Here is a 144179-nt window from a genome sequence, read left to right as displayed (position 1 = left end):
CCTATTTGTCTGAACCGAATTATCATGCTTCTCACAATGGTAATATACAAGTTCTAAATGATAAACAGGAGGCAATAGAAATGACTAGGCCTTTTAGTATATTGAGGCATGCGAGAAGTATTGATAGACTTGATGGGGTAGAATACAAGCAGCCATTGTCGATTCCTACTAAACAACTTAATTTGTGAAGTGAGCCCTAAATAATATAAAGGGGGGAAAATTGGCACAGCATTCTGGGAGATGGTTGTAATGTGTGTCTGAATAGAAGCAATGTTTTACTGATTTTTGCTAAAAATTCCCTCTTTAAGGGCTCTGTCTTCAGTTGATTTGGAGAGAGTGGAATTCCCTGATAGAAAGAATATGAATAGGTGTATTCTCTACTTTGGTTCTAAACTGGTCTTGGAATTGGTTTACTCTGAATTGCAAATACTAAAGAAAACGTGGCTTCTCTGTGGATTATTTGGAATCTTTGAATGATGAGGGAGTAGTAGAGGCAGTGGGTATACGGTACATTTGCTCACTGATGGGGACCACATTATAGTAAATCCTGTACCCCCGCCTTCTGTAAATAAAATTGATTGGCCTGCAATCACATCTACTCTATGGTGAACAACTAATTGGTGATCCATCCAGTGTAGTAGGGCTAGCTGCTGAAGAGGAAGATACAAACAATGAAGTAGGGCTACTTGTTGAAGAGGATAATTCCACATTTATATCTTGGAACACTCTGGGAAACGTTAGACTCTTAACTAATCCGGAGGTTATGGCTAAAATTAAGGATACTATGTGTATTATGCTACAAGAACCATGGTTGTGTTCTCCCCCTATATTGGATGGTTTTCAGGTTTTCACTCAAGCTGTTAAACCAAATAGAGGGGGGCGACTGACTGGGGGTTTGATCACCGCTATTTGTTCTGGTGCTGGTTTGTGGTTACTGAGATGATCCAAGAAATTCCCTCTGGTTTGCTAAAAGTTACTTTATCAAGTCCCTCGGCACATATTCGTTTGTTAATGATCAATGTTTATTGGGAGACCTGAATGAATTCTTGATAATCATCACAGATTGTATTATGGTCTGGCGATATAAGGGACCTAATGTATTAATTCTTTTAGCAGGGGGTCTGAATGCGACCTGTACTCCTCTGGAACTGGAGGGAGAACTCTGGGATTATGTCTCGGATAGGTGGTCCTCGGATTTTAAGAGTGGTAGGACAGAAGTGGGTTACTTTGCTAGTGTCAGTTGGTTTACATTTATTGAATGGACAGGTTTGAGGAGCAGCTAAGGGTCAATTCACACAACATCAGGGTCATAGTAAGTCTGCGCTGGACTATTTATTTTGTGGACCATGGTTTACTTGAAACCTGTACTGATTTTAAAATTACAGAAAATAAATGGAGTGATCATTGCATTTTAAAGGTATTTTTTAAAATAGCTCTATTTGCACATATTAAGGGAGGCCCAATCAGACTGCAAGTAAATGGGTGGGGGGTGGGGGGAGGCGAGTTCGATGGACCCTGCACAACATCTGGCTTTTTAATGCTGGTCGGAGGAATAGGATGAATAATTCTACATTAGAATGGAAATTGCAACAATTTCATGTGGATTATTTTGATTCTTAATGAGTAAATTGGAAAGAACAGCTGGTGTTAAAACAGGTTATTTGAGAAAACAGCATAGGCACATCCATGATGATCGGTATTACCCCTATTGTTCGTTTACAATTGTTCGAATGAGAAATTGACCGAATTTAAAGGGTCACAATTGACTATATATATTTTGACTATGGTAGTGGCCATGTAGTTATGGTTAAGTTGGTGTTTCCATAGGAAGAGCACTTTTTGGGCGGCTTATAACTTCGCTCCCCCTGGACGAATCCTCACCAAACTTTGCAAAAAAGGTATATGGCCCATTCTGAATCTTTTTGCACAGTTTGGTGAGGATTCGTCCAGGGGGGGAAAAGTTATAGGGGGGTCCCAAAACTTTTTTTTCCCATAGACTGAATGGGAAAAAACTTTGCACACGGCTACAGCCCGAACTGCTGGACGGATTTACACCAAATTTGCGGCAGGAGCGGCGGCCTGGTCCCGAAAGCGTGCTTTTGCAAATTTGGTGTAAATCCATCCAGTAGTTTATTTTAAAAATGACCAAAATGTAAGGCAAGAAAATTAGTGATATCTGTGTTCGCTTCGCGGACGGACTTCCCTGTTCGCTCCGCGGACAGCACCCCGATTGGCCCATGGCCTTGCGTCATGTCCGCAGACATGTGACGTGTTCGCTGATTGGATGGCGAGGGGCGTGGAGCGCGTCAGATTTTCTGTGGCGCCCGCCATCTTGTATTCGCCGTCGACCGCGTACAGCGCGGTGAAACGTGGATAATAAATTGTATTTAGTGCCCTGTGTTGGTGTGTAAGAGTGTTTGGGGAGGGTGGGGGAGTATGAGATAGGTTCAATGTTTTTTTTTATGTGCTAGACATTTTTGTTGCGTTCGATTTGTCCGCAGAGAACACGGCTGTTCTGACATTTTGTAAATAAACTAAATGGTGGGGTGTTTAGAGGACGGAGTATGTGTCATTTTTGTTTGCAAGGAAGGTAAAAATGAGCTATGAACACTCGCGGTGTACTTAATTGTTTGTAAATACACAAACTGGGGGTGTCCTCAGGACGCTGTCCGTATTTTAATCTGTCTAGTTGAATGTGTTCTAAGAACACTCGCAGTGTCCCGAAATGGTTGCAATTACACAAAATGGGGGTGTTCTGACAACGTTGTTTGTATTGTTCGTTGTCAGGGTGAAAGTGTTTTAAGACCACTCCTTTTGTCCGCTAATAGTACAATTTCCAATGGGCGTCAACCGACTTTTTGTCCACTAAAGAAACGATAAATCCGGCTGGTGTGCGCTGACATTATGTGATAATCCTGTGACTGGCGCTATTGACCTGGCTGACTTGCTTTTGCGACACTAAATCATATCTCCCGCCCCTAAGCCTGATATTATCAAAGCATTCATATTCCCCGCCTCTCTCTGTGACGTTACAGGGTGCATCATCAAACGCGCCCAGTCCTCTCCAGTCCTAAGTGACTTTACACAGAACCCGGAAGACAACACATATTATGTCACAACACAGCGCGCCACAATTCGGAATATGAAACAGTAATTTAAAAGCAAACAGCAAGATTGTAAATTTTGTAAAGTACATTTATTTGACATCAAATGTTTAGAGAATATTCAGCAATTTGCATTTGTCTTTGTTGTCGATCCGCAAAAGTTCATGTTGAGACACGCGATTTTCCTTTGCGGTACAGAGGGTGTTAGATCAGCTTACAACTCAGTGCGCCACAATTCGGAATATGAAACTGTGGTTTAAAAGTAAACAGCAGGATTGTACATTTGGTAAAGTACATTTATTTCACATGAAATGTTTAGTGAATATTCAGCGATTTGCTATTGTCTCTGCTGTCGATCAGCAAAAGTTTATTTGGAGCCACGCGTTTTTCTTTGCGGTAGATAGGCTGTTGGTTTATGATAAAATCAGTAAATGGTTGCTCTGATAATCGGAAGGTTGCTCCAAAAACGAGCCATTAGACCACCCTATTGGTTGGTATGTTGTTTGTAGCCGCTAGTACTGCGTAAGGGCATATTGGTCCTTGGCGATTGTCCCATAAAATGGTGAGGGTCATGAAGTTGCATATTTGGACCTGGCAGTTGAAGACCCCATCCGCTGGAGTCTGTAAATCGTGACATAAGCAAAATGGGGCCACATACCTGTTTTAAAAAACATACATTATACTCAACAGCCGATCTTCATTAAAAATCATCATTTTATTTATTAGGGCGTGAAACTATTTGCTATCGAAGATAGTGCAACGGAGTATGTTAATAATAAAATAATAATATTTTCCCATTCATATAGCGCTAAGAACCGTGAGGTATCTAAGCGGTGCTTATTATTAACCACTGTGTGTGGTGCTCATTTATCGACCACGGAAGGATGAAAGGCTGAGTTTGGCCTTGCTGGGATTCGAACTTGCGTTAGCAAGCTGTGCACGGATGTCAAAGCGAGCGTTGTACTCGCTGTGCCATTTGACAGGCTACAGTGAAGTGGCACAGCGAGTAGAGCGCTTGACCGAACAATAGACCAGTTAAATTATTTCTATTAACCCACCCTGTGTCGTCTGCCTTTTTCAGAGCCCTCTAAACAACAGGGGATCAATTCGGTGGTGATAGTGCGCGGTAGAAAACATTATGCCACTTTCAACGAACAAGTTCAACTTGAGCGGTCTTTAATGCTACGCTATTGTAATTATATTTGGTATAAAATAATCTGAAGTGTTACTTACAGTACAATTGCAATTTCCATTGTCTACGAGTGGTGCAGTCCCAAAATACGACTCCGCGTGTGCCAACGATCTTTCGCATAGTGATATAATATATAAAAGTGGTTTAGTTTCATGAATTTCATCCTTATCTTCTCTTACGTTTTAGCAACACTCCTTCAAGAGAAGTCTTTCATCACAATCTCTGTCTGTCAAGGTCAAAACACAAAACAACATTATAGACTGCTTTGTGAGCCTCTCCGGGGCCCGAGAAAAAAATGGAAGCAGCTGACCTTCACTGTGAAGGAGCATAAATTCTTACTTTGCAACATTCTGTGTAAAGCCATCTGTAGAAGTTGGTTTTTGCACGCCATGTTTGTATATTTTTTGCGTGATATTAAAAAAAGTTTGTTTAAGGGACGTTATGGTTTTAAGTACAGCCGAAAGACCACTGAAAAATGCAAGTTATGGTAAGCTATGAAAAATAACTCGCGCCACCACCGTGCACTGCTAAGACTAACACCCAGGACATCAAAGATGACATCGCAAATGTCATTGATGAAATTACTGATGACATCACATGTGTATGTACTTTTCATGGAATTTGTGTACTAGGGATTTTTATTATAATGTTGCGAAAAAAGTGTCAAGGATATTGCAATAAATATCATACCGTTATTAGTGCTTTGAATGATGCATTGATATAAATAGCATTGTATTATGGGATTCTATCTAGTATACTGAGCTACTAATGGAGAAACATATCATTGTGTGCAGAGTGCAAGATGAAAGTATAATATTTGTAATCTTAATATGTTGAATAATGAAATGATAATTGTCCTGAAATGTTCGAAAATTCACAAAATGGGGGTGTTCTGAGGAAGTTATTTGTATTGTGTGATTGCTTAGCTGTATGCAATGAGGGAATGGCACAGAGAGTAAAGCGGACGCTGTCCGCGGACACCACGGCTGTTCGTGGACAGGGCGTGCTACATCCGGGTTTTTCCAGGAAATCCAACATGGAAAGAAGACTGTACGGATCAGCCAATCAGATGTCGAGGTTGTGGATTTGTGTTGAAAGAGACTGTGTGTGGTGAAGATGGCAGAAGTGGAGAAAGTCAGGGTGTTGGTGCTCGGAGATATGTTTGTGCATGGTTTACAGCAGTACGCTGAATGCAGGCATGTTGCAAAGAACTTTGATGTGAAAGGAGTGGAGGTGGTGTGGAGCACTGTGCCTGATTGCAATGTACAGGGAATTGTACAAGTTTGTGAGGATATGGCCACGATGAACAGTCTGCATGTGGTAGTTTTGCACTATGGTGCTTTCCATTTGGGCAACATCAGTGCCCCTACTTTGTTGGCTGATTTGGAACGCTTGGTTCAAGCCGTAATGAAGATCCTTCCAAATGCGAAAGTATTTTTTTCTGGATTACTACCTAGGGCAATATGGGACAATAGTTCAGTTTTTTGTCCTCAGCAAAACATTGCTAGGTGTGTCATCAACCGAGGCATGTGTGCCTTCATGCTTAGAGCTGGTATGTTCTTCTGTAACAATGAGAATATTGATGCCAGTAATGCTGTTAATTTTAAAGAAGATGGCATTTCTTTATCTTTTACGGGAAATGCCTTTCTATTTTGGAATGTAAGGGTTGCTTTGGAGAAGGTTATGTAAAGATTTTAGGAGTAAAGTAAGAAAAAAAACCAAGAAAAAAATACAAAATAACAGGTGTCTGTCAAGCATCTGTAAAAAAAATAAAATAACGGCTCTTTTCAGAGCCAACTTCAAAGGGGAAATGGGGCACAATATTTAAATTTACATTCACCACGCTCAGATTTTCGATATGTCCGCGGACATGGCGGTAGTCCGCAGACATGAAAATCACTACGAGGGGGTTAGTATGTTCTATGTTACATGTATATGAAGTCAGGGATATTATGGTTAAGTTGTGCTACTAAAAACCTATGAAATTCAGTGAAAAAACTTTGTTAAAGGGACGTTATGGTTAAGTTGCGCTACTAAAAAGCTATGAAATTCAGTAAAAAAGACTTTGTTAAAGGGACGTTATGGTTAAGTTGCGCTACAAAAAACCTATGAAATTCAGTGAAAAAACTTTGTTAAAGGGACGTTATGGTTCAAAGTAAAACCGAAAACCCCCTGAAATTCGGCAGTTATGGTAAGATAAGCAACCAAAACTCGCGCCTCCACCGTGCACTGCTAACACTAACACCCAGGACATCAAAGATGACATCACAAATGTCATTGATGACATCACTGATGACATCACATGTGCATTTACCTTTCATGAAAAGTCTGTACAAGACAAGGGATTCTTAGTGTAATGTTAATAAAAAAAGTGTCAAAGATTATTGGAATAAATATCAAGTGCTAATCAGTGCATTAAGCTATGCATTGATATAAATAGCATTCTATTATTAACTTCAATCCAGTATACTAAGGTACTCATGTAGAAACATAGGCATTGTGTGCAGCATACATGATGGAGGTGCAATATTTATAAGCTTGCCATGTTGAATATTGAAATGATAACTGTTTTCATATTAGAGTTTTGCGTACAGTGAAACTTGTGATAAGTAGATAATAAAACCCACTTACTACATAATTGCATTATTATACACAAATCACAAAGAGACAACACCACATACAAATATGAATATATACAAGGGAATTGAAGTAGGAAAAAGAAACTGCAATAGTAGCAGAAAGTGTTCATAACCTAACTGACTACCTTTATGGAGAGAAATGATTGCTCTATTTCAAAGCTGTTACTTACCCTATCTATATATATCACATGATGTGTCTGGACCCTAAGGAAAATAGTGTGAGTACAACATATAAAAATATGAGCATATACAGGGAAAGTACAGTAATAAAAAAAATCAAAAGTATCAGAAAGTGCTGATAAATCTACTGATAATTTTAATGCACAAAAAGGATTGCTGTCTTTCAAGGTTGTGACTTCTCCTATGTATATGTTTCATATGATATGACTGGACCATAAGGGAATTATTCTAAGAACATACTTGAAGGATAAGTCTACGAATATAGTAATTTACAATTTTTAGTTCCTGACTGTTACTGAAGAAAATCATGTGGCCTAGATATGTCAGGAAAGGAAAAAAAGGGAGAGCCAGCCACGTGATGTCATCAGTGATGTCATCAATGACATTTGTGATGTCATCTTTGATGGCCTGGGTGTTAGTGTTAGCAGTGCACGGTGGCGGCGTGAGTTATGGTTGCTTATCTTACCATAACTGCCGAATTTCAGGGGTTTTTCCGTTTTACTTTGAACCATAACGTCCCTTTAACAAAGTTTTTTCACTGAATTTCATAGGTTTTTAGTAGCGCAACTTAACCATAACGTCCCTTTAACAAAGTTTTTTCAGTGAATATATATATATATATATATATATATATATATATATATATATATATATATATATATATATATATATATATATATATATATATATATATATATAGGGTTTTGGGTGGGTTTGGGTTGGGTGGGGGGTTGCCCTGAGAGAATTTTGAAAGAGGATTGGAAATTACATGTTGTCGAGGAGGCCCAGGAGACTATTTAAAAAAGTAACAACTCGAGAGCCCGCTGACCTAATGTTCTTACAATACACTCAAAGCTGATGTGACTAATTGGGCTACAGCATTGACTATTCTCTTTAGTAGTATTGTTAAATGTTAACGGTTCCCTCATTCATGGCATACAGAGTTTGTGGTCCCTGTTTATAAGAGAGGTCCCAGTACTAAAGCAATAAGCTACCGCCCAATATCATTAATTGATGCAGATAGCAAGATTTTTGCCTCTCTCCTGCTAAAACATTTGGAGGATTGGGCACATTCAGTAAATTACAGCCAGGCTTTCGGCGCGGACATTCAACAAATCTGAATGGTTTCATCATTAGGATGATACAAGAACACGCATGGGCTGATCCATCCAGATGTACTTAAGTGGCATCAATCCGCTTATCAGCCGCTTCTGACATGGTGGACCGTAGAAGGCTGTGGTCAAAATTGGAGTCATGGGGTCTGCCTGGCGTCCTGCTTTCGTTAATTATGGGTTTACATGAGGAGACAGAGTTGGATTAAACAAGCAAGGAGGTATGTCTGAAAGGATTGAAACCAACTCTGGGTTGAGGCAGGGGTGTGTTTTAGCCCCTGCGCTCTTTAATCTATATGTTTCAGACATTCCAAGGTGAGTGGGGCGGTAAATCCCCATTTCCCATTTTCCCTTCCCCATTCCCATTTTTGCCCCATAGGGCATAATGGGAGTGGGGAAGGCGCTAATTACGCCGCCGAAAATTACGGCGGCGTAATTAGCACCATGGCGGGTTAGCGCCATGGACTTTAACGCCTGCCAAAAGCAGGCGTTAAAGTGGGAATCCGGCGTTAAGGGTTAACGCCGTCGTTAACCCTTAACGCCGGGGTTGTAATGACCTCCAAGGTCTTTCTAGAAGCGTACGTCCGAGGGATCCTCTCAGAGAATATGCGCGAGACTCTATTTGTCCCGATGCATAAGCCCAACAAACCCCCGGATTAATGCGACTCCTATCGCCCTCTCGCTATGCTCAATTATGACGTAAAGATACTGACCACGATCCTAGCAAAAAGACTCTCCAGGCTGATTTTTTTTAAAACACTTTTTATTGGCATTTAGGTAAGTTTACATATCAAGATTGCGTTCAGTGGAGGTGTTCATTAGCCAAACAGGGTGAAAAAGAAACAGGTAACAAGAAGAAATAACAACAAACGTGCACAGTCTCTTGCGAGGATGTCTGTGTTCAGATGGTGTTCCGGAGGGAAGGAGTGCGAAGGCAGGGTTCCGGGGCGTATGAATGTTCGAGGTTCAGGTACTAGGTGGTTCTGTAGTTGTTTGATGTTAGGGTGGGCAGGCACCTCAGGGGGGCTTGTAGTCAGCAGAGAAGGGTATGTCGCGGAGGAGGGCTTTCCACGCCTCAAGGGTGTTGTTCACGTCGGCTGTTCCAGTGGTAGCTCCATCCTGCCAGGCCCTGGTCTCAGCTGCGGTCCAACGCTCTAATTCTCTGAGCCAGTGTTGGTATCTCGGGCCTGGTTTAGATTTCCAGGCCATAGCTATGGTTCTTTTGGCTAGGATGCAGGAAATGTCCATCAGCTTGACTACGTGTTTGATCTTGTTCAGTCTGGGGTATGCTCCGAGGAGGCATTCCTGGGGGCCCCAGTTGTATCTGGTAATGCCATTTTCCGTGCAAGTTTGCTTTATTTTAGACCAGAATTGTGACACCCTGTTACAAGACCAGAACATGTGCAGCAGGTCTGCTGGGGTGGTGTCGCACCAGGGGCAGTTTGATGTTGTCTTTTTGTTAAAACTGGCGACCCTCTTCGGGGTCATGTATGTTCTGTAGAGAACATTGAGTTGGATTTGTCGGAATCTGGTGTTCCTGGAGACCTCCTTGGGGTAAAGTAGCACTCTTTCCCATTCAGTGTCCGTGAGCGTGACCTGGAGGTCGAGTTCCCATCTTTCTTTTAGTGCTGCACTTTTAGGGTTGGGCCTGTCTATTAGTCGGCCGTAGAGGCGGGTTATTGGTTTCCAGCCGTCTGAGAGTTCATGCATCTCGTTAAGGAGGGGGTTAGGGTTGGGTTCTTCTGGCCATTCAGGCCATTTTGACTTTGCAATCTGTCTGAGATGATGGTACCACAGGAATTGGCCTCTGTTTAGTTCCTCTGATTCCAGGATCGTTTCGAATTCTCTGAATTTGGCGTCTTCGTACATGTCGCCCCAAGTGTAAATCCCAGTGCTCTCCCATTTTCTTGCCACTTTGAGGTCTGTTATGGATTGGCATGCGTCCACAAGGATGGGGGTGTCAGGAGAGTACGGGTGAGTGATTTGCTGGATAGAGCAGGTTCTAGTCCAAATTTGTCTACCCAGCTGTACAATCATAGGGACTTCTAGTGTTTGTTTAAGTGGGTTCCAGAGTGATTCTTTGGGAAACAGATTGGAAGATGTTAGCCTTAGTAGTCCTGATTCAGCATTTGGGTCGTCTTGGAGCCACTTTGTGACGTGGCTGAGTTGGGCTGCCAAGTAATACGTGTGTAGGTCCGGGAGTTGTATACCCCCCTGTTTATGTCGCAGCGTGAGGATCTTCAGGGGTAGCTTATGTCTGGCTGGGCCCCACAGGAAGTCTCTGATTAGCGAATCCAGTTTCTTAAAGAAGGATATAGGGATATAGTGGCAGACATTCGTGAAGTAGTAGAGGAATCTCGGTAGGATAATCATTTTCACAATTGCTGCTCTACCCATCATGGCAAGTGGCAGCTTAGACCAGAACTTCATGGAGTTGCGAAGTGCTTTTGTTGCTTTTTCAGTGTTGTGTTCGTGGGTGAGTTCTGGGGTATGTGTTATGTTGATTCCTAGGTAGCGGAACGTTCCTGATTGCCACTCTATCCCCACCTCTGGTAGTTCTTCCATGCTTATCTTGTTGAGTTTGGCTAGTGGGAATGCACAGGATTTAGATCTGCTAAATTTGATTCCGGAATAGCGGGCATAGTTGTCCAGGACATCGAGTAGAACTTGCGCATTCACTTGTGGGTCCTTTACGTATAAGAGTACGTCGTCCGCATATAGGGAAATTATGAAGTGTCTGTTGCCCAGTTTTATACCTGCATCAAAGAACTGTCTCCTGCAGTAGATGGCGATCGGCTCCAGTCCTAAGACGTACAACATGGGTGACAGCGGACAGCCCTGCCTGGTGCCTCTTTGTATCGCCCAGGCTTCTGATATTATTCGTCCGGTCTTCACTCTGGCCCTGGGTGAGTTATAGAGGACCCTGACCCATTTCACAAAGCCTTCTCCAAACCCAAACTCGTTCAGCACCTCAATTAGCCACTCCCAGAAGATGGAGTCGAAGGCCTTAACGGCGTCTAGTGATAGCACCGCCAGATCCTCAGCGCTTTCATGGGTTTCGGCTATAACATGTTGTAGCCTCCTCAGGTTGGCTGTGGTATTGCGTCCCGGGATGAACCCATTTTGGTCCTCATGTACAATAGTCCCAATCACCCTCGTGAGCCTCTTAGCCAGAATGGTGGTTAAGATCTTGGCGTCATAATTCAGCATCGCTAACGGGCGATAGGAATCACAACTTTCGGGCGGCTTGTTTGGTTTGAGCATGGGGATTATAATGGTTTCCTTCATGGTGCTGGGGAGAATTCCTTCTTCGTATGCTTCCGTGTAGACTCCCAATAGTATTGGAGTAATGATGTCTTCATAAGTTTTGTAGAACTCTGGGGGGAGTCCATCGCTCCCTGGGGATTTGCTGGTAGCTAGAGATCTGATCGCGTCCTTGATGTCGTCGGCAGTGATCTCAATGTCCAGTGCTGCGCGCTGCTCTTCGGTTAGTTTAGGGAGTTCGATCTCTTCTAGGGTGGCTTTGATGTCTTCTGTGGGTACTTGCGTTTCGTGGGAGTAAAGCTCGGAGTAGAATTCTGCAAAGGCGGTGTTGATGTCAAGTTGTGATTTGTGCGTGATTCCACGTTCATCCTGGATCTCGGTGATGTAATGCCTCGGGTGTTCTCGTTTGCACAGCCATGCTAGTAGTCTGCCTGGTTTATCGGCCTCTTTGTGTGTCTTGGTGGTGTTAGTTGCAAAGTCGAATTTCGCCAGTCTGTCCCATGCCATTCGGCAGTCGTTTCGGAGTCCCCGCAGGGTCTCTTCCCCTACAGTGTTGGTGTACAATTGGGATTCGAGGCGTGTTATTTCCGCTTCGTGTTCTTCTAGTGTTTCCTTCAGGCGTCTGCGAATCCCTCCCGCTCCAGAAATGGCTTCGCCCCGTGTTACCACTTTCATCGCCTCCCATAGCGTGCTCCAACTCGATACTGAGCCTTTGTTATTGTCTATGTAGTCTTCGAGTTTAGTGCCAAGGTCTTCCTTAAACTCTTGATCAGTGAGTGCCATGGGCGACAGTCTCCATGTCGGGATCGGGGGCCTGGGGCCATTCAATCTCCACTGCATGACCAGCGGCGAATGGTCAGATATCGATCTGCCTAGGTATGTGGCATCGACTACCAGGGCAGCCTGTTCCCTGTCGATGAAGAGATAGTCGATCCTTGTGTGGACCTTGTGGGGGGCAGAGTAGTAGGAGTAGCTCCTTTCATCTAGGTGTTGCACTCTCCATATGTCCACCAGGTCTAAGTGTTCCAGAGCGTTATTGAGGGCCATGGCGGCGGTGTTTCGTGGTTGTTGTAGGGGCACCGACCTGTCCATCTCGCCATTACTGGTGCAATTGAAGTCGCCTCCCCAAATGAAGGTGCCCTCCCTGTGGTGGGCTATTTTGGGGCATAGCATTGCGATGTGCAATGGTATCCCGTGTTGCGGGAAGTAGGAGTTGACCAGGCAAATTGCGGTATTTTCAATGGTCCCCCAAAGTATCAGATATCTGCCCTCTTTGTCAGCTTCCGACCCCTGTAGGCGAAACGGAACGCTTGGGTTCACCCAAGTGAAGACTCCCCGTGCGTATTTGGAGTATGCTGCTCCTTTTCCAGTGCCACCCCATCTCTCTGCTAGTTTGGAAGAGGATTCCGCCGTCAGGTGGGTTTCCTGGAGCATAGCTATGGAGACCTTCTGTCTGCGGAGGTAGGAATGAATACGATTTCTTCTTAGGTAGGTGTTCATCCCACGCACATTCCACGTCAGTATCTTTAGTTGTGATGTCATCTGGATGTGTGGGTGCTCTTTCTTATCCCCTCTTCAGAGGGTCTGCCCAGAAGGTTTGGGTTCGTGATAATGCGGTTCAGCAGTCGGCCCTCGTTCCTGCCTGAGTTTAAGTGCTGTATCAGCGTCTTCTGTTGTCCGGCCAAGTGTGCAGATGTGGAGACTGTGCTTATAACGTAACAGGTAACATAACTGTAACTGGTGCGCCTAGCGGCTGCATTTATTTTGCTGCGCTCAGGCGCTCTCGCACCGTCGGGACCCATCCGGGCGTCAGGCTCGAGTGGGGTCGGTCAGGCAACTGGCCTGTCCTGGTCTGTTCGCGTGGGCGAAGTCCTGGGTCCGGTGTGGGGCCAAGTGAGAGCCGCGTTAGTTTAGCGAACTGTAGTGTTGATTGCTTCCGCACTGCAGAGTGCATGTGTTTACCGCGGGATCTTGCGTCGGCGATTGGGCATGCGACCAGGTGCTTAGTTTCAATCCTTAGTCTCTGGGGTGGGTGTCTGCGCCTTGGGCTAAGTTGTTGTCCTCCATCCACATGTTGGCTGCCTCTGGGGTCTCCAGGAAGATCGAGCGGCCCTTGTAGATAACTTTTAGTCTGGAAGGATAAAGCAGCATATACTTTAAGTTTAGGTGTCGCAGCCTGGCTTTGATTGGAACAAATGAGTTTCTCTCTCTTTGTACTTTTGGGGTGTAATCTGGGTAGACGGATATTTTTGTGTTGCCGCGTACAAGTGGGCCAGTCTCCCTGGAGTGTCTGAGGATGACTTCTCTGTCCTGGAAGTTAAGTATTTTAGCTATTATTGGGCGAGGGTGCGAGCCCGGAGGGGGTTCCTTTGGAGGGACCTGTGTGCCCTCTCGACAGCGAAGGCTTGCGTGAGTTTGCCTGCGCCCACCTCTTGTTGTAGTAAAGCCTCTATGTATGCAGTCGGGTTCGGGCCCTCGTCACCCTCGGGGATTCCGAGTATCCTGATGTTGCCCCTTCTGGCACGTCCCTCGGCATCCTCAGCCCTCGCCTCGAGGAAAGCCACCTTTTTTTCGAGGTCCGTCACCTTAGCCCTCAGCTCCATAGTGTTTTCCATGGTCTCTTTGATGGTCGCCTCGGAGGCGGAGACCCTTTCCGTTAAATTCCTGGCATCCTGTCTCACTAGCTGAATGTCTGATCTAAATTTGTCGATTTTGGTATCAATGAAAGTGCGCAGGGATGCTATGGCCTCCAGCACTTGTGTTTGGCTCTCGGTGGGTTCTGCATTTTTCAGTTTTGGGGGATCAGGGCTGGGGGGGTGTAGGTCGGCCGAGCTTCTGGCCTTTGTGGAGACATAACTGTCCATCGTAGGAGGTTTTGATCTGCCTCTAGCAGACATGGCGTGCCTGTGGGCTGGGTGACGATGCCTTAATAATGCGCTGCCCTCGAGTATTGCGGGGGTGTTTCGATCCACCAGGCAGCGTGGGGTGGGTTGATGGAGTTAATGGTTCTGTGTGAGGATGAGGGGGGGGGGTGGGCGATGTTGGGCTCTGGGCTCAGAGCGGCGGACGCTGGAGCCGCTGTGGAGTCGAGCGTCAAGCGGGGCCCCCCCTATCTCCTCACCTCCTGGGTGGTGGTCTCCACTGCCGGCGCGTCGACGCTGCTTCCGACGGCGGCCAGGATGTTCCTGGGGGACGATGCTGTCGCCCGGTCCGCAGGAGCAGGTCCAGTAGTTAATGGCCGCGGTTCACGCGCGGCTCACAGCGCCCCGCGTGTCGGAGGGGCTGCGGGTGTCCAGCGCGTGGGTTCGGGGCTGTGTGGGAGTATGTTCCCCAGGGTCTTGTCAGCCGATGAACTGCACCTCCGTGTGCTGGATTTCTCAACGACGGCGCTCCTCGGCAGCGTTAGGACAGCGCGGGAGCCGCCATCTTGAGTGCAGGCGGGGGGGAGGGTTTGTGGAGGGCAGAATTGAGGTTCCCCGGCTCCGATTCTTTTCGGGATTGTTGTCGCCGCTCGGCGGCGGTTTCCGCTGTGTTTTGTCCGAGTTTGTGGTTCGGAGGCGAGCTGCAAGCGGTCCGACGAGGATCGTAACGCGGCGTCTCGGCCGGAGCTCGGCGTCTTAGCCTCCTATCACCATGAGCTCCAGGCCACGCCCCCCCAAGACTCTCCAGGCTGATATGCGAGATAGTGCACATGGACCAAAACGGCTTTGTGCCAGGCCGCAACACCACCGCAAATCTCCGCAGACTTCAACACGTCATGGCCCAAACTAACCTACATGGGGGTCCTTTTGCTCTGTTATCCTTAAATGACATAAAAGCATTCGATTCCATCTATTGAGAATGGACTAGCAGTCCTTAAAACCTTTGGATTTGGAGAGAAATTCATTAGACGGGTGCAAATACTTTACACCAAGCCCAGGGCACAGGTAAAATCTGGAAGGCTCCTATCAGCAGCCTGGGACATATGTAGAGGCACTACACAAGGCTGCCCGTTGTCCCCCATTCTTTATATATTAGGCTTGGAACCCATTGCCATTTATTTCAGGAAACAGTTTTTTGACGCAGGTATACGACTAGGTGGGGTAGACCATATAATCTCCCTGTATGCGGGTGACGTCCTCCTGTACGTTAAAGATCTGCATCTGAACATACCAACCATGTTAGAAGTCCTTGATAACTACGCCAAAGTTTTTGGAATCCAGTTTAGTAAGCAGAAGTCCTGCCTTTTTCCACTAGCGGACTTGAGAGGCAGGAACATTGAAGATCTACCCTCTGTGGGGGTACAATGGCAACCTACCACATTTCACTACCTTGGGGTCAACATAAGGCACACGCCGGAATTAATACATGAATATAATACTATAGCAGCACTCCCAGCACTACGTAGATCGATAGGCTTTTGGTCTGAGCTCCCCCTGTCTATGATGGGCAGGGCATCCATCATTAAAATTATTGTCCTTCCCAGGTTTCTTTATGGGTTTCAGAACGTACATTGCTACATCAAGGCTACTTTTCTTTCCCCTACACTGTTTCGGGAATTTCTATGGGGGAAGGGCAGGCACAAGATGGCACTATCCACACTAACCCTTTCATATATACAAGGTGGAATTCAACTCCCAGACCTAGAAAAATACTATTTGGCAGCTCAGCTCAGCTTTGTGGTTAAGTGGTTAGCGGACGAGGTCATGTCCGAGACAACCTTACTACAGCACTTAATTACTAAAATATACCTAAAAGAGCTCCTCTGGGCACCCCAACACCACCTGAGCAGAGCACCTTCATTAGCCACCCACGGGAGGAAAATATGGCACAGGACTAAAACACCCCTGCGCCTGGTACATGCGTACTCCCCTGAAGTGCCGATGATCTCTGACTTATGCAAAACCGCGGTTGACCTAACAACCATCAGACTCTGGGAAAGAAAAGGGGTTTACACATGGGGGGGACCTACACACAGAAGGCACCTTTTGCGAATTCATCTCACTACAGACCGAAGATGATGTGCCTAGTGGTCAATTCTTATGGTACCAGAGGATCCGCAGGGTAGCACAAGCCAAATGGAATGTATGGCCTGAGGAGCCAGAAGCAAACCCCTTTGTGACACTACTATACAACCTCGGGGAGGGCTGGAAACCGGTATCCCAAATATACGGTCACCTAAAGGACAACCCTAATCCCCGTAGCTCTGACCTGAGATCTAAATGGGAGGAAGACCTAGGGCGGGTGTTGACCAACAATGAGTGGGACAGGGCACTAGCATTCCCAAAAGAAGTATCCCGGAACAGCAGGTTTAGATTAATTCAGTTAAATGTATTATATCGTACATATCTAACTCCATATAGAATGGCGAAATTCAACAAACAGGCTCATTCTACCTGCACCTGGTGCAAAGCCGACAAGGCAGATCTAGTACATATGTTCTGGGGATGCATGAAAGTGCAGCGTTTATGGGCCGAGGTCGAACAAACATGCAGGAGGGCAGGCATGTCTCGATACGAATGGTCCCCAAATGAATGCCTATTAGGAACTTAACCTAGGCTAGCTAAAATTAAGCATGTTGTGAAACTCATGGACATTACATGTTTGCTAACTAAAAGGACCATCGCAATGTCCTGGAAACGACCTGGAGGCCCGCAATATAACTCATGGTATGGAGAGCTGGAGCGCTGGGTTGAAGCTGAAACCAAAGCTTGGGAGGATAGTGACTCCAGATCGCCTGAAGAGGCGAGTATTGCACTGGACGCCTGGACAACAATGACATGGGGTATGTTTCATCCCTCAGATGATAAGCCCCCCTGAGCAACTCACCCTACGAACAAACTGGGAACAACTGCTCCCCGCACCTGGATTTCGCCCCCTCCCTTTCTCCATTCCTTGCCCTTGCCCGGCTGCCCCCCCTTCCCTGTTCCGACCCCGCTTTTACTGGACTACATTGTCTGCCACCCAGAGATAGTTTTGTTGGTTTATGTTATTGTTTCGTTAATCTCTTTATAATAATTGATACTATAGCATGCTGCTTGAAAATGCTGCTGTTGTACCATTAATAAATGCCAATAAAGACATTTTTAAATAAAATGTCTCTGCTTGACTCACTAATGCACAATGGGTACTCTTAATTTTCCAGAGCACTCCCTCTAACATTAAAGTTTTTGCAACTATGAAGTATATATGTATGCTCAGACAGACAGCATCAGGATTTGAATGTGAGAATAAAATGGCTGTGCCCTCTGATCCTTCACAGCGGTACAAAGGGCCTAATTGAGGAACGGTCTGTGCACATGATCAGTCTCCAATGCACAGACCTCCTCTGAGAATCATACGCATCAGAGAATGAGTTAGAAGCAACTAGCTAAACATTACTGAGCCGACTTCATGTGTGGGCAAATCGGGTGGAAGCAATGAATGTGGTGGCATAGAAAGTCGGAGTTGGTATTAATAGTAGATGGGGTAGAGTTTCTGCAGAGAGTGCAGGCGTGGTGAGAGGAGCACAGGTACCTGATAAGTGAAACTAGCATTGGCAAAGCCAACAGTTTTGGCTCGTTTTCCAATATTAGGCATTTCCCAGACACTGCTGTTAGATGCCCAGGTAAACGCACCATTTTCTCACCTGCTACCATCTATGGCCAGATAAACAACTATGGCAGTGCCTGGCAAGTACCTTTGCCATGCCTACAAAAAAGTTGAAACTGTTGGCATTGCCAATGTGTGTTACTGTCCTGTTGCCTTCCGCGCAACGCCCCCATAATGTGTTAAAGTTGTTCTGGTTTTTCTGGGTCTATTTACCGCATCTCCAGGCATTTTGTTTTCCAGGCTAAGGTCATTGGTCTGTGCTTTCCACTCCTCATTTGGAGCCATCCTACTCCCTCCGATGCATGTACAGCCCTGCGATTCCCCGGAGCGCTCTGATGCCCCTGAGCTAAGTGTAAACACAAATACACACTCAGGGTTTAAAGGTATAGTCCACTCAAAAATGTTATTGGCTTAAAAGATGGGCCATCAAAAATATATATAAAAAATATTCATTAAGAAAGTTGCTATGTAAACTTTTGAGGAAACGAGGCTCAAAATCACAGATTTAAAGCACTAGGAGGCATCCATTTTGGGAAATGGATGAGCCTCCTGTGCTCGTGTTAATTTCTGCCCTTGTGGCACTAATGAAGCAAAAGCCAGCCAGCTGTAATACACAAAAGCTACCAGCAGGTGGCTTTTGCTTCATTATTGCCGGAGAGCAGAGATTAACACAACCTGCTGCTGGTAAGTGCTTTAAATTTCTTTTTTAAAAGCAATGGAAAATAAATGCTGCGGTTTTCTTTCTAACTTAGAAAGAAAACTGCAGCATTTATAACGTATTTTTGTTTGCTGTGGCTTCAGCTTTGAGTCTCCTGGGCTACCCTGACTCTTGTTGGGGGGAGTCCAGGAGACTCAATGCTGAAACCACAGCAAACTTAAATACAACGTTGTTGTATTTATATATGCTTCGCAGGGACTTCATTTAGGGGTCACCAGAGGTCGCAACTGCGACCTCTGAGGTCTCCCTTGCGACCTCTGTGGTCTCCCTAGCTACCTCTAAAAAAAAAAAAATGTTTTACTTCTGGAGTGGCTGGCTTTCTTGTTCAGGCCCCTTAAAAAAATAAGAAAAATAAGAACAGGAGTGCCACAAGTCTAACACTTTCAGCACTGACCCAAAATAAGAAAGAATAGAAATACCAAATAATGTGTCTTTCAGATATTCTATAAAATAATTGCTACACTCATTAAAGGTTTATTTCAGGCACACTTCAGGGAGTGAGTCGCTGATTTAGTCTGTTCTTAAACACCTCAACTCAGCCTTACATCCTTCTGAGGTCGATAAATGAGTACCAACACAGGTTGGGTGATGTTGGGTGTATATTTTTTCTATATAAAGTGCTTAAGCATAATTGCTATATAATAGCACATCATTATCATTTGGTCACGGACGTCTGCTTGCATTCACAGTAATTTGGTAATATGGGCCTATACACACTGATCTTAACGATACACATGGCGATACATTCTTGTATGAAATGTACATCACATTATAGTTATATCGTAACCATATTTTTCATAGTGTACAATGCTATGTGATGTCACTTCCTGTTTTGTCAATGGGTGAAAGGTTGTGTTCCATCACTTCCCGTGATAGCGCTTCAGGATGGGATCAAATGACATCACTTCCTGTGATGTCATCAGGGGTCAAGGGTTGTGTGATGTCACTTCCGCTACCCCTGGCATTTTGGTGAAATGACGTCCCTGATGCTGCGGTTTTCTTTCTACGTTTCGCGGAGCCCGAGAAATGTAGAAAGAAAACCGCAGCATATTTAAATACAACAACCGGTCGGGGAGCCGAGGAGACTCAAAGCTGAAGCCGCAGCAAACCTAAATACAATGTTGTTGTATTTAAAAATGCTGCGGTTTTCGTTCTACGTTTCCTGCAGCCCGAGAAATGTAAAAAGAAAAACGCAGCATATTTAAATACAACAACTTTGTATTTCTGAGTGCGGCAGCTTTCACTTTGAGTCTCCTGGACTTCCCCGACCCAGGGGGAGCCTAGGAGACTCAAAGCGAAAGACGCCGCAGTCAGAAATACAACGCTGTTGTATTTGTGATTGCTGTGGTTTTCCAACCACGGCAATCACAAATACAACAACATTGTATTTATAATTGCTGCGCCTTTGCTTTTTGCCTTTCATTTTATGTTTTCTGTGCTTCCCTGGGCTTGGGTAGCACCAATAACGTAAAATGAAAGTGAAGGCAGCCTCCTCAGCTCATGCACAGCTCTGCTCTGGCTGCAGTAAGCACAAACTCCCAGTAGGGGGCTTTTGCTACTGGTATAGTGCCGCCAGGGCAGAGCTTAACATGAGCTGAGGAGGCTGCCTGAAATGACAAAATGGATGCTTCCATATAAACGCTTTGAGCCTCGTTTGTTCAAAGGTTTACATAGGAACTTTCAATAAAATGATGTTTAATGCATGTTTTGGATTATTGCCCATCGTTTGGGACAATAATATTTTTGAGTGAACTATCCCTTTAAAATGGGGTTTTGATTTTTGCGAGTAAAAAGGTAATTCTTATTCCCAATGGGGGTATTTTTGGGCAAGGACAAATATCAATTTAACTCTAAAACAGATACAGTTTTGTAATCCATACTTGCACCCATTAATTCATGTGCAAAATTCGAATGTCCACCTTTAAGATCAGGCAGTAAGAACATTAGAGTGCCTTCCTGTGGCACACGAGCAAGAACGATATGAATGTCTGTGGAGCTGCGTGGAGGGAGAGCAGGCTCCTTAGTGTACATTATTGCTGAGGCTAGTTTTACTCCCCAGTTTCTTTTGTTGAGAGCATTTGCCTGTTTTTAGGGAGTAAAGGCGGCCGGTATGACACTTACCTGTAGGGCTATACTGAATACCATCTACCACTATCCATACCAATAGATTTTGCTCCTGAAATTCCAGGAAATCCCACCTAGGAGCCAAAAGCCAGTCATTTACAGGCTTTAAGAGTCAAGGACTCCAGCCCAAAGGCAGGTACTAAACACAGTCTCAAGGTTAAGCAACAGCCAAGAAAATGGAACGCTGAGAATGACCGGCAGTCCTTTTCTTTCGCAGGAGAATCTGAACCAAAACAGACCCCCCACAACAACATTGAATTTACTCCTTATGGCAAATATTTTCAATAGACCCTTTTTACTAAATTGCATTTATTGCAATGGGTGTCTAACTAATGTCCAAAAAACAAATACTAATCTCCAAAAAATAAATACTATTTTTTCCTGTAGGTGTGATGCAACCACATCTTTTTGCCCCACGCAAGTCCACAGCCATGTGTGTTTTGGAAGAGGGTGTAGAGACAAGATCTCGAAAAACAAAAATGTAAAAAAGGGATTTGTGCAAGAATTTCAATTTTTTTTGCAGCTTGTGAAAAATGTGTTTCTTTCTTCTAAACAAACCTTCGCAAGCTGCCGAGTGGTTTTGAGCAAATCGTTTTTGTACTTTCATGTCTCTGGGTTTAGCCCAGTTGTAACCCAGATCCTAAAGCCGAATCACCATCAACGGACGCCCCTCGCCTGCACGAAGACTGTCCATGAGTAATACTGTTCGCAAGCAGATATTAAAAATAGGCATTTTGATGCTCTGTAAATCAAAGTGGAGCAGCGCGTTTTTATAATTAGAATCCATGTTTTTATTCCATGAATGCGACAAGGAAAATGGTAGGGTGCTACAAGGATGGGTCGCCATCGCCTGGCCTCCATCCTCTTCTAAAAGATAGCTCAATGAGTGGATGCACGCACTATAAGATGCAGATCACAGATTCGACACATGCTTTCATTTCCCCCAGTTGATTAAATTGTGTACACTTTTTTTGGAGCACAACTAAATTCGCCATAGTGAAAATTCCTGTTGAAAACATATGCGATTCATACAACTGCACCATACAGGTCTTTGGACGTTACACTATAAACGTGTGGTGAAAAGAAGCAACAGTGGTGGGTGGGGGTAGGGGAATTCCACTCGTATAGTAAAAACACTAATCAAAACCTTTAGGAATACCCGGATCTAAGATGCAACCAGACTTTCTCTTAAGGTCCAAGCCATAGTGAAGGGTTAGTCGTGTGGGCAGCCTCTTGAGCAAGCCACAAACCACCGCGATTATGAAGCACCTGCTGCCCGCAAGTCAATTGGCCCCACCAGGCAATTCCCCTTTGCTCCACATTAGTCACAGTGCATCCCTGGCGCAGGCACTCTCACAGAGTGTAGTGCTACACAGTGTACCCAGCTTTCCTTGTAGGTACAGTGGGCCAGCAAAATAATTAGTTGGATTTAAAGAAACCAAATCACTGAGGTGTCCAGCTACTCGGCAGGTCCAACACAAGAGCTGCCAAGCGGCCTCGTATCACGAGAGCAGATTCTGCAAACAGCACTTACTAGACTCCTTTGTAATGCATTAAAATATATGAGGTCACAACAGATGTCCTTGGTACAGCGGTTGGGCACACGAATGCTGATTAACGCAAAGGAGGTCTAGTCCCAGGTATGGAGGGAGGTTGGAAGAAGGGGCCCACGCTGCAACCTGGAAGAGAGGTAGGGAGTCAATGGCACACACCCAGCGCCAGCCCTGACTGTAATGTCACTGCTGTGATTCAAGATCGGATTGACTAGACTCACTACAGCCCTAGAGCCCAAGAGCCCTGCTCGGGCTGCAAACCAAGTTTCAGAGAAACAAAATGGATGCTGTGTGGGGAAATAAAGTACATTCTCGACAGCCAATCACGTAATAGTGACAGCACTAACAAAGTGGACAGCCAGATCAGCTACTTCTTATCTCAAAGCACTTCAGCAACCCCCACAAATCAGTAAATTGGCATTTTCAGAACCATTTTAAACCAAAACGTAACAAGTACAGTTATTTTTTTTAATTTTAAATACAAATACAGTAAGATGTGTAACATAACTTGAAAGCTGCAGTAAATATATTTTAAAGCATCAATCAAGTCAACTTTTTAATAACATTAAAACATGGTGGCTGCCATTTTGGGAGAAAAAAGGCTGAGAAATTCACCACACAGTACAAATTCAGCCAGAGTCCAAAAAGAAGTGTGGTTGGAGGGAAAATTGGTGGGAATGGGAGGCAAATCCTAGAGATTTCACTTGGCGATAGGTGTTAAATGAGCGGGACACAGAGTCAAATTAACATTAATCCATTCTCGTATCTGTCAACCTGCATTGAAAAGCATTACAAACCTTCATTCAAAGCACCTATTTCAAGCTCTCATATTAAAGCTCTTATTTTAAATGGCAATAGTTTTGGCTTTGTAGGTAGCGCTTTTAGCGCCACCTAATTGCCAAAACTAAAAATTGACCAGATTCACATTATAAGAATTGATTTGGAGGTTCAGACACCTCATGGATTATGCAAGAGAACTCCATGATGCCCTACGCTGCAGTGGACGCCTGGTCATCACTCTGCAGAGAATCCATTTTCTCGACACACACACAGGCACCCGGATACACACATGTGGCTTGCACTCGCTCGAGTGTGTGTATGAACATGTGTCTGGGCAATCATGAACGTGTGTCTTAAAGATAGAGTTGGCCCTCCATGGACACTGTTGCCTTTGCGTGCAATACTCCAATTAGCATTTTATGGTTTGTCAATATCTGCAATGTCTTTCGTATGGCTCTCGGTAGATTATTCTGTCCAGTAGTTTATTTGACAGTCTCACTCACACCGATGCTCTGTGAATAATTGAAAGATGCCTTTTTTCAAACTCTTCCCCGAGGATTGACTCTTGGGATAGGACTGCATGTGCAAAATCTCACTTTTAAAAGTTTTTTATATCGGCCTGATGCCAACTCTGAAGTTTTTTGCAGAGCATTCCACATCAGAATTAGAACATTTGCGGGGGCGCTGTTGCGCTCGGAGAAGATGGCCGCCTGATGTCGTGCTCCGTTCCATGAGGCACCTTCCTTTCATAATCCTGCGTTGGTGCCCACTTAAACCTAAACCCGACCACCTGTTCTGAGGGGTCTCGGGCGTGTGCTGCCTGAGCCCTGTGCTTCGGATCACCCCCGCTGCGGAGATACAATCTGCTGAAATCGGGCTGGGAGCTGGCGCTGCTCCAGCCCGTCTCTCAGTTCCAGGGGAGCGTACCTGAGACCTGTGGCTTTGGGGCCTGCTGTGTGGGAGGGGCGCTGTGCTTCACTGTGCTGCCCTCCCCCACCTGACGCAGGACGCAGCGACTCGCGCTGTGACCTGAGCCCCCTGATTGGGACACGGGAGCCATCACCAGAGTCCAGAGCTGCCTGCTCCGCTGCCCCCCCTGGGCGGCGTGCTGCCTCCTGTGACCTCCGAGGACCTCGCCTGGAGACCTGCCCCTTGGACGTCTCTGCTTTGGGCGGCCGTGGTGAGTCGGTCAGGGGGCCCCGGGCACTTCTCCACCCGCCTTGCAGTGACATTGTTCTGGGCTTGCACCGCCTCTCTCCCAGAGGACTCGAACGACGTCTGTGCAACCCCGCACTGGCGTTCACAGCTGTGGCCCTCAAACTCTGCCAGTTATACTGGGCCCCTGTCCCCAACGTGAACTGCATACCCAGTGCTTGCCCCCAGCCACGGATCTTACTAACTCCTGTACAATACCATCAGGAGGACTCCACTGCAGCATTGCGCCCACTGTCCCCAGTCCCTTCATCCACCGGCGGATCCTCCCTCGCTCGACACTGGGAGTGTACCCTCAACCCATTCAATTGCTTTAGTGCCAGTAGTCTCTACTTCTTTCATCTCGGCTGAGGAACACTGATCCCTGGGCCCCGGCCCCCACTCAGGTTTTTTGGCGCCGGCTGCACTGGTGGGCTCATTCACTGACCACCTGTACCCACACGCTCCTGCTAGCCGAGGTGGCCCCCCTCTGTCCTTGATCTGTTGGTCATTGGCGTCAAGACCCCCTCTAACCTGCGACACTGCATTCTACCCCGATATTGAAGCCTCCTGTGCGTTTACGGCACCCCGGGCAGCCCGAACGACCTCCCGCTGTGGCCTGGCCTCTCCCCTGCCCGGCCCGGCACCCCGGCCCCCTCCTGGGCCTTCAGCCCACCCTACATTGCATCATGACAAAGGGAACGGGAAAGAAACAATCCTCAATCAACATGTTTACAAAGACCCCGGTGGGATCGGCGGTGGAGACATCAGGACAGGAACCACCCAATCCATCAACGTCAGAACCGCCTGATTGATGGAATACACCTGGGAGGGTTTCACCACACTCCATAGCAAACTGGACGACATGAATGGCACGATATCCTCCATCAAGGCGCATATGGAAAGGACCGACGGTCGGGTTGCCGAAATTGAGACACGAGTGAGCACCACCGAAGATGACTTGGGGTCCCTCCGAGCAGAGGTCTCTACAGTCTCTGCCCGAGTCACCGAAGTCGAGAAGAAAAATGAGGACCTCGAATATCGCTCGAGGCGCAATAACCTCCGCATTACCGGAGGATGGCATACAGGAACCCATGGAGGACTATGTAGAGGGCATGCTACTACAATTGTTGGATTCCGCAAAACTCTCCCCACAATTTGCAATTGAGAGAGCCCACCATGCACGCACGGCAAAGCCCAGACCGAGCGCACCACCACGACCTATTATAGCCAGAGTCCTAAATTTCCGCGACCAGGACACTCTCCTTAGGGCGGCCTGAGCCAGGATCCACCTATACCCGGACTTCTCGGTGGCGGTCCAGCGGGAGCGCAAAACCTTTCTGACAGTGAAGAGGAGGCTGCGAGTACTGCAGGTTAAATATGGCATGCTGTCATGATCACTGCTTCCAAGGAGTCAGGAACAGCCCAACGTCCTTGGAAGCAGGCCCCTAACCGTTATCTTAGGCACCAGCCGGTCCCCACTGGCACCTTTTGGACCTTGTCCTGGCGCTGGTGGCACCAGGCTCATCAAAGCCATCGGTCCCGGCACTGGAAGCGCCGGGCTCATAATATGTATGAAGATGCTTGGGTGGACTTATCTGCAGCAGACCATGCTGCTTACTTACCAGCCACATAGGAATCCTCTGTGAACAGGAATTACTTTCTTACCTGGGTGGGGCAAGCTCCACTCCCTGGATACAACACGGGAACTCTTCTGGAACTGGAACTCTTTTCTTACCTAGGCGGGGCCGTGGAGGAAGACGCCTCATCACTCCAAGGCTATTTAAACCACACCCGATTGAGCAAACGTGCTTCGCGTTATTCTGCGTCTGCAGCAGAACGCTCACCGAGTCTGTTCCAGCCTTACTTCCTTCCGATCCTGAACCTGCAAGAACAATACTTACCACTCCCGTATCCAGTATTCAGCAGCACCTGCAAAGACAAGAAACAACAGGTTAGCACTGCAACCTTTACACGCAGCGCTTTCCTCACCTGATCCATCGGCAGCGAACATTTCTTCACGCTGCACCTCCGCCTGTGAAGACAAAAGCATTGTTATTACTTACCGGCACTCCCCGAATTCCGGATTTTTTCAACGCTGCAACCCAGCATCTGTAAGACAAACGAAGAGACATTAGACAGGTATTTACTCACGTCCATCGCGCTCGCCACAGTAGAACGCCTGCAAATACTCCGGCGTTTTCCAGCATCTCTTCAGCACGAACTCACAGCTGCAAGGGAAAAGAGACAGTTAGAGCGCTTGCATTTACTTACGCATTTCCAAGCGCTTCATTCCAAGGCTCTGGCTCCAACTTCGGCTCTCTTCACACCATCTCCTATCTCAAGAGCCCTGCAAGACAAATAGGAAAAAGCATTATACAGAGTCCTGTTCTATATTAACGTGCCCGCGCACCTAAAGACTAAAAGGACTAAAAAGGTGTTCAGAAACTCACCGCTCGTGCAGTTAACGACGGTAGCGATCCTCTGATGTCAAGAGGCCTATGTTTCACCAGTGAAGGAACTGGCAACGGCACCCTGCACCAGACGCAGATGGAGAGTCCAGCATTCACCTATCTAAGGTGAGCACGTTGACCTGGGGGCTCTACGGAGAAGCTAAGAAGAGAGAGAGAGAGAGGGACATTCAACAACCCAGATCATTAACCCCCATATTCTTTCACCTGCAGAAATCTCACTCTTCGAGTTCGACACACAGTGCGAAGAGGTTCGGCCCCAGAAGCAAATCGAGTCCTGCACATCACTTTTCTGGTCACAGACACCTTCCTGCCAAGACCAGCGCCTCCGTGGGAATCAGGTGAGCGTTACAGAACGCAAAGCCCACCGCAAAACTCCTACCCAGGCGCAATGGAAACCTCAGACACTGATCAATTAGCCCAGTTGCTTGGTGAACTAAGAGCAGAAGTACATGTAGCTCGTCAGGAAACAAACTCTCTGATAATTTCCAAGGAGCGAACAGAGGACCTCGCTAGGCAATTGCTACAAACGCAGGCAGGACAGACACCTTTGCCCGCTCCAGGAGGAAGTTATCCTTCTGCATTATCCTTAAATCATGTGCAAATCAATCTACCCGGCAATGTGCCCTTGGCTCCGCCCGAACGCTTTTCTGGTGACCCAAAGAAATTTGCAGTGTTCATTAACCAGTGCCGCCTACACTTCTTATGTCGACCAGCTGCCTTCCCAACAGATCAGACCAAGGTGGCTTTCGTGCTTTCTTATCTCAGTGGCAGCGCCGCAGATTGGTCGATCCCTTTAGTCACTCAGGATGATCCGGTTCTGCATGATTTCCAGGCCTTCCAGTCCAGCATGGAGAAACTGTTCGCAAGACATGCACAAGGGCAGGCCTTGGACAATTAACTTCTTTCGTTACGACAGGGTAATCAAGACCTCTTGACTTATATAGCCTCATTCAACAGACTTATAGTGGAAACTCAATGGCCTGAGGATAAGAGAATAACGCTCTTCTACAGAGGCCTGCGTGGAGAGCTCAAGGATGTGTTAGCTCAAGTCGTGAATCCTCCACAAGAATGCTCAGACTATATTGACTTAGTTGTCCAATTGGACCACAGATTACAGAACAGGAAGGCTGATCGTTCCAAATTTGATACCCAAATGTTTTCTAAACCACAGACCTCTACTAGGGGAGCTGACACTGTGGAACCCATGCAAATAGGGGGCATGAAAGGACCTTTAACCCAAAAGGAGCGGGAAAGAAGAAGACAGCTGCAATTATGCCTCTATTGCGGAAACTCGGGGCACTTTCTTCGAGACTGTCCAGTGAAACCAGCTAAGAAGGCTGTAGGAGCCGCAGATACCTGTACCACAAATTCTGAGCAGGGAAATGACCTAGCCCGACAAGTGTAGAGGTCCTCTTGCCGAGCGTTAAAATCAGTCCTGTGACCTCGCATTTCGTGGTGCCTATGGTCCTCATTAGTCCGGAACGTCCGGATCGTTTGCATGCAATTGAAGCTTACATCGACAGCGGAGCAATCGGTAATTATGTGGACCGTGAACTGGTATCAAGGATGAATCTACCCCTTGTCCCTAAGGCAGTAAAAGACGTCATTACTACAGTGGATGGCACGGAGATAGCCTCCGGACCAGTAACGCACGCCACCCAGGAAGTGACGTTAGTGAGCCAAGATGGACACCGGGAGAAAATAGTGTTCGATGTGATCAAGGCCCCTCAGTTCCAGATCATTCTGGGAATCCCTTGGTTAGAGAAGCACAATCCTCAGATCGATTGGCGAGCAAAGACAGTTCAGTTTCCAGAATGTTTTACCACTTGTTATCCTCGGCCTGATGTTTCACTGGCGGCAATCTCTTCTGAGGTTCCCAAATTACCTCCCGAATACCAGGAATTCCAAGACGTCTTTCGGAAGGACCAAGCTAACACCCTGCCTCCTTATAGGTCTTACGACTGTCAAATAGATCTGATACCCGGAACAACTCCTCCTTGCAGTAGGATTTATGCCCTAACCGAGCCAGAGAATCTTCACCTCAGACAATATCTGGACCAGTACCTAGCTAACGGGTTTATCCGTCCTTCAAAATCTCCAGCTTCCTCGGCTTTGTTCTTCGTTCCGAAAAAGGAAGGAGACCTTAGGACTTGTATAGATTACCGCGCCCTGAATCAAATCACTGTTAAAAACAGATACCCGTTACCTTTGATCCTTGAACTCCTGGACCAAGTCAAAGACGCATGTATATATACAAAGTTGGATCTCAGAGGAGCCTACCATTTGGTACGAATAAAAGAGGGCGATGAATGGAAGACGGCCTTCCGCACCAAGTATGGGCTGTTTGAATATCAAGTTATGCCCTTTGGACTTTGCAACGCTCCTGCCGCCTTCCAGTATTTTATGAATGATGTCCTTAGAGAACTCATTGATGTGTGTGTTGTTGTCTACTACATTGATGACATCCTCGTCTATTCATCATCTGAAGAAGAACATCGGAAACACGTTAGAGAGGTCCTCGAGAGATTACGTCAACATAACCTTTTTGCTAAGCTCGAAAAATGCGTTTTCAACGTAACTGAAGTTGAGTTCCTGGGATTCATATTGTCACCTAACGGAGTCCATATGGATTCAAAGAAAGTCGATGCAATCATCAAGTGGCCTTCACCAACCTCTGTAAAAGGAGTTCAAAGCATGTTAGGCTTCGCTAACATTTACCGCAGATACCGCAGATTCATCCCTGAATTCTCTCGAATAGTCCAGCCCATCACCGCTCTGTTAAAGAAAAACAAACATTTTGAGTGGTCTACCGAGGCAGAACAAGCTTTTCAGGATTTAAAGACTAAATTCATTTCTGCACCTGTTCTAAAACATCCTCGCCCAGAACTCCCCTACATCGTAGAAACAGATGCTTCTAGTCTTGCTATGGGGGCAGTTTTATCACAAAGGGATCCGGTCACACACCAATTACATCCTGTAGCCTTTTGGTCCCGCAAATTCTCGGCTCCCGAGATCAACTATTCAATTACAGACAAGGAACTTTTAGCTATCAGATCGGCCTTTAAAGCCTGGCGGCATTATCTTTTGGGAGCCAGACACACAGTCACCGTAATGAATGATCACTGCAACTTACAGTATTTGAAGACAGCCAAAGCTCAGTCTTCCAGGCAGCTTCGCTGGGCTCTGTTTTTGGCTGAGTTTGACTTTATAATTACTTATCGACCAGGCAGTAAAAATGGAAAAGCAGATGCCCTCTCCCGGATGGGAATAGATGAACATTTGACCAATCCAGAACCAATACCCATAATCCCAGAACAAAGGATTTTGGGCTTGGTCAGCGCTCAATCCTTTGAAGACATTAAGACTACAGTCAAATCACTTTTAACTCCGGTCGACTTACAGGACTGGCAATTTAAAGGAAAAGAATTCTCAGTGGATCGAGACCTACCATATTTCCGCGGACGATTGTACTTGCCCAGTGAGAAAATACAAAAACAGGTAATCTCCTGTTATCACGATTCACTAATGGAGGGTCACCCTGGCATAACCAAAACCATGGAAAAGGTCAAAAGACATTTCTGGTGGCCATCATGGAAGAAGGACATTAGATACTTTGTAATCTCCTGCGGTGTGTGTGCCCAGAATAAGAGTCAGAAGGAGAAACCAGCCGGTCTCTTACACCCACTAGACATCCCTCCCTGTCCATGGCATACCCTGTCCATGGATTTCATCACGGACTTACCTCCATGCTCAGGGTATAATACCATTTTAGTAGTCGTGGATCTATTCTCCAAGATGGCTCACTTCATTCCCCTGAAGGGCCTACCTTCAGCTTCAGTATTAGCCCGAGAATTCTTAGAAAACATCGTTCGGTTACACGGTATCCCCTCGGTTTTGGTCTCCGATAGGGGAAGTCAATTCATCTCCCACTTTTGGCGAAGTTGCTGTCGTTTAACCCAAATTGATGTGAGACTTTCTACCAGTCACCATCCCCAAACTGACAGACAAACCGAGAGGACAAATCAAACTCTAGAGCAATATCTACGTTGCATGCTCCAACAAACTGAAAACCCTTGGAAGGACATTCTTTGGATCGCTGAATACGCCTATAACAATTCGACTCATTCTGGAACCGGGAAGACTCCCTTCTTCCTATTATACGGACACCATCCTAGAACCTCTAACCTGGATCCTCCCCAAGAATTCGAAACACCTGCTGTGGATCACTTGCACTCGGAGATCACTCGTGCTTTTAAGGAAGCCACTGCCCATCTGCAAAGAGCTAAAGCTCAATTTAAGAAAGGAGCAGATCAGCACCGTAAAGAGGCCCCTCACTACGCAGTGGGAGATCAGGTCTGGTTATCCACTAAGCACCTACCTCTAAAAGGACCCCGCACTTTCATCCCGAGATACCTTGGACCCTATCTTATCTCTACCATAATTAATCCGGTGGCTGTTAAATTGGAATTGCCTTCGCATATGAAAATACATCCAGTATTCCATGTCTCCTTACTAAAACCAGTGCAACCAGGAACCCGATTGACCGAACTCCCGGAACCTGTTTTAGTAGATGGAGAACTTGAGTTCGAAGTAAAGAACATCCTAGACTCCAAAATCTCCAAATCTAAATTATATTACCTGGTTGATTGGAAAGGATACGGCCCCCAGGAAAGGTCTTGGGAACCCTCAGAGCATGTCCACGCACCTCGTCTGGTCAAGAAATTCCATTTGAATCACCCCGACAAGCCAAAACCCCCGGAGAAGACACGCTTGGGAGGGGCCTTGAGGGGGGGTGCTGTCATGATCACTGCTTCTAAGGAGTCAGGAACAGCCCAACGTCCTTGGAAGCAGGCCCCTAACCGTTATCTTAGGCACCAGCCGGTCCCCACTGGGACCTTTTGGACCTTGTCCTGGCGCCGGTGGCACCAGGCTCATCAAAGCCATCGGTCCCGGCACTGGAAGCGCCGGGCTCATAATATGTATGAAGATGCTTGGGTGGACTTACCTGCAGCAGACCATGCTGCTTACTTACCAGCCACATAGGAATCCTCTGTGAACAGGAACTACTTTCTTACCTGGGTGGGGCAAGCTCCACTCCCTGGATACAACACGGGAACTCTTCTGGAACTGGAACTCTTTTCTTACCTAGGCGGGGCCGTGGAGGAAGACGCCTCATCACTCCAAGGCTATTTAAACCACACCCGATTGAACAAACGTGCTTTGCGTTATTCTGCATCTGCAGCAGAACGCTCACCGAGTCTGTTCCAGCCTTTCTTCCTTCCGATCCTAAACCTGCAAGAACAATACTTACCACTCCTGCATCCAGTATTCAGCAGTACCTGCAAAGACAAGAAACAACAGGTTAGCACTGCAACCTTTACACGCAGCGCTTTCCTCACCTGATCCATCGGCAGCGAACATTTCTTCACGCTGCACCTCCGCCTGTGAAGACAAAAGCATTGTTATTACTTACCGGCAATCCGCAAATTCCGGATTTTTTTAACGCTGCAACCCAGCATCTGAAAGACAAACGAAGAGACATTAGGCAGGTATTTACTCACGTCCATCGCGCTCGCCACAGTAGAACGCCTGCAAATACTCCGGCGTTTTCAAGCATCTCTTCAGCACGAACTCACAGCTGCAAGGGAAAAGAGACAGAGCGCTTGCATTTACTTACGCATTTCCAAGCGCTTCATTCCAAGGCTCTGGCTCCAACTTCAGCTCCCTTCACACCATCTCCTATCTCAAGAGCCCTGCAAGACAAATAGGAAAAAGCATTATACAGAGTCCTGTTCTATATTAACGTGCCCGCGCACCTAAAGACTAAAAGGACTAAAAGGTGTCCAGAAACTCACCGCTCGTGCAGTTAACGACGGTAGCGATCCTCTGATGTCAAGAGGCCTATGTTTCACCAGTGAAGGAACTGGCAACGTTGACCTGGGGGCTCTACGGAGAAGCTAAGAAGAGAGAGAGAGAGAGGGACATTCAACAACCCAGATCATTAACTCCCATATTCTTTCACCTGCAGAAATCTCACTCTTCGAGTTCGACACACAGTGCGAAGAGGTTCGGCCCCAGAAGCAAATCGAGTCCTGCACATCACTTTTCGGGTCACAGACACCTTCCTGCCAAGACCAGCGCCTCCGTGGGAATCAGGTGAGCGTTACACATGCTATACCCAGCCAAATTGAGACTTGAACATGCGAACCGGGTGTACTTTTTCATGATTCCTGAGGAAGCCTCCAGGTTCATTGATGAACACTTCCCTGGCTGAATCACATTCACAACACACATTGCTAATGTTTTGTTCCTTGTTATTTTTGTTCACGAATTGAGACATTGATTTACTACAACATAGACCAATTGTCGAGTGGATGTTGCTGGGGACCGTCCTAGCGCTCATTGACTATTATAATATCTCTTTAATATGTGTTTTTGAACCCACACATTGGTATGATCTGATTGAGAAACCATTCATCCCGGGTTTGTGCAATTTGTTTCTCTATTATGCGACCGTGTCTTGCCTACCCAGAAAGGTCCCCTCCCGGGTGGCACCTGATACCTCCACTGAGCACCATATTTACCCTTACATTGCCTCCCGGATCGGGGCATCGCCGCCAGGCCAGTTCACAGGCCCCCCAGGCGTGTATGCCATTGGTTTGGATTTGGTTGTTTGGTTATGGGGTTATCATCTCTCTGTTTGGGGAAGGGGTGTGGGAGGGGTGTGGGAGAATTGGGTTCTATGTTAAAAAAGGCTTGGTATCCACAGACGAGGTAGAGTATAGGGCATCATGGAGCAGACGGTATTGCAGACCTAATTATGCTGTGCACTGACCGTGGGGGGCACCGCTCCATTTAACCGCAGCTTCCAATGACCACCTCATGTCCGGTGAGTGAGGACACCTTGACATTCATGAGTTGGAATGTGCGTGGGCTGGGAAACTATAGGAAAATGAGGCTACTACAGCTCCAAGCCGAGCGCCACAGGGTTAAAGTCCTGTTCCTACAAGAGACGCATGCCCGAACTGAGTATTGTGAAAAGTTTGCCAAAACATGGGGTTCTCAAAGGTATTATACCGACTTTTCTACCCAAAGCCGTGGGGTGATGACCCTAATTCACAGGAGCCTTAAATTCAACCCCATAGCTACACTGATCGACCCCCCGGGCAGATATGTACTACTCCATGGTATCCTGCAAAATAAGGAGGTGGTCTTGTTAAATATTTACAGTCCCAACATCGACAATGCCAAATTCTACTCACACCTCACGTCTCTCCTTGATAGTTTCCCGTTGTTACCAATCCTCTGCGGAGGTGATTTCAACACAATATTCGATGTAGACCTGGACAGATCGGGCTCCAGACCCCGTCAGCTCTCCAAAGCTGCTTACACCACACACTCATCTCTCCCTCGCCTGGCCCTTGTTGATGCATGGAGGCTTCTCTATCCCGACTCTCGTGCTTACTCCTTCTACTCCTCGGTACACGATTCCTACTCCCGTATTGACAGATGGCTAGTATCTGATATACTCATAAGGAGTGTATCTGGCCTAGTGATCCTACCCAGAACTCTTTCTGACCATTCACCGGTGACTATCACCCTGTGTTGGGGCCCAAACCGTGATCGAACCAGGCACTGGAGAATGAAGCCACACTCTCTCCTCGACCCTGTTTTCAGCTCTGAGTTGGAGTCGGCGATTGCGGAGTTCTTTGAGATCAACACCGACACGGTGTCCTCGCAGGCCAACCTTTGGGTGGCCTTCAAAGCCTATATCAGAGGTACACCCCATAGCTACACTGATCGACCCCCAGGGCAGATATGTACTACTCCATGGTATCCTGCAAAATAAGGAGGTGGTCTTGTTAAACATTTACGGTCCCAACATCGACAATCCCAAATTCTACTCACACCTCACGTCTCTCCTTGATAGTTTCCCATTGTTACCAATCCTCTGCGGAGGTGATTTCAACACAATATTCGATGTAGACCTGGACAGATCGGGCTCCAGACCCCGTCAGCTCTCCAAAGCTGCTTACACCACACTCTCATCTCTCCCCCGCCTGGCCCTTGTTGATGCATGGAGGCTTCTCTATCCCGACTCTCGTGCTTACTCCTTCTACTCCTCGGTACACGATTCCTACTCCCGTATTGACAGATGGCTAGTATCTGATATACTCATAAGGAGTGTATCTGGCCTAGTGATCCTACCCAGAACTCTTTCTGACCATTCACTGGTGACTATCACCCTGTGTTGGGGCCCAAACCGTGATCGAACCAGGCACTGGAGAATGAAGCCACACTCTCTCCTCGACCCTGTTTTCAGCTCTGAGTTGGAGTCGGCGATTGCGGAGTTCTTTGAGATCAACACCGACACAGTGTCCTCGCAGGCCAACCTTTGGGAGGCCTTCAAAGCCTATATCAGAGGTATTGCCCTTTCCAAGGAAAACAGCATCCTTAAGACTATTCAAAGGGAAATTGTCGTAAGCGAGGCTACGCTGGCCGCACTGGAAGCCCAATGCACATTACACCAAACCCCTGAAATCCTGGCGTTAATCGGCACGGAACTAGATACCTTCCGCTCCCTTGGACAGTCCGGCCTTGCGAGGAAATACGGTGAGGGTGAACACCCAAGCCGCCTCCTGGCTAGAATTCTCCGCCGAGAGTTTGGCGCCCCACCCATCCCCGGAATAGAAAGACCTCATGGAACCCTGGCCACTTCACCCCAAGATATTAATTCTGAATTTCTCTCTTTCTATGAATCCCTATATGCCCAAGCGGACAGTGCTACAACATCGGAAATTGATTCTTATTTAGATGACCTCCCCCTCTCAATCCTTTCCCCGAGACCATCAGCTCCCTCGAGAATCCATTGACCCCCGAGGAGTTCTCGGAGGCTGTGGATTTGCTCTCTTCGGGTGAATCCCCAGGATCAGACGGAATTCCCGTCGATTTTTACAGACATTTTAAGTCACTCCTTCTCCCTCACCTGATGGCCCTTTGGGAAGAGTCAGTGGAAGTGGGCCAGTTCCCCCCTCGCTCCGTGAAGCCATAATAACCGTCTTACTAAAACCCATTAAAGCCCCCACTCAATGCAGCTTCTACCGTCCACTTTCACTCATCAACTGCGATGTCAAGATCTGTGCCAAATTACTTGCCTTACGTCTCGCGCTCTACATGCCTCACATCATTCACCCTGATCAAGCAGGATTTATTCTGGGATGCTCCACCTTCTTGAATCTGAGGCGCCTCTTCAACATTATAAGCAGGGTGAGCCCAAATGTCCAGGCAGTAGCATCGACACTCGTCATGCAAAAAGCTTTCGACTCTGTCTCATGGAAGTATCTGTGGCGGGTACTTGACAAATGTAAATTCGGCCCCACCTTCCTCTCCTGGGTTAGGTTGCTCTACTCCAACCCTGTAGCCAGAGTCCGCACTGAAGACTGATGCTCCCCCCTCTTTCAAATAGCTAGGGGCATGAGACAGGGCTGTCCCTTTTCCCCCCTAATCTTCGCTGTTGTGATGGAGCTATATGCAGACATGCTTCGCCAATGCCATGCACACAGGGGCCTGCGCACCGTCGGTTTCTCGGATATAGTCTCCCTATATGCCGATGACGCCCTTCTCTTCATCCGCTCCCCTGATACCAATCTGGCCCCGATTTTGGAAGATGTCCTCTTTGGTCGAATCTCCGGTCTCAAAGTGAATTGTTCTAAATCCACTCTGTTTCCCCTCACTGCCAGCACACCACCTCCTGCTGACACCCTGGGATTCACATGGGCCCAATCTGTCTTTACCTACCTAGGCCTTATAGTGTCACGTCAAACTGAACGGGTCTTTGAGGAAAATTAACAAAAATCTCTCACAAATCTTACAGTAAAGGCACAGGGATGGAGCAAAGTTCCGCTCTGGCTGGCGAGCAGGATAGGGATACTGAAGATGGTAGTACTACCCCAGCTTCTGTACAGGTTCGGCAACATTCCACAGTGGCCGGGTAGCGGGTTCTTTCAGGCATTGACCCGTGCCCTCAACACCTTCCTCTGGCACTCTGGCGCAGTCCGGCTTAAACTAGCTGCCCTAGCTGCCCCGATGGAGGTGGGTGGCTTTGGGGCTCCTGACTTCCTTAAGTACTGGCTGGTGGCGCAACTCCAATATACTGCTTATTGGTTCAATACATCAGACCCCCCACCCCATGTCAGGCTCGAGAAGCTATCAGTAAACGACTGTGACATCCGTTCCCTGGTGGTTACACCTATGCCGATGGTATTTTACTCACTCGACCCGGCGACCTGCACATCACTGGCCCTATCCAAAACGTGGCAACTACTGGGCATCACCCATTCCTTTCATGGTAATATATCACTTTGGAATTTCCTCCCAGAGGTCCCACAAGTGCCTCCCTTTATTGTTCGCCGGTGGACTGAGGCGGTATATGAATTGCTCCGGGACATTTTCGACCAGGGCAATTTCATAGAGTGGCCTGACCTCCCACTGTCCCTTAGACAGAGACCTTCTGTTTGGCTTCAATACTCATCCCTCCGGAAAATCCTTAAGCACAAATACCCGAGCTTTCTGGCATTACCACCTGATTAGTCTGCAATTCCAGAACTCTCCTCACCCTCCCCCATGAGAGGCAAAGTCTCCAGACTTTACACCTTGGGGCAGACCAGATCGCCCCCCACACTTTCCAAACTAAGACATACTTGGGAGGCTGACCTCGGACTGGAAATGACCGACAAACAGTGGGCCCATATGTGCGCACGCATTCATGGGGTCTCATTCAACTCCTGCTTCAAACTGATCCAATTCAAGTTGCTCCACAGGTACCACTACACCCCGACCAGACTGCACCGTATTTCGAATGACCTCTCCCTGAGTTGCCCCAGGTGTGGCTGCAACGACGCTGGCTATATCCACATGCTCTGGTCCTGTCCCCGCCATACTCAGTTCTGGGGTGCAGTATGCTCCACCATGTCAGATATCCTGGATCACCCTATCACCCCATCCCGATGAAGTGTCTTTTTCATAACTTCCCAGAACTCCACCGAGACTCCAGGAAGCTGGCTGGCCTCTGTATGCTACTAGCAGTGCGCTCAATCCTACTTTGTTGTCTCTGGTCTACCACACCTACTCATGCTCAGTGGCTCAGGGCGGTCACATGGGCTTCGGACACCGAGGAATCCTGGGCGATACAACAGCCCGCCCACTCCAGACCTAGAGATATCTGGTCAAAGTTTTGTTCATTTATGTCTCCTGCTGATACGGATTCAGACCCGGCATCTCCAGCCGTCTCCTCTCGCCCATCCCCTTCTGCCTCCTGAATAGCCTCCCCTCCAACCTGGCACTCACCTCGTATGTGTCCCCCATGTGTATAAACTGACCTTTGTACTTGCTCTATGTATCTGTAATGCCTGTTCGGCGTTGATTATACATGCCCTGTTTGTTACTTGCCTGTACCTGTGCTTGCCAAGCTAAATAAAAATAAGTTTAAAAAAAAGAATTAGAACATGTGCTCTCTAGGTCCCATTCTTCACTAATATTTGTGTCTCCTATTTTTATGCTGTACAGAATCCTATAATTATTACAAAAAATGTTGAATTAACCAGAGAATGCAATGGAACGTATGTATTGTTCTGTAAAAATCTCTGATAAATTACCAAGATGTGAGTAATGCATTGGCATACTGTGTGCGTTAAATCATTTATAATAATGTGCAATAACTTCAATTAAATCTTTATGGGACTCTAGAATGAAATGCGCAGCAAGGCTGTGAAGCCTTACTTTGGGTTCATGTGACCACCCCTCTTTCCTTTTATTTACGGCAGCTCCTCCACCAAAGAGGCATAAGCGTGATCACTGGGTGGCATGTCCGCCGGAGACCTACGCGTCTCGATTACTCAGTGGCGGCAGCAAGGAGTATTGGCTGACATTTATTTTGAAGATGAGCTGTAAGTAAATAAATAAATTCATGTTAAATGATTTGTTCGTGAAATTGCAAAGAGTGATGCCCCAGAATTTGTTTTAGCAAATGTATCACAAAATAAAACATTCCACCTGGAGTGCTCACTTTATATAGTTCCTTTAAGAATTCACTGTTGAATAGCTCATTCAGAACTTGTATATTACTTTGCATTGTGGCAAATGAAACAAGTAGTAGAATGCAAAGTACAAAAAAACTCGACGATGTGGGACTTGGAATAATATGAAAGCTCAGTATAGATGCAAGTAAATGTGCGTGCATTTTATGTGAAGCTTTAGTTGCTAATTAATTTGCTAATTGCCTGGATGGAAGGAGCTGGTGTAGGGAACAATGCATCTTTAAATACAAGCTAAATGTGAAGGTTTCTGTTTTGCAATAAATATGTAACAAATATACTTAGCAAGGCATTGAAGCAAATGCAATAAATATGGAAACAATATATCAACATCAAAACCCTACTTTTTTTAGTTCTTTCTCATAGGCATTATTTGAGTGTTACTCCATAGAGCAAATATGCTTTTGTTAGATAGGAACAGCCGGAAAATGAGTATCACCTGCCTTAAGTAATGTTTCGCTAGGCCCTCCCTATGTCTTTTCCTCACCTTTTGGTTTGTTGAAAGGTAAACATTTTCAGGGTAATACATAGAATTCAGCGCACAAGTGGCGCACGCGGCTGGCGCACAGTGTGCGCGTGCGACTTTCTGCGCCAGCTGCGTGCACTAAAATCCATTTCCGCGCACACCGTATTCATGGATTTTAGCTACCAAAACCAGCCGTGGCGCACAGTGGCGCAGCGACCCTGCAGAAGCGCCAGTTACGCCCCCAAGAACGCCTCTCGCGCAAGGAAAAGCCATCAAAATCCCCAATCCAGCGCAAAGGGCTGCGCTAACCCTGTGCCAGTATACAGGGCCACCACACGGCAAGCGGGGAACGTGTATTACTGGGGTTCGCCGGAGGTTTCACATGCGATAGGCCTTGGTCGAGCGGGGTACATGTATTTGTGGGATACGTGGGAAGTTTCACACGCGATCGGAGCAGGGTACATGTAATTCGGGGGTGCGCAGGAAGTTTCACACGCGATAGGCCCTGTGCGAGTGGGGTGTGTGTATCCCTGGGGTGCGCGGGAGGTTTCACACGCGATCGGAGCGGGGTACGTGTAAATCGGGGGTGCACGAGAAGTTTCACACATGATTGGCCCTGTGCGAGTGGGGTATGTGTATTCCTGGGGTGCGCGGGAGGTTTCACATGCGATCGGAGCGGGGTACGTGTAAATCGGAGGTGTGTGGGAAGTTTCACACGCGATTGGCCCTTTGCGAGTGGGGTACGTGTATAACTGGGGTGCGCGGGAAGTTTCACACGCGATTGGAGAGGGGAACGTGTATTTTGGGGGTTCGCGGGAAGTTTCACACGCGATCGGCCCTGTGCGAGTGGGGTACGTGTATAACTGGGGTGTGCGGGAAGTTACAAACGTGATTGGCCCTGTGTGAGTGGGGTACGTGTATGACTGGGGTGCGCGGGAAGTTTCACACGCGATTGGCCCTGTGCGAGTGGGGTATGTGGATTACAGGGGTTCGCAGGAAGTTACACACGCGATTGGCCCTGTGCGAGTGGGGTACGTGTATTCCTGGGGTGCATGGGAGGTTTCACACACGATTAAAGAGGGGAATGTGTATTTCGGGGGTTCGCGGGAAGTTACACACGCGATAGGCCCTGTGCGAGTGGGATACGTGGATTACTGGGGTTCGCGGGAAGTTACACATGCGATTGGCCCTGTGCGAGTGGGGTACGTGTATTCCTGGGGTGCGCGGGAGGTTTCACACGTGATCGGAGCAGGGTACGTGTAAATCGGGGGTGCACGGGAAGTTTCACACGCGATTGGCCCTGTGCGAGTGGGGTACGTGTATAACTGGGGTGTGCGGGAAGTTTCACACGCAATTGGAGAGGGGATTGTGTATTTCGGGGGTTCGTGATTTTCAGGGGTGCGCGGGGAGTCCTACACGTGAATTGGCAGTGTGGGTCCTCCCAGGTGTTCCCTCTACACCCTCCACGGCCCCTGCAGGCATCCCACACCACAGGGGACTACCCTGCGCCCCTGGTCATGTCCCGCAGGCAGCCCATCCAACATTGGGCATGCCTCCCAGCCAAGCTGCATGTCAACTTGCACTACTGATCACCAACCCATGTCACCCAGCACCCCCACCCCCAAGCAGTCAGGGGCACCTGCCAGCAGGCCTCCACTCATGTCCCACACATGTCCCCCAGCACCCCACCCCCAAGCAGTCAGGGGCACCTGCCAGCAGGCCCCCACTCATGTCCCACACATGTCCCCCAGCACCCCACCCCCAAGCAGTCAGGGGCACCTGCCAGCAGGCCCCCACTCATGTCCCACACATGTCCCCCAGCACCCCCACACCCCAAGCAGTCAGGGTCACCTGCCAACAGGCCCCCACTCATGTCCCATACATGTCCCCCAGCACCCCCACCCCCCATCAGTCAGGGGCACCTGCCAGCACGCCCCCACTCATGTCCCCCAGTGCCCTCACACCCCAGCAGTCAGGGACACCTGTCAACAGGGCCCCACTCATGTCCTCCAGGAGCCCCACACCCCAGCATTCAGGGGCACCTGCCAGCAGGCCTCCACTCATGTCCCCCACCACCCCCACCCCCAAGCAGTCAGGGGCACCTGCCATGCAGGCCCCCACACATGTCCCCCTGCCCCCATATCATGACGATCCTCAATCATGGGCCTAATGGCCAGCCACATCACACCCCACGCCACCCCAGCCCAAAGACCCAGCCAAGTATTGCATCCACCCACATAGAAAAGCCCATTATATGATACAACCCGAATGGCAAGTATGTAAATGAACACATGTCCGTCACACACACACAATGGGTGCAAGTGAATGTGAAAACCCACATCATGACATGCATGAAATCAATGAGAGAATACCACACATCGAAGTTTGAAACAAAAATGTATTGAACCCAAAATGAATGTAATGAAAAGAAAACACACAATAATGTGAAGAAGAAATAAAACGCAGCATGTCCAGAAAATAATCAAAAATATGAAATCAGAATTCAAAGAAATCCAAATGAAAATGTGTCCAAAGTCTCAGTCCAACAAAGCAAATCCAAGGGAAAAAAATAAGTGAAATCCATTGCTCCATGGTGAAATGAAAAATAATAATAATAAATCCACGGTTCAACTATATACAAATCACCAATCCAGGGTCCATGAGCCCAACAAATGAAATGAAACCTACAAAAAAGACTAGCTAATAAAGAACTATATACAAAAACGTGGTGCATTGTCCAATCGCCCCAAAATAAACAAAAACAGAAAAGAAACCTAACACTATCTAACTATATACAATGGCGGCGGGCAAGTCCTGCGGCTCACTCTGTGCTGTCCCGGGCCAGGGCATCATCGAACTCCATGTCGATGTCCCGGAGGCGGGCCTCTGCCCTGGCCCCGAGGTCTCGCAGGGAGGCACTCATGGCCTGTTGCAACTCCCTGCGAGTTGCCTCGAGGCACTCTGCCCGCCTCAACGCCCGACGCATAGAGAACTCCGCCCTGACCATGGTGAGCCGCGCCTCTTCCGCCCGCCACCGCTCCGCATCTATCCGCTAGCCCAACCGCTGCCAGACAGAAGACACTCCCACTCCTGGGTCCTCCTGCCCTCTGGCCGATACCTGCCCCTCTGATATTGATGGCCCCGACCCATCATTGCTCCCACCTACAGCCTGCTCCTGCTGCTGCTGCTGCTGTCCATGTGCCCAGTCAGATGGTGCCTGCACATCCTCCATCAGCTGGTCTCCAGTTGTGGTGTCCACCCCTGCTGGACCGCCGACTCCCGACTGTGGCAGGGATGTGAGCTCCACCAAGCTGGCTGTGTTGGTCGGGCCAGGTCCACAGGGGGCCCTGGTGGAATCTGTGCCGGAAGACGGCAGGGAGAACGACTGGTGCATAGTCTCCACAGAGGAGGAGAGGTCCACCAGAGTGCGCGACACATGTAGGAACCCACCGACCAGGGCCCCTCCAAACAGTGCCACGTCGCGACGCTGTTCTTCGGGATGGCGTGCGTTCTCCCCCGAATGTAATGCGTGTGTGCAACGCGACACCAATCAGGACGGAGCCCATACGGTCATGGGACCCCTCGTCCGCAGGTAGTGGAGAGGCAGATGACATGGCACTCTCTCTTACCTGCGGACGAGCCTGGGACGGGGCATCCCTGCTGGTGCATGGTGGTAGAGTCACATGGTCAAGGATAGGGACATGCACAGGCCCCTCCGCGGTGACCTGTGCTGCCTCCTGACCCTGGACTGCACCACTTGCACCAGTGGTACTACCCCCACCAGGCCCCAGTAGCGGGCTCCTCCTCCTCTGTGGAGGCCACCAACCTGGATGTCTCCGTACCGTCTTCCGCCATTGCAAGCCCCTGTGGGGGCTCACCCGGCCCTTCCGCCACAGCCGTAGTGGCGGACGCGGCACCAGCCCCCTTGCTCCCGGATGATGGCAAGCCCTGGGAGGGTGGCTGGGCCTTGCGTCGCCGCCCGGTGGAGGCATCCCCGCCGCTTGGCTCCACAGCGCCGTCTCCGCCCTCTTCTTCACTTGACGCTGCGTAGAGGGAGTCATAGAGCACAAGCATCAGGGTACAGTAGAACATTCCCCTAGACAGGAAGCAATAACACATGAGTTGCAGTGTCTAACATCACTTCCATCCTGTCCCTCCACAACACATGGGTGAATGCACGCAACACACATGCATGAACTGGCACGGCGCCTGCAATCAACACCAGCATCCATGTACAAGGGCCTCTATTAACCAAAATCTTGCCTTCAAACTCAGATGCATCATGGCTCACACTGATCCCATGCACACACATTACCGGAGGGTCATGCATCATGCCTTGCACACCACAGACACAGTGGATAGACACAGTGCATACAACGGTGACCGCACTGCATGAGTGAATGTACACATCATCACATACATGTGTCATGAATACATGGCATACCTAAGTCACACACACACTTCTCAGACACACACAAGTGCACAATACATGTACATGACAGCAGCATCCATCCCACACACCCCCACCATGTGCAAGAACAGACACCGGCATGCTTTCATGTGTGCATTTGCCATACAGCTACCCATGTTGCATTGTAACTCATGCACCAACCATGTGGTTCACACATTACTGGTCTCACATGCATGACCATGATGTCCCTGCACACACACATTCATACATGACCTATGTCACACATACAGGCAAGTATCAGACTACCAGCACACTGCAACATGCCCTGTCTCACACACCAATGCTTGGCCACTTACCGCTCAACTCCAGACGGGTCTTCCTCAGCAGGATCTGGGCGTGGAGCGCTGGGCCTACGCGTTCCAGGACCCTCATCTGGATGTCACTCATGTTGACCCGGCCCCCATCCGCGAGGCTCCGGGCCTTGTAGAGGGTCCTGGACCTCAAGTCCTCCCAGTGCTTCTTGACGTGCTTGATGTCGCAGGTTGCCACCCCTTCCGCGTTGATGGTAACCACTACGTCGTCCCAGATCCTCTCCCGTCCTTCCTTGTTGGCGCGTGATGTTCTGAAGAGGGCATCAAAATGCCCCAGGACATGCTCCACCAGGACACCAACTTCCTTCACACTGAAGCTGGTGGCCCTCTGCCTCTCTGGCGACCCCCGAGGCAGGCGTGGGTGGGCAACTGGGTCCTGGGGCTGGGCTGTGGAGCGATGGTATCCCAGTCTGGAGTCTTCTGTTCCAGCAGGGGTGGACACAGCAACTGGAACACTGGCTGACATGCAGGCACCAAATAGCAGGGCACGTGGGCAGCAGGCAGGCAGCAGCAGATGGCAGGTGGGAGCGTGCTCAGGGCTCTGGGGGGCACTAATTCGGCCTTCTGGGCAGGAGCGTGGTCTTCCGTGTGTTGTTGCGTGGCCAGCTTGATACGGAGTGATTTGGCACGTGAAAATCTTGCACGTCAGTGTGTAATTCGAGGAAAGGCCCTACGCGCGTAAGCGCATCAGCACACGTACGCGTTTTCATTGGACCAAAGGCCCTTAGCGCGTAAGCGCTTCTGTGACGTGACTCGCGCGGGCGTTTCCCTCATGGCGTGGGCATAGTGGTTCAGCGCGCGTGAAAAAACTGCACGTCCGCGTGTGGATGCGAGTAATCCGAGGAAAGGGCCTACGCACGTAAGTGACGTGACGCGCGTGGGCGTTTCCATCAACACGGGTGCATGTTCATCGTACACGTCCAAAAACTGCACGTCCCAGTGTCAGCTCGTGTAATTGGAGGAAAGGGCCTTAACGCGTACACGTGTAAGTGACGCTGTACGTGTGGGCCGCTTTAAAAGGTATGTGTAGGACCCCATTCCCTTGTACATGCTTTTCGTGGAGAGCAAGTGGGTGAATTCTGTACTTCTTGTCGGTTCACACGCGATTACTTCACAGTGTTTCAAGTTCGTACTTCCTGTTACCTCTGACAGCGTTCTTTATTCTTTTTGGGCCTGTTTCCTCAAACAGCGTTCACTTCTTCTTTTGTCCTGTCTCCTCAGACAGCGTACAATTCTTCTTTTGGAGGGGGTGTTGCCAACGCGCACACGCGCATCTTTTTCACGTTGTTTTTCCACGCAGACGGTGAGTCATGCACGTATTTACCAACTGTGCTTGCCCCGTGTGTCGCGTACCCCTTCAGAGGTCATTGTAGGCTGCGTGTATTACATGTACGCTTATTTTTGTGTTTCTAGGTGCCACAGCGTGGTGCGGGTTAATTTTTTCACGCACGTGGTCGACGAGGGGTTGCGTGTACGTTATTTTTTTTATTTTGGGCTGCCTGTGCGTTGCGTAACCCGTCATCTTCCCCCAGGGGTCACAGACAGCCTTGTTAGAGCACTAGGGTACGAATTCCATCTAGTACCCTACCCCTTTCACCCCCAATTGCCCAGGACAATAGTTTACTGCTACTCCCATACGCACAACAACATCAGTGCCATGGTTGGGAGGCGACCAAGAGGTAAGGGAGGCAAAGGTGGCCGACCTTCAAAAGGTGGGCGTGGTGGGTGCGGTAGAGGACATGGCCGGGATTTGCAAGGTGCCCCTAGACCCCATGTGTGGAGGACCAATCAGGGACACCCATGCCCCCCCCCATGGTTGAGGGAAACGTGGCTGACACCATCTCAGCTCAGCCCTTGTTGGACCAGCCCATTGGGGCACCTGACCTGGCACAGGTTGACTCCCAGGCTGGCTTGCAGGTCAGCAAGTCTAGGCCACGTGTGGTGGTGCAAGTTGGTGTCACCAAGCCACGTGGATCTGGGGCAACTATGTCATCTGCTGCCCCAAGTAGGCAGGGTGGGCAGGCTGCAGGGGCAGCTGCAGCTCCATCCACCCCACCTCTGAGTCTCCCAGCCAGGACAGTGTCGGTCCAGGTCCATCAAACTGACGTTCCCCCTGCCAACATCACACTTCTGCCAATGCCTGCATTCGGACACTCCTACTACTCAGTCCACCGGTGCTTCTGCCCCTACTGACCAGAGCGGCGTAAGCTACTCAGGCTCCGCTCCACCTTTGAAAAAGAGGAAGAAGTGTGCTCTGGCACAACAGGCTGAGACCCAAGACACGGCTACACACTCCGGCCCGTCAAGGAAGCCTAGCTTTAATGACCCGGAACTTGATGCACTTGTGACCTATGTGTCGGCACATAGCCACGAAATGTTGGTGACTGCAGGGTGCAAGACCACACCTGGTCAATGTATGGCACACTGGCAGACCATCGCGGACCACATAAGTGCCCTTGGATTTGTGAGGCGCACAGCTGATGATTGCTACAAGCGGTGGAATGACCTGAAACGCAGAGCAAAGAACAAGCTGGCCTCAAATCATGCCGCTACTCTGGTGACTGGCGGTGGGTCTCTTCAAGAGGACAACAAACTCACTGAACATGAGTCTGTTGCTGGGACCTTCGTCACAGAGGAACAGATCCAAGGTGTGCGAGAACTACCTGAATACGAGGCCGGTGAGTGCCCATGCGTGTGTGTGTAATCCTGTTGTTTGGGTGACGGGTTCTGATTGAGTGCCAGGTGAGGGTGTGTACTCCTGAGTGTTATGGGTCACCCATTTGCTTCCTCCCGTACATTCACGTGCCTTGGATTTGGGTATGTGTCATGATGCCTACCTCTAAGGAGCCAGGCCGGGCCCAGCAACCCCAGAGGCAGACATCATTTTCTCCAGGGAAGTCTTAGCGGGCCCAAGTCGGGGCCCTTTGGACTCAGTCCTGGCGCCTTAGGCCTCATAGCGGACCCCAGTCCTGGCGCCTTAGGTGCCAGGCTCATAGAAGAGGATATGTGTTTAAGTGCTTGGGTGCACACTTACCTGATGCAGACCTTGCTGCTTCATCCAGGCCCTCTTGAGGCCTGAATGGGACTACTTAACCTGTAGGACTACTTCACCACCCGGGTGTGGTCGGGGAAGGATACATACCTGATTGGTGGAAGGATACATACCAGGAACTTCTTCCAAGGCTATTTAAACCCCACCCAAACAGCCACACATGCTTCGCGTTGTTCTGCACCTAGCAGCTGGACGCTCACCGTGTCAGCTCCTGCATCCTGACTTCAGCCACGCCTGCCAGCACCCTGGAACACCTGCAAGGGGAGAAAGGAAGAGAATAGGAGAAGAAAAGCCCTTACCTGCTAAATCTGCATTCCGGAGTCATTTCTCCAACGACCCTGAAAAGGAAGACATAATTTTAAAGGCATTTCGTTTCGATCGCTGCAGCACTGCATTTTACTCACCTTTGCTAGGCGCTTCCATCTTCAGCAGCGATCTTCCGGATTCAGCTACGCCCCGGCGCCTAGAGGAAAAAAGACAAGAACAAAGGTGAGAGGGAGAAAAGGAATAAGGAAAGCTCAGTTTCCTTTTAAGTCTTACCTGTTGGATTATTCCCACTGCATTTCGGGTCCTGCCGCTTCCTGGCATCTCCGGACCCCGGCCCCTATGGGGAAAAAAGACAAAGACATTGAATGAGCGAATGCAAAGACATTACCTGAGCGCTCATCCAGAACTGTTTCACTTCGGGTCGGCGCCATATCTCTGGCACTCCGAACCCCGGCCCCTAAGGGGAAAAAGACATAAGCATTAGCGCTTGCTGCAATTAGACAACGAACATTATTATTAAGCTTGAACTTTTGAACAGAACTTTTACAGCGCCTTACCTGAACAGTCAAGCTTACCTGAATTCCCATCAATCCTCAATCCAGTGAAGTAACTGGGTTTCAATGCGCCCCTGCATCAGAAGCAGGATGGAGAGCTCATCCTTCCAAACCCTAAGGTGAGGCTTCACGGGGAATCGTGGAGGAGGTATCGTGGAGGGTTGGAAGGGAGTGGGAGGCTTGAGCATTGTTGCACAGTTGGTAATACTCCCTTTTCACGCACAGGAGGGTATCCAAAGAGCCAGGGAAGCCAGAATAGAGGGGCCCTTCCTGTCCATCTTCAGAGTGCTGCGCCTTCGACGCTGCGCCTCCATGGGAACCAGGTGAGCGTTACAGAACGCGAAGCCCTACCACAATTTCCCACCTGGGCGCTATGGAGACTTCTGAGACAGATCAGCTGGCCCATCTTTTAGGGGAATTACGGGCAGAAGTGCACTCAGCCCGCCAGGAGACTAATGCTCTCAGAAGGGAACTAATCCTATCCAAGGAAAGAACTGATGATCTGGACAAAAGGTTATTGCAGGGCCAGGCAGAGCACACTCCTTTACCTGTTTCCGGAGATATTTCTACAACAATGGGTTCGAATAACCCGGTACAAATCAATCTACCTGGACACATGCCTTTGGCCCCGCCGGAACGTTTTGCGGGGGATCCCAAGAAATATGCCGTTTTTATGAACCAATGCCGTTTACACTTTTTATGCAGGCCCGGGGCCTTCCCCAACGACCAGACCAAAGTAGCCTTTGTACTATCTTACCTCAGTGGCTGTGCTGCTGATTGGTCTATTCCATTGGTAAATCAGGATGATCCCATTCTCCGGGATTTCCAGGGCTTCCAGGCCAGCATGGAAAGATTGTTCGCTCGACACTCGCAGGGACAGGCCCTTGACAACGAACTGCTATCCTTACGACAAGGTAATCAGGATCTTTTGTCCTATATCGCCACCTTTAATAGAGTAGTTGTGGAAACCGGATGGCCTGAAAATAAAAGGATCACATTGTTTCATCGAGGCCTGCGCGGAGAGCTTAAAGATGTTATAGCTCAGATAGTAGATCCACCCCAGGCCTGCGCATACTACATAGACTTAGTGGTTCAACTTGATCACAGACTTCAAAATAGAAAAGCAGATCGGCTCAAGTATGAAACCAGAGTACCTATCAAGACCCACGTTAACTCCAAGAGTACTGACGTTTCCGAACCTATGCAAATTGGCAGTGTTAAAGGACCATTAACGCAGAAGGAACGAGAGAGAAGGCGACAAATGCAACTTTGTCTGTATTGCGGAACTTCCGGTCACTTTCTTCAAAGTTGTCCAGTTAAACCACCCAAGAAGGTGGTTGGAGCCACTGATAACGAGTTATTGACACCTGGTTCGGGAAACGACCTAGCCCGACAAGCGTAGGGGTCCGCTTGCCGAGCTTGAAAACAAACTCTTTGACCTCGCATTTTGTCATGCCAATGGTGCTTGTGAACCCAAAACAGCCTCAGCAGTTGCATGCTATAAAAGCATACATAGACAGTGGAGCTATTGGAAATTACATAGACCGTGAATTGGCTTCCAGGATTAAGCTTCCTCTCCGCCCGAAAGTAGCCCAAGATGTAATTACTACAGTTGATGGAACCGAAATAGCCTCAGGGCCTGTAACACATTCCACAGTTGAAATCACTCTGGTGGGTCAGGACGGACATCGGGAAGCAATTGTGTTTGATGTGATCAAGGCCCCACAATTTCAAGTACTTCTTGGAAACCCTTGGTTAGAAACACATAATCCGAGAATAGACTGGCGAGCAAAGAAGATAACTTTTCCTGATTGTGAACCAACCTGTTACCCAAGGAATCCAGCTATGGGTCTAGCCTCTGTAACTTCCACCCCAGTACAGCTACCATCTGAATACCAAGAATTCCAAGACGTTTTTCAGAAAGAGCAGGCTAACACCTTACCTCCCCATCGATCTTACGATTGCCAAATCGACTTGGTACCCAATGCACAACTACCTTGTAGTAGGATTTATGCTCTTACTGAACCTGAGAACCTGCATTTGCGGCAGTATTTGGATCAATACCTGGCCAATGGTTTCATTCGCCCATCAAAGTCACCAGTCTCTTCCGCTTTGTTCTTCGTACCTAAAAAGGAAGGAGACCTTAGGGCCTGTATTGACTACCGCGCCCTAAATCAGATAACGATTAAGAATCGTTACCCTTTGCCCCTGATACCTGAGCTTATCGACCAAGTAAAAGATGCTCGTGTGTACACCAAGCTAGATCTCCGAGGAGCTTACCACCTGGTACGTATAAAAGAGGGCAACGAGTGGAAGACTGCATTCCGCACCAAATTTGGGCTCTTCGAATATCAAGTAATGCCCTTCGGTTTGTGCAACGCACCTGCCACTTTTCAGTACTTCATGAATGATGTTCTTCGGGAACTTATCGATGTTTATGTCATCGTTTATATTGACGACATCCTGGTGTATTCCTCCTCAGAATCTGATCACAGAAACCATGTTAGGGCAGTTCTTGAGAAATTGCGCCAGCACAAATATTTTGCCAAGCTCGAAAAATGCGTTTTTCATACCACAGAAGTGGAGTTTCTCGGATTCATCCTGAAACCTCAAGGAATCCCAATGGACTCGCGGAAAGTGGATGCCATTCTCAAATGGCCATCTCCTAGCTCTGTGAAGGGAGTGCAAAGCATGCTTGGCTTTGCCAATTTCTATCGAAGGTTCATCCCGGAATTTTCTCGAACTGTTCAACCCATCACAGCTCTCCTAAAGAAAAACAAACGCTTTGAATGGACTCTTGAGGCTGAACAAGCCTTTCAGGTCCTGAAAACCAAATTCACCTCTGCACCTGTATTGAAGCACCCGCGCCCAGATCTCCCTTACATCGTGGAAACCGATGCATCCAGTTCGGCCATGGGAGCTGTCCTGTCGCAAAGAGACCCAGAAACTAACCAACTACACCCTGTAGCCTTTTGGTCCAGAAAATTCTCTCCACCTGAACTCAATTACGCAATTACCGACAAAGAACTACTGGCTATTAAATCAGCTTTCAAGGCTTGGCGTCACTATCTTCTCGGTGCAAGACACACCATCACCGTAATTACGGACCACAGAAATTTGCAGTATTTAAAGACGGCCAAAGCTCAATCTTCGCCACAACTTCGATGGGCTTTATTCTTTGCGGAATTTGATTTTGTAATTACCTATCGCCCTGGCTGCAAGAATGGTAAGGCAGGTGCCTTATCCCGGATAGGCATGGAAGAACCCAATTCGAGTTTAGAACCTGTGCCAATCATACCGGAACAAAGAATTCTGGGCTTGACTTCATTGCAAACCATTGAGGACATCCAAGCTCAAGTAAAACAGCTTTTTGACTCTTCTGCCTTACTGGAATGGAGTCAAAAGGGTCCTCACTACACCGTTAAGGATGATTTACCCTACTTCCAAGAGCGGTTATTTCTGCCAAGTAAAGAATTGCAGGAACTTGTCATTACCCGTCATCATGAATCATTAATGGAAGGACACCCCAGTATCGCGAAAACAGAAGAAAAGATCAAACGCCACTTCTGGTGGCCTTCTTGGAGAAAGACATAAAGTCATTTGTGTTGTCTTGCGGAATCTGTGCCCAAAATAAGAGTCAAAAGAAAAGGCCAGCCGGCCTACTTCAACCTTTGGACATTCCACCAGCACCTTGGCACACCTTGTCAATGGACCTGCCTCCTTGTGGTGGTTACAACACGATTCTCGTAATAGTGGATCTATTCTCCAAAATGGCCCATTTTATCCCTTTAAAAGGATTGCTGTCAGCTTCCACTGTGGCCAAGGAATTTATGGAAAATATAGTGCGGTTACATGGTTTCCCTTCCATATTAGTCTCAGACCGTGGAAGTCAATTTATCTCCCACTTTTGGAAGAAATGTTGCCAACTAGCACAAATAGACGTGTGGTTATCCACCAGCCACCAACCCCAGACCGACGGACAAACCGAGAGAACCAATCAGACTCTCGAGCAATATCTGCGGTGCATGTTACACCAATCCGAGTTGAATTGGAAGGACATCCTTTGGATTGCAGAATATGCATACAACAATTCAGTGCATTCTGGAACCGGACAGACTCCTTTTTATACCCTGTATGGTCACCTTCCTCGGACCTCTGACCTAGATCCACCTCTGACCCTGGAGATGCCTGCAGTAAATCACCTACATTCCACAATAACCCAAGCCTTCAAAGAAGCTACAACCCACTTACAGCAAGCCAAGAAAAAGTATAAAGAAAACGCTGATTTGCACCGAAGTAAAACTCCTCCTTACCAAGTAGGAGATCAGGTATGGCTAGCAACTAAACATCTACCCCTCAAGGGTCAGCGAACTTTTAATCCCAGATTCATTGGGCCTTACCCCATCAAAGCTAATATCAACCAGTGGCCTTTAAACTCGATTTACCATCCAACATGTGGATTCATCCCGTTTTTCACGCATCTCTTCTAAAACCAGTACAACCTGGAACCAGACTGTCTGAGCCCCCAGGCCCTGTCCAAATTGATGGAGAATTAGAATTCGAAGTGAAAGACATTTTAGATTCCAAGATAGTTAAGTCGAAACTCTTCTATCTTGTTGATTGGAAAGGATATGGACCTCAGGAAAGATCTTGGGAACCCAGTAACTATGTTCACGCACCACGATTAATTAAAAGATTCCATCGAAGATTCCCGCACAAACCAAAACCCCCGGAGGAAAAGACCTTGGGAGGGGCCTTGAGGGGGGGTACTGTCATGATGCCTACCTCTAAGGAGCCAGGCCGGGCCCAGCAACCCCCGAGGCAGACATCATTTTCCCCTTTTGAAGTCTCAGCGGGCCCAAGTCGGGGCCCTTTGGACTCAGTCCTGGCGCCTTAGGCGCCAGGCTCATAGCGGACCCCAGTCCTGGCGCCTTAGGCGCCAGGCTCATAGAAGTGGATATGTGTTTAAGTGCTTGGGTGCACACTTACCTGATGCAGACCTTGCTGCTTCATCCAGGCCCTCTTGAGGCCTGAATGGGACTACTTAACCTGTAGGACTACTTCACCACCCGGGTGTGGTCGGGGAAGGATACATACCTGATTGGTGGAAGGATACATACCAGGAACTTCTTCCAAGGCTATTTAAACCCCACCCGAACAGCCACACATGCTTCGCGTTGTTCTGCACCTAGCAGCTGGACGCTCACCGTGTCAGCTCCTGCATCCTGACTTCAGCCACGCCTGCCAGCACCCTGGAACACCTGCAAGGGGAGAAAGGAAGAGAATAGGAGAAGAAAAGCCCTTACCTGCTAAATCTGCATTCCGGAGTCATTTCTCCAACGGCCCTGAAAAGGAAGACATCATTTTAAAGGCATTTCGTTTCGATCGCTGCAGCGCTGCATTTTACTCACCTTTGCAAGGCGCTTCCATCTTCAGCAGCGATCTTCCGGATTCAGCTACACCCCGGCGCCTAGAGGAAAAAAGACAAGAACAAAGATGAGAGGGAGAAAAGGAATAAGGAAAGCTCAGTTTCCTTTTAAGTCTTACCTGTTGGATTATTCCCACTGCATTTCGGGTCCTGCCGCTTCCTGGCATCTCCGGACCCCGGCCCCTATGGGGAAAAAAGACAAAGACATTGAATGAGCGAATGCAAAGACATTACCTGAGCGCTCATCCAGAACTGTTTCACTTCGGGTCGGCGCCATATCTCCGGCACTCCGAACCCCAGCCCCTAAGGGGAAAAAGACATAAGCATTAGCGCTTGCGGCAATTAGACAACGAACATTATTATTAAGCTTGAACTTTTGAACAGAACTTTTACAGCGCCTTACCTGAACAGTCAAGCTTACCTGAATTCCCATCAATCCTCAATCCAGTGAAGTAACTGGGTTTCAACGCGCCCCTGCATCAGAAGCAGGATGGAGAGCTCATCCTTCCAAACCCTAAGGTGAGGCTTCACGGGGAATCGTGGAGGAGGTATCGTGGAGGGTTGGAAGGGAGTGGTAGGCTTGAGCATTGTTCCACAGTTGGTAATACTCCCTTTTCACGCACAGGAGGGTATCCAACGAGCCAGGGAAGCCAGAATAGAGGGGCCCTTCCTGTCCATCTTCAGAGTGCTGCGCCTTCGACGCCGCGCCTCCGTGGGAACCAGGTGAGCGTTACAGTATGACTGTATCCCTTCTGCCCACAGTTGCCAATTCTGCCCAGATTAGTGCACTTTACCTTGAACTGTCATCTTGCAACTACATTAGTCAGATTTTGTAAGTGTTCATTCAGGCTGATTGTTTCCACTCTCCCATTTTTAGTACACATTATTCTGCCCTATTGCAACATATGTGATATGCTTCGGTCATTGTTTACAGTCCACACTGGGCCACTACTTTTACCTGGTTATGTTAATGATTACACCATTCAGGCCGATGGAGTATTGGGCTGCAGACATTTTTTATTACGGCCTGTTTGCATGTGACCAACCATTGATCAGCCCACAATGACTGTGTTATTGGACACTGGATGTGTTTCAGTGTGTGACACATGCATATTTTGCAACACTATTCACCATCAATCTTCGCATCATGTCGATATGACATGGATGTGTGACAGTACTCATTCACGGACATATTGCTGTAGTTTTGTAATTTACCGTGGCTATGCTACATGACATCTATGTGGTGGCATGTGTCATGTATGTGTATTGGACATGCCACTCACAGCCTAATGTGTGATGCCAGTGCTACGCAACATGCTGCAAATGTGTTGCATATCCATCTTGCTCTCCCCAGTGTCTGCCTTTTGGACTCCACTTCCAACTCTTTGACAGTGCATGCATGGCAGGGTTATAGTCATGTGGGACATGTGTAATTCATGTACTGGATCTCTGGCTTGTCATGGCCTATGTGTGTGCTATGGTGCTCATGCCTGTTTCCATTTGTTGTCTTTCATGTGTTTGCAGGAGATGAAGCACTTGGTGCTGTTGAGGTTGAGGAGATGGTGCAGACCCAGGAGGAATCTCAGGCACAACCGGGCACCAGTGGGGGACGTGGTGTGGTGGTGGGTGAAAACCCAATGTTACTGCAGACCATACTGTCCAGGGGTGCCCCTGGGTGCACCTCCTCAGACCTCTATTCAGGTGCTGAGTCGGATGATGAGACTTATGTGCAGTCGCAGGTAAGTGTTTCTGGCAGGGATTCTGTTCTGTCCAACCGACCTGGACCAGGGGTAGAACCCTCTATGGGGATGTCAGTGTTGGTAGGTCCGCCTTTGGCGGTTACGGATGCAGGGTCACACTCCACAGCATCTGATCCTGTTCCTGGGCCAGCATATCAGAGAGGGAATGCAGTCCTGCAGCCTCAGGCAGTGCCAGCACAGCAAGGTACAGATCGCCTTGCCCCAAACAGGTGTGGTGCCCGTCGACGCGGTGGCCATGCCCCACCAGGCAATACTGTATGGGAAAACTCCATGTACAGTATGGCAACCCAACAGGCAGCATCAGTAGAAATGATGGCTCAGGCAATGGAGAGGGTGGCCACTTTCATTATCCCCCCTGAAAGACAGATGGAACAACAACAGCAGGCAACAGACTCCATTTGCCAATCACACAGGGAAGACATGTTGGCGTCCAACAGGTACAGATGGGCGGCACTGGAGATTCTGCGCAAATCCATATCAATAGAGTCCCAGGGCCACAGGGAAGCCCTGAGGGTAGAACTACATAACCTCAGGCAGACTCTGGTTGCACTTGAGGCTTCCAGTAATTTAAGGGCAGAACAGCAGCTGGAGCAGCTCACACGTTCGCTCTCAGCTGAGCTGCATGCAACATGTGGGGAGATCCGGGCATCACGCGAGGCCATGCATGCAGAAATGCAGGCAACCCGTGATGTGCTGCATGGGGATCTCCGCACTTTAATCTTCCAGAATCAGACCTTCCAGACCCGCATGCTTGCTGCCATGGAGGACCATACCAGGGCTTTGCGTGGGCTGCCTCCCACAGTGCCACCGCCTCCTGATGCAGCAGCAGAGGATGAGCAGAGCGACAGCAGTTCTCTCACAATGGCATAGCCGTGCAGGCCATGAGCCCAAGGAGGTATTTTTTTTTGCGACATCCACGCAGGTGGGTGTTGGTGTGCACCCTGTCCTCGAACCTCCTGGGTGGCCTCTCCCACCCCCCTGACCCCACATGGCCATTTTTGATTTTTGATTTTATTTTTACAGTGTGTTGTGCTCCCGTGGGCATCCACTGTATTCCAGCTGGGCACATGCAGGCTTGTCCTGAGTTTGGGTTGGATGCTTGGGTTCGTGAGACACACACCCCACCTGCTTTCCGTTTCCATGGGCTTGCAAAGGGTGTGACCAAGTGACAGTGAATTACACAGTGCCGTTGGGCTCCCATGAGCTGTGTGGGCAGTCTGTAGCCAATACTGTGTAGACATCCCTAGTGGATATTGTTGTTGTATTGTACACTGCATGGTGTATTGATATGTGCTTGTGCATCCATGTCTTCCTCCTAATCTGCAGGTTCCTTCCTCATGTCTTTACAAGGCCGTCTACTTTGCAGATGCAGTTCATGTTGGATGCAGTACACTGAGACATTTGCGTGGCAGCAACACTCTACAGTTGTAAGGGGTTGATGTGCTGGCGTATTCAGGTTGTAAGACTACCACTACTTGAACTTAGTACTGTCATGTTTTTGCATTTTTCCATGTTGTGTTGCAGCATTGTGTTGGTGGTAAGTATTTGGTAATGTGTGCTGTTAGTTATACATTACTGGGAGCATATTGTGTGTGGGCAGTTTCCATTATGGACAGTGTACTTTGTGACACTTGTGTCAGATCTTGTGCATTGCTTTTTTTGCTTTTACATTCCATGACATGCCATGGTGTGTTTGGTGGTGGAGCTGGGGAGGGGTTGGGTGACATGGCGCTGTTCTCATGTTGTATTTAGCAAGGGGGTAATGAATTTAGCAGCATAGAAGATGTATGTCTTTTGATGACACAGCATTGGTGCTGTATGGGTAGGTAGGGATGCACACAATGTAACACTTCCAGGTGACCAATCTCAGGTTGGTATGGTTGTGACAGTTGAGTGTCCCTTATGTCATCATCATTGATTGTCAGCTGGTATGTGCCAGAGCTGTGTGCACTCCACAGGGGTGTGATTTTATGTGAAGTAATTAGCCACCAGCTGCGTACGGGCTGCCTCACCACGTGCCCTTTCCCCTCCCATGCGCAGCGGGCGTCCATGTGGTTGGGGATGTGGGGGCACCACCATGTTCACCGGCAGGCCCCGGCGTGTTGCAACGTTGTGCAGGACACATGCTGCCACTGTGATCCTGCACACTACTGGGGGAGCATATAACAGCTGCCCACCAGAGCGTTCAAGGGAGCGAAAGCGTGACTTGAGCACTCCGAATGTGCGCTCCACTATGCCCCGGGTTGCAATATGGGCTGTGTTGTATCTTCCCTCGGGTGCCGTGGTGGGGTTCCGAATTGGCATCATCATGTGGGTACTCAGAGGGTAGGCACTGTCCCCTGGGGAGGTGGTGATGGGTATCATTAGTGGGGTTGTGACATTACTCAGTATCTGACATGCATGCATGTGCAGAGGCATTTATACTCACCAAGCAGCCATGTATCGCCATGCCGCCCAGCTTCTAGGTCCCGATTTAGGGTTGACATTCAGTAGATGATACTGTCATGGGTGGACCCTGGATAGTTGGCATATACTGAAGTAATGAGTCCCTTGGCATCACATACTACCTGCACGTTGATGTAATGCCAGTGCTTGCAGTTTCTATAGATGTGCTCAGATGCCCTGGGTGGACTTAGAGCCACATGGGTGCAATCAATGACACCTAGCACTTTGGGAATTGTGCCACCCCATAGAAATCCTGGACGGCAGCCTGCCTTTCTGCAGGTGTTCTGGGCAGGTATATGTGCCTGCGGACTGATGGGCGTGCAGTCATGATGGCCAACACCTGGTGTAGGCAGCGTAACTGCGTGGCCTGTGACACCACCCCCCACTATAGCACTTGTCCGCTGAAATGATCCAGTGGCCAAAAAGTGCAGTACATTGAGGACCTTCTCCAGGGGGATGAGTGCTTGGGAGCACAGGGTGGGTGATGTGAGGTCATCCTCCCACTCACTCACCAGGTCGAGTATTATGTGAGGTGGAAACCTGTACCTCCCATACACCTGGTCATCAGGCATCCCAAAAAGGCTGATTCTGGGTGTAACAATTCTGGGCCTGACTATCCTCCTCCTCCTCCTCCTGCGGTATCCCATGACCACTGCTGCTAGGAACGGTATATTCATCTTGGCGTCTGGGCTTGTTTGTTGTTTGCGCGCACTTTTATGCTGCGCGGGTCCACGTACGCCTGCTTCCTGCCGGCGTACGTGTTTCCGGATTAGCGCGTCTTTTTTGGCGCACGCATTAGCCCTGTTCAATTCCATGAATACGTGTTGTAGACGCGCGTGTGAGCGTTCCGCGCATTTGCCTCCTGTACTTCCCCCGTGACGCCCACATTTTCATGCGTTGTTCCCCATTCCGCATGCTACGCCCCCTGTTCCGCCTACTTTTGTTGTGTGCGCTGTGCTATGTGTGCTTTTGCTGTGCGCCTAGGGCACGCTGTTTGGAGACGTGTGCGCCACGCAGAATTTTAGCGCACATCCAGGGATTTACACGCGCACGGACTTCCATGAATCGCTGTGCGCGGGTTTCGCTGCGATTTTCGCACTTACACTGCGATTCGCACGCTTGCGCCAAATATTTCAGCGCACATTAATTCCATGAATCGGCCTCCTTGTGTGCATGGCTTAGTTGTAATTGGTTGCCCCTCCTGTCAGTGTAATAAAAAGAGTTCCAGATGCCCAAGGCTTTTCAGACCAGTGTTTGCATTGGTGGTGTTTTTATTTGCATTGTGGCTGGTTTGGGTTATGTACTGTATATCACTTCTAATGGTGTGTACAAGAGTTATTTGTCAAGTCACTGGGGATCTTTTCATCCACTTCAGACGGTAAAAATGCGGTCTTCTTAACGGAAGCATTTGAAATTGTGAACTATTCGTTCCAAACAGTGTCTGCAGCTGGTCTGTTAACCTACTGCGCTATTTTACTGGTGCACTGAATCCTTCAAAGTGCCTCAAAATTCCCCGTTAAGCACTACAGAGATCATCTTCAAACTTGCCAACTGCCTGAAGCTTCTCTTAGGATGTGAAGATTGCGGGGAGACTTGTGGACGTTAAATGGCAGCATCTAGAGTTATTTAACCCCCTGAGCCCCTTCAACAAACTTTTAGGCGCACGTGCATGCCGGTGACATTAAAATACATGGCAGAGGATGCTACCTGCCCATACAGTGACAACAACCGACAAATGGTGACAAGGGTACAAGATGGCAGTTCCTTGCAAATGCCAAACGAATGTCTATAAAATAGCCAAAAACTGTTGGCTTTTATTAATGCGTGTTTGCATATCTCTCCATCCGAGAGCACTGTGTTGAACTCTAGAAAGATGCAGTTTTCTCGATGCAAAGCTCCCAAACTAAGGGACTACTAAAAGAAGGCACTAGGATTGATGTGCTCACTATGGGAACGTGCCCTTATTCTTTGGGTGGAAGAGGGGTGTTCTAAAGACTACTGACTACAATATTGCATAGTGGCCTTCTTGCAAGTCACCCACTTTGCAAAACTACAGGTTGACAGCAGGCACAGAAAGCACCTTTCACACATCATCACTGACCATCGCAGCACCGCTCACTCTGCCCCGCCAACCAACCTCCCTCGGCCTGGTGTGCACAAATGCAGGAAGTGCCCCGTTTTCAGACTCGGTGCATATTACATACACCCTTTGGGCACATGCTTCTGAGTTAAGCCCAAGCCCAGAAGAGAAAACTGGAATTTGGTCTGACTGGTTCTTTGGCAGATTTAACGCTGCTGCCTTAGAGCTGAACCCTCAGGGGGCCATCGGAGGGGAGCTCATGCATTCTGTGTACCCTGTTTCAGACGGTGGCTCCTCTGTCCTAGGCCGTGTTATTGCATGTTCCCCGTGTGGCAGCCTTCTTCTGACATGCAGGGAGTGCTGCAGGATACTGAACCAGAAGCAGGAACTAGCTGCCATTGGCAGGAGAGTTCTGCGAAAATGAGAGACGCGTTTGAAGTCCTGGGGCAGGCAGGCGTCGGAGCGAGGGAGGAAAGATGAGACGTGGAACCGGATTTCGTCGTATGGGAACCTTGAGGCCTGCTCCACCACCCCACCCCAAGTACCATCTTTACCACTTTTGGGGCCCTGGGCACGGACATCTTTGGCCCCCCTCCACCAAACCAAAGGACTTAAGTGATCAAGAATATCTGGTCGCCCCCCCCCTCGTTGCGATCACATCCCAAAACAAGCATGTTTAATCCCTTTAAGTCCCCTTACCCTCTTCATTCTTGCTTTAATCAGAATAATAAAAAAGTAGCACTTGAAGGACCAACATTAGCAGTCTACGAATAAGTTACTTCTGTTCTAGTATAGATACATGATACTTTTTATCAATAGCATCCAGGAAGCTATGCTGCCTGTAGTATTAAAGCAGGACCAATGAAAAGGGTACATGTGACCCAGAATAGACAGAGCTCTATATAAATACCAAATCACATAACAGAGAACTCACATTAGCTACCTCACAGAATGCAAAAGTGCTCAAGCATGGATAGATACCAATTGGAAGGACAGAGAAATCTACACATACCATAGGATGGATAGTGGATGGAGATTAGAAGCTACAAAAGCTAGAGACCAAGTAACAGTACTGGGTCACACAGCCGCTCTCATTTGGGCCCAACCTGGGCACGTAATTATTTAAAGTTCAAAGCAGTATATTCAGGTATCCAAAATGTATAATACTTGTTCAAAAATAGAGAGATGAGTCTGTTTGGTAGTTTATATCAAAATAATGATTTATCCAAGAAATTGAAAATAAAGCTATCGCTAATGAATCCTTAGTGAGGGAGAAATTGCCACAATCCATACGTAATTCAGACTAAATATGCCAATGCATTTCGGAAATAATTTCCTTCTTCAGGGAAAGTCTAGTAATTTAAGCAATTATTGCAAGCGAGACCTCAGGGGTCGCATGGGCTCTCTTCTTGATGAGTGTTATTGATTCGACTTGAATTTTGGTGCAACCATTCTAGGTATATATCTAAATGTGGCCTGGCATGCTTTACTGTAATGTTATTACGTGTCTACCCTGGTCTACGTTGTGCAGCCAGTGGGACATGTTTTCATTGTGGCATGGCATTTTTAATAACAAAGCATTAATGTTCCTGTGCACTGTTGGTGACTTGCATGTATTGGATTGGTGTTACCCTACAAAACAATTGCAAAAACTCTGGCTTTTTAGCCAATTTTTCTCAGAAAGTGTGCTGTATATTGCATTAAAACAAATATTTATATCTTTCTCCTAGTACAGTGTGCAGCATAACCCTTCAGCCGCACGTTTGTGCATATCGTGCAAGCGTGATAATCTAGGCCGGCTCAGAGTGTGGTACGACACGTGATTTGCTGCTGAGTTGGGGGCGAGGGGCCCTCAGCATGGCTTGCAGGGGGGCCCCCCCAAATTTTGTGTTATGCCCTGCCCTGCCCTGCCCGTGCCGTTGTAAACGGTTTCTCGTCAGGTGCTACCCTTAGCGGGGAGGCCAACCAAGCCTGGCCGCAGCCAAAAGGGGGGAGGGTGCGCCTCTGCAATCATCTGCCCCGAGCATTATGGGGGGTAGGCACGTCACTAAGGGATGACAGGGGGCAAGGCCAAAGAGCAGTCTATATAAGGTGGCCAGCGCTCAGGGTCACCCTCTTTGGTCCTGCTTCCCTAGTTTCGAGACACCCTCCCACCCTCCCTGTGGTTGGTTGGAACAATGTAATGATCTGTTTTCTCTTCCAGAATTTTCCAGCTGATGTTACATGGTGTATCCCTTACAGACAGCACTGACAGATACCACAAGGGGACTGTGCAGCCAACAGCTTAGATAGAATGGCACACAGGAGTACTAGAAGGGGGCTTGGAAGCAGGGACGTCATTTGGGGGTCACAAATCGACCTAAGTCTTTTTCATTTCCTGCATTCTCGCTTATTTGCGCTACAGGATCCATGCTTCCCTCCGCTGGACACATCATCAGATCAGGCTAATCAGCCCAACCGGCACCCAGACCCGGGAGGACCAGCCACCAGCCCCATTCAGAGCTCATCTCACTACTCTACTTGCCCTGAAAAAGACTTAGGTCGAAACGCGCGTCGGCTGTTTGCACTCACCAATGGGTTAATGGCAGTCGTTATCTGCCACTATGGTGTTTCATTATTACCGTGTGGAATTGCAAAAGCAATAATAAAGCAATAAGTTTTAAGCACAAAGAAGATTGTTCTGATCTGACCATGAACCTATATCTAAACATAATCGCTACATGCCTGGGCCATTGAAGCCCCCCAGCTCCCATCATTATCCGCAGTTTGTCATCCCACTAACCATGTAGAACAATTACTCTACTCCAGAAAGCCCCTGTGACTCTACTTTACCTTCCATAACGTAGACTGCCATAGACTTAAACTATACGTCCTTAGGAAGACTTGTGACCACTATAAATGGATTGTAAATTATGCCTTGTGATGCATATTAACTTACTTGCCATTTTAGCAAGTGCCACACATGTAGGAAACTGAACTTTAGCTTGCAACGCATCTGGATAGAAATGTGCCTATTAACATGCCCTGGTTGACTTTAGAAGTGTGCCTAATATCCTCTCTGGGCAAAGTTGACTCTAGAAATGTGCCTATTAGCGTGCCTTGGTTGAATCTAGAAGTGCACCTAATATCCTCCCTGTGCAAAGTTGAATTTAGAAGTGTGCCTATCATCCTCTCTGTGCAAAGTTGAATCTAGAAATATGCCTATTAGCGTGCCTTGGTTGAATTTAGAAGTGTGCCTAATATCCTCTCTGTGCAAAGTTGAATTTAGAAGTGTCCTCTCAGTGCAAAGTTGAATCTAGAAATGTGCCTATTAGCGTGCCTTGGTTGAATCTAGAAGTGCACCTAATATCCTCCCTGTGCAAAGTTGAATTTAGAAGTGTGCCTATCATCCTCTCTGTGCAAAGTTGAATCTAGAAATGTGCCTATTAGCGTGCCTTGGTTGAATCTAGAAGTGTGCCTAATATCCTCTGTGCAAAGTTGAATTTCGAAGTGTGCATATTAACATGCCCTGGTTAACTCTAGAAGTGTGTCTATTAGCGTGCCTTGGTTGAATTTAGAAGTACGCCTAATATCCTTTCTGTGCAAAGTTGAATTTAGAAGTGTCCTCTCAGTGCAAAGTTGAATCTAGAAATGTGCCCATTAGCGTGCCTTGGTTGAATATAAATGTGTGCCTAATATCCTCTCTGTGCAAAGTTGAATCTACAAGTGTGTCTATTATCCTCTCTGTGCAAGGTTGAATTTTGAAGTGTGCCTAATATCCTCCCTGTACAAAGTTGAATTTAGAAGTGTGCTTATTAACATGCCCTGATTGACTCTAGAAATGTGCCTATTAGCGTGCCTTGGTTGAATCTAGAAGTGTGCCTAATATCCTCTCTGTGCAAGGTTGAATTTTGAAGTGTGCCCAATATCCTCTCTGTGCAAAGTTGAATCTAGAAGTGTGCCTATTATCCTCTCAGTGCAAGGTTGAATTTTGAAGTGTGCCTAATATCCTCTCTTTGCAAAGTTGAATCTAGAAGTGTGCCTATCATCCTCTCTGTGCAAAGTTGAATCTAGAAATGTGCCTATTAGCGTGCCTTGGTTGAATCTAGAAGTGCGCCTAATATCCTCTGTGCAAAGTTGAATTTCGAAGTGTGCATATTAACATGCCCTGGTTGAAGTTAGAAGTATGCATAATATCCTCTCAGTACAAAGTTGAATTTAGTAGTATGCCTAATAACATGCCATGCCTGGTTTTAGAAGGGTGCCAAATAACGCGCCCTGGTTGAATTTAGAAGTGTGCCTGATATCTTCTCTGTGCAGAGTTGCATTGGGTTGCCTAAAATCCTCTCTGTGCAAAGTTGAATTTAGGAGTGTACCTATTAGCGTGCCTTGGTTGATTTTAGAAGTGTGCCAAATATCCTCTCTGTGCAAAACTGAATTTTAGAAGGGTGCCTAATAACGTGCCCTGATTGAATCTAGAAGTGTGCCTGATAGCGTGCCCTTGGTTTACCTTAGAAGTGTGCCCATTAGCGCACCTTAGTTGAATATCCTCACTGTGCAAATTTAAATTTGGCTGCCTAATATCATCCCCATTGCAAAGTTGTTTTGGTTGACTACTATCCTCTTTCTGCAAAGCTGAATATAGAAGTGGGCCTAATATCCTCTTTGTGCAAAGTTGAAGTTAGAAGTATGCCTAATAGCGTGCCTTAGTTGAATTTAGAAGTGTGGCTAATAGCGTGCCTTGGCTGATTTTAGAAGTGTGCCCAATATCCTCTCGGTACAAACTTGATTCTAGAAGTGTATATAACAACACCACTCTGGCATAACGGGATTTGACAGTGTCCCCAATAACGTCTCTATGCCAAAGTCTAGAAAGTCTGCCCTATATCGGGTGAGCGGGTGAAGTGGATACCCTATATCGCGTGAAGTATGTGGATGGAACGGGTGAAGTATGTGGATGAAACGGGTGAAGTATGTAGATGAAACGGGTGAAGTATGTGGATGGAACGGGTGAAGTATGTGGATGGAACGGGTGAAGTATGTGGATGGAACGTGTGAAGTATGTGGATGGAACGTGTGAAGTATGTGGATCGAACGGGTGAAGTATGTGGATCGAACGGGTGAAGTATGTGGTTGGAACAGACTAAGTATGTGGATGAACGGGTGAAGTATGTCGATGGAACGGGTGAACTGATATAGAATGGATGAAGTGGGTGGAACGGGTGAAATGGTAGAACAGATGAAGTAGGTGAATGAACAGGTGATGTGCTTGGAACCGGCGAAATGGGCGGAACTAATGAAGTGCATGGAACGAGTGAAATGGGTGCAATTAGTTAAGTGAATGGAACGTGTGAAGATGACGTATGTGGATAGATGATGCTTGGAGTAAGGATAACGTGGGTACAATGAATGAAAGGAGTAGTGCATAAAATGGTGGAATGCATAAAATGGTTGAAGGACATGGAACGGATGGGAGTGCATGGAACGGATGGGAGTGCATGGAACAGATTGGAGTGCACAGAATCGCGTGACGTTGGAATGGTTTGGAGGGCATGGAACGTCTGAAAGAGCTTTGAAAGGAACGGTCTGAGCTTGAAACAATCGTAATGCACGGAACAGTCGGAGTACATGGAACGGATGAAGTTCATGGAACTATTGGAGTGGACGCGATCGCAAGCACCTACAGTAAACCACCATATTCACATCTCCACGCGTACTCTCTTCTTTACACCACCACTCAAATAGAACACAGCAATACTATGACACCATTCGGTATAGCTGTTCTCATACCAACATCTGCCTCAAACTCCCCATCAGTCTAACTAAACACTGCTGGTTGCACACCCCCCAGCCATGCGTTCTCCTCAGGCCCAACACAGCCACAATTTGGTCTGGATAAATCCTGCCAGAACAAACACATACTATTGACCCCTCTACCACCACACCTACCGCTAAGAAGCAGCTATTTCACGAATGCCACACCAGCTGCACACATATCCGGTGCTCACACGCAACTTTGACTCCCTCTACTCTCTCTACTGACTTGAACTTCGGTTCCCAAGGGCGTTCAAACTGCCAGTGCCTTCAGACCATACCAATGGTACATAAGGCACTATATAAATGCAAAGTAACATAACATAACATAGTATAGATACATGATACTTTTTATCAATAGCATCCAGGAAGGTATGCAGCCTGTAATATTAATGCAGGACCGTATGTAAAAGTTACATGTAACCTAGAATAGACAGAGCTCTATATAAATGCCAAATAACATAACAGAGAACTCACATTAGCTACCTCACAGAATGCAAAAGTGCTCAAGCATGGATAGAGACCAATTGGAAGGACAGAGAAATCTACACATACCATGGGATGAATAGTGGATGGAGATTAGAAGCTACCAGGAAGGTGTCTGTATCCAGACAGACTGAGATAAGAAGTGGGATATGGTTTTCAAATAGTGTTGCCATTAGAGATCAAAGGAACAAGTGCTGTGGTGTGCAAGGTATCAAGGCTCACTATTACAGTGGAAAGAACACTATACCCTGTGAACCTATGAGTGAGGCTTTCATGAAGATCATACCCTGCACAGTATATCAACCTGAAGGGCTGACAATTTTTAAAGGTTTAGAGACTGCCAATTTTGAGAGGTTAGGCAATACAAGATTAAATGAGATGCCCAGGATCCCACATTGGTTAAGGAGTTGATTTGGGCCAACTCTGTTTTCTGCATTTGAAGACTTTTCCAGTTCTTATTATGAACTAAAACAATCTAATTTTATAAAACTGACTTGGAAAGTACACAAATCACATTACCAAACATGACCACTTATAAAAACAAAATATTACAGAAGGGCGTTACGAAAAAAATGGGAATGATTCTAGCTTCATTCTCTCCATCATAACGGGAAGTATATAAGTTAGGCAGAATCCTGTGCAGTTCCCTTAGGGAGCACAACAGAAGATTAAGACTACAGGTATGTGCAAGCAAATCCCCTTTGTTATCAGTCCATAACACAAAGATTTAGTTGGTAGCTGTGGCTAAGTAGTCAGACTTATCTCAAGAGGGAGATGAGCAGTATTCAGGGTTTACACATTACAACTACAGTACTATGGAACAAGGAAACACTGACCAAAGCTTTGTATCAAAAAGAATGTATATATTTATTTTACACACTCTGATGTTCACACACAAACCACTATTATTAAAGCAAGTAAAATCAGTCAAGACAAGTATACACAACTCCCTATTTAAATTGTAGACAAGTTTGAGCCAGAGTGAAAACTGAGCAAAACGGCACAGTGAAAACCAAGCAGAAATGGCACTGTATCAATTTCTCAAAAGGGAGGGAAAGGACAAGTTATACAGGTTTAGACTCTTTAACACACCAGCAACACTTCCCAAGTAGATTGTGAACACGTTAGACAAGCCAGTACTTTAGCATATGCAATACTGAGGTGAAAACCGAGCAAAATGGCACTTCACAGGTTTAAGAAGAGGGAAGGAAAAGGTGGTTGTAAGAGTTAGGTGCACCAACACATTTCTAGGTGAGAAGCAATCTAGAGACGGCAGTTGTAACAGATTTAGCCAGAGTCAATAGGCCTGTGTCAACGGTACAAGGCAATGTGCCCAGGATGAAAATGTTCTAGTAGCTGCAGTCAAGTCTTTGTTTAACAATTCGAAAAGGCGGTTGCAGAAGGTGAAAGACAATTTTAGATGATAGGGGCGGCCAACCCAGTAGGTAAGTAAAGGATTTAAAACACCTTTAGCGGTACCCAACGAAATGGGAGGCCTGGCGGAACAATGTACCTTTAAAGTAGAAGAGGCTCCTGCGGTGGCGGTAGTTCCTGGCAGTTCCTGCAGTTCGGGAGACCCAACAGAGGAAGAGAGGCTCTCGTCGTGGAGGAAGGTTCGAGTTACTGCACTGCCTATGGATGAAAGCAGCGCGGTGCTGCCAAACGAATAAAAGGTAAGCTCCTTTAAATCGCAGTCCGGGTGGAGGGGTGCCTGGCTATCCAGTCTCCTAGTGCTTGGCACTGGCGATTCGACCCAGGCAGGTCCGGGAAGGCGATTGGCGGACTGGTTGGCCCCACCAGCTCAAGGGAAGAAGACTATTTCAGAGGAAGATCTTCTCAAGTCGTTGGAGAAAAGTGGTGAGGATTTGCAGCAGGGCTTCACCGGTGGTTCAGTTGTTGTAGATGTCTTTAGCTTCTCTCCTCTTCGGTTTCTTAGTTCCAGTGGCAACGTCTTGTCATCCAGTCCTCAGGACCCTGCTTTTATGCAGCAAGAAACCCATTCATACAGCCTAGCTGTCACTGACACAGTGGGGTGGCTCTCCTGGCGGGAGAACCCCCCAGCCTATCAGGGCAGAGTGTGACTTGGGTTGCCTAGGCAAACCTGTCCAGAGTGCCTATTCCCCCTCACACACTTCCTGTCTACCCCAGACTCAGTGGCGCCAAGAGGGGGGCTTCTGTGCAGAAGCCCGCCAAAAGGACGAACAAAGGATCCCCGACCTGGGTTAGCATTATAGAGAAAGACACGAGAAAGAAATATTATTAAAGTTCTGGCAATAAAAACCTACCAGAGTAAAGTTAATAAGGCTGTCAGTAAAAGTGGTAGCCTCGAACAATGGGAAAATCCCATAGGGAAATATTTGCGGTCGAATATTTACAGTAGTAACCACTGCCACCAGCCAGAAACTGAGAGAGGGTCTGTACGGTACCCCCTCGAAAATGAAAGTTAGGGAAAAACTATTAACCCTTTCCAGTACTTCCATAGTAAGATGGGTTGTACTGGTTTAGTTCATAAGAATTGACTAGTAAAGTCAATGGGGACTTTACATGCCCTGGGATACAGTAGTCAGTCCCAGGGTATGGAGTCTATGTTTGGGGGTAGCTACGACGCCCCTGTGGTACGGCACGGAGTGTGCTGTGTACCACAAATGTTAAAAAGATGATTCCTACGAGGGTGAGAAAAACCCCATAGACCATAAGCACACAAGATAGCCTAAAACACACACTAGCAATCTGTCTAAGAGCGGGAAAAAAAGGTTCTCACTCTTAGCAGGAGAAAAGAATAAACCCTTCAAATCGCTATGCGTCCGATTTATAACATCCAGTGACGTCACCCTGGACAGAGGCCTTCAAGGGACATCGACCCGACGTCATTGACGCAGGACGCCCTCTGCTGAAAATTTTCCGAAGTAGCACAGCTGTGGACATTACATATCAAAGATGTGGAATATCTTGGAGGAACATCCAGTCGAAAGAACGTTACCAGTTGATAAGTAACTTGTTCTTCTCACTACATTCCATTCCCCCATTCTTTCCGTTCCCAATTCTCACCCTTCACTGTTACCCTCCATTACCCCAGTTCCCTCCTATCTGCAGCTCTTTCCATCCCTCATCTCCCAAGCTCCATTCCCCATTATTTCCCTACCTCTAATCTTAGATTCCCCAATACTTTCCATATCCCCGTTCTTCACCCCTCCCCATTAGTTCCATTTCACTCGTCTCACATTCCCCATTTTCTTTTATTTAACCTTCTCATAATCTTCCCAAACTCTGCCTGTGTTGTCGGAGTTGGAAGGTCTTCCAAGCAGGGATGTCATTTCACCAAAATGCCAGGAGTATCGGAAGTGGCATCACACAACCCTTAACATCTGATGACATCACGGGAAGTGATGTCATTTGACACACCCCAACGTGACATCACAGGAAGCGATGGAACACAACCTTTCACCCCTTGACAAAACAGGAAGTGGCATCACAGAATATTGTTTCTAACTATACTACGAAAAATATGATATGGCATTCATAACATGCTTGTACATGTGTTTCTAGGCGCGTCAAGACAAGGAGCGTTAAACAAAGGGAGGACAAAACAACAATCTTACTAGGTCTTGTGTCATAAGGTGCAATATAGTTACGATTTTACTGTAATGTGATATACAATTCATACAAGAATGGATCACCATATGTATCGTTCATATCAGTGTGTGTCGGCCCATATTACCAAATTACTGTGAATGGAAGTAGACGTCCAAGGCCAAAAGATAATGATGTGTTATTATATAGCACTTACACTCAAGCACTTTATATAGAACAAATATAAATACAATACAAACCAACCTGTGTTGGTACTCATTTATCGGCCTCAGTAGGATAAAAGATTGAGCTGGTCTTGCCAGGATTCGAACCTGCAACCTGCAGATCCGACACATTGCAGCAGCGAGCGGTGAATCCACTGAACTAGCTTACCGCTATAGCTATCTTACCGGCTATAGTAAAATTAGCAATTCCATGTCTGAATGTTCTCAAAGTCAGAAAGCAAATTACACTCAGTAGTGGATACAATTAAACTGATAACTGAGATTTAACAGCTGGCCAGTTAATCAGCAGGACTGGTGCAAAGTTGGCCACATGTCAAGCCTGCGTGGATCTACTTTTCAGGCCTCAGAGGTTTGCAAAATACAGACCATTGGGAGGGTTCATAACACTGTATTAAAGAATTTAGATTAGCAGAGCGAATGCAACGCACTCACACGGAATCCTGCACTCTGGGAGCTCTGTACCGGATACATGCAAACAAACATCCTGAACAGTATGCCAGGGAGATAGAAAAGATAGACACATTACAATAAAGCATTAGATGTGGCACAATTAAATCAAAGGCCACTTAATGTGCTATAGTTAAATATTTCTACACTGTACACATGCTTTTAGGCACAAGGATTTTGTCAAGTGACAGAGGACACCGGGCTGGAATGTCTTGCTATAACTGCAATTTGCGAAAAGCAAAATACATAGCCCAAATGGATCCTTATTCTACTCAAAATGGTTTTTGGAGGTTTTTGGCTGCATTGTGAATTTGAGGTGTTTAAGAACAGACTAACTCAATGACTCACCCCCTAAAGTGTGCCGGAAATAAACCTATTCTAGCAATTATTGTATAGAATTCCAGAAAGACAAATTATTTGTTATTCCTATTTTTAGATTTAAGGTCACTGCTCAAAGTGTTACACTTGTGGAACCCCCTGTTTACTTTAATGTTATTTTTTTTAAAAGGCCTGAACTCGAAAGCCAGCCACTCCCGAAACAAAGAGCCACATGGCGCTGCCCACAGCCAACAAGCTTTGTCCTTTTTTTTTTAGGGGTTGCAAGGGAGACCTCAGGGGTCGCAGCTGTGACCCCCAAATGATGTCCCTGCTTCCAAGCCCCCTAAACGTCCACTTTACACAGGCTCTCCCCTGAGTCTAGTACTCCTGGGTGCCGTTCTATCTAAGCTGTTGGCTGCACAGTCCCCTTGTGGCATCTGTCAGTGCTGTCTGTAAGGGATACACCATGTAACATCAGCTGGGCAATTCTGGAAGAGAAAACAGATCATTACATTGTTCCAACCAACCACAGGGAGGATGGGAGGGTGTCTCAAAACTAGGGAAGCAGGACCAAAGAGAGTGCCCCTGAGCGCTGGCCACCTTATATAGACTGCTCTTTGGCCTTGCCCCCTGTCATCCCTTAGTGACGTGCCTACCCCCCATAATGCTCGGGGCAGATGATTGCAGAGGCGCACCCTCCCCCTTTTGGCTGGGGCCAGGCTTGGGTGGCCTCCCCGCTAAGGGTGGCACCCGACGAGAAACCGTTTACAACGGCACAGGCAGGGCATAACACACAATGTGGGGGGCCCCCCTGCAAGCCATGCTGAGGGCCCCTCGCCCCCAACTCAGCAACAAATCACGTGTCGTACCACACTCTGAGCCGGCCTAGATTATCACGCTTGCACAATATGCACAAACGTGCGGCTGAAGGGTTATGCTGCACACTGTAGTAGGAGAAAGATATAAATATTTGTTTTAATGCAATATACAGCACACTTTCTGAGAAAAATTGGCTAAAAAGCCAGAGTTTTTGCAATTGTTTTGTAGGGTAACACCAATCCAATACATTCAAGTCACCAACAGTGCACAGGAACATTAATGCTTTGTTATTAAAAATGCCATGCCACATTGAAAACATGTCCCACTGGCTGCACAACGTAGACCAGGGTAGACACGTAATAACATTACAGTAAAGCATGCCAGGCCACATTTAGATATATACCTAGACTGGTTGCACCAAAATTCAAGTCGAATCAATAACACTCATCAAGAAGAAAGCCCATATTCAAGCCCGGGTCTCTGCTGCCTCTAACAGCACGGCCAAACTCTTTAAAATCTGCAAGGAACTGGTCAATCCTGTTGCATCCTCTAGCTCTCCTGTTCCCTCCCAGGTCCTTTTTATGGCTCTTGCCTTTCACTTGTCCGCTAAACCTCAGGACATCCTGTCCTCTATCTCCTCTGCCTCTCCCTCTACCTCTCTCGGCCCTCCTTTGGCCATCTTTACCTCTTCTCCTCCTTTCTGACCTTTCTCTCAGACAACACCTGACAAGGTTTCTAGACAAGTCCAATTTATGAAAGTGTCGTCCAAACAGGTGCTCCCCTAATACTTCAGAACCATCAAGGACCATATTGACACCCTCGCTCCAGCCTTGGCCAATTTCTGTAATCACTCTTTCGCCACTGGAACGTTTGCCTCTGCCCTTAAGCACTCCCTTATACACCCACTCCTCAAGAAGCCGTCTGCTGATCCCACCTTCCCGGCAAACTATCGGCCAATCTCCATCACACCTTTCCTGGGCAAACTCTTGGAAGAGCTGGCCATCTCCCAGCTTACTCTCCACACTGAATCTGTTGGTTGTCTCCCTGACCATCAGTCTGGCTTCAGAGCTGCCAGAGGCACGGGAACTGCTCTCCTGATCACTCATGAAGATCTGCTCTCTAACCTTGATTCCAGCATTCCTTCCGTCCGAATCCTCCTTGATCTTTCCTCTAATTTTGACACAGTCAACCATGCCATCCTGATTAGTCGACTACATGAGAACCTGGGCATCACAGATCAGGCCCTGGAGTGGCTGACCTCCTTCCTCTTGGACTACCCCTCAGAGGTCCAATCCAACTTGGTACCTTTCTCTCTGCTACCTCTCTCTCTACCTGTGACGTTCCGCATGGCTCTATCCTCTCATCCTGGTTTTTCAAGCTATAATTGGCCCTTTTTGCCAACCTAATCTCTACCTTCTCCTCTAACTTTCAGTGTTATGTGGATGACACTCAGCTTTCTTTCAGTCTCCTCTCCTCTCTCGCTCATTCCTGACTGTCTATCCGTGATTCATGATTGCGCACCTCCAACGATCTTTGCCTTAATGTCAGTAAGACGGATATCCTTCTCATTGGAACCCCTGCCTCTGCTTTCCCTCTATGGCCACCCACATTGGGCCCTCTTCCTTCACCTTCCTGCAGGGCAAAAAACTTTGGTGTCATCTTCAAATCTACTCTCTCTTCCTCTCTTCACGTCTCACACATCGCCAAGAGGTTCCACTACCAGCTGCTCCTCCTCAAAGGGACTCTTCCCTTTATCACTTTCCCCCAGAAGCTCACTGTCGCCAGAGCACTGTTTCCCTCTAAGCTGGACTAGTGCAACAACCTCTTTCTCAATCTGCCTTCCTCTACTCTCTGCCCTCTGCAACGAATCCAGAACAGGACTGAAAGACTTCTCCTTGACCTCAAGCCCAGGGATCGTAACTCTCCAGCCCTGAAATCTCTCCACTGGCTCCCAGTGGCTGCAAGGATCAGGTTCAAGACCCTTTGCAATGTCTACAAGGCTTTCCGTGGTCGGGCCCACACTACATCCAACGCTCTCTTCCAAAATACCTTCCTTCTCAAGCCCTTCCCCCAGCTTCCTCCAACTCTCTAAGGGTTAGATGCTTCTCCGGGCAGAGACTGTGAGGTAGATCTCGATACTCTGCAGGTGCCTGCCTCTGGAATTTTCCAACTTAAAGGCAACGTTTTACTACTTCTCTATCACGCTGAGCATTGTTTTTACTCTTGCCTCGATTGTCTTACTGAATGTTATGTTGTACTTTTTTGTCAATCGTTGTTTGTTGTTTTCCCAATCACTCGACAGCATCCAAAATGTAACGTTGCCTTGGTGCTCACAGGTGAAACAGGTAATTGGTTTGCTTCCAAATGCATCCCTTTCCAAGAAGGAAATCAAACTACATAATTAAAAGCTAGAATAACCATGTGAATAGTTTTTGTCAGGTGCTCATTCCAAAATGGACAGTCTGGTATTCTCAGGTTGTATTCTTTCAAAATGGTTCTATGTCATTTTCTATGTCATTTTGCAGACTGACTTTTTTTCCGAAGTATTTTCTGATGTCGGAATTACTTATAAAAAAATAAAATGGGTCCCCCTTCAAACACCCCCTTCCTCTATTGTTGGAAACAAGACAATGCAGCGCAACACAGGTTTGGATCCTGATCCTGCGCTTAGAAACCACTCGTTGGAATTAAGCGTGTTAAAAATGAACAATTATAATGAGGTTTTTTTCAAAGTAATTCCAATGTCGGAAATTAGAATGATTGCAGAAGTTTATATTTGAGAACTATGTCTCTGCTTGACTCACTAATGCACAATGGGTACTCTTAATTTTCCAGAGCACTCCCTCGAACATTAAAGTTTTGCAACTATGAAGTATATATGTATGCTCATACAGACAGCATCAGGATTTGAATGTGAGCATACAATGGCTGTGCCCTCTGATCCACCACAGTGGTACAAAGGGCCTAATTGAGGAACGGTCTGTGCACATGATCAGTCCCCAATGCACAGACCTCCTCCGAGAATTATACGCATCAGAGAATGAGTTAGAAGCAACTAGCTTAACATTACTGAGCCGACTTCATGTGCGGGCGAATCGGGTGGAAGCAATGAATGTGGTGGCATAGAAAGTCGGAGTTGGTATTAAGAGTAGATGGGGTAGAGTTTCTGCAGAGAGTGCAGGCGTGGTGAGAGGAGCACAGGTACCTGATAAGTGAAACTAGCATTGGCAAAGCCAACAGTTTTGGCATGTGTACAAGTATTAGGCATTTCCCAGGCACTGCTGTTAGATACCCAGGTACACGCTCCATTTTCTCACCTGATACCATCAATGGCCAGATAGCCAGATAGCCAGTACCTTTGCCATGCCTACAAAAAAGTTGAAACTGTTGGCATTGCCAATGTGTGTTACTGTCCTGTTGCCTTCCGCGCAACGCCCCCATAATGTGTTAAAGTTGTTCCGATTTTTCTGGGTCTATTTAACGCATTTCCAGGCTAAGGTCATTGGTCTGTGCTTTCCACTCCTCATTTGCAGCCATCCTGCTCCCTCTGATGCATGTACAACCCTGCAATTCCCCGGAGCGCTCTGATGCCCCTGAGCTAGGTGCAAACACAAATACACACTCTGGGTTTAAAGGGATAGTTCACTCAAAAATGTTATTGGCTCAAAAGATAGGCATCATAAAAAATATATATAAAAATATTCATTAAGAAAGTTGCTATGTAAACGTTTGAGCAAACGTGGCTCAAAGTCACAGATTTAAAGCACTAGGAGGCATCCATTTTGTGAAATGATTAGCCTCCTGTGGTTGTGTTAATTTCTGCCTTTGCAGCACTAATGAAGCAAAAGCCAGCCAGCTGTAATACACAAAAGCTACCAGCAGGTGGCTTTTGCTTCATTATTGCCAGAGAGCAGAAATGAAAACAACATGCTGCTGGTAAGTGCTTTAAATTTCTTTTTTAAAAGCACTGGAAAATAAATGCTGCGGTTTTCTTTCTAACTTACAAAGAAAACCACAGCATTTATAACGTTGTATTTACGTTTGCTGTGGCAAATTCCAACCATGACAATCACAAATACAACAACGTTGTATTTATAATTGCTGCGTCTTTGCTTTTTGCCTTTCATTTTACGTTTTCTGTGCAGCTTGTGAAAAATGTGCTTCTTTCTTCTTAACAAACCTTTGCAAGCTGCCGAGTGGTTCTGAGCAAATAGTTTTTGTGCTTTCATGTCTGTGGGTTTAGCCCAGTTGTAACCCAGACCCTAAAGCCGAATCACCATCAACGGACGCCCCTCGCCTGCACGAAGACTGTCCATGAGTAATACTGTAGGCAAGCAGATATTAAAAATAGCCAATTTGATGCTCTAAATCAAAGTGGAGCAGAGCATTTTTATAATTAGAATCCATGTTTTTATTCCATGCATGCGACTAGCAAAATGGTAGGGTGCTACATCCTCTCCTAATATAAAAGATAGCTCAATGAGTGGATGCACACACTATAAGATGCAGATCACAGATTCGACACATGCTTTCATTTCCCCCAGTTGATTACATTGTGCACACCTTTTTTGGAGCACAACTAATTCGCTTTAGTGAAAATTCCAGTTGAAAACATATGCGATTCCTACAACTGCACCATACAGGTCTTTGGACATTACACTATAAACGTGTGGTGAAAAGAAGCAACAGTGGTGGGTGTGGGGGGCGGTGCGGGGGGAATTCCACTCGTATAGTAAAAACACTAACCAAAACCTTTAGGAATAACTGGATCTAAGATGCAACCGGACATTCTCTTAAGGTCCAAGCCATGGTGAAGGGTTAGTCGTGTGGGCAGCCACTTGAGCAAGCCACAAACCACAAACCACTGCGATTATGAAGCACCTGCTGCCCGCAAGTTAATTGTCCCCACCAAGCAATTCCCCTTTGCTCCACATTAGTCACAACGCATCCCTGGCGCAGGCACTCTCACAGAGTGCAGCGCTACACAGTGTACCAAGCTTTCCTTGTAGGTACAGTGGACCAGCAAAATAATGAGTTTGGCTTAAGGAAAGCAAATCACTGAGGTGTCCAGCTACTCGGCAGGTCAGAGTCCAACACAAGAGCTACCAAGCAGCCTCGTATAACGAGAGCAGATTCTGCAAACAGCACTTACTAGACTCCTTTCTAATGCATTAAAATATATAAGGTCGCGACAGATGTCCTTGGTACAGAGGTTGCGCACACGAATGCTGATTCATAACGCAAAGGAGGTCTAGTCCCAGGTATGGAGGGAGGTTGGAAGAAGGGGCCCACGCTGCAACCTGGAAGAGAGGTAGGGAGTCAACGGCACACACCCAGCGCCAGCCCTGATTGGAATGTCACCGCTGTGACTCAAGATGGAGATAGCTGTCCAGTCATTTGGTCGACAGACAATTGGTCGACAGACAAATGGTCGACGCAATTTGGTCGAAAGACAAATGGTCGAATTTTTATTTTTATTTTTATATATATTTTTCAGGTTTTCGTTTAGGGGAAAAAAAGTGTTTTTTAGCAAAAAAAGGGGGTTGGAGGATCCCCCCCCCAAAAAAAAAAAAGTGAAAATACAAAAAAAAAAAAATTCGACCATTTGTCTTTCGACCAAATTGCGTCGACCATTTGTCCTGTCGACCTTGTTTTTCGACCAAATGACCTGTAACCATGGGGATAACTGAATCACTACAGCCGTAGAGCCCCAGAGCCCTGCTCAAGCTGCAAACCAAGTTTCAGGGAAACAAACTGGATGCCGTGTCCGAAATAAAGTACATTCTCGACAGACAATCACATTATAGTGACAGCACTCATAAACTGGACAGCCAGATCAGCTACTTCTTATCTCAAAGCACTTCAGCAACCCTCATAAATCAGTAAATTGGCATTTTCAGAACCATTTTAAACCAAAACGTAACAAGTACAGTTCTTTTTTTAATTTTAAATACAAATACAGTAAGATGTGTAACATAACTTGAAAGCTGCAGTAAATATATTTTAAAGCATCAATCAAGTCAACTTTTTTAATAACATTAAAACATGGTGGCTGCCATTTTGGAAGAAAAATGACAAATTCACCACACAGTACAAATTCAGCCAAAGAGTCCAAAAAGAAGTGTGGTTGGAGGGAAAATTGGTGGGAATGGGAGGCAAATTCTAGAGATTTCACTTGGCGATAGGTGTTAAATGGGTGGGACACAGAGTCAAATTATATAAATCCATTCTCGTATAAGTCAACCTGCATCGGAAACCATTACAAACCTACATTCAAAGAACCTATTTCAAGCTCTCATATTAAAGTTCTCATTTTAATGGCAATAGTTTTGGATTTATAGGTAGCGCTTTCAGCGCCACCTAATTGCCAAAACAAAAAATTGACCAGATTCACATTATAAGAATTTGATTTGGAGGTAAGTAATGCAGTGGCATACTGTGTGCGTTAAATCATTTATAATAATGTGCAATAACCTAAATTAAATCTTTATGGGACTCTAGAATGAAATGCGCAGCAAGGCTGTGAAGCCGTACTTTGAGTTCATGTACGGGTTGATGACCACCCCTCTTTCCTTTTATTTACGGCAGCTCCTCCACCAAAGAGGCATAAGCGCGATCACTGGGTGGCATGTCCGCCGGAGACCTACTCGTACCGATTACTCAATGGTGGCAGCAAGGAGTATTGGCCGAAAAGTTGTTTTGAAGATGAGCTGTAAGTAAATAAATAAATTCATGTTAAATGATTTGTTTGTGAAATTGCAAAGAGTGATGCCCCAGAATTCGTTTTAGCAAATGTATCACAAAATAAAACATTCCACCTGGGGTGTTCACTTTATAAAGTTCCTGTAAGAATTCACTGTTTAATAGCTGATTCAGAACTTGTATATTGCTTTGCATTGTGGCAAATGAAACAAGTAGTAGAATGCAAAGTACAAAAAACTCGACGATGTGGGACTTGGGATAATATGAAAGCTCAGTATAGATGCAAGTAAATGTGCGTGCATTTTATGTGAAGCTTTAGTTGCTAATTAATTTGCTAATTGCCTGGATGGAAGGAGCTGGTGTAGGGAACAATGCATCTTTAAATACAAGCTAAATGTGAAGGTTTCTGTTTTGCAATAAATATTTAACAAATATACTTAGCAAGGCATTGAAGCAAATGCAATAAATATGGAAACAATATACCAACATCAAAACCCTACTTTTTTAGTTGTTTCTCATAGTCAATATTTGAGTGTTACTCTGTAGAGCAAATATGATTTTGTTAGATAGGAACAGCCGGAAAATGAGTATCTCCTGCCTTGAGTAATGTTTTGCAAGTCCCTCCCTATGTCTTTTCCTCACCTTTTGGTTTGTTGAATGGTAAAAAATGCTGTGCGTATGGCTTAGTTGTAATTGGTTGCCCCTCCTGTCAGTGTAATAGAAAATGTTCCAGATGCCCAAGGCTTTTCAGACCATTGTTTGCATTCGTGGTGTTTTTATTTGCAATGTGGCTGGTTTGGGTTATGTACTGTATATCACCTGCAATGGTGTGAGCGTTATTGGTTTACTATTATCATGGTTTGAAGTTTGTATTTGTTTTTGCTGTGGGGCATGTTCTGAAAGACGTTTTTCATTGGAGGGTAGTTGGTGCAGGATATATGGACAGAGGAACATTACGTTTCTAGAGATTGTCATAGGACTGAATTGGTTTCTCTTACTGGGAATGTGAAACTATATAAACAAGGCATTTTGAAGTCTGCAGGAATTATCAGTGGCAGCCGAAGCTTATCATTTGTTTGAAATCAGGAAATTTAAATTACTCGTACTACGGTTGTTGATGTGAGTGAGCATGTGCCATGATCGAGTATTCAGTTATTGCAAATCCAAGATTTACACAGTGGATGTGAGCTGCGGTATTGGAAATGCACGAAAAAGAAACAGTAGGTTTAGAAACACTGACCCCACTCCCCCAAAGTAACCTACCGTCTCTGCGTTGCACCCACTTTAAGCAGGTCGTAGCTCTTAAACCGGAGGGTATTAGACCATGCGGTGTGCAATACCTAATCCCCCACACTAGCGTGAGATGGGGGTTTAGATTCTATTAAAGACACGGAGGCGAATATTATGCATTAGCTTTCTTTACTCTGACACAGCAGCAAAGAAAATAACATTTTTATAAAGCTTTTCTGAAAATAACATTTTATAAAACTTTTCTAAAAATGTATAACAACATTTCAACCAATCACATTTAAAATGTCCCATTCCAAGATGGCGGACAGGTCATGCCCCCCTGGGAGCCAATGGGCATACAGCCAAGTCCCTAAATGTCCCTGTATCCAATAACAAATCCTCTTTCTGACGCTGTCCTTAAGATATGTTACTGTAGCCATCCTTCACACAATTCCACGAACGATGAATCCATGTAACAGAAGAACATGAAACTCCTCAACAGAACCAGAACTGATCTCCTTAAAGCAGGACCTCTCACCCGAAATCTGAAACAACCAGAACACAATTAGGGTGGGTGGGAGGGATAATATTCGCCTCCGTGTCTTTAATAGAATCTAAACCCCCATCTCACGCTAGTGTGGGGGATTAGGTATTCTATGGCAAGACAGGAGGCTCCTATTATGCAAGTTCAAAGCCCTTGCAGAACATTAACCGCTACATGAGCAATGCGTTTATGATAAAACGTTTTGAAAGTTGACTCTCTTGACCAATCAGCTGCTTTAAGGATCTGTTCTAGGCTGCCCCCCAAAAAGGCGGCTTTAGAGGCCATAGCACCCCTGACAGAATGGGGACCAAAAGAGGAAGTGTCAACTCCCGCCTCCCGCATGACCCATTTAACCCATCTGGCCAAAGTGGAAGGGGATCCCGGTTTATAGGGCTTCCTATAGGAAATCAGCAGCTGAGAGGTATTAGGAGGTCGCAGACTCTCAGTTTTTAACTCAAAACATTTTAAACATGCCACAACACACAATTTATTGTTTTCAGGGAAGGCTGGATAAGATATGGAGGAAGTCATGCACTTTGTTCTTCGTGAAACAAAAAAGGTAACTCCCTGAGGGGTAAACATTTTATTATCCACATCTAAAGCTCTGATATCGGACACTAGGCATAACAACATTGCTAGCTTGGAAAAAAGTTGTTGCAAAGACAGATCTTCATTAGGAGGCCAGGCTCCAAAGAGGTCCAATACTAAGTTAACATCCCAAAGAACTGAATACTTAGGCTTTGGAGGGATTTTAATACGAATAGACTTGAGAGCTCTACGCACCAGCAAGTGTCTACCCACTGGTTCCCCTTTTACCAACAGGTGACCTGCTGAGATAGCCGACCTGAAACCATTAATGGTTCTGTAAGCTTTTCCCTCTTTAAACAAACCCACTAGGAAATTAACCACCTCTACAGGAGGGGCAGAAATGGGATTGAGGTGCCCAACCACACACCAGCTAGACCAGCGGTTCCACGCTGAAGAGTATCCCAATTTAGTAGAGGGGGCCCAGGAGTCTCTGATGACTGACATAGAGTCCTGCGAAAGGCCTCGGAAGCACCAGGAAGCGCTGAAATCTTCCACGCCATAAGGGAGAGGTGCCCCTGAAGGACCAACTCGTGAGGAAAACCTCCCGGGTTCGTTAGTAACTGAGGATGAAAGGGAAGAAGATGAGGAATGTCTACTGATAGCTTTAGGAGAGCCGGAAACCAAATCTGGGAAGGCCAAAAGGGGGTTAGAATCACTAACGTGACCTCTTGCCTGCGTACTTGAACCAATACTCTGGCTATCATCGCAAAGGGAGGGAAGGCGTAAAGCCTCTGACCTGACCAATCCTGAAGAAAGGCATCGGTAGCTAGAGCGCCAGGATCTGGTCTCCAACTGAAGAACCTGTGCACCTGACAGTTTAGCCTCGAGGCAAACAGATCTACTGAAAACGGACCCCAAAGGCATTGTATCTTGGCAAAGAGGTCCCTGTGTAACATCCAATCGCTCCTGTCTTGGAGGTGTCTGGAGTTCCAATCTGCTACTTCGTTGCTGACGCCCGGGAGGTACTCCGCTTTTAATACAATATTGCGGTCCAGACAGAAATGCCAAAACTGCCTCGCCAGATCCGCTAGGACCTTCGACCTGGTTCCCCCCAGACGATTGACATATCTCACTGCTGAGACATTGTCCATGCGTAGGAGCACACAACAATTCCCCTGATCTTTGAGGAAACTGCGGACTGCAAAGGACCCCGCCAACAATTCCAGACAATTGATATGGAGATCCCTCTCTACCTCTGACCATTTTCCTCCCGTGGAGACCTGGCCTAACCTGGCTCCCCAACCTGCTCTGCTGGCATCTGATTCCAGAACTACATCCGGGGAGGGACCAAAAATTGCTTTCCCATTCCATGCCTCCATGTGTTTGAGCCACCAAAGGAGTTCCAACCTGGCCTCCGGGGAGAGCTCCACCATTTGAGAGTAAGAGAGACATCTGCGTAGATGTCGGGCCTTCAGACGCTGCAGTGCTCTGTAATGAAGAGGGGCCGGGAAAATTGCTTGGATAGGCGCAGACAACATCCCCACTATCCTGGCTAATAACCTGAGAGAGATATTTTCCCTCTTGAGGATACTTCGGATCTCCTTCTTTATCTTGGACAGTCTGTTGTCTGGGAGGAGAAGGATGCAACCTTTTGAATCTATATCGAAGCCTAGAAACTGGATACATTGCGTAGGCTGCAATATGGATTTTTTGGCATTTATCACAAACCCCAGGCTCTGAAGAAGAGTTACTGTGAACTTCAAATGAGAGAGCAAAACCTGAGCGTCCTGGGCTAACAGGAGCATGTCGTCTAGATAAATAATTATCCTTATCCCCTTGGACCTGAGAAGAGCCATCACAGGCCTCATCAACTTGGTGAAGCACCATGGGGCCGAGGACAGACCGAACGGGAGGGATGCAAATTGCCAAACCCGACCCCCCCACTGAAACTGGAGGAACTCACGGTGTGGAGGGAACACGGGAACCACTAAGTAAGCATCCTTGAGGTCCAACTTGACCATCCAATCCGCTGGAAGGAAGGTGTCCCTGAGGAGGTGAATTCCCTCCATCTTGAAGTGGTGGTAAACTACAAAGGAATTGAGAGCTTTTAAATTTATCACTGGGCGGAACCCCTGCTCCGGTTTTGGGACTGGAAATATGGTACTCAGAAACTGGGATGCCCTGTAAGAGGCGGGTACCACCGCTCCCTTGGAGATGAGGTCCTTGACCTCCACATCTATCAGCGACTGCTTTATTCTGTCCAGAACCAAAGGGGCGGGAACTGACAACTGGCAAGGAGGGGAGTAAAACTCTATGCGATAACCTTGGACTGTCTGCAACACCCAGGGGTCCGATGTGAGGGATTCCCACTGTGGGAGAAACCTGGCCAACCTGCCTCCCATACCTTTGAGGGAAAAAACATTTAACACTCGGGAAAATACCTGATGCTCCTCTGGACCTCCTGGTACCTCTGCCACCATGTCCTCTCCAACCCGAATTCTGTTGCGGGAAGAATTGGGTGTATGCACCTTGAGCAGAGGATGGATTCTGGGCGCCTTGTGAGGCAAACTGATGGGGGCGGGAATGGCCCTGGGAAAAGCGGCCGGAAAAGCGGGCTCTACCTCGTCCGGCCCTGGGGAAAACCTTTTGCGTGAAGACCTTCTTTATATTGGTCTGGGCCTTATCCAAGGCCATGAATGTATGGACATACGCAGACAGATCCTTAAGAAAACTCTCACCAAACAAATTCCCCTGAGCGGAAGGGCCCGCTTCCCTCTCTGACATATCCGCCAGCTTTGAGTCCAGTCTCATTAGAAGAGACTTGCGCCTTTCCTTTGATATAGCCGCATTGGCGTTGCCGAGCAGGCAAACAGTCCTTTGTATCCAACCCCTTAACATGTTTACATCAACAGGGGAGATGGAGGCCGCCGCCTCCTCCGCCATCTCAAAAATCTGAGTGACAGGACCCAGAACATCTAAGAGCTTGTCCTGACAGCTGCGCCAGGCCTTGTCCACCCCCTTCCTGGGGTCTTTGCCCTTCTGAGTCAAGAACACATCCATGGGTTGATCAATATCCGGAGTACACGGCACATTGTCCTGCAGGACTGGCCTAGGGCATTCTGATCGTAGCTTGCTCCTGTCCCCTTTAGGTAGCGGGCGCCTAACCCAATACTCTAAGAACGAGGCAATCTCTTGAGAGGGTTGCCACTCTGCTGACCTGGGATGCAAAATGAGGGCCGGGTCAAAAAAGGGGACCCCATTAATGTCTAATACAGGACCCTCCTGTGTGGGAACGGGAGCCACCTTCCTCTTACGCCTCTTAGGGGGCGAATCAGAGTCCTCAGAAGAGTCTGAGGAAGAAACAGGTATAGGGGATATTTGCGCAGGGAGCTGGGCATAAGAAGGCCAAGGGGTTGAGGAAAGTGGTTGAGACTCATCCCTCTTGCGCTTTTGGGCTCTACCAGGGGAAGAGTCAGGGGAAGAGACTGGGCGAGGACTGAGTTGTCCCGAAATATGCTTTGTTTTTCCCGTACACTTTTTTGGGGCTTGGGGCTGTACAGAGGGGCCAGCACTCTGGGAAGGGTGAAAATCCGCTATGCGGTTTATTAGCCTGTCAAATGCCGAAGCCAATGTATTATTAAGGCCAGACAAGGCTGAATCAATGGATGACTGGATAGCCTGCTCCACTGTAGGCTGTCTATTCGCCTGCCCCCCCCCCCATTATCTGTTTTCTTGGAAGGGCGCACCTGAGTACAGGCCTCAGCTGAAGCAGGGACAACATTATTATTTCCCATTCCAGACTTATCCATCATTGGTCACCACAGAAGTGTAAAAAACTTCCAATCAATGCAGCCGAGCAGGCTGTGTGCTAAAAGCACCAAATTAGCCGAGCAGGCTTAAACAAAGGAAAGAAACACCACAACTGGGTGAAAACTGGTGACAGCCGAGCAGGCTAATACACACCCGAGCAGGGTGAAAAAAGGAGTGGGAGCAGCCGAGCAGGCTGAGCACAAAAGGATCATAGAATAAAATAAGGGAAACAGAAAAAATAAATATGAAATCTAAACCACTCCTTTTACGGTGCAATGAATTAATGAAATGCTTCCACTGTGACACAACCCAGGCACAAACAGGCAGGCCTAGCCTGAGAGCCTTCTATGATATGCGAGCAGCTATATAAACAAACACGCACTGAGTGTGAAACAAAAAGCCAGAATGCAGTGAACCATGTCAGGAAGAGGCCAAGCTTCTGCAAACAAACAGTATGAGTCACGGGCCCGGCTGCCAGAAAGAGCACGAACTCTGTGAAAGGCCCGGCTAGTGAATGAAACACTCTCACATGAGGGAGAGTTTCACAAATGCAAGAAATTGCAACAAAATGAAAGGCCCGCGAACGCCCTTGTAAAGCAATTAGGAACAAAGAACAGTTTAAATAGCAGGCGGCGCTCCACACGGAGCGGCGTTACAAAGTAACAACTTCACAAGGAAATTCCTCCTGACTGGAGGAAAAACGTTCGAACAAACACGCAACCTTTAAAGCAAATGAAATGACAATTTCTTATGCTAATGGTTTACAAAAACACTCATATGAATTGAAATAACACCATAAACTCGATATAAATGCACAATAAGGCACGAGCTAGAGAGAGTAACTTAGCTGTGTCAATGAGCAGCAAAGAAAGAGGATTTGTTATTGGACACAGGGACATTTATGGACTTGGCTGTATGCCCATTGGCTCCCAGGGGGGCATGACCTGTCCGCCATCTTGGAATGGGACATTTTAAATGTGATTGGTTGAAATGTTGTTATACATTTTTAGAAAAGTTTTATAAAATGTTATTTTCAGAAAAGCTTTACAAAAATGTTATTTTCTTTGCTGCTGTGTCAGAGTAAAGAAAGCTAATGCATAATAGGAGCCTCCTGTCTTGCCATAGAATAGTGAAGAGGAGATGTCTGCTTCCGGTTCACCGCGTGCATAGAACTATAATGCAATGCTAGTTCCGGCCTGTCATGCGGTGGGCGAGGGGCACACTTCCATCGAGTACCCGACTGTAAGTGCACAGCTCCTTCCGCAACTTGAAGGGCAATTAAAAGGAAAGAAGTGTTGGCCACAAAGGCTCACCCGTTTTCATAATGAGCAACATGTTTGGCCAGTAAAACCTGTTTTGTGGTGTAATCTCTTCGCAGTTTCTGTGCACTTTAAACTTTCATTGTACAGCGAAGTTGATTGAGCCAGGTGGGGCTAGCCATGATGGGTGTATCCGTAATTGCGGTGTTATTAATTTAAAGATTTATGGAGTGTCTTAATTAAGTTGTTGTAGTAATTGGAATTTTTTCTTAGCGCTACTACAAGAGTTATTTGACAAGTCACTGGGGATCTTGTCATCCACTTCAGAAGGTAAAAATGCGGTCTTCTTAACGGAAGCATTTGAAATTGTGAACTATTCGTTCCAAACAGTGTCTGCAGCTGGTCTGTTAACCTACTGCGCTATCTTACTGGTGCACTGAAACCTTCAAAGTGCCTCAAACTTCCCCGTTAAGCACTACAGAGATCATCGTCAAACTTGCCAACTGCCTGAAGCTTCCTTTAGGATGTGAAGTTTGCGGGGAGACTTGTGGACGTTAAAGGGCAGCATCTAGGGTTCTTTAACCCCTTGAGCCACTTCAACAAATTTTAAGGCGCACGTGCATGCCGGTGACATTAAAATACATGGCAAAGGATTCCACCTGCCCATACAGTGACAACAACCGACAAATGGTGACAGGGTACAAGATGGCAGTTCCTTGCAAATGCCAAACAAATGTCTATAAAATAGCCAAAAACTGCTGGCTTTTAATAATGCGTGTTTGCATATCTCTCCATCCGAGAGCATTGTGTTGAACTCTAGAAAGATGCAGTTTTCTCGATGCAAAGCTCCCAAACTAAGGGACTACTAAAAGAAGGCACTAGGATTGATGTGCTCACTATGGGAACATGCCCTTATTCTTTGGGTGGAAGAGGGGTGTTCTAAAGTCTACTGACTAAAATATTGCATGGTGGCCTCCTTGCAAGTCACCCACTTTGCAAAACTACAGGTTGACAGCGGGCACAGAAAGCACCTTTCACACATCATCACTGACAATCGCAGCACCGCTCACTCTGCCCCGCCAACCAACCTCCCTCGGCCTGGTGTGCACAAATGCAGGAAGTGCCCCGTTTTCAGACTCGGTGCATATTACATACACCCTTTGGGCACATGCTTCTGTGTTAAGCCCAAGCCCAGAAGAGAAAACTGGAATTTGGTCTGACTGGTTCTTTTGCAGATTTAACGCTGCTGCCTTAGAGCTGAACCCTCAGGGGGGCCCATCGGAGGGGAGCTCATGCATTCTGTGTACCCTGTTTCAGACGGTGGCTCCTCTGTCCTAGACCGTGTTATTGCATGTTCCCCGTGAGGCAGCCTTCTTCTGACATGCAGGGAGTGCTGCAGGATACTGAACCAGAAGCAGGAACTAGCTGCCATTGGCAGGAGAGTTCTGCGAAAATGAGAGACGCGTTTGAAGTCCTGGGGCAGGCAGGCGTCGGAGCGAGGGAGGAAAGATGAGACGTGGATCCGGATTTCGTCGTATGGGAGACTTGCAGCCTGTTCCACCACCCCACCCCAAGTACCATCTTTACCACTTTTGGGGCCCTGGTCACGGACATCTTTGCCCCCCACCCCACCAAACCAAAGGAATTAAGTGATAAAGAATATCTGGGCGCCCCCCCCCTCTCGTCGCAATCACATCCCAAAGGTTGATATGCTGCCTTGCAGCATTCAAAACAAGCATGTTTAATCCCTTTAAGTCCCCTTACCCTCTTCATTCTTGCTTTAATCAGAATAATAAAAAAGTAGCACTTGAAGGCCAACATTAGCAGTCTACGAATAAGTTACTTCTGTTCTAGTATATGGGTGGGGTGTAGAACAATTAGTTGGAGTTATCTGGGTCGGGAATCCCTACCTACCGCGCACCGTTCTTTAGAACCACTAGGTAAGTCAACCTGCAGCCTCACTCCTTGTTCGTCTGGGGACCACCTACAGATCCCCAAATGGCTGAATGGTTAGTGGGATGACAAACTGCGGATAATGATGGGCGCTGGGGGGCTTCAATGGCGCAGGCATGTAGCAATTATGTTTAGATATAGGTTCATGGTCAGATCAGAACAATCTTCTTTGTGCTTAAAACGTATTGCTTTATTATTGCTTTTGCAATTCCACACGGTAATAATGAAACATCATAGTGGCAGATAACGACTGCCATTAACCCATTGGTGAGTGCAAACAGCCACGTGCGTTTCGACCTAAGTCTTTTTCATTTCCTGCATTCTCGCTTATTTCGCTACAGGATCCACGCTCCCCTCCGCTGGACACAGCATCAGATAAGGCTAATCAGCCCAACTGGCACCCGGACCCGGGAGGACCAGCCACCAGCCCCATTCAGAGCTCATCTTACTACTCTACTTGCCCTGAAAAAGACTTAGGTCGAAACGCGCGTCGGCTGTTTGCACTCACCAATGGGTTAATGACTGTTGTTATCTGCCACTATGATGTTTCATTTTTACTGTGTGGAATTGCAAAAGCAATAATAAAGCAATAAGTTTTGAGCACAAAGAAGATTGTTCTGATCTGACCATGAACCTATATCTAAACATAATCGCTACATGCCTGGGCCATTGAAGCCCCCCAGCTCCCATCATTATCCGCAGTTTGTCATCCCACTAACCGTGTAGAAAAATTACTCTACTCCAGAAAGCCCCTGTGACTCTACTTTACCTTCCATAACGTAGACTGCCATAGACTTAAACTATACATCCTTAGGAAGACTTGTGACCACTATAAATGGATTGTAAATTATGCCTTGTGATGCATATTAACTTACTTGCCATTTTAGCAAGTGCCACACATGTAGGAAACTGAACTTTAGCTTGCAACGCATCTGGATAGAAATGTGCCTATTAACATGCCCTGGTTGACTTTAGAAGTGTGCCTAATATCCTCTCTGGGCAAAGCTGAATCTAGAAATGTGCCTATCATCCTCTCTGTGCAAAGTTGAATCTAGAAATATGCCTATTAGCGTGCCTTGGTTGAATTTAGAAGTGTGCCTAATATCCTCTCTGTGCAAAGTTGAATTTAGAAGTGTCCTCTCAGTGCAAAGTTGAATCTAGAAATGTGCCTATTAGCGTGCCTTGGTTGAATCTAGAAGTGTGCCTATCATCCTCTCTGTGCAAAGTTGAATCTAGAAATGTGCCTATTAGCGTGCCTTGGTTGAATTTAGAAGTGCGCCTAATATCCTCTCTGTGCAAAGTTAAATTTAGAAGTGTGCATATTAACATGCCCTGGTTAACTCTAGAAGTGTGTCTATTAGCGTGCCTTGGTTGAATTTAGAAGTACGCCTAATATCCTCTCTGTGCAAAGTAGAATTTAGAAGTGTCCTCTCAGTGCAAAGTTGAATCTAGAAATGTGCCCATTAGCGTGCCTTGGTTGAATATAAATGTGTGCCTAATATCCTCCCTGTGCAAAGTTGAATTTAGAAGTGTGCCTATCATCCTCTCTGTGCAAAGTTGAATCTAGAAATATGCCTATTAGCGTGCCTTGGTTGAATTTAGAAGTGTGCCTAATATCCTCTCTGTGCAAAGTTGAATTTAGAAGTGTCCTCTCAGTGCAAAGTTGAATCTAGAAATGTGCCTATTAGCATGCCTTGGTTGAATCTAGAAGTGTGCCTATCATCCTCTCTGTGCAAAGTTGAATCTAGAAATGTGCCTATTAGCGTGCCTTGGTTGAATTTAGAAGTGCGCCTAATATCCTCTCTGTGCAAAGTTGAATTTAGAAGTGTGCATATTAACATGCCCTGGTTAACTCTAGAAATGTGCCCATTAGCGTGCCTTGGTTGAATATAAATGTGTGCCTAATATCCTGTGCAAAGTTGAATCTACAAGTGTGCCTATTATCCTCTCTGTGCAAGGTTGAATTTTGAAGTGTGCCTAATATCCTCCCTGTACAAAGTTGAATTTAGAAGTGTGCTTATTAACATGCCCTGATTGACTCTAGAAATGTGCCTATTAGCGTGCCTTGGTTGAATCTAGAAGTGTGCCTAATATCCTCTCTGTGCAAGGTTGAATTTTGAAGTGTGCCCAATATCCTCTCTGTGCAAAGTTGAATCTAGAAGTGTGCCTATTATCCTCTCAGTGCAAGGTTGAATTTTGAAGTGTGCCTAATATCCTCTCTGTGCAAAGTTGAATCTAGAAGTGTGCCTATCATCCTCTCTGTGAAAAGTTGAATCTAGAAATGTGCCTATTAGCGTGCCTTGGTTGAATCTAGAAGTGTGCCTAATATCCTCTCTGTGCAAGGTTGAATTTTGAAGTGTGCCTAATATCCTCTCTGTGCAAAGTTGAATCTAGAAGTGTGCCTATTATCCTCTCTGTGCAAGGTTGAATTTTGAAATGTGCCTAATATCCTCTCTGTGCAAAGTTTAATCTAGAAGTGTGCCTATCATCCTCTCTGTGCAAAGTTGAATCTAGAAATGTGCCTATTAGCGTGCCTTGGTTGAATTTAGAAGTGCGCCTAATATCCTCTGTGCAAAGTTGAATTTAGAAGTGTGCATATTAACATGCCCTGGTTGAAGTTAGAAGTATGCATAATATCCTCTCAGTACAAAGTTGAATTTAGTAGTATGCCTAATAACGTGCCATGCCTGGTTTTAGAAGGGTGCCAAATAACGCGCCCTGGTTGAATTTAGAAGTCTGCCTGATATCTTCTCTGTGCAGAGTTGCATTGGGTTGCCTAAAATCCTCTCTGTGCAAAGTTGAATTTAGGAGTGTACCTATTAGCGTGCCTTGGTTGATTTTAGAAGTGTGCCTAATATCCTCTCTGTGCAAAACTGAATTTTAGAAGGGTGCCTAATAACGTGCCCTGGTTGAATCTAGAAGTGTGCCTGATAGCGTGCCCTTGGTTTACCTTAGAAGTGTGCCCATTAGCGCACCTTAGTTGAATATCCTCACTGTGCAAATTTAAATTTGGCTGCCTAATATCATCCCCATTGCAAAGTTGTTTTGGTTGCCTACTATCCTCTTTCTGCAAAGCTGAATATAGAGGTGGGCCTATTATCCTCTTTGTGCAAAGTTGAAGTTAGAAGTATGCCTAATAGCGTGCCTTAGTTGAATTTAGAAGTGTGGCTAATAGCGTGCCCTGCTAGTGTGCCTTTTAGCATGCCTTGGCTGATTTTAGAAGTGTGCCCAATATCCTCTCGGTACAAACTTGATTCTAGAAGTGTGTATAACAACACCACTCTGGCATAACGAGATTTGACAGTGTCCCCAATAACGTCTCTATGCCAAAGTCTAGAAAGTCTGCCCTATATCGGGTGAGCGGGTGAAGTGGATACCCTATATCGCGTGAAGTATGTGGATGGAACGGGTGAAGTATGTGGATGAAACGGGTGAAGTATGTGGATGAAACGGGTGAAGTATGTGGAAGGAACAGGTGAAGTATGTGGATGGAACGTGTGAAGTATGTGGATCGAACGGGTGAAGTATGTGGATGAACGGGTGAAGTATGTCGATGGAACGGGTGAACTGATGTAGAATGGATGAAGTGGGTGGAATGGGTGAAATGGTAGAACAGATGAAGTAGGTGAATGAACAGGTGATGTGCTTGGAACCGGCGAAATGGGCGGAACTAATGAAGTGCATGGAACGAGTGAAATGGGTGCAATTAGTTAAGTGAATGGAACGTGTGAAGATGACGTATGTGGATAGATGATGCTTGGAGTAAGGATAACGTGGGTAGAATGAATGAAAGGAGTAGTGCATAAAATGGTGGAATGCATAAAATGGTTGAAGGACATGGAACGGATGGGAGTGCATGGAATGGATGGGAGTGCATGGAACAGATGGGAGTGCACAGAATCGCGTGACGTTGGAATGGTTTGGAGGGCATGGAACGTCTGAAAGAGCTTTGAAAGGAACGGTCTGAGTGCTTGAAACAATCGTAATGCACGGAACAGTCGGAGTACATGGAACGGATGAAGTTCATGGAACTATTGGAGTGGACGCGATCGCAAGCACCTACAGTAAACCACCATATTCACATCTCCACGCTTACTCTCTTCTTTACACCACCACTCAAATAGAACACAGCAATACTATGACACCATTCGGTATAGCTGTTCTCATACCAACATCTGCCTCAAACTCCCCATCAGTCTAACTAAACACTGCTGGTTGCACACCCCCCAGCCAGGCGTTCTCCTCAGGCCCAACACAGCTACAATTTGGTCTGGATAAATCCTGCCAGAACAAACACATACTATTGACCCCTCTACCACCACACCTACCGCTAAGAAGCAGCTATTTCACGAATGCCACATCAGCTGCACACATATCCGGTGCTCACTCGCACCTTTGACTCCCTCTACTCTCTCTACTGACTTGAACTTCGGTTCCCAAGGGCGTTCAAACTGCCAGTGCCTTCAGACCATACCAATGGTACATAAGGCACTATATAAATGCAAAGTAACATAACATAACATAGTATAGATACATGATACTTTATCCAGGAAGGTATGCAGCCTGTAGTATTAATGCAGGACCGTATGTAAAAGTTACATGTAACCTAGAATAGACAGAGCTCTATATAAATGCCAAATAACATAACAGAGAACTCACATTAGCTACCTCACAGAATGCAAAAGTGCTCAAGCATGGATAGAGACCAATTGGAAGGACAGAGAAATCTACACATACCATAGGATGAATAGTAGACGGAGATTAGAAGCTACCAGGAAGGTATCTGTATCCAGACAGACTGAGATAAGAAGTGGGATATGGTTTTCAAATAGTGTTGCCATTAGAGATCAAAGGAACAAGTGCTGTGGTGTGCAAGGTATCAAGGCTCACTATTACAGTGGAAAGAACACTATAGCCTGTGAACCAATGAGTGAGGCTTTCATGAAGATCATACCCTGCACAGTATATCAACCTGAAGGGCTGACAATTTTTAAAGGTTTAGAGACTGCCAATTTTGAGAGGTTAGGCAATACAAGATTAAATGAGATGCCCAGGATCCCTCATTGGTTAAGGAGTTGATTTGGGCCAACTCTGTTTTCTGCATTTGAAGACTTTTCCAGTTCTTATTATGAACTAAAACAATCTAATTTTATAAAACTGACTTGGAAAGTACACAAATCACATTACCAAACATGACCACTTATAAAAACAAAATATTACAGAAGGGCGTTACGAAAAATGGGAATGATTCTAGCTTCATTCTCTCCATCATAACGGGAAGTATATAAGTACCAGCTGTTAGGCATAATCCTGTGCAGTTCCCTTAGGGAGCACAACAGAAGATTAAGACTACAGGTATGTGCAAGCAAATCCCCTTTGTTATCAGTCCGTAACACAAAGATTTAGTTGGTAGCTGTGGCTAAGTAGTCAGACTTATCTCAAGAGGGAGATGAGCAGTATTCAGGGTTTACACATTACAACTACAGTACTATGGAACAAGGAAACACTGACCAAAGCTTTGTATCAAAAAGAATGTATATATTTATTTTACACACTCTGATGTTCACACACACACCACTATTATTAAAGCAAGTAAAATCAGTCAAGACAAGTATACACAACTCCCTATTTAAATTGTAGACAAGTTTGAGCCAGAGTGAAAACTGAGCAAAACGGCACAGTGTAAACCAAGCAGAAATGGCACTGTATCAATTTCTCAAAAGGAAGGGAAAGGACAAGTTATACAGGTTTAGACTCTTAAACACACCAGCAACACTTCCCAATTAGATTGTGAACACGTTAGACAAGCCAGTACTTTAGCATATGCAATACTGAGGTGAAAACCGAGCAAAATGGCACTTGACAAGTTTAAGAAGAGGGAAGGAAAAGGTGGTTGTAAGAGTTAGGTGCAACAACACGTTTCTAGGTGAGAAGCAATCTAGAGACGGCAGTTGTAACAGATTTAGCCAGAGTCAATAGGCCTGTGTCAACGGTACAAGTCAATGTTCCCAGGATGAAAATGTTCTAGTAGCTGCAGTCAAGTCTTTGTTTAACAATTCGAAAAGGCGGTTGCAGAAGGTGAAAGACAATGTTAGATGATAGGGGCGGCCAACCCAGTAGGTATGTAAAGGATTTAAAACACCTTTAGCGGTATCCAACAAAATGTAAGGCCTGGTGGCACAATGTACCTTTAAAGTAGAAGAGGCTCCTGCGGTGGTGGCAGTTCCTGCATTTCGGGAGACCCAGCAGAGGAAGAGAGGCTCTCGTCGTGGAGTAAGGTTCGAGTTACTGCACTGCCTAGGGATAAAACCAGCCGCGGTGCTGCCAAACGAATAAAAGGTAAGCTCCTTTAAATCGCAGTCCGGGTGGACGGGTGCCTGGCTATCCAGTTTCCTAGTGCTTGGCACTGGCGATTCGACCCAGGCAGGTCCAGGAAGGCGATTGGCGAACTGGTTGGCCCCACCAGCTCAAGGGAAGAAGACTATTTCAGAGGAAGATCTTCTCAAGTCGTTGGAGAAAAGTGGTGAGGATTTGCAGCAGGGCTTCACCAGTGGTTCAGTTGTTGTAGATGTCTTTAGCTTCTCTCCTCTTCGGTTTGCAGTGGCAACGTCTTGTCATCCAGTCCTCAGGACCCTGCTTTTATGCAGCAAGAAACCCATTCATACAGCCTAGCTGTCACTGACACAGTGGGGTGGCTCTCCTGGCGGGAGAACCCCCCAGCCTATCAGGGCAGAGTGTGACTTGGGTTGCGTAGGCAACCCTGTCCAGGGTGCCTATTCCCCCTCACACACTTCCTGTCTACCCCAGACTCAGTGGCGCCAAGAGGGGGGCTTCTGTGCAGAAGCCCGCCAAAAGGACGAACAAAGGATCCCCGACCTGGGTTAGCATTATAGAGAAAGACACGAGAAAGAAATATTATTAAAGTTCTGGCAATAAAAACCTACCGGAGTAAAGTTAATAAGGCTGTCAGTAAAAGTGGTAGCCTCGAACAATGGGAAAATCCCATAGGGAAATATTCGCGGTCGAATATTTACAGTAGTAACCACTGCCACCAGCCAGAAACTGAGAGAGGGTATGTACGGTACCCCCTTGAAAATGAAAGTTAGGGAAAAACTATTAACCCTTTCCAGTACTTCCATAGTAAGATGGGTTGTACTGGTTTAGTTCATAAGAATTGACTAGTAAAGTCAATGGGGACTTTACATGCCCTGGGATACAGTAGTCAGTCCCAGGGTATGGAGTCTATGTTTGGGGGTAGCTATGACGGCCCTGTGGTACGACACGGAGGGTGCTGTGTACCACACATGTTAAAAAGATGATTCCTATGAGGGTGAGAAAAACCCCATAGACCATAAGCACACAAGATAGCCTAAAACACACACTAGCAATCTGTCTAAGAGCGGGAAAAAAAGGTTCTCACTCTTAGCAGGAGAAAAGAATAAACCCTTCAAATCGCTGTGCGTCCGATTTATAACATCCAGTGACGTCACCCTGGACAGAGGCCTTCAAGGGACATCGACCCGACGTCATTGACGCAGGACGCCCTCTGCTGAAAATTTTCCGAAGTAGCACAGCTGTGGACATTACATATCAAAGATGTGGAACATCCAGTCGAAAGAACGTTACCAGTTGGTAAGTAACTTGTTCTTCTCACTACATTCCATTCCTCCATTCTTTCCGTTCCCAATTCTCACCCTTCACTGTTACCCTCCATTACCCCAGTTCCCTCCTATCTGCAGCTCTTTCCATCCCTCGTCTCCCAAGCTCCATTCCCCATTCTTTCCCTACCTCTAATCTTAGATTCCCCAATACTTTCCATATCCCCGTTCTTCACCCCTCCCCATTAGTTCCATTTCACTCGTCTCACATTTCCCATTTTCTTTTATTTATCCTTCTAATAATCTTACCAAACTCTGCCTGTGTTGTCGGAGTTGGAAGGTCTTCCAAGCAGGGATGTCATTTCACCATAATGCCAGGAGTATCGGAAGTGGCATCATACAACCCTTAACATCTGATGACATCACGGGAAGTGATGTCATTTGACACACCCCAACGTGACATCACAGGAAGCGATGGAACACAACCTTTCACCCCTTGACAAAACAGGAAGTGGCATCACAGAATATTGTTTCTAACTATACTACGAAAAATATGATATGGCATTCATAACATGCTTGTACATGTGTTTCTAGGCGCGTCAAGACAAGGAGCGTTAAACAAAGGGAGGACAAAACAACAATCTTACTAGGTCTTGTGTCATAAGGTGCAATATAGTTACGATTTTACTGTAATGTGATATACAATTCATACAAGAATGGATCACCATATGTATCGTTCATATCAGTGTGTGTCGGCCCATATTACCAAATTACTGTGAATGGAAGTAGACGTCCAAGGCCAAAAGATAATGATGTGTTATTATATAGCACTTACACTCAAGCACTTTATATAGAACAAATATAAATACAATCCAAACCAACCTGTGTTGGTACTCATTTATCGGCCTCAGTAGGATAAAAGATTGAGCTGGTCTTGCCAGGATTCGTACCTGCAACCTGCAGATCCGACACATTGCAGCAGCGAGCGGTGAATCCACTGAACTAGCTTACCGCTATAGCTATCTTACCGGCTATAGTAAAATTAGCAATTCCATGTCTGAATGTTCTCAAAGTCAGAAAGCAAATTACACTCAGTAGTGGATACAATTAAACTGATAACTGAGATTTAACAGCAGGCCAGTTAATCAGCAGGACTGGTGCAAAGTTGGCCACATGTCAAGCCTGCGTGGATCTACTTTTCAGGCCTCAGAGGTTTGCAAAATACAGACCATTGGGAGGGTTCATAACACTGTATTAAAGAATTTAGATTAGCAGAGCGAATGCAACGCACTCACACGGAATCCTGCACTCTGGGAGCTCTGTACCGGATACATGCAAACAAACATCCTGAACAGTATGCCAGGGAGATAGAAAAGATAGACACATTACAATAAAGCATTAGATGTGGCACAATTAAATCAAAGGCCACTTAATGTGCTATAGTTAAATATTTCTACACTGTACACATGATTTTAGGCACAAGGATTTTGTCAAATGACAGAGGACACCGGGCTGGAATGTCTTGCTATAACTGCAACTTGCGAAAAGCAAAATACATAGCCCAAATGGATCCTTATTCTACTCAAAATGGTTTTTGGAGGTTTTTGGCTGCATTGTGAATTTGAGGTGTTTAAGAACAGACTAACTCAATGACTCACCCCCTAAAGTGTGCCGGAAATAAACCTATTCTAGCAATTATTGTATAGAATTCCAGAAAGACAAATTATTTGTTATTCCTATTTTTTCAGATTTAAGGGCACTGCTCAAAGTGTTATACTTGTGGAACCCCCTGTTTATTTATTATTTTTTTTTTTTAAAAGGCCTGAACTCGAAAGCCAGCCACTCCCGAAACAAAGAGCCACATGGCGCTGGCCACAGCCAACAAGCTTTGTCTTTTTTTTTAGGGGTTGCAAGGGAGACCTCAGGGGTCGCAGCTGTGACCCCCAAATGATGTCCCTGCTTCCAAGCCCCCTAAACGTCCCCTTTACACAGGCTCTCCCCTGAGTCTAGTACTCCTGGGTGCCGTTCTATCTAAGCTGTTGGCTGCACAGTCCCCTTGTGGCATCTGTCAGTGCTGTCTGTAAGGGATGCACCATGTAACATCAGCTGGGCAATTCTGGAAGAGAAAGCAGATCATTACATTGTTCCAACCAACCACAGGGAGGGTGGGAGGGTGTCTCAAAACTAGGGAAGCAGGACCAAAGAGGGTGCCCCTGAGCGCTGGCCACCTTATATAGACTGCTCTTTGGCCTTGCCCCCTGTCATCCCTTAGTGACGTGCCTACCCCCCATAATGCTCGGGGCAGATGATTGCAGAGGCGCACCCTCCCCCTTTTGGCTGGGCCAGGCGTGGGTGGCCTCCCCGCTAAGGGTGACACCCGACGAGAAACCGTTTACAACGGCACGGGCAGGGCATAACACAAAATGTGGGGGGCCCCCCTGCAAGCCATGCTGAGGGCCCCTCGCCTCCAACTCAGCAACAAATCACATGTCGTACCACACTCTGAGCCGGCCTAGATTATCACGCTTGCACAATATCCACAAACGTGCGGCTGAAGGGTTATGCTGCACACTGTACTAGGAGAAATATATAAATATTTGTTTTAATGCAATATACAGCACACTTTCTGAGAAAAATTGGCTAAAAAGCCAGAGTTTTTGCAATTGTTTTGTAGGGTAACACTAATCCAATACATTCAAGTCACCAACAGTGCACAGGAACATTAATGCTTTGTTATTAAAAATGCCATGCCACATTGAAAACATGTCCCACTGGCTGCACAACGTAGACCAGGGTAGACACGTAATAACATTACAGTAAAGCATGCCAGGCCACATTTAGATATATACCTAGACTGGTTGCACCAAAATTCAAGTCGAATCAATAACACTCATCAAGAAGAGAGCCCATATTCAAGCCCGGGTCTCTGCTGCCTCTAACAACACGGCCAAACTCTTTAAAATCTGCAAGGAACTGGTCAATCCTGTTGCATCCTCTAGCTCTCCTGTTCCCTCCCAGGTCCTCTTTATGGCTCTTGCCTTTCACTTGTCCGCTAAACCTCAGGACATCCTGTCCTCTGTCACCTCTGCCTCTCCCTCTACCTCTCTTGGCCCTCCTTTGGCCATCTCTACCTCTACTCCTCCTTTCTCGCCTTTCTCTCAGACAACACCTGACAAGGTTTCTAGACAAGTCCAATTTATGAAAGTGTCGTCCAAACAGGTGCTCCCCTAATACTTCAGAACCATCAAGGACCATATTGGCACCCTCGCTCCAGCCTTGGCCAATTTCTGTAATCACTCTTTCGCCACTGGAACGTTTGCCTCTGCCCTTAAGCACTCCCTTATGCACCCACTCCTCAAGAAGCCGTCTGCCGATCCTACCTTCCCGGCAAACTATCGGCCAATCTCCATCACCCCTTTCCTGGGCAAACTCTTGGAAGAGTGGCCATCTGCCAGCTTACTCTCCACACTGAATCTGTTGGTTGTCTCCCTGACCATCAGTCTGGCTTCAGAGCTGCCAGAGGCACGGGAACTGCTCTCCTGATCACTCATGAAGATCTGCTCTCTAACCTTGATTCCAGCATTCCTTCCGTCCGAATCCTCCTTGATCTTTCCTCTAATTTTGACACAGTCAACCATGCCATCCTGATCAGTCGACTACATGAGAACCTGGGCATCACAGATCAGGCCCTCGAGTGGCTGACCTCCTTCCTCTTGGACTGCCCCTCAGAGGTCCAATCCAACTTGGTCCCTTTCTCTCTGCTACCTCTCTCTCTACCTGTGGCGTTCCCCATGGCTCTATCCTCTCATCCTGGTTTTTCAAGCTCTAATTGGCCCTTTTTGCCAACCTAATCTCTACCTTCTCCTCTAACTTTCAGTGTTATGTGGATGACACTCAGCTTTCTTTCAGTCTCCTCTCCTCTCTCGCTCATTCCTGACTGTCTATCCGTGATTCAGGATTGCGCACCTCCAACAATCTTTGCCTTAATGTCAGTAAGACGGATATCCTTCTCATTGGAACCCCTGCCTCTGCTTTCCCTCTATGGCCACCCACATTGGGCCCTCTTCCTTCACCTTCCTGCAGGGCAAAAAACTTTGGTGTCATCTTCAAATCCACTCTCTCTTCCTCTCTTCACGTCTCACACATCGCCAAGAGGTTCCACTACCAGCTGCTCCTCCTCAAAGGGACTCTACCCTTTATCACTTTCCCCCAGAAGCTCACTGTCGCCAGAGCACTGTTTCCCTCTAAGCTGGACTAGTGCAACAACCTCTTTCTCAATCTGCCTTCCTCTACTCTCTGCCCTCTGCAACGAATCCAGAACAGGACTGCAAGACTTATCCTTGACCTCAAGCCCAGGGATCGTAACTCTCCAGCCCTGAAATCTCTCCACTGGCTCCCAGTGGCTGCAAGGATCAGGTTCAAGACCCTTTGCAATGTCTACAAGGCTTTCCGTGGTCGGGCCCACACTACATCCAACGCTCTCTTCCAAAATACCTTCCTTCTCAAGCCCTTCCCCCAGCTTCCTCCAACTCTCTAAGGGTTAGATGCTTCTCCGGGCAGAGACTGTGAGGTAGATCGCAATACTCTGCAGGTGCCTGCCTCTGGAATTTTCCAAATTAAAGGCAACGTTTTACTACTTCTCTATCACGCTGAGCATTGTTTTTACTCTTGCCTCGATTGTCTTACTGAATGTTATGTTGTACTTTTTTGTCAATCGTTGTTTGTTGTTTTCCCAATCACTCGACAGCATCCAAAATGTAACGTTGCCTTGGTGCTCACAGGTGAAACAGGTAATTGGTTTGCTTCCAAATGCATCCCTTTCCAAGAAGGAAATCATAATTAAAAGCTAGAATAACCATGTGAATAGTTTTTGTTAGGTGCTCATTCCAAAATGGACAGTCTGGTATTCTCAGGTTGTATTCTTTCAAAATGGTTCTATGTCATTTTCTATGTCATTTTGCGGACTGACTTTTTTTCCGAAGTATTTTCCGATGTCGGAATTACTTCTAAAAAAATAAAATGGGTCCCCCTTCAAGCACCCCCTTCCTCTATTGTTGGAAACAAGACAACGCAGCGCAACACAGGTTTGGATCCTGATCCTGCGCTTAGAAACCACTCGTTGGAATTAAGCGTGTTAAAAATGAACAATTATAATGAGGTTTTTTTCAAAGTAATTCCAATGTCGGAAATTACTTAGGAAAAAGTGCTGTCGGAAAATAAACATGAAACCATCTAAGGGAACATTAGAATGATTGCAGAAGTTTATATTTGAGAACTATGTCTCTGCTTGACTCACTAATGCACAATGGGTACTCTTAATTTTCCAGAGCACTCCCTCCAACATTAAAGTTTTGCAACTATGAAGTATATATGTATGCTCATACAGACAGCATCAGGATTTGAATGTGAGCATACAATGGCTGTGCCCTCTGATCCACCACAGTGGTACAAAGGGCGTAATTGAGGAACGGTCTGTGCACATGATCAGTCCCCAATGCACAGACCTCCTCCGAGAATTATACGCATCAGAGAATGAGTTAGAAGCAACTAGCTTAACATTACTGAGCCGACTTCATGTGCGGGCGAATCGGGTGGAAGCAATGAATGTGGTGGCATAGAAAGTCGGAGTTGGTATTAAGAGTAGATGGGGTAGAGTTTCTGCAGAGAGTGCAGGCGTGGTGAGAGGAGCACAGGTACCTGATAAGTGAAACTAGCATTGGTAAAGCCAACAGTTTTGGCATGTGTACAAGTATTAGGCATTTCCCAGGCACTGCTGTTAGATACCCAGGTACACGCACCATTTTCTCACCTGATACCATCAATGGCCAGATAGTACAACTATGGCAGTGCCTGGCAAGTACCTTTGCCATGCCTACAAAAAAGTTGAAACTGTTGGCATTGCCAATGTGTGTTACTGTCCTGTTGCCTTCCGCGCAACGCCCCCATAATGTGTTAAAGTTGTTCCGATTTTTCTGGGTCTATTTAACGCATTTCCAGGCTAAGGTCATTGGTCTGTGCTTTCCACTCCTCATTTGCAGCCATCCTGCTCCCTCTGATGCATGTACAACCCTGCAATTCCCCGGAGCGCTCTGGTGCAAACACAAATACACACTCTGGGTTTAAAGGGATAGTTCACTCAAAAATGTTATTGGCTCAAAAGATAGGCATCATAAAAAATATATATAAAAAATATTCATTAAGAAAGTTGCTATGTAAACTTTTGAGCAAACGTGGCTCAAAGTCACAGATTTAAAGCACTAGGAGGCATCCATTTTGTGAAATGATTAGCCTCCTGTGGTTGTGTTAATTTCTGCCTTTGCAGCACTAATGAAGCAAAAGCCAGCCAGCTGTAATACACAAAAGCTACCAGCAGGTGGCTTTTGCTTCATTATTGCCAGAGAGCAGAGATGAAAACAACATGCTGCTGGTAAGTGCTTTAAATTTCTTTTTTAAAAGCACTGGAAAATAAATGCTGCGGTTTTCTTTCTAACTTACAAAGAAAACCACAGCATTTATAAAGTTGTATTTACGTGTGCGGTGGCAAATTCCAACCATGACAATCACAAATACAACAACGTTGTATTTATAATTGCTGCGTCTTTGCTTTTTGCCTTTCATTTTACGTTTTCTGTGCTTCCCTGGGCTTGGGGAGCACCAAAAATGTAAATTGAAAGTGAAGGCAGCCTTCTCAGCTCATGCACAGCTCTGCTCTGGCTGCAGTAAGCTACAAGCTCCCACCAGGGAGCTTTTGCTGCTGGTTTAGTGCCGTCAGGGCAAAGCTTAACATGAGCTCAGGAGGCTGCCTGAAATGGCAAAATGGATTCTCCCATATAAACGCTTTGAGCCTTGTTTGTTAAACAGTTTGCATAGGAACTTTCATTAAAATTATGTTTAATGCATGTTATGGATTATTGCCCATCTTTTGGGACAATAATATTTTTGAGTGAACTATCCCTTTAAGATAGGATTTTGATTTTTGCGGGTAAAAAAGTAATTCTTATTCCCAATGGGGGTATTTTTGGGCAAGGACAAAGAACTTGATTTAACTCTAAAACAGATACAGTTTTGTAATCCATACTTGCACCCGGTAATTCATGTGCATAATTCAAATGTCCACCTTTAAGATCAGGCAGTAAGAACATTAGAGTGCCTTCCTGTGGCACTGCTCCACAAGCAAGAACGATATGAATGTCTGGAGCTGCGTGGAGGGAGGGAGAAATCCCACCTGGGAGCCAAAAGCCAGTCGTTTACTTTAAGAGACGAGGACTCCAGCCCAGAGGCAGGCACTAAACACAATCTCAAGGTTAAGCAACAGCCAAGAAAATGGGAAGCCGAGAACAACCGGCAGTTCTTTTCTTTCGCAGGAGAATCTTAACCAAAACAGACCCCCCACAACAACATTCAATTTACTCCTTATGGGAATTTTTTTCCAATAGACCCTTTTTACAAAGTTGCATTTATTGCAATGGGTGTCTAACTAATCTCCAAAAAATAAATACTATATTTGCCAGCAGGTGTGATGCAACCACACCTTTTTGCCCCATGCAAGTCCACAGCCATGTGTGTTTTGGAAGGGGGGGTAGAGACAAGATCTTGAAAAACAAAAATGTAAAAAGGGATTTGTGCAAGAATTTCACATTTTTTTGCAGCTTGTGAAAAATGTGCTTCTTTCTTCTTAACAAACCTTTGCAAGCTGCCGAGTGGTTTTGAGAAAATAGTTTTTGTGCTTTCATGTCTCTGGGTTTAGCCCAGTTGTAACCCAGACCCTAAAGCCGAATCACCATCAACGGACGCCCCTCGCCTGCACGAAGACTGTCCATGAGTAATACTGTAGGCAAGCAGATATTAAAAATAGCCAATTTGATGCTCTAAATCAAAGTGGAGCAGAGCATTTTTATAATTAGAATCCATGTTTTTATTCCATGCATGCGACTAGCAAAATGGTAGGGTGCTACATCTTCTCCTAATATAAAACATAGCTAAATGAGTGGATGCACACACTATAAGATGCAGATCACAGATTCGACACATGCTTTCATTTCCCCCAGTTGATTACATTGTGCACACCTTTTTTGGAGCACAACTAATTCGCCTTAGTGAAAATTCCAGTTGAAAACATATGCGATTCCTACAACTGCACCATACAGGTCTTTGGACATTACACTATAAACGTGTGGTGAAAAGAAGCAACAGTGGTGGGTGTGGGGGGCGGTGCGGGGGGAATTCCACTTGTATAGTAAAAACACTAACCAAAACCTTTAGGAATAACCGGATCTAAGATGCAACCTGACATTCTCTTAAGGTCCAAGCCATGGTGAAGGGTTAGTCGTGTGGGCAGCCTCTTGAGCAAGCGCCAACCACAAACCACTGCGATTATGAAGCACCTGCTGCCCGCAAGTTAATTGTCCCCACCAAGCAATTCCCCTTTGCTCCACATTAGTCACAACGCATCCCTGGCGCAGGCACTCTCACAGAGTGCAGCGCTACACAGTGTACCAAGCTTTCCTTGTAGGTACAGTGGACCAGCAAAATAATGAGTTTGGCTTAAGGAAAGCAAATCACTGAGGTGTCCAGCTACTCGGCAGGTCAGAGTCCAACACAAGAGCTACCAAGCAGCCTCGTATCACGAGAGCAGATTCTGCAAACAGCACTTACTAGACTCCTTTCTAATGCATTAAAATATATAAGGTCGCGACAGATGTCCTTGGTACAGAGGTTGCGCACACGAATGCTGATTCATAACGCAAAGGAGGTCTAGTCCCAGGTATGGAGGGAGGTTGGAAGAAGGGGCCCACGCTGCAACCTGGAAGAGAGGTAGGAAGTCAACGGCACACACCCAGCGCCAGCCCTGATTGGAATGTCACCGCTGTGACTCAAGATGGAGATAGCTGTCCAGTCATTTGGTCGACAGACAATTGGTCGACAGACAAATGGTCGACGCAATTTGGTCGAAAGACAAATGGTCGAATTTTTATTTTTATTTTTATATATATTTTTCAGGTTTTCGTTTAGGGAACAAAAGTGTTTTTTAGCAAAAAAAGGGGGTTGGGGGACCCCCCCCAAAAAAAAAAAAGTGAAAATACAAAAAAAAAAAATAATTCGACCATTTGTCTTTCGACCAAATTGCGTCGACCATTTGTCCTGTTGACCTTTTTTTTCGACCAAATGACCTGTAACCATGGGGATAACTGACTCACTACAGCCATAGAGCCCCAGAGCCCTGCTCAGGCTGCAAACCAAGTTTCAGGGAAACAAAATGGATGCTGTGTGGGGAAATAAAGTACATTCTCGACAGACAATCACATTATAGTGACAGCACTCATAAACTGGACAGCCAGATCAGCTACTTCTTATCTCAAAGCACTTCAGCAACCCTCATAAATCAGTAAATTGGCATTTTCAGAACCATTTTAAACCAAAACGTAACAAGTACAGTTCCTTTTTTAAATTTTAAATACAAATACAGTAAGATGTGTAACATAACTTGAAAGCTGCAGTAAATATATTTTAAAGCATCAATCAAGTCAACTTTTTTAATAACATTAAAACATGGTGGCTGCCATTTTGGAAGAAAAATGACAAATTCACCACACAGTACAAATTCAGCCAAAGAGTCCAAAAAGAAGTGTGGTTGGAGGGAAAATTGGTGGGAATGGGAGGCAAATTCTAGAGATTTCACTTGGCGATAGGTGTTAAATGGGTGGGACACAGAGTCAAATTATATAAATCCATTCTCGTATATGTCAACCTGCATCGAAAACCATTACAAACCTACATTCAAAGAACCTATTTCAAGCTCTCATATTAAAGTTCTCATTTTAATGGCAATAGTTTTGGATTTATAGGTAGCGCTTTCAGCGCCACCTAATTGCCAAAACAAAAAATTGACCAGATTCACATTATAAGAATTTGATTTGGAGGTTCAGACACCTCATAGATTAAGCAAGAGAACTCCATGATGCCCTACGCTGCAGTGGACGCCTGGTCATCACTCTGCAGAGAATCCATTTTCTCTACACACACAGGCACCCGGATACACACATGCGGCTTGCACTCGCTCAAGTGTGTGTATGTACATGTGTCTAGTCACTCACGAACGTGTGTCTTAAAGATAGAGATGGCCCTCCATGGGCACTGTTGCCTTTGCGTACAATACTCCAATTAGCATTTGATGGTTTGTCAATATCTGCAATGTCTTTTGTATGGCTCTCGGGGGATTATTCTGCCCAGTAGTTTATTTGACAGTCTCACTCACACCCATGCTCTGTGAATAATTGAAAGATGCATTTCATCAGTCTCTTCCCTCAGAATGACTCTTGGGATAGGACTGCATGTGCACAATCTCACTTTTAAAAGTTTTTTATATCGGCCTGGTGCCAACTCTGAAGTTTTTTGCAGAGCATTCCACATCAGAATTAGAACATTTGCCCTCTAGTTCCCATTCTTCACTAATATTTTTGTCTCCTATTATGCTGTGCAGAATCCTATAATTATTTAAAAAAATGTTGAATTAACCAGAGAATGTAATGGAATGCATGTATAGTTCTGTAAAAATCTCTGATAAGTTACCAAGAGGTATAATGCAGTGGCATACTGTGTGCGTTAAATCATTTATAATAATGTGCAGTAACCTAAATTAAATCTTTATGGGACTCTAGAATGAAAAGCGCAGCAAGGCTGTGAAGCCGTACTTTGAGTTCATGTACGGGTTGATGACCACCCCTCTTTCCTTTTATTTACGGCAGCTCCTCCACCAAAGAGGCATAAGCGCGATCACTGGGTGGCATGTCCGCCGGAGACCTACTCGTATCGATTACTCAATGGTGGCAGCAAGGAGTATTGGCCGAAAAGTTGTTTTGAAGATGAGCTGTAAGTAAATAAATAAATTCATGTTAAATGATTTGTTTGTGAAATTGCAAAGAGTGATGCCCCAGAATTTGTTTTAGCAAATGTATCACAAAATAAAACATTCCACCTGGGGTGTTCACTTTATAAAGTTCCTGTAAGAATTCACTGTTTAATAGCTGATTCAGAACTTGTATATTACTTTGCATTGTGGCAAATGAAACAAGTAGTAGAATGCAAAGTACAAAAAAACTCGACGATTTGGGACTTGGGATAATATGAAAGCTCAGTATAGATGCAAGTAAATGTGCGTGCATTTTATGTGACGCTTTAGTTGCTAATTAATTTGCTAATTGCCTGGATGGAAGGAGCTGGTGTAGGGAACAATGCATCTTTAAATACAAGCTAAATGTGAAGGTTTCTGTTTTGCAATAAATATTTAACAAATATACTTAGCAAGGCATTGAAGCAAATGCAATAAATATGGAAACAATATACCAACATCAAAACCCTACTTTTTTAGTTGTTTCTCATAGTCAATATTTGAGTGTTACTCTGTAGAGCAAATATGATTTTGTTAGATAGGAACAGCCGGAAAATTAGTATCTCCTGCCTTGAGTAATGTTTTGCAAGTCCCTCCCTATGTCTTTTCCTCACCTTTTGGTTTGTTGAAAGGTAGAAAATGCTGTGCGTATGGCTTAGTTGTAATTGGTTGCCCCTCCTGTCAGTGTAATAGAAAATGTTCCAGATGCCCAAGGTTTTTCAGACCATTGTTTGCATTCGTGGTGTTTTTATTTGCAATGTGGCTGGTTTGGGTTATGTACTGTATATCACCTGCAATGGTGTGAGCGTTATTGGTTTACTATTATTATGGTTTGAAGTTTGTATTTGTTTTTGCTGTGGGGCATGTTCTGAAAGACGTTTTTCATTGGAGGGTAGTTGGTGCTGGATATATGGACAGAGGAACATTACGTTTCTAGAGATTGTCATAGGACTGAATTGGTTTCTCTTACTGGGAATGTGAAAACTATATAAACAAGGCATTTTGAAGTCTGCAGGAATTATCAGTGGCAGCCGAAGCTTATCATTTGTTTGAAATCGGGAAATTTAAATTACTCGTACTACGGTTGTTGATGTGAGTGAGCATGTGCCATGATCGAGTATTCAGTTATTGCAAATCCAAGATTTACACAGTGGATGTGAGCTGCGGTATTGGAAATGCACGAAAAAGAAACAGTAGGTTTAGAAACACTGACCCCACTCCTCCAAAGTAACCTACCGTCTCTGCGTTGCACCCACTTTAAGCAGGTCGTAGCTCTTAAACGGGAGGGTATTAGACCATGCGGTGTGCAATACCTAATCCCCCACACTAGCGTGAGATGGGGGTTTAGATTCTATTAAAGACACGGAGGCGAATATTATGCATTAGCTTTCTTTACTCTGACACAGCAGCAAAGAAAATAACATTTTTATAAAGCTTTTCTGAAAATAACATTTTATAAAACTTTTCTAAAAATGTATAACAACATTTCAACCAATCACATTTAAAATGTCCCATTCCAAGATGGCGGACAGGTCATGCCCCCCTGGGAGCCAATGGGCATACAGCCAAGTCCATAAATGTCCCTGTATCCAATAACAAATCCTCTTTCTGACGCTGTCCTTAAGATATGTTACTGTAGCCATCCTTCACACAATTCCACGAACGATGAATCCATGTAACAGAAGAACTTGAAACTCCTCAACAGAACCAGAACTGATCTCCTTAAAGCAGGACCTCTCACCCGAAATCTGAAACAACCAGAACACAATTAGGGTGGGAGGGATAATATTCGCCTCCGTGTCTTTAATAGAATCTAAACCCCCATCTCACGCTAGTGTGGGGGATTAGGTATTCTATGGCAAGACAGGAGGCTCCTATTATGCAAGTTCAAAGCCCTTGCAGAACATTAACCGCTACATGAGCAATGCGTTTATGATAAAATGTTTTGAAAGTTGACTCTCTTGACCAATCAGCTGCTTTAAGGATCTGTTCTAGGCTGCCCCCCAAAAAGGCGGCTTTAGAGGCCATAACACCCCTGACAGAATGGGGACCAAAAGAGGAAGTGTCAACTCCCGCCTCCCGCATGACCCATTTAACCCATCTGGCCAAAGTGGAAGGGGATACCGGTTTATAGGGCTTCCTATAGGAAATCAGCAGCTGAGAGGTATTAGGAGGTCGCAGACTCTCAGTTTTTAACTCAAAACATTTTAAACATGCTACAACACACAATTTATTGTTTTCAGGGAAGGCTGGATAAGATATGGAGGAAGTCATGCACTTTGTTCTTCGTGAAACAAAAAAGGTAACTCCCTGAGGGGTAAACATTTTATTATCCATATCTAAAGCTCTGATATCGGACACTCTCTTAATAGACACTAGGCATAACAACATTGCTAGCTTGGAAAAAAGTTGTTGCAAAGACAGATCTTCATTAGGAGGCCAGGCTCCAAAGAGGTCCAATACTAAGTTAACATCCCAAAGAACTGAATACTTAGGCTTTGGAGGGATTTTAATACGAATAAACTTGAGAGCTCTACGCACCAGGAAGTGTCTACCCACTGGTTCCCCTTTTACCAACAGGTGACCTGCTGAGATAGCCAACCTGAAACCATTAATGGTTCTGTAAGCTTTTCCCTCTTTAAACAAACCCACTAGGAAATTAACCACCTCTACAGGAGGGGCAGAAATGGGATTGAGGTGCCCAACCACACACCAGCTAGACCAGCGGTTCCACGCTGAAGAGTATCCCAATTTAGTAGAGGGGGCCCAGGAGTCTCTGATGACTGACATAGAGTCCTGCGAAAGGCCTCGGAAGCACCAGGAAGCGCTGAAATCTTCCACGCCATAAGGGAGAGGTGCCCCTGAAGGACCAACTCGTGAGGAAAACCTCCCGGGTTCGTTAGTAACTGAGGATGAAAGGGAAGAAGACGAGGAATGTCTACTGATAGCTCTAGGAGAGCCGGAAACCAAATCTGGGAAGGCCAAAAGGGGGTTAGAATCACTAACGTGACCTCTTGCCTGCGTACTTGAACCAATACTCTGGCTATCATCGCAAAGGGAGGGAAGGCGTAAAGCCTCTGACCTGACCAATCCTGAAGAAAGGCATCGGTAGCTAGAGCGCCAGGATCTGGTCTCCAACTGAAGAACCTGTGCACCTGACAGTTTAGCCTCGAGGCAAACAGATCTACTGAAAACGGACCCCAAGGCATTGTATCTTGGCAAAGAGGTCCCTGTGTAACATCCAATCGCTCCTGTCTTGGAGGTGTCTGGAGTTCCAATCTGCTACTTCGTTGCTGACGCCCGGAAGGTACTCCGCTTTTAATACAATATTGCGGTCCAGACAGAAATGCCAAAACTGCCTCGCCGGATCCGCTAGGACCTTGGACCTGGTTCCCCCCAGACGATTGACATATCTCACTGCTGAGACATTGTCCATGCGTAGGAGCACACAACAATTCCCCTGATCTTTGAGGAAACTGCGGACTGCAAAGGACCCCGCCAACAATTCCAGACAATTGATATGGAGATCCCTCTCTACCTCTGACCATTTTCCTCCCGTGGAGACCTGGCCTAACCTGGCTCCCCAACCTGCTCTGCTGGCATCTGATTCCAGAACTTCATCCGGGGAGGGACCAAAAATTGCTTTCCCATTCCATGCCTCCATGTGTTTGAGCCACCAAAGGAGTTCCAACCTGGCCTCCGGGGAGAGCTCCACCATTTGAGAGTAAGAGAGACATCTGCGTAGATGTCGGGCCTTCAGACGCTGCAGTGCTCTGTAATGAAGAGGGGCCGGGAAAATTGCTTGGATAGACGCAGACAACATCCCCACTATCCTGGCTAATAACCTGAGAGAGATATTTTCCCTCTTGAGGATACTTCGGATCTCCTTCTTTATCTTGGACAGTCTGTTGTCTGGGAGGAGAAGGATGCAACCTTTTGAATCTATATGGAAGCCTAGAAACTGGATACATTGCGTAGGCTGCAATATGGATTTTTTGGCATTTATCACAAACCCCAGGCTCTGAAGAAGAGTTACTGTGAACTTCAGATGAGAGAGCAAAACCTGAGCGTCCTGGGCTAACAGGAGCATGTCGTCTAGATAAATAATTATCCTTATCCCCTTGGACCTGAGAAGAGCCATCACAGGCCTCATCAACTTGGTGAAGCACCATGGGGCCGAGGACAGACCGAACGGGAGGGATGCAAATTGCCAAACCCGACCCCCCCACTGAAACTGGAGGAACTCCCGGTGTGGAGGGAACACGGGAACCACTAAGTAAGCATCCTTGAGGTCCAACTTGACCATCCAATCCGCTGGAAGGAGGGTGTCCCTGAGGAGGTGAATTCCCTCCATCTTGAAGTGGTGGTAAACTACAAAGGAATTGAGAGCTTTTAAATTTATCACTGGGCGGAACCCCTGCTCCGGTTTTGGGACTAGAAATATGGTACTCAGAAACTGGGATGCCCTGTAAGAGGCTGGTACCACCGCTCCCTTGGAGATGAGGTCCTTGACCTCCACATCTATCAGCGACTGCTTTATTCTGTCCAGAACCAAAGGGGCGGGAACTGACAACTGGCAAGGAGGGGAGTAAAACTCTATGCGATAACCTTGGACTGTCTGCAACACCCAGGGGTCCGATGTGAGGGATTCCCACTGTGGGAGAAACCTGGCCAACCTGCCTCCCATACCTTTGAGGGAAAAAACATTTAACACTCGGGAAAATACCTGATGCTCCTCTGGACCTCCTGGTACCTCTGCCACCACGTCCTCTCCAACCCGAATTCTGTTGCGGGAAGAATTGGGTGTATGCACCTCGAGCAGAGGATGGATTCTGGGCGCCTCGTGAGGCAAACTGACGGGGGCGGGAATGGCCCTGGGAAAAGCGGCCGGAAAAGCGGGCTCTACCTCGTCCGGCCCTGGGGAAAACCTTTTGCGTGAAGACCTTCTTTATATTGGTCTGGGCCTTATCCAAGGCCGTGAATGTATGGACATACGCAGACAGATCCTTAAGAAAACTCTCACCAAACAAATTCTCCTGAGCGGAAGGGCCCTCTTCCCTCTCTGACATATCCGCCAGCTTTGAGTCCAGTCTCATTAGAAGAGACTTGCGCCTTTCCTTTGATATAGCCGCATTGGCGTTGCCGAGCAGGCAAACAGTCCTTTGTATCCAACCCCTTAACATGTTTACATCAACAGGGGAGTTGGAGGCCGCCGCCTCCTCCGCCATCTCAAAAATCTGAGTGACAGGACCCAGAACATCTAAGAGCTTGTCCTGACAGCTGCGCCAGGCCTTGTCCACCCCCTTCCTGGGGTCTTTGCCCTTCTGAGTCAAGAACACAGCCATGGGTTGATCAATATCCGGAGTACACGCCACCTTGTCCTGCAGGACTGGCCTAGGGCATTCTGATCGTAGCTTGCTCCTGTCCCCTTTAGGTAACGGGCGCCTAACCCAATACTCTAAGAACGAGGCAATCTCTTGAGAGGGTTGCCACTCTGCTGACCTGGGATGCAAAATGAGGGCCGGGTCAAAAATGGGGACCCCATTAATGTCTAATACAGGACCCTCCTGTGTGGGAACGGGAGCCACCTTCCTCTTACGCCTATTAGGGGGCGAATCAGAGTCCTCAGAAGAGTCTGAGGAAGAAACAGGTATAGGGGATATTTGCGCAGGGAGCTGGGCATAAGAAGGCCAAGGGGTTGAGGAAAGTGGTTGAGACTCATCCCTCTTGCGCTTTTTGGCTCTACCAGGGGAAGAGTCAGGGGAAGAGACTGGGCGAGGACTGAGTTGTCCCGAAATATGCTTTGTTTTTCCCGTACACTTTTTTGGGGCTTGGGGCTGTACAGAGGGGCCAGCACTCTGGGAAGGGTGAAAATCCGCTATGCGGTTTATTAGCCTATCAAATGCCGAAGCCAATGTATTATTAATGCCAGACAAGGCTGAATCAATGGATGACTGGATAGCCTGCTCCACTGTAGGCTGTCTATTCGCCTGGCCCCCCCATTATCTGTTTTCTTGGAAGGGCGCACCTGAGTACAGGCCTCATATGAAGCAGGGACAACATTATTATTTCCCATTCCAGACTTATCCATCATTGGTCACCACAGAAGTGTAAAAAACTTCCAATCAATGCAGCCGAGCAGGCTGTGTGCTAAAAGCACCAAATTAGCCGAGCAGGCTTAAACAAAGGAAAGAAACACCACAACTGGGTGAAAACTGGTGACAGCCGAGCAGGCTAATGCACACCCGAGCAGGGTGAAAAAAGGAGTGGGAGCAGCCGAGCAGGCTGAGCACAAAAGGATCACAGAATAAAATAAGGGAAACAGAAAAAATAAATATGAAATCTAAACCACTCCTTTTACGGTGCAATGAATTAATGAAATGCTTCCACTGTGACACAACCCAGGCACAAACAGGGAGGCCTAGCCTGAGAGCCTTCTATGATATGCGAGCAGCTATATAAACAAACACCCACTGAGTGTGAAACAAAAAGCCAGAATGCAGTGAACCATGTCAGGAAGAGGCCAAGCTTCTGCAAACAAACAGTATGAGTCACGGGCCCAGCTGCCAGAAAGAGCGCAAACTCTGTGAAAGGACCGGCTAGTGAATGAAACACTCTCACATGAGGGAGAGTTTCACAAATGCAAGAAATTGCAACAAAATGAAAGGCGCGCGAACGCCCTTGTAAAGCAATTAGGAACAAAGAACAGTTTAAATAGCAGGCGGCGCTCCACACAGAGCGGCGTTACAAAGTAACAACTTCACAAGGAAATTCCTCCTGACTGGAGGAAAAACGTTCGAACAAACACGCAACCTTTAGAGCAAATGAAATGACAATTTCTTATGCTAATGGTTTACAAAAACACTCATATGAATTGAAATAACACCATAAACTCGATATAAATGCACAATAAGGCACGAGCTAGAGAGAGTAACTTAGCTGTGTCAATGAGCAGCAAAGAAAGAGGATTTGTTATTGGACACAGCGACATTTATGGACTTGGCTGTATGCCCATTGGCTCCCAGGGGGGCATGACCTGTCCGCCATCTTGGAATGGGACATTTTAAATGTGATTGGTTGAAATGTTGTTATACATTTTTAGAAAAGTTTTATAAAAATGTTATTTTCTTTGCTGCTGTGTCAGAGTAAAGAAAGCTAATGCATAATAGGAGCCTCCTGTCTTGCCATAGAATAGTGAAGAGGAGATGTCTGCTTCCGGTTCACCGCGTGCATAGAACTGTAAATGCAATGCTAGTTCCGGCCTGTCATGCGGTGGGCGAGGGGCACACTTCCATCGAGTACCCGACTGTAAGTGCACAGCTTCTTCCGCAACTTGAAGGGCAATTAAAAGGAAAGAAGTGTTGGCCACAAAGGCTCACCCGTTTTCATAATGAGCAACATGTTTGGCCAGTAAAACCTGTTTTGTGGTGTAATCTCTTCGCAGTTTCTGTGCACTTTAAACTTTCATTGTACAGCGAAGTTGATTGAGCCAGGTGGGGCTAGCCATGATGGGTGTATCTGTAATTGTGGTGTTATTAATTTAAAGGTTTATGGAGTGTCTTAATTAAGTTGTTGTAGTAAATGGAATTTTTTCTTAGCGCTGCTACAAGAGTTATTTGACAAGTCACTGGGGAACTTGTCATCCACTTCAGAAGGTAAAAATGCGGTCTTCTTAACGGAAGCATTTGAAATTGTGAACTATTCGATCCAACCAGTGTCTGCAGCTGGTCTGTTAACCTACTGCGCTATCTTACTGGTGCATTCTTGCTTTAATCAGAATAATAAAAAAGTAGCACTTGAAGGCCAACATTAGCAGTCTACGAATAAGTTACTTCTGTTCTAGTATATGGGTGGGGTGTAGAACAATTAGTTGGAGTTATCTGGGTTGGGAATCCCTACCTACCGCGCACCGTTCTTTAGAACCACTAGGTAAGTCAACCTGCAGCCTCACTCCTTGTTCGTCTGGGGACCAACTACAGATCCCCAAATGGCTGAATGGTTAGTGGGATGACAAACTGCGGATAATGATGGGCGCTGGGGGGCTTCAATGGCCCAGGCATGTAGCGATTATGTTTAGATATAGGTTCATGGTCAGATCAGAACAATCTTCTTTGTGCTTAAAACTTATTGCTTTATTATTGCTTTTGCAATTCCACACGGTAATAATGAAACATCATAGTGGCAGATAACGACTGTCATTAACCCATTGGTGAGTGCAAACAGCCGACGCGCGTTTCGACCTAAGTCTTTTTCATTTCCTGCATTCTCGCTTATTTGCGCTACAGGATCCACGCTCCCCTCCGCTGGACACAGCATCAGATAAGGCTAATCAGCCCAACTGGCACCCGGGAGGACCAGCCACCAGCCCCATTTAGAGCTCATCTTACTACTCTACTTGCCCTGAAACGCACGTCGGCTGTTTGCACTCACCAATGGGTTAATGACTGTTGTTATCTGCCACTATGATGTTTCATTTTTACCGTGTGGAATTGCAAAAGCAATAATAAAGCAATAAGTTTTGAGCACAAAGAAGATTGTTCTGATCTGACCATGAACCTATATCTAAACATAATCGCTACATGCCTGGGCCATTGAAGCCCCCCAGCGCCCATCATTATCTGCAGTTTGTCATCCCACTAACCGTGTAGAACAATTACTCTACTCCAGAAAGCCCCTGTGACTCTACTTTACCTTCCATAACGTAGACTGCCATAGACTTAAACTATACATCCTTAGTAAGACTTGTGACCACTATAAATGGATTGTAAATTATGCCTTGTGATGCATATTAACTTACTTGCCATTTTAGCAAGTGCCACACATGTAGGAAACTGAACTTTAGCTTGCAACACATCTGGATAGAAATGTGCCTATTAACATGCCCTGGTTGACTTTAGAAGTGTGCCTAATATCCTCTCTGGGCAAAGTTGAATCTAGAAATGTGCCTATTAGCGTGCCTTGGTTGAATTTAGAAGTGCGCCTAATATCCTCTCTGTGCAAAGTTAAATTTAGAAGTGTGCATATTAACATGCCCTGATTAACTCTAGAAGTGTGTCTATTAGCGTGCCTTGGTTGAATTTAGAAGTACGCCTAATATCCTCTCTGTGCAAAGTAGAATTTAGAAGTGTCCTCTCAGTGCAAAGTTGAATCTAGAAATGTGCCCATTAGCGTGCCTTGGTTGAATATAAATGTGTGCCTAATATCCTCCCTGTGCAAAGTTGAATTTAGAAGTGTGCCTATCATCCTCTCTGTGCAAAGTTGAATCTAGAAATATGCCTATTAGCGTGCCTTGGTTGAATTTAGAAGTGTGCCTAATATCCTCTCTGTGCAAAGTTGAATTTAGAAGTGCCCTCTCAGTGCAAAGTTGAATCTAGAAATGTGCCTATTAGCGTGCCTTGGTTGAATTTAGAAGTGCGCCTATTATCCTCTCTGTGCAAAGTTGAATTTAGAAGTGTGCATATTAACATGACCTGGTTAACTCTAGAAATGTGCCCATTAGCGTGCCTTGGTTGAATATAAATGTGTGCCTAATATCCTCTCTGTGCAAAGTTGAATCTACAAGTGTGCCTATTATCCTCTCTGTGCAAGGTTGAATTTTGAAGTGTGCCTAATATCCTCCCTGTACAAAGTTGAATTTAGAAGTGTGCTTATTAACATGCCCTGATTGACTCTAGAAATGTGCCTATTAGCGTGCCTTGGTTGAATCTAGAAGTGTGCCTAATATCCTCTCTGTGCAAGGTTGAATTTTGAAGTGTGCCCAATATCCTCTCTGTGCAAAGTTGAATCTAGAAGTGTGCCTATTATCCTCTCAGTGCAAGGTTGAATTTTGAAGTGTGCCTAATATCCTCTCTGTGCAAAGTTGAATCTAGAAGTGTGCCTATCATCCTCTCTGTGAAAAGTTGAATCTAGAAATGTGCCTATTAGCATGCCTTGGTTGAATCTAGAAGTGTGCCTAATATCCTCTCTGTGCAAGGTTGAATTTTGAAGTGTGCCTAATATCCTCTCTGTGCAAAGTTGAATCTAGAAGTGTGCCTATTATCCTCTCTGTGCAAGGTTGAATTTTGAAATGTGCCTAATATCCTCTCTGTGCAAGGTTGAATTTTGAAATGTGCCTATCATCCTCTCTGTGCAAAGTTGAATTTAGAAGTGTGCATATTAACATGCCCTGGTTGAAGTTAGAAGTATGCATAATATCCTCTCAGTACAAAGTTGAATTTAGTAGTATGCCTAATAACGTGCCATGCCTGGTTTTAGAAGGGTGCCAAATAACGCGCCCTGGTTGAATTTAGAAGTGTGCCTGATATCTTCTCTGTGCAGAGTTGCATTGGGTTGCCTAAAATCCTCTCTGTGCAAAGTTGAATTTAGGAGTGTACCTATTAGCGTGCCTTGGTTGATTTTAGAAGTGTGCCTAATATCCTCTCTGTGCAAAACTGAATTTTAGAAGGGTGCCTAATAACGTGCCCTGGTTGAATCTAGAAGTGTGCCTGATAGCGTGCCCTTGGTTTACCTTAGAAGTGTGCCCATTAGCGCACCTTAGTTGAATATCCTCACTGTGCAAATTTAAATTTGGCTGCCTAATATCATCCCCATTGCAAAGTTGTTTTGGTTGCCTACTATCCTCTTTCTGCAAAGCTGAATATAGAAGTGGGCCTATTATCCTCTTTGTGCAAAGTTGAAGTTAGAAGTATGCCTAATAGCGTGACTTAGTTGAATTTAGAAGTGTGGCTAATAGCGTGCCCTGCTAGTGTGCCTTTTAGCATGCCTTGGCTGATTTTAGAAGTGTGCCCAATATCCTCTCGGTACAAACTTGATTCTAGAAGTGTATATAACAACACCACTCTGGCATAACGAGATTTGACAGTGTCCCCAATAACGTCTCTATGCCAAAGTCTAGAAAGTCTGCCCTATATCGGGTGAGCGGGTGAAGTGGATACCCTATATCGCGTGAAGTATGTGGATGGAACGGGTGAAGTATGTGGATGAAACGGGTGAAGTATGTGGATGAAACGGGTGAAGTATGTGGATGAAACGGGTGAAGTATGTGGAAGGAACGGGTGAAGTATGTGGATGGAACGTGTGAAGTATGTGGATCGAACGGGTGAAGTATGTGGATCGAACGGGTGAAGTATGTGGTTGGAACAGACTAGGTATGTGGATGAACGGGTGAAGTATGTCGATGGAACGGGTGAACTGATGTAGAATGGATGAAGTGGGTGGAACGGGTGAAATGGTAGAACAGAGGAAGTAGGTGAATGAACAGGTGATGTGCTTGGAACCGGCGAAATGGGCGGAACTAATGAAGTGCATGGAACGAGTGAAATGGGTGCAATTAGTTAAGTGAATGGAACGTGTGAAGATGACATATGTGGATAGATGATGCTTGGAGTAAGGATAACATGGGTAGAATGAATGAAAGGAGTAGTGCATAAAATGGTGGAATGCATAAAATGGTTGAAGGACATGGAACGGATGGGAGTGCATGGAATGGATGGGAGTGCATGGAACAGATGGGAGTGCACAGAATCGCGTGACGTTGGAATGGTTTGGAGGGCATGCAACGTCTGAAAGAGCTTTGAAAGGAACGGTCTGAGTGCTTGAAACGATCGTAATGCACGGAACAGTCGGAGTACATGGAACGGATGAAGTTCATGGAACTATTGGAGTGGACGCGATCGCAAGCACCTACAGTAAACCACCATATTCACATCTCCACGCTTACTCTCTTCTTTACACCACCACTCAAATAGAACACAGCAATACTATGACACCATTCGGTATAGCTGTTCTCATACCAACATCTGCCTCAAACTCCCCATCAGTCTAACTAAACACTGCTGGTTGCACACCCCACAGCCAGGCGTTCTCCTCAGGCCCAACAAAGCCACAATTTGGTCTGGATAAATCCTGCCAGAACAAACACATACTATTGACCCCTCTACCACCACACCTACCGCTAAGAAGCAGCTATTTCACGAATGCCACACCAGCTGCACACATATCCGGTGCTCACTCGCACCTTTGACTCCCTCTACTCTCTCTACTGACTTGAACTTCGGTTCCCAAGGGCGTTCAAACTACCAGTGCCTTCAGACCATACCAATGGTACATAAGGCACTATATAAATGCAAAGTAACATAACATAACATAGTATAGATACATGATACTTTTTATCAATAGCATCCAGGAAGGTATGCAGCCTGTAGTATTAATGCAGGACCGTATGTAAAAGTTACATGTAACCTAGAATAGACAGAGCTCTATATAAATGCCAAATAATATAACAGAGAACTCACATTAGCTACCTCACAGAATGCAAAAGTGCTCAAGCATGGATAGAGACCAATTGGAAGGACAGAGAAATCTACACATACCATAGGATGAATAGTAGACGGAGATTAGAAGCTACCAGGAAGGTATCTGTATCCAGACAGACTGAGATAAGAAGTGGGACAACTTCACTATAGCCTGTGAACCTATGAGTGAGGCTTTCATGAAGATCATACCATGCACAGTATATCAACCTGAAGGGCTGACAATTTTTAAAGGTTTAGAGACTGCCAATTTTGAGAGGTTAGGCAATACAAGTTTAAATGAGATGCCCAGGATCCCACATTGGTTAAGGAGTTGATTTGGGCCAACTCTGTTTTCTGCATTTGAAGACTTTTCCAGTTCTTATTATGAACTAAAACAATCTAATTTTATAAAACTGACCTGGAAAGTACACAAATCACATTACCAAACATGACCACTTATAAAAACAAAATATTACAGAAGGGCGTTACGAAAAATGGGAATGATTCTAGCTTAATTCTCTCCATCATAACGGGAAGTATATAAGTACCAGCTGTTAGGCAGAATCCTGTGCAGTTCCCTTAGGGAGCACAACAGAAGATTAAGACTACAGGTATGTGCAAGCAAATCCCCTTTGTTATCAGTCTGTAACACAAAGATTTAGTTGGTAGCTGTGGCTAAGTAGTCAGACTTATCTCAAGAGGGAGATGAGCAGTATTCAGGGTTTACACATTACAACTACAGTACTATGGAACAAGGAAACACTGACCAAAGCTTTGTATCAAAAAGAATGTATATATTTATTTTACACACTCTGATGTTCACACACAAACCACTATTATTAAAGCAAGTAAAATCAGTCAAGACAAGTATACACAACTCCCTATTTAAATTGTAGACAAGTTTGAGCCAGAGTGAAAACTGAGCAAAACGGCACAGTGAAAACCAAGCAGAAATGGCACTGTATCAATTTCTCAAAAGGAAGGGAAAGAACAAGTTATACAGGTTTAGACTCTTTAACACACCAGCAACACTTCCCAAGTAGATTGCGAACACGTTAGACAAGCCAGTACTTTAGCATATGCAATACTGAGGTGAAAACCGAGCAAAATGACACTTGACAAGTTTAAGAAGAGGGAAGGAAAAGGTGGTTGTAAGAGTTAGGTGCACCAACACGTTTCTAGGTGAGAAGCAATCTAGAGACGGCAGTTGTAACAGATTTAGCCAGAGTCAATAGGCCTGTGTCAACGGTACAAGGCAATGTGCACAGGATGAAAATGTTCTAGTAGCTGCAGTCAAGTCTTTGTTTAACAATTCGAAAAGGCGGTTGCAGAAGGTGAAAGACAATGTTAGATGATAGGGGCGGCCAACCCAGTAGGTAAGTAAAGGATTTAAAACACCTTTAGCGGTACCCAACGAAATGTAAGGCCTGGCGGAAAATGTACCTTTAAAGTAGAAGAGGCTCCTGCGGTTGCGGTAGTTCCTGGCAGTTCCTGCAGTTCGGGAGACCCAGCAGAGGAAGAGAGGCTCTCGTCGTGGAGGAAGGTTCGAGTTACTGCACTGCCTAGGGATGAAACCAGCCGCGGTGCTGCCAAACGAATAAAAGGTAAGCTCCTTTAAATCGCAGCCCGGGTGGACGGGTGCCTGGCTATCCAGTCTCCTAGTGCTTGGCACTGGCGATTCGACCCAGGCAGGTCCAGGAAGGTGATTGGCGAACTGGTTGGCCCCACCAGCTCAAGGGAAGAAGACTATTTCAGAGGAAGATCTTCTCAAGTCGTTGGAGAAAAGTGGTGAGGATTTGCAGCAGGGCTTCACCGGTGGTTCAGTTGTTGTAGATGTCTTTAGCTTCTCTCCTCTTCGGTTTCTTAGTTCCAGTGGCAACGTCTTGTCATCCAGTCCTCAGGACCCTGCTTTTATGCAGCAAGAAACCCATTCATACAGCCTAGCTGTCACTGACACAGTGGGGTGGCTCTCCTGGCGGGAGAACCCCCCAGCCTATCAGGGCAGAGTGTGACTTGGGTTGCGTAGGCAACCCTGTCCAGGGTGCCTATTCCCCCTCACACACTTCCTGTCTACCCCAGACTCAGTGGCGCCAAGAGGGGGGCTTCTGTGCAGAAGCTCGCCAAAAGGACGAACAAAGGATCCCCGACCTGGGTTAGCATTATAGAGAAAGACACGAGAAAGAAATATTATTAAAGTTCTGGCAATAAAAACCTACCAGAGTAAAGTTAATAAGGCTGTCAGTAAAAGTGGTAGCCTCGAACAATGGGAAAATCCCATAGGGAAATATTCGCGGTCGAATATTTACAGTAGTAACCACTGCCACCAGCCAGAAACTGAGAGAGGGTCTGTACGGTACCCCCTCGAAAATGAAAGTTAGGGAAAAACTATTAACCCTTTCCAGTACTTCCATAGTAAGATGGGTTGTACTGGTTTAGTTCATAAGAATTGACTAGTAAAGTCAATGGGGACTTTACATGCCCTGGGATACAGTAGTCAGTCCCAGGGTATGGAGTCTATGTTTGGGGGTAGCTACGACGCCCCTCTGGTACGGCACGGAGGGTGCTGTGTACCACACATGTTAAAAAGATGATTCCTATAAGGGTGAGAAAAACCCCATAGACCATAAGCACACAAGATAGCCAAAAACACACACTAGCAATCTGTCTAAGAGCGGGAAAAAAAGGTTCTCACTCTTAGCAGGAGAAAAGAATAAACCCTTCAAATCGCTGTGCGTCCGATTTATAACATCCAGTGACGTCACCCTGGACAGAGGCCTTCAAGGGACATCGACCCGACGTCATTGACGCAGGACGCCCTCTGCTGAAAATTTTCCGAAGTAGCACAGCTGTGGACATTACATATCAAAGATGTGGAATGCCTTGGAGGAACATCCAGTCGAAAGAATGTTACCAGTTGGTAAGTAACTTGTTCTTCTCACTACATTCCATTCCTCCATTCTTTCCGTTCCCAATTCTCACCCTTCACTGTTACCCTCCATTACCCCAGTTCCTTCCTATCTGCAGCTCTTTCCATCCCTCGTCTCCCAAGCTCCATTCCCCATTCTTTCCCTACCTCTAATCTTAGATTCCCCAATACTTTCCATATCCCCGTTCTTCACCCCTCCCCATTAGTTCCATTTCACTCGTCTCACATTTCCCATTTTCTTTTATTTATCCTTCTCATAATCTTCCCAAACTCTGCCTGTGTTGTCGGAGTTGGAAGGTCTTCCAAGCAGGGATGTCATTTCACCAAAATGCCAGGAGTATCGGAAGTGGCATCACACAACCCTTAACATCTGATGACATCACAGAAAGTGATGTCATTTGACACACCCCAACGAGACATCACAGGAAGCGATGGAACACAACCTTTCACCCCTTGACAAAACAGGAAGTGGCATCACAGAATATTGTTTCTAACTATACTACGAAAAATATGATATGGCATTCATAACATGCTTGTACATGTGTTTCTAGGCGCGTCAAGACAAGGAGCGTTAAACAAAGGGAGGACAAAACAACAATCTTACTAGGTCTTGTGTCATAAGGTGCAATATAATTACGATTTTACTGTAATGTGATATACAATTCATACAAGAATGGATCACCGTATGTATCGTTCATATCAGTGTGTGTCGGCCCATATTACCAAATTACTGTGAATGGAAGTAGATGTCCAAGGCCAAAAGATAATGATGTGTTATTATATAGCACTTACACTGAAGCACTTTATATAGAACAAATATACATACAATACAAACCAACCTGTGTTGGTACTCATTTATCGGCCTCAGTAGGATGAAAGATTGAGCTGGTCTTGCCAGGATTCGAACCTGCAACCTGCAGATCCGACACATTGCAGCAGCGAGCGGTGAATCCACTGAACTAGCTTACCGCTATAGCTATCTTACCGGCTATAGTAAAATTAGCAATTCCATGTCTGAATGTTCTCAAAGTCAGAAAGCAAATTAAACTCAGTAGTGGATACAATTAAACTGATAACTGAGATTCAACAGCAGGCCAGTTAATCAGCAGGACTGGTGCAAAGTTGGCCACATGTCAAGCCTGCGTGGATCTACTTTTCAGGCCTCAGAGGTTTGCAAAATACATACCATTGGGAGGGTTCATAACACTGTATTAAAGAATTTAGATTAGCACAGCGAATGCAACGCACTCACAAGGAATCCTGCGCTCTGGGCGCTCTGTACCGGATACATGCAAACAAACATCCTGAACAGTATGCCAGGGAGATAGAAAAGATAGACACATTACAATAAAGCATTAGTTGTGGCACAATTCAATCAAAGGCCACTTAATGTGCTATAGTTAAATATTTCTACACTGTACACATGCTTTTAGGCACAAGGATTTTGTCAAATGACAGAGGACACCGGGCTGGAATGTCTTGCTATAACTGCAACTTGCGAAAAGCAAAATACATAGCCCAAATGGATCCTTATTCTACTCAAAATGGTTTTTGGAGGTTTTTGGCTGCATTGTGAATTTGAGGTGTTTAAGAACAGACTAACTCAATGACTCACCCCCTAAAGTGTGCGGGAAATAAACCTAGTCTAGCAATCATTGTATAGAATTCCAGAAAGACAAATTATTTGTTATTCCTATTTTTTCAGATTTAAGGGCACTGCTCAAAGTGTTATACTTGTGGAACCCCCTGTTTATTTTATTTTTTTTTTTTTAAAGGCCTGAACTCGAAAGCCAGCCACTCCCGAAACAAAGAGCCACATGGCGCTGGCCACAGCCAACAAGCTTTGTCTTTTTTTTTAGGGGTTGCAAGGGAGACCTCAGGGGTCGCAGCTGTGACCCCCAAATGATGTCCCTGCTTCCAAGCCCCCTAAACGTCCCCTTTAAACAGGCTCTCCCCTGAGTCTAGTACTCCTGGGTGCCGTTCTATCTAAGCTGTTGGCTGCACAGTCCCCTTGTGGCATCTGTCAGTGCTGTCTGTAAGGGATACACCATGTAACATCAGCTGGGCAATTCTGGAAGAGAAAGCAGATCATTACATTGTTCCAACCAACCACAGGGAGGGTGGGAGGGTGTCTCAAAACTAGGGAAGCAGGACCAAAGAGGGTGCCCCTGAGCGCTGGCCACCTTATATAGACTGCTCTTTGGCCTTGCCCCCTCTCATCCCTTAGTGACGTGCCTACCCCCCATAATGCTCGGGGCAGATGATTGCAGAGGCGCACCCTCCCCCTTTTGGCTGGGGCCAGGCTTGGGTGGCCTCCCCGCTAAGGGTGATACCCGACGAGAAACCATTTACAAAGGCACGGGCAGGGAATAACACAAAATTTGGGGGGCCGCCCTGCAAGCCATGCTGAGGGCCCCTGGCCTCCAACTCAACAACAAATCACGTGTCGTACCACACTCTGAGCCGGCCTAGATTATCACGCTTGCACAATATCCACAAACGTGCGGCTGAAGGGTTATGCTGCACACTGTACTAGGAGAAATATATAAATATTTGTTTTGATGCAATATACAGCACACTTTCTGAGAAAAATTGGCTAAAAAGCCAGAGTTTTTGCAATTGTTTTGTAGGGTAACACCAATCCAATACATTCAAGTCACCAACAGTGCACAGGAACATTAATGCTTTGTTATTAAAAATGCCATGCCACATTGAAAACATGTCCCACTGGCTGCACAACGTAGACCAGGGTAGACACGTAATAACATTACAGTAAAGCATGCCAGGCCACATTTAGATATATCCCTAGACTGGTTGCACCAAAATTCAAGTCGAATCAATAACACTCATCAAGAAGAGAGCCCATATTCAAGCCCGGGTCTCTGCTGCCTCTAACAACACGGCCAAACTCTTTAAAATCTGCAAGGAACTGGTCAATCCTGTTGCATCCTCTAGCTCTCCTGTTCCCTCCCAGGTCCTCTTTATGGCTCTTGCCTTTCACTTGTCCGCTAAACCTCAGGACATCCTGTCCTCTATCTCCTCTGCCTCTCCCTCTACCTCTCTTGGCCCTCCTTTGGCCATCTTTACCTCTTCTCCTCCTTTCTCACCTTTCTCTCAGACAACACCTGACAAGGTTTCTAGACAAGTCCAATTTATGAAAGTGTCGTCCAAACAGGTGCTCCCCTAATACTTCAGAACCATCAAGGACCATATTGACACCCTCGCTCCAGCCTTGGTCAATTTCTGTAATCACTCTTTCGCCACTGGAACGTTTGCCTCTGCCCTTAAGCACTCCCTTATTCACCCACTCCTCAAGAAGCCGTCTGCCGATCCTACCTTCCCGGCAAACTATCGGCCAATCTCCATCACCCCTTTCCTGGGCAAACTCTTGGAAGAGCTGGCCATCTGCCAGCTTACTCTCCACACTGAATCTGTTGGTTGTCTCCCTGACCATCAGTCTGGCTTCAGAGCTGCCAGAGGCACGGGAACTGCTCTCCTGATCACTCATGAAGATCTGCTCTCTAACCTTGATTCCAGCATTCCTTCCGTCCGAATCCTCCTTGATCTTTCCTCTAATTTTGACACAGTCAACCATGCCATCCTGATCAGTCGACTACATGAGAACCTGGGCATCACAGATCAGGCCCTCGAGTGGCTGACCTCCTTCCTCTTGGACTGCCCCTCAGAGGTCCAATCCAACTTGGTCCCTTTCTCTCTGCTACCTCTCTCTCTACCTGTGGCGTTCCCCATGGCTGTATCCTCTCATCCTGGTTTTTCAAGCTCTAATTGGCCCTTTTTGCCAACCTAATCTCTACCTTCTCCTCTAACTTTCAGTGTTATGTGGATGACACTCAGCTTTCTTTCAGTCTCCTCTCCTCTCTCGATCATTCCTGACTGTCTATCCGTGATTCAGGATTGCGCACCTCCAACGATCTTTGCCTTAATGTCAGTAAGACGGATATCCTTCTCATTGGAACCCCTGCCTCTGCTTTCCCTCTATGGCCACCCACATTGGGCCCTCTTCCTTCACCTTCCTGCAGGGCAAAAAACTTTGGTGTCATCTTCAAATCCACTCTCTCTTCCTCTCTTCACGTCTCACGCATCGCCAAGAGGTTCCAATACCAGCTGCTCCTCCTCAAAGGGACTCTTCCCTTTATCACTTTCCCCCAGAAGCTCACTGTCGCCAGAGCACTGTTTCCCTCTAAGCTGGACTAGTGCAACAACCTCTTTCTCAATCTGCCTTCCTCTACTCTCTGCCCTCTGCAACGAATCCAGAACAGGACTGAAAGACTTATCCTTGACCTCAAGCCCAGGGATCGTAACTCTCCAGCCCTGAAATCTCTCCACTGGCTCCCAGTGGCTGCAAGGATCAGGTTCAAGACCCTTTGCAATGTCTACAAGGCTTTCCGTGGTCGGGCCCACACTACATCCAACGCTCTCTTCCAAAATACCTTCCTTCTCAAGCCCTTCCCCCAGCTTCCTCCAACTCTCTAAGGGTTAGATGCTTCTCCGGGCAGAGACTGTGAGGTAGATCTCGATACTCTGCAGGTGCCTGCCTCTGGAATTTTCCAACTTAAAGGCAACGTTTTACTACTTCTCTATCACGCTGAGCATTGTTTTTACTCTTGCCTCGATTGTCTTACTGAATGTTATGTTGTACTTTTTTGTCAATCGTTGTTTGTTGTTTTCCCAATCACTCGACAGCATCCAAAATGTAACGTTGCCTTGGTGCTCACAGGTGAAACAGGTAATTGGTTTGCTTCCAAATGCATCCCTTTCCAAGAAGGAAATCAAACTACATAATTAAAAGCTAGAATAACCATGTGAATAGTTTTTGTTAGGTGCTCATTCCAAAATGGACAGTCTGGTATTCTCAGGTTGTATTCTTTCAAAATGGTTCTATGTCATTTTCTATGTCATTTTGCGGACTGACTTTTTTTCCGAAGTATTTTCTGATGTCGGAATTACTTCTAAAAAAATAAAATGGGTCCCCCTTCAAGCACCCCCTTCCTCTATTGTTGGAAACAAGACTACGCAGCGCAACACAGGTTTGGATCCTGATCCTGCGCTTAGAAACCACTCGTTGGAATTAAGCGTGTTAAAAATGAACAATTATAATGAGGTTTTTTTCAAAGTAATTCCAATGTCGGAAATTACTTAGGAAAAAGTGCTGTCGGAAAATAAACATGAAACCATCTAAGGGAACATTAGAATGATTGCAGAAGTTTATATTTGAGAACTATGTCTCTGCTTGACTCACTAATGCACAATGGGTACTCTTAATTTTCCAGAGCACTCCCTCGAACATTAAAGTTTTTGCAACTATGAAGTATATATGTATGCTCATACAGACAGCATCAGGATTTGAATGTGAGCATACAATGGCTGTGCCCTCTGATCCACCACAGTGGTACAAAGGGCCTAATTGAGGAACGGTCTGTGCACATGATCAGTCCCCAATGCACAGACCTCCTCCGAGAATTATACGCATCAGAGAATGAGTTAGAAGCAACTAGCTTAACATTACTGAGCCGACTTCATGTGCGGGCGAATCGGGTGGAAGCAATGAATGTGGTGGCATAGAAAGTCGGAGTTGGTATTAAGAGTAGATGGGGTAGAGTTTCTGCAGAGAGTGCAGGCGTGGTGAGAGGAGCACAGGTACCTGATAAGTGAAACTAGCATTGGCAAAGCCAACAGTTTTGGCATGTGTACAAGTATTAGGCATTTCCCAGGCACTGCTGTTAGATACCCAGGTACACGCTCCATTTTCTCACCTGATACCATCAATGGCCAGATAGCCAGATAGCCAGTACCTTTGCCATGCCTACAAAAAAGTTGAAACTGTTGGCATTGCCAATGTGTGTTACTGTCCTGTTGCCTTCTGCGCAACGCCCCCATAATGTGTTAAAGTTGTTCCGATTTTTCTGGGTCTATTTAACGCATTTCCAGGCTAAGGTCATTGGTCTGTGCTTTCCACTCCTCATTTGCAGCCATCCTGCTCCCTCTGATGCATGTACAACCCTGCAATTCCCCGGAGCGCTCTGATGCCCCTGAGCTAGGTGCAAACACAAATACACACTCTGGGTTTAAAGGGATAGTTCACTCAAAAATGTTATTGGCTCAAAAGATAGGCATCATAAAAAATATATATAAAAAATATTCATTAACAAAGTTGCTATGTAAACGTTTGAGCAAACGTGGCTCAAAGTCACAGATTTAAAGCACTAGGAGGCATCCATTTTGTGAAATGATTAGCCTCCTGTGGTTGTGTTAATTTCTGCCTTTGCAGCACTAATGAAGCAAAAGCCAGCCAGCTGTAATACACAAAAGCTACCAGCAGGTGGCTTTTGCTTCATTATTGCCAGAGAGCAGAGATGAAAACAACATGCTGCTGGTAAGTGCTTTAAATTTCTTTTTTAAAAGCACTGGAAAATAAATGCTGCGGTTTTCTTTCTAACTTACAAAGAAAACCACAGCATTTATAACGTTGTATTTACGTTTGCTGTGGCAAATTCCAACCATGACAATCACAAATACAACAACGTTGTATTTATAATTGCTGCGTCTTTGCTTTTTGCCTTTCATTTTACGTTTTCTGTGCTTCCCTGGGCTTGGGGAGCACCAAAAATGTAAATTGAAAGTGAAGGCAGCCTTCTCAGCTCATGCACAGCTCTGCTCTGGCTGCAGTAAGCTAAAAGCTCCCACCAGGGAGCTTTTGCTGCTGGTTTAGTGCCGTCAGGGCAAAGCTTACCATGAGCTCAGGAGGCTGCCTGAAATGGCAAAATGGATGCTCCCTTATAAACGCTTTGAGCCTTGTTTGTTAAACAGTTTGCATAGGAACTTTCATTAAAATTATGTTTAATGCATGTTATGGATTATTGCCCATCTTTTGGGACAATAATATTTTTGAGTGAACTATCCCTTTAAGATAGGATTTTGATTTTTGCGGGTAAAAAAGTAATTCTTATTCCCAATGGGGGTATTTTTGGGCAAGGACAAAGAACTCGATTTAACTCTAAAACAGATACAGTTTTGTAATCCATACTTGCACCCGGTAATTCATGTGCATAATTCAAATGTTCACCTTTAAGATCAGGCAGTAAGAACATTAGAGTGCCTTCCTGTGGCACTGCTCCACAAGCAAGAACGATATGAATGTCTGGAGCTGCGTGGAGGGAGGGAGAAATCCCACCTGGGAGCCAAAAGCCAGTCGTTTACAGGCTTTAAGAGACGAGGACTCCAGCCCAAAGGCAAGCACTAAACACAATCTCAAGGTTAAGCAACAGCCAAGAAAATGGGAAGCCGAGAACAACCGGCAGTTCTTTTCTTTCGCAGGAGAATCTTAACCAAAACAGACCCCCCACAACAACATTCAATTTACTCCTTATGGGATTTTTTTTCCAATAGACCCTTTTTACAAAGTTGCATTTATTGCAATGGGTGTCTAACTAATCTCCAAAAAATAAATACTAATCTCCAAAAAATAAATACTATATTTGCCAGCAGGTGTGATGCAACCACACCTTTTTGCCCCATGCAAGTCCACAGCCAGGTGTGTTTTGGAAGGGGGTGTAGAGACAAGATCTTGAAAAACAAAAATGTAAAAAGGGATTTGTGCAAGAATTTCACATTTTTTTGCAGCTTGTGAAAAATGTGCTTCTTTCTTCTTAACAAACCTTTGCAAGCTGCCGAGTGGTTTTGAGCAAATAGTTTTTGTGCTTTCATGTCTCTGGGTTTAGCCCAGTTGTAACCCACACCCTAAAGCCGAATCACCATCAACTGACGCCCCTCGCCTGCACGAAGACTGTCCATGAGTAATACTGTAGGCAAGCAGATATTAAAAATAGCCAATTTGATGCTCTAAATCAAAGTGGAGCAGAGCATTTTTATAATTAGAATCCATGTTTTTATTCCATGCATGCGACTAGCAAAATGGTAGGGTGCTACATCTTCTCCTAATATAAAAGATACCTCAATGAGTGGATGCACACACTATAAGATGCAGATCACAGATTCGACACATGCTTTCATTTCCCCCAGTTGATTACATTGTGCACACCTTTTTTGGAGCACAACTAATTCGCCTTAGTGAAAATTCCAGTTGAAAACATATGCGATTCCTACAACTGCACCATACAGGTCTTTGGACATTACACTATAAACGTGTGGTGAAAAGAAGCAACAGTGGTGGGTGTGGGGGGAATTCCACTCGTATAGTAAAAACACTAACCAAAACCTTTAGGAATAACCGGATCTAAGATGCAACCGGACATTCTCTTAAGGTCCAAGCCATGGTGAAGGGTTAGTCGTGTGGGCAGCCTCTTGAGCAAGCCACAAACCACAAACCACTGCGATTATGAAGCACCTGCTGCCCGCAAGTTAATTGTCCCCACCAAGCAATTCCCCTTTGCTCCACATTAGTCACAACGCATCCCTGGCGCAGGCACTCTCACAGAGTGCAGCGCTACACAGTGTACCAAGCTTTCCTTGTAGGTACAGTGGACCAGCAAAATAATGAGTTTGGCTTCAGGAAAGCAAATCACTGAGGTGTCCAGCTACTCGGCAGGTCAGAGTCCAACACAAGAGCTACCAAGCAGCCTCGTATCACGAGAGCAGATTCTGCAAACAGCACTTACTAGACTCCTTTCTAATGCATTAAAATATATAAGGTCGCGACAGATGTCCTTGGTACAGAGGTTGCGCACACGAATGATGATTCGTAACGCAAAGGAGGTCTAGTCCCAGGTATGGAGGGAGGTTGGAAGAAGGGGCCCACGCTGCAACCTGAAAGAGAGGTAGGGAGTCAACGGCACACACCCAGCGCCAGCCCTGATTGGAATGTCACCGCTGTGACTCAAGATGGAGATAGCTGTCCAGTCATTTGGTCGACAGACAATTGGTCGACAGACAAATGGTCGACGCAATTTGGTCGAAAGACAAATGGTTGAATTTTTATTTTTATTTTTATATATATTTTTCAGGTTTTCGTTTAGGGAAAAAAAGTGTTTTTTAGCAAAAAAAGGGGGTTGGGGGACCCCCCCAAAAAAAAAAAAAGTGAAAATACAAAAAAAAAAATATTCGACCATTTGTCTTTCGACCAAATTGCGTCGACCATTTGTCCTGTCGACCTTTTTTTTCGACCAAATGACCTGTAACCATGGGGATAACTGACTCACTACAGCCGTAGAACCCCAGAGCCCTGCTCAGGCTGCAAACCAAGTTTCAGGGAAACAAAATGGATGCCGTGTGGGGAAATAAAGTACATTCTCGACAGACAATCACATTATAGTGACAGCACTCATAAACTGGACAGCCAGATCAGCTACTTCTTATCTCAAAGCACTTCAGCAACCCTCATAAATCAGTAAATTGGCATTTTCAGAACCATTTTAAACCAAAACGTAACAAGTACAGTTCTTTTTTTAATTTTAAATACAAATACAGTAAGATGTGTAACATAACTTGAAAGCTGCAGTAAATATATTTTAAAGCATCAATTAAGTCAACTTTTTTAATAACATTAAAACATGGTGGCTGCCATTTTGGAAGAAAAATGACAAATTCACCACACAGTACAAATTCAGCCAAAGAGTCCAAAAAGAAGTGTGGTTGGAGGGAAAATTGGTGGGAATGGGAGGCAAATTCTAGAGATTTCACTTGGCGATAGGTGTTAAATGGGTGGGACACAGAGTCAAATTATATAAATCCATTCTCGTATATGTCAACCTGCATCGAAAACCATTACAAACCTACATTCAAAGAACCTATTTCAAGCTCTCATATTAAAGTTCTCATTTTAATGGCAATAGTTTTGGATTTATAGGTAGCGCTTTCAGCGCCACCTAATTGCCAAAACAAAAAATTGACCAGATTCACATTATAAGAATTTGATTTGGAGGTTCAGACACCTCATAGATTAAGCAAGAGAACTCCATGATGCCCTACGCTGCAGTGGACGCCTGGTCATCACTCTGCAGAGAATCCATTTTCTCTACACACACAGGCACCCGGATACACACATGCGGCTTGCACTCGCTCAAGTGTGTGTATGTACATGTGTCTAGTCACTCATGAACGTGTGTCTTAAAGATAGAGTTGGCCCTCCATGGGCACTGTTGCCTTTGCGTACAATACTCCAATTAGCATTTGATGGTTTGTCAATATCTGCAATGTCTTTTGTATGGCTCTCGGGAGATTATTCTGCCCAGTAGTTTATTTGACAGTCTCACTCACACCCATGCTCTGTGAATAATTGAAAGATGCATTTCATCAGTCTCTTCCCTCAGAATGACTCTTGGGATAGGACTGCATGTGCACAATCTCACTTTTAAAAGTTTTTTATATCGGCCTGGTGCCAACTCTGAAGTTTTTTGCAGAGCATTCCACATCAGAATTAGAACATTTGCCCTCTAGTTCCCATTCTTCACTAATATTTTTGTCTCCTATTATTATGCTGTGCAGAATCCTATAATTATTTAAAAAAATGTTGAATTAACCATAGAATGTAATGGAATGCATGTATAGTTCTGTAAAAATCTCTGATAAGTTACCAAGAGGTAAGTAATGCAGTGGCATACTGTGTGCGTTAAATCATTTATAATAATGTGCAATAACCTAAATTAAATCTTTATGGGACTCTAGAATGAAATGCGCAGCAAGGCTGTGAAGCCGTACTTTGAGTTCATGTACGGGTTGATGACCACCCCTTTTTCCTTTTATTTACGGCAGCTCCTCCACCAAAGAGGCATAAGCGCGATCACTGGGTGGCATGTCCGCCGGAGACCTACTCGTATCGATTACTCAATGGTGGCAGCAAGGAGTATTGGCCGAAAAGTTGTTTTGAAGATGAGCTGTAAGTAAATAAATAAATTCATGTTAAATGATTTGTTTGTGAAATTGCAAAGAGTGATGCCCCAGAATTTGTTTTAGCAAATGGATCACAAAATAAAACATTCCACCTGGGGTGTTCACTTTATAAAGTTCCTGTAAGAATTCACTGTTTAATAGCTGATTCAGAACTTGTATATTACTTTGCATTGTGGCAAATGAAACAAGTAGTAGAATGCAAAGTACAAAAAAACTCGACGATTTGGGACTTGGGATAATATGAAAGCTCAGTATAGATGCAAGTAAATGTGCGTGCATTTTATGTGAAGCTTTAGTTGCTAATTAATTTGCTAATTGCCTGGATGGAAGGAGCTGGTGTAGGGAACAATGCATCTTTAAATACAAGCTAAATATGAAGGTTTCTGTTTTGCAATAAATATTTAACAAATATACTTAGCAAGGCATTGAAGCAAATGCAATAAATATGGAAACAATATACCAACATCAAAACCCTACTTTTTTAGTTGTTTCTCATAGTCAATATTTGAGTGTTACTCTGTAGAGCAAATATGATTTTGTTAGATAGGAACAGCCGGAAAATTAGTATCTCCTGCCTTGAGTAATGTTTTGCAAGTCCCTCCCTATGTCTTTTCCTCACCTTTTGGTTTGTTGAAAGGTAAAAAATGCTGTGCGTATGGCTTAGTTGTAATTGGTTGCCCCTACTGTCAGTGTAATAGAAAATGTTCCAGAAGCCCAAGGCTTTTCAGACCATTGTTTGCATTCGTGGTGTTTTTATTTGCAATGTGGCTGGTTTGGGTTATGTACTGTATATCACCTGCAATGGTGTGAGCGTTATTGGTTTACTATTATCATGGTTTGAAGTTTGTATTTGTTTTTGCTGTGGGGCATGTTCTGAAAGACGTTTTTCATTGGAGGGTAGTTGGTGCTGGATATATGGACAGAGGAACATTACGTTTCTAGAGATTGTCATAGGACTGAATTGGTTTCTCTTACTGGAATGTGAAAACTATATAAACAAGGCATTTTGAAGTCTGCAGGAATTATCAGTGGCAGCCGAAGCTTATCATTTGTTTGAAATCGGGAAATTTAAATTACTCGTACTACGGTTGTTGATGTGAGTGAGCATGTGCCATGATCGAGTATTCAGTTATTGCAAATCCAAGATTTACACAGTGGATGTGAGCTGCGGTATTGGAAATGCACGAAAAAGAAACAGTAGGTTTAGAAACACTGACCCCCCCGCCCCCCAAAGTAACCTACCGTCTCTGCGTTGCACCCACTTTAAGCAGGTCGTAGCTCTTAAACGGGAGGGTATTAGACCATGCGGTGTGCAATACCTAATCCCCCACACTAGCGTGAGATGGGGGTTTAGATTCTATTAAAGACAAGGAGGCGAATATTATGCATTAGCTTTCTTTACTCTGACACAGCAGCAAAGAAAATAACATTTTTATAAAGCTTTTCTGAAAATAACATTTTATAAAAATTTCTAAAAATGTATAACAACATTTCAACCAATCACATTTAAAATGTCCCATTCCAAGATGGCGGACAGGTCATGCCCCCCTGGGAGCCAATGGGCATACAGCCAAGTCCATAAATGTCCCTGTGTCCAATAACAAATCCTCTTTCTGACGCTGTCCTTAAGATATGTTACTGTAGCCATCCTTCACACAATTCCACGAACAATGAATCCATGTAACAGAAGAACTTGAAACTCCTCAACAGAACCAGAACTGATCTCCTTAAAGCAGGACCTCACACCCGAAATCTGAAACAACCAGAACACAATTAGGGTGGGTGGGAGGGATAATATTCGCCTCTGTGTCTTTAATAGAATCTAAACCCCCATCTCACGCTAGTGTGGGGGATTAGGTATTCTATGGCAAGACAGGAGGCTCCTATTATGCAAGTTCAAAGCCCTTGCAGAACATTAACCGCTACATGAGCAATGCGTTTATGATAAAATGTTTTGAAAGTTGACTCTCTTGACCAATCAGCTGCTTTAAGGATCTGTTCTAGGCTGCCCCCCAAAAAGGCGGCTTTAGAGGCCATAACACCCCTGACAGAATGGGGACCAAAAGAGGAAGTCACAACTCCCGCCTCCCGCATGACCCATTTAACCCATCTGGCCAAAGTGGAAGGGGATACCGGTTTATAGGGCTTCCTATAGGAAATCAGCAGCTGAGAGGTATTAGGAGGTCGCAGACTCTCAGTTTTTAACTCAAAACATTTTAAACCTGCTACAACACGCAATTTATTGTTTTCAGGGAAGGCTGGATAAGATATGGAGGAAGTCATGCACTTTGTTCTTCGTGAAACAAAAAAGGTAACTCCCTGAGGGGTAAACATTTTATTATCCACATCTAAAGCTCTGATATCGGACACTCTCTTAATAGACACTAGGCATAACAACATTGCTAGCTTGGAAAAAAGTTGTTGCAAAGACAGATCTTCATTAGGAGGCCAGGCTCCAAAGAGGTCCAATACTAAGTTAACATCCCAAAGAACTGAATACTTAGGCTTTGGAGGGATTTTAATACGAATAAACTTGAGAGCTCTACGCACCAGGAAGTGTCTACCCACTGGTTCCCCTTTTACCAACAGGTGACCTGCTGAGATAGCCGACCTGAAACCATTAATGGTTCTGTAAGCTTTTCCCTCTTTAAACAAACCCACTAGGAAATTAACCACCTCTACAGGAGGGGCAGAAATGGGATTGAGGTGCCCAACCACACACCAGCTAGACCAGCGGTTCCACGCTGAAGAGTATCCCAATTTAGTAGAGGGGGCCCAGGAGTCTCTGATGACTGACATAGAGTCCTGCGAAAGGCCTCGGAAGCACCAGGAAGCGCTGAAATCTTCCACGCCATAAGGGAGAGGTGCCCCTGAAGGACCAACTCGTGAGGAAAACCTCCCGGGTTCGTTAGTAACTGAGGATGAAAGGGAAGAAGACGAGGAATGTCTACTGATAGCTCTAGGAGAGCCGGAAACCAAATCTGGGAAGGCCAAAAGGGGGTTAGAATCACTAACGTGACCTCTTGCCTGCGTACTTGAACCAATACTCTGGCTATCATCGCAAAGGGAGGGAAGGCGTAAAGCCTCTGACCTGACCAATCCTGAAGAAAGGCATCGGTAGCTAGAGCGCCAGGATCTGGTCTCCAACTGAAGAACCAGTGCACCTGACAGTTTAGCCTCGAGGCAAACAGATCTACTGAAAACGGACCCCAAAGGCATTGTATCTTGGCAAAGAGGTCCCTGTGTAACATCCAATCGCTCCTGTCTTGGAGGTGTCTGGAGTTCCAATCTGCTACTTCGTTGCTGATGCCCGGAAGGTACTCCGCTTTTAATACAATATTGCGGTCCAGACAGAAATGCCAAAACTGCCTCGCCCGATCCGCTAGGACCTTGGACCTGGTTCCCCCCAGACGATTGACATATCTCACTGCTGAGACATTGTCCATGCGTAGGAGCAAACAACAATTCCCCTGATCTTTGAGGAAACTGCGGACTGCAAAGGACCCCGCCAACAATTCCAGACAATTGATATGGAGATCCCTCTCTACCTCTGACCATTTTCCTCCCGTGGAGACCTGGCCTAACCTGGCTCCCCAACCTGCTCTGCTGGCATCTGATTCCAGAACTACATCCCGGGAGGGACCAAAAATTGCTTTCCCATTCCATGCCTCCATGTGTTTGAGCCACCAAAGGAGTTCCAACCTGGCCTCCGGGGAGAGCTCCACCATTTGAGAGTAAGAGAGACATCTGCGTAGATGTCGGGCCTTCAGACACTGCAGTGCTCTGTAATGAAGAGGGGCCGGGAAAATTGCTTGGATAGACGCAGACAACATCCCCACTATCCTGGCTAATAACCTGAGAGAGATATTTTCCCTCTTGAGGATACTTCGGATCTCCTTCTTTATCTTGGACAGTCTGTTGTCTGGGAGGAGAAGGATGCAACCTTTTGAATCTATATCGAAGCCTAGAAACTGGATACATTGCGTAGGCTGCAATATGGATTTTTTGGCATTTATCACAAACCCCAGGCTCTGAAGAAGAGTTACTGTGAACTTCAGATGAGAGAGCAAAACCTGAGCGTCCTGGGCTAACAGGAGCATGTCGTCTAGATAAATAATTATCTTTATCCCCTTGGACCTGAGAAGAGCCATCACAGGCCTCATCAACTTGGTGAAGCACCATGGGGCCGAGGACAGACCGAAAGGGAGGGATGCAAATTGCCAAACCCGACCCCCCCACTGAAACTGGAGGAACTCCCGGTGTGGAGGGAACACGGGAACCACTAAGTAAGCATCCTTGAGGTCCAACTTGACCATCCAATCCGCTGGAAGGAGGGTGTCCCTGAGGAGGTGAATTCCCCCCATCTTGAAGTGGTGGTAAATTACAAAGGAATTGAGAGCTTTTAAATTTATCACTGGGCGGAACCCCTGCTCCGGTTTTGGGACTAGAAATATGGTACTCAGAAACTGGGATGCCCTGCAAGAGGCTGGTACCACCGCTCCCTTGGAGATGAGGTCCTTGACCTCCACATCTATCAGCGACTGCTTTATTCTGTCCAGAACCAAAGGGGCGGGAACTGACAACTGGCAAGGAGGGGAGTAAAACTCTATGCAATAACGTTGGACTGTCTGCAACACCCAGGGGTCCGATGTGAGGGATTCCCACTGTGGGAGAAACCTGGCCAACCTGCCTCCCATACCTTTGAGGGAAAAAACATTTAACACTCGGGAAAATACCTGATGCTCCTCTGGACCTCTGGTACCTCTGCCACCACGTCCTCTCCAACCCGAATTCTGTTGCGGGAAGAATTGGGTGTATGCACCTCGAGCAGAGGATGGATTCTGGGCGCCTCGTGAGGCAAACTGACGGGGGCGGGAATGGCCCTGGGAAAAGCGGCCGGAAAAGCGGGCTCTACCTCGTCCGGCCCTGGGGAAAACCTTTTGCGTGAAGACCTTCTTTATATTGGTCTGGGCCTTATCCAAGGCCGTGAATGTATGGACATACGCAGACAGATCCTTAAGAAAACTCTCACCAAACAAATTCCCCTGAGCGGAAGGGCCCTCTTCCCTCTCTGACATATCCGCCAGCTTTGAGTCCAGTCTCATTAGAAGAGACTTGCGCCTTTCCTTTGATATAGCCGCATTGGCGTTGCCGAGCAGGCAAACAGTCCTTTGTATCCAACCCCTTAACATGTTTACATCAACAGGGGAGTTGGAGGCCGCCGCCTCCTCCGCCATCTCAAAAATCTGAGTGACAGGACCCAGAACATCTAAGAGCTTGTCCTGACAGCTGCGCCAGGCCTTGTCCACCCCCTTCCTGGGGTCTTTGCCCTTCTGAGTCAAGAACACAGCCATGGGTTGATCAATATCCGGAGTACACGCCACCTTGTCCTGCAGGACTGGCCTAGGGCATTCTGATCGTAGCTTGCTCCTGTTCTCTTTAGGTAGCAGGCGCCTAACCCAATACTCTAAGAACGAGGCAATCTCTTGAGAGGGTTGCCACTCTGCTGACCTGGGATGCAAAATGAGGGCCGGGTCAAAAAAGGGGACCCCATTAATGTCTAATACAGGACCCTCCTGTGTGGGAACGGGAGCCACCTTCCTCTTACGCCTCTTAGGGGGCGAATCAGAGTCCTCAGAAGAGTCTGAGGAAGAAACAGGTATAGGGGATATTTGCGCAGGGAGCTGGGCATAAGAAGGCCAAGGGGTTGAGGAAAGTGGTTGAGACTCATCCCTCTTGTGCTTTTGGGCTCTACCAGGGGAAGAGTCAGGGGAAGAGACTGGGCGAGGACTGAGTTGTCCCGAAATATGCTTTGTTTTTCCCGTACACTTTTTTGGGGCTTGGGGCTGTACAGAGGGGCCAGCACTCTGGGAAGGGTGAAAATCCGCTATGCGGTTTATTAGCCTGTCAAATGGATAGCCTGCTCCACTGTAGGCTGTCTATTCGCCTGGCCCCCCCATTATCTGTTTTCTTGGAAGGGCGCACCTGAGTACAGGCCTCAGCTGAAGCAGGGACAACATTATTATTTCCCATTCCAGACTTATCCATCATTGGTCACCACAGAAGTGTAAAAAACTTCCAATCAATGCAGCCGAGCAGGCTGTGTGCTAAAAGCACCAAATTAGCCGAGCAGGCTTAAACAAAGGAAAGAAACACCACAGCTGGGTGAAAACTGGTGACAGCCGAGCAGGCTAATACACACCCGAGCAGGGTGAAAAAAGGAGTGGGAGCAGCCGAGCAGGCTGAGCACAAAAGGATCACAGAATAAAATAAGGGAAACAGAAAAAATAAATATGAAATCTAAACCACTCCTTTTACGGTGCAATGAATTAATGAAATGCTTCCACTGTGACACAACCCAGGCACAAACAGGCAGGCCTAGCCTGAGAGCCTTCTATGATATGCGAGCAGCTATATAAACAAACACGCACTGAGTGTGAAACAAAAAGCCAGAATGCAGTGAACCATGTCAGGAAGAGGCCAAGCTTCTGCAAACAAACAGTATGAGTCACGGGCCCGGCTGCCAGAAAGAGCCCGAACTCTGTGAAAGGCCCGGCTAGTGAATGAAACACTCTCACATGAGGGAGAGTTTCACAAATGCAAGAAATTGCAACAAAATGAAAGGCGCGCGAACGCCCTTGTAAAGCAATTGGGAACAAAGAACAGTTTAAATAGCAGGCGCCGCTCCACACGGAGCGGCATTACAAAGTAACAACTTCACAAGGAAATTCCTCCTGACTGGAGGAAAAACGTTCGAACAAACACGCAACCTTTAAAGCAAATGAAATGACAATTTCTAATGCTAATGGTTTACAAAAACACTCATATGAATTGAAATAACACCATAAACTCGATATAAATGCACAATAAGGCACGAGCTAGAGAGAGTAACTTAGCTGTGTCAATGAGCAGCAAAGAAAGAGGATTTGTTATTGGACACAGGGACATTTATGGATTTGGCTGTATGCCCATTGGCTCCCAGGGGGGCATGACCTGTCCGCCATCTTGGAATGGGACATTTTAAATGTGATTGGTTGAAATGTTGTTATACAGTTTTAGAAAAGTTTTATAAAATGTTATTTTCAGAAAAGCTTTATAAAAATGTTATTTTCTTTGCTGCTGTGTCAGAGTAAAGAAAGCTAATGCATAATAGGAGCCTCCTGTCTTGCCATAGAATAGTGAAGAGGAGATGTCTGCTTCCGGTTCACCGCGTACATAGAACTATAATGCAATGCTAGTTCCGGCCTGTCATGCGGTGGGCGAGGGGCACACTTCCATCGAGTACCGGACTGTAAGTGCACAGCTCCTTCCGCAACTTGAAGGGCAATTAAAAGGAAAGAAGTGTTGGCCACAAAGGCTCACCCGTTTTCATAATGAGCAACATGTTTGTCCAGTAAAACCTGTTTTGTGGTGTAATCTCTTCGCAGTTTCTGTGCACTTTAAACTTTCATTGTAGAGCGAAGTTGATTGAGCCAGGTGGGGCTAGCCATGATGGGTGTATCTGTAATTGCGGTGTTATTAATTTAAAGATTTATGGAGTGTCTTAATTAAGTTCTTGTAGTAATTGGAATTTTTTCTTAGCGCTGCTACAAGAGTTATTTGACAAGTCACTGGGGATCTTGTCATCCACTTCAGAAGGTAAAAATGCGGTCTTCTTAATGGAAGCATTTGAAATTGTGAACTATTCGATCCAACCAGTGTCTGCAGCTGGTCTGTTAACCTACTGCGCTATCTTACTGGTGCACTGAAACCTTCAAAGTGCCTCAAACTTCCCCGTCAAGCACTACAGAGATCATCGTCAAACTTGCCAACTGCCTGAAGCTTCCTTTAGGATGTGAAGTTTGCGGGGAGACTTGTGGACGTTAAAGGGCAGCATCTAGGGTTCTTTAACCCCTTGAGCCCCTTCAACAAACTTTAAGGCGCAGCAAAGCTCCCAAACTAAGGGACTACTAAAAGAAGGCACTAGGATTGATGTGCTCACTATGGGAACATGCCCTTATTCTTTGGGTGGAAGAGGGGTGTTCTAAAGTCTACTGACTACAATATTGCATGGTGGCCTCCTTGCAAGTCACCCACTTTGCAAAACTACAGGTTGACAGCAGGCACAGAAAGCACCTTTCACACATCATCACTGACAATCGCAGCACCGCTCACTCTGCCCCGCCAACCAACCTCCCTCGGCCTGGTGTGCACAAATGCAGGAAGTGCCCCGTTTTCAGACTCGGTGCATATTACATACACCCTTTGGGCACATGCTTCTGTGTTAAGCCCAAGCCCAGAAGAGAAAACTGGAATTTGGTCTGACTGGTTCTTTTGCAGATTTAACGCTGCTGCCTTAGAGCTGAACCCTCAGGGGGGCCCATCGGAGGGGAGCTCATGCATTCTGTGTACCCTGTTTCAGACGGTGGCTCCTCTATCCTAGACCGTGTTATTGCATGTTCCCCGTGAGGCAGCCTTCTTCTGACATGCAGGGAGTGCTGCAGGATACTGAACCAGAAGCAGGAACTAGCTGCCATTGGCAGGAGAGTTCTGCGAAAATGAGAGACGCATTTGAAGTCCTGGGGCAGGCAGGCGTCCGAGCGAGGGAGGAAAGATGAGACGTGGATCCGGATTTCGTCGTATGGGAGACTTGCAGCCTGTTCCACCACCCCACCCCAAGTACCATCTTTACCACTTTTGGGGCCCTGGTCACGGACATCTTTGCCCCCCACCCCACCAAACCAAAGGAATTAAGTGATCAAGAATATCTGGTCGCCCCCCCCCTCTCGTCGCAATCACATCCCAAAGGTTGATATGCTGCCTTGCAGCATTCAAAACAAGCATGTTTAATCCCTTTAAGTCCTCTTACCCTCTTCATTCTTGCTTTAATCAGAATAATAAAAAAGTAGCACTTGAAGGCCAACATTAGCAGTCTACGAATAAGTTACTTCTGTTCTAGTATATGGGTGGGGTGTAGAACAATTAGTTGGAGTTATCTGGGTCGGGAATCCCTACCTACCGCGCACCGTTCTTTAGAACCACTAGGTAAGTCAACCTGCAGCCTCACTCCTTGTTCGTCTGGGGACCAACTACAGATCCCCAAATGGCTGAATGGTTAGTGGGATGACAAACTGCGGATAATGATGGGCGCTGGGAGGCTTCAATGGCCCAGGCATGTAGCGATTATGTTTAGATATAGGTTCATGGTCAGATCAGAACAATCTTCTTTGTGCTTAAAACTTATTGCTTTATTATTGCTTTTGCAATTCCACACGGTAATAATGAAACATCATAGTGGCAGATAACGACTGTCATTAACCCATTGGTGAGTGCAAACAGCCGACGCGCGTTTCGACCTAAGTCTTTTTCATTTCCTGCATTCTCGCTTATTTGCGCTACAGGATCCACGCTCCCCTCCGCTGGACACAGCATCAGATAAGGCTAATCAGCCCAACTGGCACCCGGACCCGGGAGGACCAGCCACCAGCCCCATTCAGAGCTCATCTTACTACTCTACTTGCCCTGAAAAAGACTTAGGTCGAAACGCACGTCGGCTGTTTGCACTCACCAATGGGTTAATGACTGTTGTTATCTGCCACTATGATGTTTCATTTTTACCGTGTGGAATTGCAAAAGCAATAATAAAGCAATAAGTTTTGAGCACAAAGAAGATTGTTCTGATCTGACCATGAACCTATATCTAAACATAATCGCTACATGCCTGGGCCATTGAAGCCCCTCAGCTCCCATCATTATCTGCAGTTTGTCATCCCACTAACTGTGTAGAACAATTACTCTACTCCAGAAAGCCCCTGTGACTCTACTTTACCTTCCATAACGTAGACTGCCATAGACTTAAACTATACATCCTTAGTAAGACTTGTGACCACTATAAATGGATTGTAAATTATGCCTTGTCATGCATATTAACTTACTTGCCATTTTAGCAAGTGCCACACATGTAGGAAACTGAACTTTAGCTTGCAACGCATCTGGATAGAAATGTGCCTATTAACATGCCCTGGTTGACTTTAGAAGTGTGCCTAATATCCTCTCTGGGCAAAGTTGAATCTAGAAATGTGCCTATTAGCGTGCCTTGGTTGAATTTAAAAGTGCGCCTAATATCCTCTCTGTGCAAAGTAGAATTTAGAAGTGTCCTCTCAGTGCAAAGTTGAATCTAGAAATGTGCCCATTAGCGTGCCTTGGTTGAATTTAGAAGTGTGCCTAATATCCTCTCTGTGCAAAGTTTAATTTAGAAGTGTCCTCTCAGTGCAAAGTTGAATCTGGAAATGTGCCTATTAGCGTGCCTTGGTTGAATTTAGAAGTGCGCCTAATATCCTCTCTGTGCAAAGTTGAATTTAGAAGTGTGCATATTAACATGACCTGGTTAACTCTAGAAATGTGCCCATTAGCGTGCCTTGGTTGAATATAAATGTGTGCCTAATATCCTCTCTGTGCAAAGTTGAATCTACAAGTGTGCCTATTATCCTCTCTGTGCAAGGTTGAATTTTGAAGTGTGCCTAATATCCTCCCTGTACAAAGTTGAATTTAGAAGTGTGCTTATTAACATGCCCTGATTGAATCTAGAAATGTGCCTATTAGCGTGCCTTGGTTGAATCTAGAAGTGTGCCTAATATCCTCTCTGTGCAAGGTTGAATTTTGAAGTGTGCCTAATATCCTCTCTGTGCAAAGTTGAATCTAGAAGTGTGCCTATTATCCTCTCTGTGCAAGGTTGAATTTTGAAATGTGCCTAATATCCTCTCTGTGCAAAGTTGAATCTAGAAGTGTGCCTATCATCCTCTCTGTGCAAAATTGAATCTAGAAATGTGCCTATTAGCGTGCCTTGGTTGAATTTAGAAGTGAGCCTAATATCCTCTGTGCAAAGTTGAATTTAGAAGTGTGCATATTAACATGCCCTGGTTGAAGTTAGAAGTATGCATAATATCCTCTCAGTACAAAGTTGAATTTAGTAGTATGCCTAATAACGTGCCATGCCTGGTTTTAGAAGGGTGCCAAATAACGCGCCCTGGTTGAATTTAGAAGTGTGCCTGATATCTTCTCTGTGCAGAGTTGCATTGGGTTGCCTAAAATCCTCTCTGTGCAAAGTTGAATTTAGGAGTGTACCTATTAGCGTGCCTTGGTTGATTTTAGAAGTGTGCCTAATATCCTCTCTGTGCAAAACTGAATTTTAGAAGGGTGCCTAATAACGTGCCCTGGTTGAATCTAGACGTGTGCCTGATAGCGTGCCCTTGGTTTACCTTAGAAGTGTGCCCATTAGCGCACCTTAGTTGAATATCCTCACTGTGCAAATTTAAATTTGGCTGCCTAATATCATCCCCATTGCAAAGTTGTTTTGGTTGCCTACTATCCTCTTTCTGCAAAGCTGAATATAGAAGTGGGCCTATTATCCTCTTTGTGCAAAGTTGAAGTTAGAAGTATGCCTAATAGCGTGCCTTAGTTGAATTTAGAAGTGTGGCTAATAGCGTGCCCTGCTAGTGTGCCTTTTAGCATGCCTTGGCTGATTTTAGAAGTGTGCCCAATATCCTCTCGGTACAAACCTGATTCTAGAAGTGTATATAACAACACCACTCTGGCATAACGAGATTTGACAGTGTCCCCAATAACGTCTCTACGCCAAAGTCTAGAAAGTCTGCCCTATATCGGGTGAGCGGGTGAAGTGGATACCCTATATCGCGTGAAGTATGTGGATGGAACGGGTGAAGTATGTGGATGAAACGGGTGAAGTATGTGGATGAAACGGGTGAAGTATGTGGATCGAACGGGTGAAGTATGTGGATGGAACGTGTGAAGTATGTGGATCGAACGGGTGAAGTATGTGGATCGAACGGGTGAAGTATGTGGTTGGAACAGACTAGGTATGTGGATGAACGGGTGAAGTATGTCGATGGAACGAGTGAACTGATGTAGAATGGATGAAGTGGGTAGAACGGGTGAAATGGTAGAACAGATGAAGTAGGTGAATGAACAGGTGATGTGCTTGGAACCGGCGAAATGGGCGGAACTAATGAAGTGCATGGAACGAGTGAAATGGGTGCAATTAGTTAAGTGAATGGAACGTGTGAAGATGACATATGTGG

Source organism: Ambystoma mexicanum, chromosome 7p (genome assembly GCF_040938575.1).
Source record: "Ambystoma mexicanum isolate Mex_15411 chromosome 7p, UKY_AmexF1_1, whole genome shotgun sequence".
Lineage (NCBI taxonomy): Eukaryota > Metazoa > Chordata > Amphibia > Caudata > Ambystomatidae > Ambystoma > Ambystoma mexicanum.
Note: the sequence above shows the minus strand (reverse complement) of the source record.